The sequence below is a fragment of the Mercurialis annua genome, linkage group LG6 (genome assembly GCF_937616625.2).
Source record: "Mercurialis annua linkage group LG6, ddMerAnnu1.2, whole genome shotgun sequence".
Classification (NCBI taxonomy): Eukaryota; Viridiplantae; Streptophyta; class Magnoliopsida; order Malpighiales; family Euphorbiaceae; genus Mercurialis; species Mercurialis annua.
This window is the reverse complement of record NC_065575.1, coordinates 47,200,823-47,335,000: the sequence shown is the minus strand read 5'-3', so window position 1 is coordinate 47,335,000 and position 134,178 is coordinate 47,200,823. Positions and strand designations below refer to the sequence as shown.

General features: G+C 35.2%; 23 protein-coding genes and 3 long non-coding RNA genes across 39 annotated transcripts in view; 12 read left to right on the top strand and 14 right to left on the bottom strand.

Moving 5' to 3' along the window:
* Positions 1 to 10,782, bottom strand: part of LOC126686730 (UMP-CMP kinase 3-like) — a 38,309-nt gene extending 27,527 nt beyond the window's left edge. The window contains exons 1-10 of one of the 3 annotated variants that reach the window (XM_050380948.2): positions 10,644 to 10,774; positions 10,248 to 10,295; positions 9,932 to 9,980; positions 9,273 to 9,390; positions 8,472 to 8,628; positions 7,286 to 7,366; positions 7,088 to 7,195; positions 6,938 to 7,009; positions 5,978 to 6,018; positions 5,702 to 5,863 (exon numbers count right to left, since the gene is read on the bottom strand). In XM_050380948.2, the coding sequence (XP_050236905.1) occupies positions 6,004 to 6,018; positions 6,938 to 7,009; positions 7,088 to 7,195; positions 7,286 to 7,366; positions 8,472 to 8,628; positions 9,273 to 9,390; positions 9,932 to 9,980; positions 10,248 to 10,277 (630 nt within the window). In that variant the 5' untranslated portion in view covers positions 10,278 to 10,295; positions 10,644 to 10,774 and the 3' untranslated portion in view covers positions 5,702 to 5,863; positions 5,978 to 6,003. Of the gene's footprint in view, positions 1 to 5,701; positions 5,864 to 5,977; positions 6,019 to 6,937; positions 7,010 to 7,087; positions 7,196 to 7,285; positions 7,367 to 8,471; positions 8,629 to 9,272; positions 9,391 to 9,931; positions 9,981 to 10,247; positions 10,318 to 10,643 lie in introns of those variants that run through there. The other 2 variants (XM_056106255.1, XM_056106254.1) reach the window with 2 other exon arrangements.
* Positions 2,874 to 5,374, top strand: LOC130014453 (very-long-chain aldehyde decarbonylase CER1-like). Its single transcript, XM_050380940.2, has 7 exons — positions 2,874 to 3,005; positions 3,088 to 3,305; positions 3,377 to 3,609; positions 3,685 to 3,904; positions 3,973 to 4,456; positions 4,540 to 5,013; positions 5,102 to 5,374. The coding sequence occupies exons 1-7, from the start codon at positions 2,946 to 2,948 to the stop codon at positions 5,267 to 5,269; spliced, it is 1,857 nt and encodes a 618-aa protein (XP_050236897.1). The 5' UTR covers positions 2,874 to 2,945; the 3' UTR covers positions 5,270 to 5,374.
* A 311-nt stretch (positions 10,783 to 11,093) lies between the features above and the next one.
* On the bottom strand, positions 11,094 to 15,605 carry LOC126686728 (uncharacterized). Of its 2 annotated transcripts, none has more exons than XM_050380944.2 (14): positions 15,394 to 15,605; positions 15,178 to 15,323; positions 14,967 to 15,087; positions 14,829 to 14,893; positions 14,628 to 14,741; positions 14,231 to 14,305; positions 13,566 to 13,604; positions 13,425 to 13,496; positions 12,771 to 12,884; positions 12,291 to 12,362; positions 12,145 to 12,181; positions 11,922 to 12,034; positions 11,573 to 11,779; positions 11,094 to 11,492 (listed from the first exon to the last, which is right to left on the bottom strand). In XM_050380944.2, exons 1-14 carry the CDS (start codon positions 15,467 to 15,469, stop codon positions 11,421 to 11,423), a joined length of 1,323 nt encoding a protein of 440 aa, XP_050236901.1. In that variant the 5' UTR covers positions 15,470 to 15,605; the 3' UTR covers positions 11,094 to 11,420. The 2 variants fall into 2 exon arrangements, with proteins under 2 accessions (XP_050236901.1, XP_050236902.1); XM_050380945.2 differs by having other exon boundaries at positions 15,178 to 15,314; positions 15,394 to 15,603.
* A 764-nt stretch (positions 15,606 to 16,369) lies between these two features.
* Positions 16,370 to 20,254, bottom strand: LOC126686727 (phragmoplastin DRP1E). 2 transcript variants are annotated; one of them, XM_050380942.2, is made up of 15 exons: positions 19,801 to 20,248; positions 19,656 to 19,719; positions 19,477 to 19,584; positions 19,280 to 19,381; positions 19,130 to 19,180; positions 18,970 to 19,031; positions 18,732 to 18,822; positions 18,559 to 18,623; positions 18,248 to 18,442; positions 18,036 to 18,155; positions 17,889 to 17,959; positions 17,475 to 17,700; positions 17,289 to 17,339; positions 16,812 to 17,192; positions 16,370 to 16,625 (listed from the first exon to the last, which is right to left on the bottom strand). In XM_050380942.2, exons 1-15 carry the CDS (start codon positions 19,939 to 19,941, stop codon positions 16,497 to 16,499), a joined length of 1,857 nt encoding a protein of 618 aa, XP_050236899.1. In that variant the 5' UTR covers positions 19,942 to 20,248; the 3' UTR covers positions 16,370 to 16,496. The 2 variants fall into 2 exon arrangements, with proteins under 2 accessions (XP_050236899.1, XP_050236900.1); XM_050380943.2 differs by lacking the exons at positions 16,370 to 16,625; positions 16,812 to 17,192; positions 17,289 to 17,339 and adding an exon at positions 17,343 to 17,381 and having other exon boundaries at positions 19,801 to 20,254.
* Positions 20,255 to 22,756: 2,502 nt separating this feature from the next.
* Positions 22,757 to 33,762, bottom strand: LOC126686764 (NAD-dependent malic enzyme 62 kDa isoform, mitochondrial). The gene is made up of 19 exons (XM_050380993.2): positions 33,437 to 33,762; positions 33,188 to 33,284; positions 32,983 to 33,101; positions 32,266 to 32,433; positions 31,923 to 32,051; positions 31,150 to 31,210; positions 30,784 to 30,887; positions 30,597 to 30,680; positions 30,342 to 30,448; positions 25,498 to 25,609; positions 24,915 to 25,028; positions 24,729 to 24,794; positions 24,533 to 24,605; positions 24,349 to 24,435; positions 24,068 to 24,122; positions 23,921 to 23,992; positions 23,526 to 23,588; positions 23,317 to 23,431; positions 22,757 to 23,097 (listed from the first exon to the last, which is right to left on the bottom strand). The coding sequence occupies exons 1-19, from the start codon at positions 33,599 to 33,601 to the stop codon at positions 23,023 to 23,025; spliced, it is 1,866 nt and encodes a 621-aa protein (XP_050236950.1). The 5' UTR covers positions 33,602 to 33,762; the 3' UTR covers positions 22,757 to 23,022.
* A 12,206-nt stretch (positions 33,763 to 45,968) lies between these two features.
* Positions 45,969 to 47,494, top strand: LOC126687403 (acyl carrier protein 1, mitochondrial). Its single transcript, XM_050381956.2, has 2 exons — positions 45,969 to 46,239; positions 47,035 to 47,494. Exons 1-2 carry the CDS (start codon positions 46,039 to 46,041, stop codon positions 47,209 to 47,211), a joined length of 378 nt encoding a protein of 125 aa, XP_050237913.1. The 5' UTR covers positions 45,969 to 46,038; the 3' UTR covers positions 47,212 to 47,494.
* A 419-nt stretch (positions 47,495 to 47,913) lies between these two features.
* On the bottom strand, positions 47,914 to 48,893 carry LOC126687401 (putative invertase inhibitor). Its single transcript, XM_050381954.2, has one exon. The coding sequence runs from the start codon at positions 48,626 to 48,628 to the stop codon at positions 48,089 to 48,091; it is 540 nt and encodes a 179-aa protein (XP_050237911.1). The 5' UTR covers positions 48,629 to 48,893; the 3' UTR covers positions 47,914 to 48,088.
* Positions 48,894 to 48,998: 105 nt separating this feature from the next.
* On the top strand, positions 48,999 to 51,251 carry LOC126687398 (protein TRIGALACTOSYLDIACYLGLYCEROL 4, chloroplastic). Its single transcript, XM_050381951.2, has 5 exons — positions 48,999 to 49,325; positions 49,500 to 49,749; positions 49,827 to 50,205; positions 50,419 to 50,720; positions 50,952 to 51,251. The coding sequence occupies exons 1-5, from the start codon at positions 49,048 to 49,050 to the stop codon at positions 51,147 to 51,149; spliced, it is 1,407 nt and encodes a 468-aa protein (XP_050237908.1). The 5' UTR covers positions 48,999 to 49,047; the 3' UTR covers positions 51,150 to 51,251.
* Positions 51,252 to 51,574: 323 nt separating this feature from the next.
* Positions 51,575 to 53,391, bottom strand: LOC126687402 (10 kDa chaperonin 1, chloroplastic-like). Its single transcript, XM_050381955.1, has 7 exons — positions 53,230 to 53,391; positions 53,097 to 53,155; positions 52,941 to 52,991; positions 52,679 to 52,744; positions 52,555 to 52,602; positions 52,340 to 52,369; positions 51,575 to 51,903 (listed from the first exon to the last, which is right to left on the bottom strand). The coding sequence occupies exons 1-7, from the start codon at positions 53,312 to 53,314 to the stop codon at positions 51,835 to 51,837; spliced, it is 408 nt and encodes a 135-aa protein (XP_050237912.1). The 5' UTR covers positions 53,315 to 53,391; the 3' UTR covers positions 51,575 to 51,834.
* Positions 53,392 to 56,003: 2,612 nt separating this feature from the next.
* On the top strand, positions 56,004 to 57,448 carry LOC126687400 (uncharacterized). Its single transcript, XM_050381953.2, has 2 exons — positions 56,004 to 56,203; positions 56,688 to 57,448. The coding sequence occupies exons 1-2, from the start codon at positions 56,080 to 56,082 to the stop codon at positions 57,266 to 57,268; spliced, it is 705 nt and encodes a 234-aa protein (XP_050237910.1). The 5' UTR covers positions 56,004 to 56,079; the 3' UTR covers positions 57,269 to 57,448.
* Positions 57,449 to 58,003: 555 nt separating this feature from the next.
* Positions 58,004 to 59,430, bottom strand: LOC126687399 (E3 ubiquitin-protein ligase ATL4). The gene has a single exon (XM_050381952.2). The coding sequence runs from the start codon at positions 59,245 to 59,247 to the stop codon at positions 58,312 to 58,314; it is 936 nt and encodes a 311-aa protein (XP_050237909.1). The 5' UTR covers positions 59,248 to 59,430; the 3' UTR covers positions 58,004 to 58,311.
* A 2,983-nt stretch (positions 59,431 to 62,413) lies between these two features.
* Positions 62,414 to 63,593, bottom strand: LOC126685963 (uncharacterized). Of its 3 annotated transcripts, none has more exons than XR_007643760.2 (3): positions 63,286 to 63,593; positions 62,722 to 63,186; positions 62,414 to 62,427 (listed from the first exon to the last, which is right to left on the bottom strand). It is a non-coding gene; the product is annotated as an uncharacterized LOC126685963 (long non-coding RNA). The 3 variants fall into 3 exon arrangements; XR_007643761.2 differs by having other exon boundaries at positions 62,414 to 62,434; positions 63,018 to 63,186; positions 63,286 to 63,590; XR_007643762.2 differs by having other exon boundaries at positions 62,415 to 62,427; positions 63,018 to 63,186; positions 63,286 to 63,590.
* Positions 63,594 to 68,346: 4,753 nt separating this feature from the next.
* Positions 68,347 to 71,889, bottom strand: LOC126653661 (uncharacterized). Its single transcript, XR_007632293.1, has 2 exons — positions 71,791 to 71,889; positions 68,347 to 68,538 (listed from the first exon to the last, which is right to left on the bottom strand). It is a non-coding gene; the product is annotated as an uncharacterized LOC126653661 (long non-coding RNA).
* A 3,447-nt stretch (positions 71,890 to 75,336) lies between these two features.
* On the top strand, positions 75,337 to 80,940 carry LOC126687975 (uncharacterized). Its single transcript, XM_050382527.1, has 10 exons — positions 75,337 to 75,394; positions 75,929 to 76,037; positions 76,148 to 76,154; positions 76,702 to 76,719; positions 76,852 to 76,933; positions 79,170 to 79,392; positions 79,475 to 79,607; positions 79,685 to 79,981; positions 80,070 to 80,177; positions 80,507 to 80,940. The coding sequence occupies exons 1-10, from the start codon at positions 75,337 to 75,339 to the stop codon at positions 80,936 to 80,938; spliced, it is 1,467 nt and encodes a 488-aa protein (XP_050238484.1). The 3' UTR covers positions 80,939 to 80,940.
* Positions 80,941 to 81,074: 134 nt separating this feature from the next.
* On the bottom strand, positions 81,075 to 83,214 carry LOC126687974 (uncharacterized). The gene is made up of 2 exons (XM_050382526.1): positions 81,540 to 83,214; positions 81,075 to 81,103 (listed from the first exon to the last, which is right to left on the bottom strand). Exons 1-2 carry the CDS (start codon positions 83,212 to 83,214, stop codon positions 81,075 to 81,077), a joined length of 1,704 nt encoding a protein of 567 aa, XP_050238483.1.
* Positions 83,215 to 86,596: 3,382 nt separating this feature from the next.
* LOC126654139 (FCS-Like Zinc finger 3) lies at positions 86,597 to 87,453 on the top strand. Its single transcript, XM_050348206.2, has 2 exons — positions 86,597 to 86,754; positions 86,868 to 87,453. The coding sequence occupies exons 1-2, from the start codon at positions 86,663 to 86,665 to the stop codon at positions 87,061 to 87,063; spliced, it is 288 nt and encodes a 95-aa protein (XP_050204163.1). The 5' UTR covers positions 86,597 to 86,662; the 3' UTR covers positions 87,064 to 87,453.
* Positions 87,454 to 94,332: 6,879 nt separating this feature from the next.
* On the top strand, positions 94,333 to 98,073 carry LOC126686851 (pentatricopeptide repeat-containing protein At1g63400-like). Of its 3 annotated transcripts, none has more exons than XM_056106159.1 (3): positions 94,333 to 95,289; positions 95,680 to 97,318; positions 97,973 to 98,073. In XM_056106159.1, the coding sequence occupies exons 1-2, from the start codon at positions 94,449 to 94,451 to the stop codon at positions 97,086 to 97,088; spliced, it is 2,250 nt and encodes a 749-aa protein (XP_055962134.1). In that variant the 5' UTR covers positions 94,333 to 94,448; the 3' UTR covers positions 97,089 to 97,318; positions 97,973 to 98,073. The 3 variants fall into 3 exon arrangements, with proteins under 3 accessions (XP_055962134.1, XP_050237073.1, XP_050237075.1); XM_050381116.2 differs by having other exon boundaries at positions 94,333 to 97,190; positions 97,271 to 97,318; positions 97,973 to 98,061; XM_050381118.2 differs by having other exon boundaries at positions 94,333 to 97,318.
* On the top strand, positions 98,063 to 99,387 carry LOC126686852 (uncharacterized). The gene is made up of 4 exons (XR_007644003.2): positions 98,063 to 98,130; positions 98,303 to 98,387; positions 98,724 to 98,781; positions 98,857 to 99,387. It is a non-coding gene; the product is annotated as an uncharacterized LOC126686852 (long non-coding RNA).
* Positions 99,388 to 101,082: 1,695 nt separating this feature from the next.
* LOC126686671 (eukaryotic translation initiation factor 4G) lies at positions 101,083 to 108,912 on the top strand. 3 transcript variants are annotated; one of them, XM_050380820.2, is made up of 11 exons: positions 101,083 to 101,328; positions 101,417 to 101,611; positions 101,717 to 101,859; positions 101,988 to 102,140; positions 102,319 to 102,392; positions 102,480 to 102,536; positions 102,877 to 104,280; positions 104,377 to 104,580; positions 104,668 to 107,567; positions 108,132 to 108,326; positions 108,417 to 108,912. In XM_050380820.2, exons 2-11 carry the CDS (start codon positions 101,445 to 101,447, stop codon positions 108,745 to 108,747), a joined length of 5,628 nt encoding a protein of 1,875 aa, XP_050236777.1. In that variant the 5' UTR covers positions 101,083 to 101,328; positions 101,417 to 101,444; the 3' UTR covers positions 108,748 to 108,912. The 3 variants fall into 3 exon arrangements, with proteins under 3 accessions (XP_050236777.1, XP_050236775.1, XP_050236774.1); XM_050380818.2 differs by having other exon boundaries at positions 101,991 to 102,140; positions 104,377 to 107,567; XM_050380817.2 differs by having other exon boundaries at positions 104,377 to 107,567.
* A 296-nt stretch (positions 108,913 to 109,208) lies between these two features.
* Positions 109,209 to 111,572, bottom strand: LOC126686673 (metacaspase-1). The gene is made up of 5 exons (XM_050380823.2): positions 111,061 to 111,572; positions 110,647 to 110,977; positions 110,003 to 110,123; positions 109,625 to 109,864; positions 109,209 to 109,444 (listed from the first exon to the last, which is right to left on the bottom strand). The coding sequence occupies exons 1-5, from the start codon at positions 111,422 to 111,424 to the stop codon at positions 109,385 to 109,387; spliced, it is 1,116 nt and encodes a 371-aa protein (XP_050236780.1). The 5' UTR covers positions 111,425 to 111,572; the 3' UTR covers positions 109,209 to 109,384.
* Positions 111,573 to 111,700: 128 nt separating this feature from the next.
* LOC126686674 (60S ribosomal protein L37a) lies at positions 111,701 to 112,760 on the top strand. Its single transcript, XM_050380824.2, has 5 exons — positions 111,701 to 111,779; positions 111,860 to 111,899; positions 112,205 to 112,293; positions 112,383 to 112,465; positions 112,565 to 112,760. The coding sequence occupies exons 1-5, from the start codon at positions 111,777 to 111,779 to the stop codon at positions 112,626 to 112,628; spliced, it is 279 nt and encodes a 92-aa protein (XP_050236781.1). The 5' UTR covers positions 111,701 to 111,776; the 3' UTR covers positions 112,629 to 112,760.
* A 1,018-nt stretch (positions 112,761 to 113,778) lies between these two features.
* Positions 113,779 to 117,514, bottom strand: LOC126686672 (uncharacterized). The gene is made up of 3 exons (XM_050380822.2): positions 116,300 to 117,514; positions 114,766 to 115,027; positions 113,779 to 114,370 (listed from the first exon to the last, which is right to left on the bottom strand). The coding sequence occupies exons 1-3, from the start codon at positions 117,367 to 117,369 to the stop codon at positions 114,194 to 114,196; spliced, it is 1,509 nt and encodes a 502-aa protein (XP_050236779.1). The 5' UTR covers positions 117,370 to 117,514; the 3' UTR covers positions 113,779 to 114,193.
* Positions 117,515 to 119,234: 1,720 nt separating this feature from the next.
* LOC126686547 (putative casein kinase II subunit beta-4) lies at positions 119,235 to 122,347 on the bottom strand. Its single transcript, XM_050380653.2, has 5 exons — positions 121,774 to 122,347; positions 121,172 to 121,390; positions 120,480 to 120,589; positions 120,221 to 120,386; positions 119,235 to 119,857 (listed from the first exon to the last, which is right to left on the bottom strand). The coding sequence occupies exons 1-5, from the start codon at positions 121,994 to 121,996 to the stop codon at positions 119,727 to 119,729; spliced, it is 849 nt and encodes a 282-aa protein (XP_050236610.1). The 5' UTR covers positions 121,997 to 122,347; the 3' UTR covers positions 119,235 to 119,726.
* A 965-nt stretch (positions 122,348 to 123,312) lies between these two features.
* LOC126686549 (cytochrome c oxidase-assembly factor COX23, mitochondrial) lies at positions 123,313 to 124,209 on the bottom strand. The gene is made up of 3 exons (XM_050380659.2): positions 124,085 to 124,209; positions 123,740 to 123,816; positions 123,313 to 123,589 (listed from the first exon to the last, which is right to left on the bottom strand). Exons 1-3 carry the CDS (start codon positions 124,176 to 124,178, stop codon positions 123,542 to 123,544), a joined length of 219 nt encoding a protein of 72 aa, XP_050236616.1. The 5' UTR covers positions 124,179 to 124,209; the 3' UTR covers positions 123,313 to 123,541.
* Positions 124,210 to 124,244: 35 nt separating this feature from the next.
* Positions 124,245 to 127,073, top strand: LOC126686548 (rac-like GTP-binding protein RAC2). 4 transcript variants are annotated; one of them, XM_056106143.1, is made up of 8 exons: positions 124,245 to 124,410; positions 124,541 to 124,676; positions 124,759 to 124,846; positions 125,223 to 125,345; positions 125,436 to 125,502; positions 125,787 to 125,851; positions 125,963 to 126,028; positions 126,826 to 127,073. In XM_056106143.1, exons 2-8 carry the CDS (start codon positions 124,618 to 124,620, stop codon positions 126,922 to 126,924), a joined length of 567 nt encoding a protein of 188 aa, XP_055962118.1. In that variant the 5' UTR covers positions 124,245 to 124,410; positions 124,541 to 124,617; the 3' UTR covers positions 126,925 to 127,073. The 4 variants fall into 4 exon arrangements, with proteins under 4 accessions (XP_055962118.1, XP_050236611.1, XP_050236615.1 ...); XM_050380654.2 differs by having other exon boundaries at positions 124,249 to 124,410; positions 125,236 to 125,345; XM_050380658.2 differs by lacking the exon at positions 124,245 to 124,410 and having other exon boundaries at positions 124,418 to 124,676.
* A 3,115-nt stretch (positions 127,074 to 130,188) lies between these two features.
* LOC126685799 (uncharacterized protein At1g28695-like) lies at positions 130,189 to 132,618 on the top strand. Its single transcript, XM_050379759.2, has 3 exons — positions 130,189 to 130,473; positions 130,553 to 130,951; positions 131,997 to 132,618. The coding sequence occupies exons 1-3, from the start codon at positions 130,273 to 130,275 to the stop codon at positions 132,507 to 132,509; spliced, it is 1,113 nt and encodes a 370-aa protein (XP_050235716.1). The 5' UTR covers positions 130,189 to 130,272; the 3' UTR covers positions 132,510 to 132,618.
* Positions 132,619 to 134,178: the final 1,560 nt, after the last annotated feature.

Here is a 134,178-nt window from a genome sequence, read left to right as displayed (position 1 = left end):
GAATCAACAGTAAAAGATAAACAAATTACAGATCTGAAAATAAAAAAAAAAGAACAAAAAATTTCAGATCTAAAATTAAAAAGATAAAAGAAAGATGGTGCGGCGAGACAAAGGCGGAACGATGGAGGCGAAACGGCGGAGGCGCAACAGCGGAGGCGAAACGGCGGAAGTGAAGGAGTAGAAATCGTGAATTTTTTTTCACAACTCAAAAGAATTTACTGTTATATAAGCAAAAACGATTGAGATAATGATGAAATAGAAATAAAAATGAGAGAAGCAAGAGGAGTCGTGCAGTAATGGAGATAACGCACAACAAAATCGTGGAGAAGAGAAGCGAAAATGGCGGAGAAGAATGAAGAAACCGTCAATTGAGAAGGAAAATAAGAAAACAGTAAAAAAGAAAGAAATCCAAAAAAAAAGGTTAGGTTTCATAAAATTGATGGTGTGAAAAGTAAAGATATGCATTGGGCTGTATAAAAGTAAAGTCTAGCCCAAATCCTGTATTTTATATAAAAAGCCCTATTTTTTTTACTCTAAGTGACAACTGTCACTTTTTTCTATTTTCTCTCTTTTTTTTTCTTCTTCTTCTTTTCTTTTTCATTTTTAGTCTCTTCTTCGTGTTCGCTCTGCCATCAGTCCGCCGCCGCTCCGCCATCATTCTACTGTCGCTCTCCGTTTGTTTCATATTTGATTTTAGAGTTTTTTTTCTTAATTCGTGGTGATTAATACGATTTATGTTAACTTTCAGATCTAAATAAATTACTCTTTGATTTTTTCAATTTTAGATCTAAAAATCTGCATGAAAAATGATTTTATGATAAAAAAACGATTTTCTGCAAACAAAACAGCATCTGATTATCATAGGAGTATCACTGCATTATCATCATATTATTATAACACTGCAGAAAAGAGAATTTTTTTATAGAAAAACATCCTCTGATTATCATACGAGTATCACTGTATTATCATGTAGTTATTATAACATTGCAGGAAAAAAAAATTCTTCAGAAAATGATGTTTGATTATCATATCGTTATCATAATATTATCATATATCGTTATCATAACATTATCATATGATACCGAGATAATAATATTTATGGTACCAAGATGATAATGTTATGATAATATCTATGATTATGTCATGATAAAATAGTGTCTGATTATCATGTCAAAAAGGAATTTTTTTATAGAAATCCTCTTATTATCATATGAGTATCACCGTATTATCATGTAGTTATCATAACATTGCCGGGAAAAAAAAATTCTGCAGAAAATAATGTTTGATTACCATATCGTTATCATAATATTATCATATATCGTTATCATAACATAATCATATGATAGCGAGATGATAATATTTATGGTACCAAGATGATAATGTTATGATAATATCTACGATTATGTTATGATAAAACAATGTCTGATTATCATGTCAGTATCAGTACATTATCATGTCGCTATCATAACACTGCAGTAAGATAAATAGATAATGAAGTATGATAAGGCTATGATAATTGGATGATAATATACGCAAGAATATAATTACAGAAGGACTTATGATAACCAGATGATAACGGAGTAAAATCATAAATATTTTTAAACTCAGAGTAAAAACATAAATCTGAAAAAAAACGTGAGGTATTTTCTGTAAATTCTCTGTATTGAGGTAAAATGTGCAAATATTTTTATTTTTGGAGTAAATACCTAAATTTCCCCACATTTATTTAACTAAAATGTGATATCAAGGAATTCAATCTGCCTGCAATCACACTTTCTTTCACCATATTAATTCAAAACATTCCAAATTCATGGAACACGGGTCGACACGTTCTCTGAACTTGTCACACAAGAACATTTAATATAATTTTTATTTTTTTAGCAACTAATCATAAAATTCTTCATTTTTTGATCAGATTACCCCATAATTGTATTTTAAAAACACGTAAAATACAAATCGGACGTGAGGAATACAAAAAAAATTATAAAGTTCTCTAATTGTTGCGATAAAATTATTCTAAACCTATCTTTTGCAATAAAAATATAATTATGGAATAATCTGAACTAAAAATGAAGAGTTCAGAATTAGTTGTTCAAAAAAATAAAAACTGAATTAAATAAGGGTTAATTACACATAAAATCACCACCTTTACACGAAATTGCAAAAATAACACAACCTTTAAAACGTTGCAATTCAGGGCATCACCTTTCATTTCTTTTTAAAAACAACACGGGTTTGCTGACGTGGCATGACATGTGTCACTCCTATTGGATGTCCAAGTCAGCAAAATTTTATCTAAAAACGTGCCCATGTTGTTTTTAAAAATAAATGAAAGGTGATGCCTTAAATTGACACATTTTAAAGGTCGTGTTATTTTTGAGAATTCGTGTAAAGATGGTGATTTTATATGTAATTAACCCATTAAATAACCTGTGTTCTAAATTCATTATCTTAAGCAATTTAAGAAAAAGAAAAATGTATAAGCCTTTTTATTTTAGAAATATATAATTACCGATTTCTTTAGTATGTGGTTAATTAGAAATTAAATGGTTTAATTTCATTCATTCATATATATATATATATATATTGAAAACAGAAAAAGCACATGACTTCCTAATTGTAAAGCTATCACTAATATGAACAAACAAAGAAAACGTTGCAGTATGACCAATAAATGAAGGAATGAGACAGACAGGACTATTTAATTTTGGGTAGGCAAGAATCATTAAAATTATTAAACATAGACATAGTAGTACTACACCAATGTTGAAATATCTCTCAAATCCTTAATTTGCATGCCAGCATGCCCTATGGTTGGCAACATGTCTTTGTCTGGTTCTCTCCTTATTTAAATACTACGTACCCTTCACTTTCGATGACTCATCGCTCTCACAACTATATATGTAGGAGTTGCCTGGAGATAAAGAATCCTGCAATATATAGTTATGGCTTCTATGCCGGGAGTTCTCAGCCAGTGGCCATGGAAGCCTCTCGGAAGCTTCAAGGTACGTACGTACTATGCATGCATGCTAGGAACAAGCAGCTCATTTTCATTTTATTTAATGAACCAATGATATGTGGATGCAGCATGTGATACTGGCTCCATGGGTGATTCGCCACATGTACTTATTCGCCGTTAAAGGAGAAAAAATGAATGCCAGCTATTTAATTCTGCCATTTTTGCTGATGAGAATGGTGCACAACCAGCTGTGGGTCAGCCTTTCCCGTCACCGGACAGCCAAAGGGAATAACAGGATCGTCGACAAAGGCATCGAATTTGATCAGATAGATAGAGAAATAAACTGGTCCGTTAGCATTTGTTTGTTTGTTTGCACTTAAGTATTAGCTTATAATATCCATCTACTCATTCATGCAGGGATGATCAAATACTGTTAAATGGAGTGATATTTTACGTCGGGGGAATGGTGATTCCGCAAGCCAACCAGATGCCTTTTTGGAGAACGGACGGCGTAATCATAACAATTCTGCTGCATATGGGTCCCGTCGAGTTCATTTACTATTGGCTACACAGACTTCTTCATCATCACTACCTCTACTCTCGCTACCACTCTCATCACCATTCCTCCATTGTTACAGAGCCCATTACATGTTCGTTTCTTTCATCTGATGCTTCTCATCCTTCCATCATTAATCTACTCACTCTATCTATATATATATATGCAGCTGTGATCCATCCATTTGCAGAGCACGTTGCCTATCTCATACTATTCGCTATTCCAATGCTAACCACGGTGTTTACGGGAACCGCCTCCGTAGTGGCGTATCTCGGTTACATCACTTTCATCGACTTCATGAACAATATGGGGCACTGTAATTTTGAGTTCATTCCTAAATTCTTTTTTTCTATTTTTCCACCTCTCAAGTATCTCTTCTACACTGCTTCGTAAGTTTCATTCCTTCATTTTATAATTCATTACCATGCACTGTTGTCTTAATTTATTTATCATGCAGCTTCCATTCTCTTCACCACACCCAATTCAGAACAAACTACTCTCTGTTTATGCCCATGTACGACTACATATATGGAACCGTGGACAAATCTTCAGATTCCCTCTATCATAAGTCACTTGCAAGACAGGAGGAAGTGGCTCATGTGGTGCACCTTACCCACCTGACCACGCCCCACTCCATCTATCACCTCCGCCTGGGATTTGCACGACTCGCCTCCATCCCGGAATCTTCCACATGGTACCTCTGGTTATTGTGGCCTCTCACTCTCTCCACTGTCATCTTCAATTGGATTTATGGCCGCACTTTTGTTCTTCAAAGGAACCGCTTCGACAAACTAAGACTGCAAACATGGGTTATTCCAAAGTACAATCTACAGTACTCAATGAAATGGCAGAATGAAGCAATCAATAAAATGATCGAAGAATCCTTACTGGAAGCAGAGGAAAAAGGAGTGCAAGTGTTAAGTCTTGGACTTCTGAATCAGGCTAGTTTTGTTCATTACTTAACATGAGATTAACAGGATCATTAATTCATGAACTGAATGCATAAACATATATATGTATGCAGGGGAAGGAACTGAATAGGTACGGAGAGATATATATAGAGAAGCATCCGAGGCTGAAAGTAAAGCTGGTGGATGGAAGCAGTCTGGCGGCAGCAGTAGTGGTAGATTGTATTCCGAAAGGAACAACTCAGCTTCTTTTCCGGGGAAGCCTCAGTAAGGTTGCTTTTGCTGTTGCCTTTGCTCTCTGCAAGAAGGGCATCCAGGTGGTAACGACCCTCGAGGAGGATTATGAGGAGCTCAAGGCCTCCATTGGAACACGGCACTCCAATAATCTGCTTCTTTCCAAAAACTATCATTTGAAGACGTGGCTAGTAGACGATAAGTTGAGTGAAGAGGATCAAAACAAGGCAGGCAAAGGAACCTTATTCATCCCCTTGTCCCAATTTCCACCCAAGAAACTCCGAAATACTTGCTTTTATTATCCCACTCCGGCCATGATTGCTCCTTCTTCAATTGAAAATGTCGACTCTTGTGAGGTATCTAACTCGTTCTTGGACTTGCCTTTTTTTCTTCTTTGTTATACATATAATTGCATTTCATTCTTCTTTTTTACAAACTTAACAGAATTGGCTGCCAAGAAGGGTTATGAGCGCATGGAGAGCCGGTGGAATAGTGCATGGCCTGGAAGGATGGAATGTGAATGAGTGTGGAAACACCATTTTCGACGTCGACAAAATTTGGCAAGCCAGTCTCCGTCATGGCTTTAAACCTCTTTATTATAATAATTACTAATATTAATTCTTCATTAGTATGCAAACGTTTCTGCTGTCCACGCATAATGATATCAAAAACATAAAATAATTACTTTGGATTATAATATTTCTCTTCTTTTCTGCACTTGTACTTTATAATTCCAACTATTTGTTCTTAAATGCACAGCTATCCAAACACTAAGCAAAATTAAATAACACTATTAACTTTTGGTTGGATATACCACCAATCTGTTTGACATCAACAATTAAATAAGTACTGAAATAGATATCCATAATGTTCAATCAAACAAATAATGCTGAATAAACATCAAAAAGCAGCAGTAGTAAATTAACATTAACAATTTCCATTCAAATAAGGGTGCTTTATAGTAAATTAACATTAATCCGAATATTACTCGCCCCTACTACGAGGAATATTTGCAGACTAAAGATGAGATGATAACACTAGATGTAGCCAATTATTATTATTATTTTGTATTATCCTTTATTCAAAGAATACAGCAGTAACAAGAATAAAGAGGTATATTCCTCATCACACAGTAAACTATAAGTAAAAACTTTAAGTAAGAACCTGTGCCGACCTTACGACTCCAATCGACAGATAACACATCACCTGAAAAGGAATATAAGTATATAACTACCGTTACATCTATTCCACCAAACACGCTGTTTCAATTATCGAAGGAGAAAACCAACTTCAAATGAGCACATCTAACACAAACATTACCTTCATATTGATAGTCAATCCAATCCCTACACCATAGAAGCCTGCAAAAGTCATAAACGAATGAGGATCGGTGCACTTATAACATGATACCAAACTGTAGACTCTCAAAGTAACAATAAAAAGCTAAAAGAACCTATCTTGGCCTTTTGAAACCCCAAACTCATAGATGGCCTTGCATGCCATAAAACTTGCTCAATTATTTACAATTTAATAAAGGAAGTAACATGTTCTAGTAATATTGAGTAATATACCAAAACAGTGAGAGCCCATTGCTAATCACAATAGTGCAGATCCCAAAACATCTTAAATGGTCCTCACATCATGCATATTTGCAACAAGAAGATATTTTCACCAATTTTACCAGATTCATTTTTCCACCTCTTACATACTCGGAATAAAAACCACTCCTGTTACAAACTAAGATTGCATTCATGGCCCAGAAAATTCAGGTCAGCCAGAATTGATCCTGAATTGTACTCGGCAAAACTTTTCTGAACTCTAGCTTATAAAAAAAAGGTATAGATTCTCGCGTAGTGACATGCAGGCAGCCAAGAAACTCATATTAGTAATTCACCACCTCAACTAAGTTCATGACAGCGTATGTGGACAATGAATCTATTCAATAAATTACCATGCACCTCATTCTATAAGCTAATAAAACTGATTCAATTCAGACAGTGGCGGAGCCACGTTGTGGATAAGAGGGGCATTTGCCCCTCTTATTTTTTCAAAATTACAAATTTCTCAAGTAATTTTTTTAAAATTTAACGTGTTATTTAGATAATTAATACATATGGACCCCCTTAATTATATAAAAAAATTAGATTATATATATCATATGAAATTCTTTTCTATTTTGCCCCTCTTAGTTTCGATTTCTGGCTACGCCGCTGAATTCAGACCTCCCAACATAATGATGAATTCCTTTACCATAAATTAGCACATCTATGTTTCTTTTACCTTCTCATGCTTTGGGGCAAAAATGGCTTTAACATCCTTAAAAACTTCCTCAATTGGTTTTGCAGCATCAATCTACAGGTCAGAACAACAATATCAATGGCTGAAAAGTGAATATTATAATATAATAAATGAAATATAAAAAAAGATTACCTTCCGAACTTTTCCCTTGGATTCATAGTATTCCACCACAGGGATACTAGATTCTAGAAAAACTTTAAAACGCTTCCTAATTGTCTCAATGTTGTCATCTACTCTTCCCTTTTCACAATGAAAAAATGAAAAAAATAAATAAAATGACCTAAAAAAAACAAACTCATGCTCTGTACACATAGGTTCCATTCATCAAACCTGGTTCCTACTTAAAAGGCGACTCTCCATCTCTTCTTCGGAGCAATCAAAAAACAAAACAACTTCTGGCTCAATTTCAGTCTGCACAAAAACCTAAAGCAGTGAGCAAAAAGACGATAAATTTTAAGGATAATACATTATAAAAAGATACCAGAAGACAATGAAAACATTAGAACTCCCAAGATAATCTAAATCCAATATGGCCATTAGAAAATAGGTGTAATCCAATTATAATACAAAGATTAGCCATCTCCTCCTTTCGAAATCGAATATATATGGAGAACTTAGGGGTGTAACTGAGGTGAGTCAAATTGAAAGATTGTCAAACTCGAATCGACTCAACTAAAAGTTTTGAATCTCGAACTCGATCTAGCTATAATTACAGAGTTCAAACTCCACATGATCAAGATATATTATGACTTGACTTGATCAGATTTAAAAAAGTTAAATTAATTTTTTTTCATAATATTAAATTATTGAAATACTTGAGCTTGACTTTATTGTTCGATTCAAACTCGAAGATCTCGCAAGTGTGTTGGCTCGATTATATTCATAGGAAATCTACTAAGAACCTAAATAAACTTTCTTTAAAAAAACGCATCCTTTAGCATACCTAGATAACTTGCTTTTATACACAAAAGGTCACTGGATCAAGAAATATAATGACTCGACTCAATTATATTTAAAAAGTTAAATTAATTTTTTTCATATTATAAAATTATGAATATACTTGAGCTAGACTTTAGATTTTTGATTCAAACTTGAAGAACTCGCAACTGTCTTGGCTCGATTATATTCATAGGAAATCTACTAAGAACCTAAATAATCATTTAAAAAAAACGCATCCTTTAGCATACCTAGATAACTTGCTTTTTAGTTACAAAAGGTCAGTGGATCTAAAACTAATTTGGGAAAAAGTGGTTCACAGATTGAATAGCGGTGCTAAATATTTCCGAAGACAGCACAAAATTTCTTGGAATGGTGAAAGAGAATTGATAAACTTGATCGCTTTTAACTTGGGATTAAGTTGCTCCAAACAAATACATAATTAATATACAAACCTTTTCCAAACTCACTATCTTCACAAGATTTCAAGTAAAGACCTCCTTAAAATCACTATTTAAAATAGGATCTCTATCTCAGCATATAAGAATCATAATTCAAACAGAGTCGTTAGGAATCTTACAACAGATTCAAATGCCGCACGATTTTCTTCATTGCGAGGAAAACCATCAATCAGAAATTTGTCATTGCCACTTTCTAGCATTGCTTTTTCAAGAAGCTTGATTGTTACTCCAGATGGTACAATCTTACCATCCTTTATCATATTCTGAATCATAGTTCTGTAACCCACAATGAGAAAAAAGATTTATTATTGAGAATATGCAAAAAAGTTGCATTACAAAAACTCCAAATCAGTAATACAATATGGAATTCCATGCAAAAAAGTAGTAAAGTAGTTAGGTGGCTTATACAAAAATGAAGCACTTGATAGAATTAAGAGTAGTTTGCAAGAACTAATATAAGCATCTGGTTCTACTCTAAGATCAGATAAAAAAATTCCTCGGAAAAGAATTGAGTCAATTGACATATATGAATCAACTCCTAGCAAGAAAGGCACAAAAGTACATCATAATAAATAGACTAGCATTTATAACATCTTACGATATCATCGATTTTTTGAATAATTATACTCTTAGGGAACCAAACGATTTCTATACTCTGTAAGTGTAGAATTTCACTTGAGCAACTAGACCCTGTCAATGAATCATAATATATAGTTTTTATTGATTAAACACTAAGAATGGCCAAATTAGATGGATACTGAGAACATGAAGCCAATGAGATGGGTCAAACTCAGAGCACCAATTTAGAAGAGTTGAGGAAGAATTTTTTTATTTTTTTTGTGCTATTTAGAGAATAACCACCCAAATATTGTCAACATTGGTTGCTTCACAAAAGATAAATGCATGAATTTATGCCATACCCATTTTCAGAGCCAGATTTGATTTCTGCTCGAAGAAGATCCCCAGCACTGAGATGAGTATAGCCAAAATGCTCGACAATATTTGCACATTGGGTACCCTTTCCGCTGCCTGGGCCCCCTGTTGATTAATTGAAAAAATTGTATATAACAAAACCTTTTACAAGAAATGTACAAAATTGAAGGATTGATTTTACAAGAAATGTACAAAATTGAAGGATTGATGAAGAGGTAGCTAGCCATCAATATCATAGTGTTGCTACTCACAGAAACAAATCTTGCACAACCTTAAAATGATATGCTTAATTCCATCCTATCACTCATCCGATGAATCCTAATTAAAAACTATTTTTTGCATGTATAGAGGAAAAATGAAACCATACGTGAGAGCCTCATAACATAACAAAATAATGTAAATAGAGCTGTTATTGGACACCAAACATCTCGACATAATCCCTTTGATTGACAGATCCTCAAAATTTAGTATTTACTTGTTTGGCAGAGAGAAGAGTTAGAAATTGTGAAATGCAATAAATGAATGCAGATGAAACTCCAAACTATTGTACAAAGAAGGATATCCAGGTTTTACAATTACAAACAGGGAAAGTATGCGATGTAAATATTTGTTAGATAATATAATTGTGAACAATTGGGCAGCTTACCCAGAACAAAAACAACTGTAGGTTTATTTGGTGCAATCCTATTTTCCTCCTGCAACCATATATACAACAAACATCATTGTAGCAATTGAGAAGACGACTGAAACAGAGGCAAATAAACAGAGTTTAAAACTATTATCCCTACAGCTCTCCCTTGCTAAGTCCATATTTAAGATAGTAATTCTCATTTAGGAAGATATGTGAGAGAAAATGTGATTTTGAAAATTATAGTTGATGGATGATTTAGTTAGGTTAGAAAATAAAAGTTGAATGCGGTATGGAAATGAAAGAGAATGTGAATAGGGTTTAGTAAAGTTACCCTGGGTGCAACATCAACAGAAGTTTCCATGAGTACGGATCAAATATACTGTGAAAAGAGAGAGAAACATCTGTAAGAATGAAAAGATGAAAATGAAGCAGATCTCGGAAATGATCCATAATTCAGCATGCTAATCTAACAAAATGTAAGCATCAAATGCAAAAAGAAATAGAAGCAGATCCAAATATGAAAACACAAAAGCAAAGAGGACGATGGAGATGAGAAAGAGGGAATTGAGATCCAATCATCAATAAGCTAGATCGAAGCAATAGCACGGAGGATCTGGCTTTGGTATTAATATGCTAGTAGTGATCATAACAGGAAAAGAAAACATGAAAGGAAATCAAAAAATCCATGAAAATGCAGAGAGATGTAACATGAAGAAAGGTTTCGTACCGACGACGAATACTTGCGGGCTGTGGCGACGACAATGGGAGCGAGAAAAGGAGGGAAATAAATGAATGAGAGAAACTGACTGGAGCTTTAAACTTACCCTTCTTTCTCCTCCTTCTGTCCGTTAGGGTTATATTTGTCAACTCCCTATTTCTTTCTCATTTACTTTTACTTTGCGTATTTCTAACGGCTTCATTTACGATTCTCTCTTATTTGGTAATAAAGCAGATTCAATTGATTAGCCGGGGTAGGGCCAGGCAACCCACATTTCTCTAAAATTTCATAATCCAACACAAACTAAAATATTTGATTACTTCGGTCCGGAATTTCTCTAAAAAGAAAACAGTTTAAACTTCTCAAAAATGACACTATAAATTGCGGTTAATTCAGTCTGTTGGATAAGTTTAAAATAATTAAACTAAAGACGGAACTGAATTAACCAAGATTTAAAAATGATAATAATAACCAAACTTAATTAACTGAAAACCGAACCGAACAAAAAATTGGTTAGTTCAGTTCGGTTATGCATGAATACTCCACATGCCTACCTAAGCCTATGTAGAAACACTGAGACAGTCCCAGGTTAATCTCCTTCTCTTTTAATTATCCAGAATTTTAATTAAATGTACATAAAATCCTTTCACCTATTCTTTTGGAAAATCCTATTTGTAATGGATGGCCACAACCACAAGGCTTCTTGGTAAAGCATTAATTCCTGTGTACTGTTGAGCATCTCAATATTCCACTGGGTATGAATAAGTTCCATTCCTGCAACTATGCCTACGAATTGTCTTCTTTGCCTTTTATCTTCTCCATCTGGGCCACTAGTAGATTATGCACTCCAACTTTTAGCTGCACAAACCACGCATCTTATTACAACAATACACCTCAAAAAGCAATATCAATCTGAAGGTTGGGATGAAATTAGTTACCTCATTCACCCCTTCTCCACTTTTTACCGACACTCGGATTGCCCCACTGGGTCCTTTTTTATGATACTCTGCCATTTCAAAATCACCATAGTTGCTATCTTCTGCACTCAACATTGCACATTTCTCTTCCAATAGATCGCATTTCGAGACTACATCAACCCATAGATGACCTCTGAACCTCTCTCTAATTTCTTTGTATATCACAAACTGCAAACATGTAATCACCAATAAATCCATAATTACTTTGTCCCCAAAACAAACCAAGGCTGACCTGTAGATCTTCTATTATACAAAATGCATTCTAAGTTTAAGGTCTTATAGTCACTTCAAAATTGAATTTGTTTGATACCTGATCAGAAACTGAGGTTCCACATTCTCCGGTGAGATCGTGAACATAAAGTACTGCTGTTGGCAAATGTGTAAGGACGGCAAGCGTTAACTTTTCCAAATTGTTCCTGTCTTCTGAAAGTTGAAATTCAAAAATATTAAACTAAGAAGACAGCAAATGTTACAGACATAAAACATGAGCTACAAAATCAATAGTAAACCAATAAATATTGCGAAGGTATTACCATCGGATCTCTGCAGTAACCCTGGGGTGTCCGTCACCTGCAGCCAGTTTCAGAACATCCCAAGGAATTACAAAAACAAAACGAATTGCCAATAATTAACAACTTTAACAAAACAAACCAACAGAGTAAAGAATTGAGAGATTAACCTGAAACTTCTGGAAGTCAATAGCAATATGGCCCATTAAAATTCCTCTAGTTGTAAAAGGGTAGTTGCAAATCTGACTCCACCAATTGGAGGAAAAAAAGAGAAGATGAATTCTATTCACAGTTCATTCAAAGGAAGTATGCATAACAGTATCTTCAACTGCTTAGCAGATACTGTGAAAAAGAAAAGCATTTAGCACCAGTCAAACTATAGTTTAAATTCTTTCTTTTTAGAAATCAAATAAACTACAAATCGTCTTAGAGCTCTTCAAACTCATGTCCTTAACCATAAATATTTGAGACAAAAAGTAACAGGGATGATTAGATATAATAATGTTAACCAAAAGCATGGGAGTGAATCATTTCAAATTTTCATTTTGTACAAAGTTTCAGCTAAATTGGTAATCTATGTTCTTTCAAAATGATTAATCTTCAGCCCCGGATCTGCATGCAATAAAAAAATACTAGAGATTTGAGCAAACCTCAGGCTTCCCTGTTGAAAGTATACGAACCAGAGACGACTTTCCCACATTAGGAGCTCCAACAAGACAGAGAGTCGGTGTTTCCAAATCAATTACCGGCATAGCGCGCAAAGTCTGCCAATTATATTAGGAATCAAATTGGAAAATTGTGGAGTATAATTCTAACATAATAAGATAATAGATCATTGCCAGAACAGAACCCAAATTTTGAAACAACATAGCAGGATGTATAAAAGCTTAGGAGCAGCAAGTGCACTGACCAAAAAGTAATGCTTGTTATCAATCACAAATTTGCCAATAAAGCATATATCAATTGAAGGCTAAGAATCCCTGGATAAGGCAATGAACAAAGCTTTATTTCTTTTCCTTCTAGACTTATGCCTCATAAAGTTGGCAGCTCATGTTGAATATTTTTTACTTTCTGCTGGACATTCATAGTTTTACCAATGTGGAAAATGTTAGATCCATCTTTTACCTTCAAGGAGCCCCACCATTAGTATAAGGAGACAAATATCACAAAGTAAGTTCATTTCCTAATTGACAAGGCACATGCCTTCATGTGAATGCGTGATCACAAAATAATTATTGAAAACAAGAGACTAAAATGACGAAGAGCTGCAGCAAAAATGTAAGTTTATAGAAAAAGAGAAAAACCTTGGCAATGTTCAATAAATCATCGACCACCTTTCCTTCACTTTTAAAAATTTGTTCAAGCCTTTCCTGACCCTGCAGTTATTAACACACTTCGTTGTCACGGATAGTACTAGAATGGTACATCAAAAAATAATAGCTGACCTCATTCAACCGTTCCCCAGCCTCTCGTTTTGTCAATGACTGTCCAGAAATGAATTTCCCAGTTAGTTGAAATTGAAATCCTTCAATGCTTATACATAAAACTATAAAAGCAATGCAAAATGCAACATTGATTATCCTTCAATTCTAAAATATCGCATCTATAATCAGACTCTGAAATGCTATGATAAAAACCTTGATCGAGTAACAATATTCTCCCAAAGTGAAGTAAACAGCTAAGACGAGCAGTATATAGAAACTATAATAATTACATAAGAATTTTTTATTATTATATCCTAATATAGCTTGCACATGGAATTCTAAGATCAGTCTGCTGAAGCAGCACCATACAAATGGAACAACCTAAGACTCATTAAAAGGTAGATAACGGTTCCAGGTGTCAAAAAGGTCTGGACATTTCGAAGCATTCTTACATGCTTCTTTCCTATTTAGTAGGAATCAGAAAATCAAATACATTCATAATAAGTAAACGTACAGGAAGTTAACAAGATTAACAAACTCAAGTAAGTAAAAACTCAAAAGAAGGATCTTTCATTTTCAAGTTGCGTGCCGAACAAAAAGTAACACTTGAACGATAACTGCAACTACACAATTTAAGCAGTGAAACAACTAGAATCTAGAAGAGGATATTCAAGAACAAGAAGTACCTTAGCACACAAGGAAGCATGTTCCTTTCCAATGGAGACCACCTTCTTCCTCAGAGTATCTACTTTTCTCAAAACCTGTGAAACCTTAGACGAATCTTCAAATGGCAAAAAATTTGATTCCAAACTTATTAGAAACTATAAAAGTATAGTGTTCCTTTTTCTAACAGCAAATTTTTGAAACTAGAATAACTAGTTAAATAAAGCATCACTGCCACTTCATGTCCAATAGAAGTCCAGTTTGCTCAGAACGAGAATGAGAAGCGTCAAAAGCACTGTAACATTAGTTCTTTTGGGGTAAAAACCCTATTTGGGAAATTATGAAGTAGAAAATTTGTTTTTACACTAAACTTGATGGGTATAATAGTAATGAATTGAGCTTCAAGTTCCAAAAATTTACCTCTTCGTAATTTCCATCTCCAAGAGTCAACTCAATAAGAGAGCCTTCATAAGGATGTAAATATTTTCTTTTAGGGAAGTTATCCAAATAGTCTCTTAATGGAACTGCCAGTTCCTGAAAAAAGAAAGAGCTCTAGGCTTACATTGCAGCATTTTGAGACTTGAACAAGAGTGGGAAAGAAATGTAAGAATAGGAAGTTACCTTCATGAGTGCATCAAGTTGCTTAGCAGCTCTATTCCTCTCGCGCTTGGCAATATTAGCAATGCCTGTGAAATGATGAACAAGCTATTCAGTAGAGGAGAAGGGATTGGATGGCCCAAGAGAAGAAGAAAAAGGGACCTTTAGTGGGTGAGACCTTCCTGGCCTTGCGCAAAGAAGAATAAAGAATGTCAACAGATGGCATGACCATGGGCAGCTTTTGAAATGCACCAACATTTTCAAGTTTTTCTTGTAAGTTATCCTACAAACAATCCATTTTGACAATCATAACTTGCTCGTATTACAAGAAATTGACAAATAGCATAATAAAGCATGAAGGATTGAGAAGTACCGAGGAATGAGTAGGTGGTTGTGTAGTGTGGGAGGTGGGTAAATAGCTTGCATTTACAACTTCGTAGGTGACAGTCTGCGTACGTCTAGAGAAGCATAATAAGCTTGGAAATATTGCCTTCTTCCCATGAAAACCTCCTGCCCAAACTTCAATTCATGAAAATTCAATTGAAAATCCAAATTTTAATTTTTAACAAAACGCATAAAGAGAGAATACCGTGAGAAAAACGAGAGGTTCTAAATAGAAATTTGGAGGTGGAAGTAATCTGCATTAAACTTAATGCTCCACTCATCTCTTCTCCCTCAACACACTCTTGCTTCTTCTTCTTCTTCTTCTTTTAAGCTCAGAGCTCACAAATATTTTTAACTCATGATTGCCGCTGCAATTAACCCCTTTTTGTCTAAAAATTACCACACACATCTAAGCCCTTGCTCTTAACTTTATAAAGCCGACTGTTAGTAAATCTGTTAAATAAGGACCCGGATAATTAATTTTGAGAGTTACTAAACTTTTAAATTTTTTTCATTTCAATCATTAAAATTTATTTTATTTTAGTTATTAACTTTAATCTTTTCTATTTTAATTTTTCCGATAACAAATGTTTAGCCGGCAGCCGGAATTTATTTATTTTTACCTGAAAATTTTTCACGCATGCATAATTTGACCTAAAAATCTATTTTCAAACTAAAATTATGCATGTTTGATAAATTGTTAAAGTAAAACAACTGACACGTGTCAAATTCCGGCTGCCATTTTTACCGGAAAAAACAAAATAAAAAAATTAGTGACAGTGAAATGAAAAAAATGAAAAATTAGTAAAGCACGAGGACCCACTCAAACTATAAGCCAGTAAAGATGACACCTATCTAAATTACATAAATTGATTTTAGCCAAACTTAATTAATTATGTTTATCAATTAATCAACAAAAAATACGGAATCATCTTTACTTCTTTTTAATCTCTCTGAAATCTTGAATAGACGGTCCAAATTCAATTATTAGAGATGGAAGAGACAGTTAGTTTATGAACTTGATTAGGTTAGATTTGATTTCAACGAGTGGTCCATACTTGCAAAGGTTGGGATGATTGTGCTAAATGCAGAATATGAATTTACGAGTGCTTCGTATTTGTGGCATACTGAAGAAAAACAACCCAACCAAGCTCAACTATAATTCACATAGACAATGATAATGGTGGAGCACTCTACTACATTATATTATACAAGAAAGCCTACAAGCAAACCATCATAAATTACAAACATATCACAGAGGAATCGAACACTACAAGTACAACAAAACAATCTCATCCCTATCATAGCTTATCGAGCCCATGATACAGAATCAATCTCGTCCCTCGCCGACTTGTATAATTCAAGCCTTTTTGCACATTCTTGTCTTCTCTCCATCAATGTAGGGTCTTCATCCAACAGCTGTGAGAGCTGCTTACCCTGGAATATTAACAAAAAAACTATTCAGCATTACATGGAACGCAATCTTATGACGCTTAACCAGGCAACAAAATCAAATGTGCCCTGCTTAATCTGGATACAAGGCAAAGATATACATGATTTGGCCCCTAGGTATTGTAAAATATTTAGATGGTGATAGCAACAAAAGAAATCCGTGGAGATTACCTCTCTTTTCCCTATTTGAGCATAGAAGTAATTTAGCAGTGATTGTTTCGCCTCTCTAACTTGACAATAGACCACAGCTTTAGGAATGGTGTTCTTCAGTGTCTCAGAGACCATGCCAATGTAAGAAGACACATTTGACCCAATCCTCCTAAAGTGCCCCTCAGAATATCGGTCCACAGCTGCGGATGCTGGACCTGAACCTGGATTTCCTACTTTCTCCACTTCCTGAGGAAGCCTCCGAAAGAATTCCACAGTTAGATACGAAGCTTCCATGTCCACCAATCGAACAACAGTTTTCTTGCTATCATCACGGAACCTCTCTAAAGCCTCATTTGCTGCAGCAGCAATGTCAGCTTGTAGAGTAGGGAAACGCCTTAATTCCTGCATTTTAGTGAGAGCTTAACAATTTACTCCCCTTTGCAAAAGACTATCTCAGCTGTTGAGAATTAATTTATGAGAGAAATTTTCAATGTTTACCTGTGTTTCCCCAATGGATTTTCTCACAAGCTCTTTCAAGACAAAATGAACCTACCATAGTAAATCTAGTTAAACACAAGGGAACCTTCTTTTCTACATGTCAAACACGAATAATATGAAGAAAAATATTACAAATGAGACAAGATAACTAGAAATTTTTGAGATAAACTGAACCGAACCCCTTACAGCATCCACAGAAGCTTCAGCTGGGCCCCGAAAATAATTCAATGACCCCTCAATAAGACGCCTGTAGCCCTGTTCTGGGGCAATCAGATGTGGCTGATAACCATCTGCCTCGGAAACCACTCTCCTTACATTCTGAAGAGAAAGGTGTCGATCAAATGGAAGCTTCCTTAGAGCAGCAGGGAGCTGATTGTCAAAGACTCCATAAATGCGATCACCTCCAGGTCGCCTAAAATGGAGGTCAAGGTAACATCAGAAAATTAGATTATTCTACAACAGGATAGTCAGTTGAATCATTTCTGAACAAGCAACTTTCTTCAAATTGATAAGTAAGTTGCATAAATTGCAGTTACATGTCCTAGCAATGCACAGTCTGAACCTGAATTTAGAGCATGATAAACAATTGACAGCTCTTACCCTCCATCCAGGTGCTCTTTGAATATCTTGTCAAATGCACGGCAAAGTTCCAAGATAGTGTATAATTGAGCCTAAACCAGCATGTGTCAGTCTCATCGATGAAGTAGACGAGAAATGAAAAATAGGAAAGGAAAAAAAGGTACTCACCCCAGCATCAAGAGCAACAGGCCTACCCAGATGGTCCATCTCTGATTCAAGTTCCTCAATGCTTTTATTTATCAAAGACGTGATACTTGGTATTCGAGCCCTAATAACAGATTCTAAATGCTGAAACAAATAAAACCATTTTAATCATGCCCGTGTTTTTTTCCTCCCCTTTCCAAATTCTTTGGAAGAAAACAGTAAATCAAATCCCAAACCTTTGAGAGAAGTTTTGCAAGATACTCTGAACCCATTTTGTTGGCTAAGTGCCCATAGTCAGGACTTGTGGCAAAGTACTCGCGTTCCTTGCGCCTTGCAACAATCATATCAACATTTTTGTTGATATCCGCCTGTGAGCGGTTGACAATTCCAACCCACTGATGTTGCAGCCGATAAGATTTTCCTTCAAGTACCTTAAGCAAGAACAGAAATGAAGTATTGTTTATTTACAGAGTTATGGAGTAGGCAGCCACAGAGAGACCAAAATGCATCAAAAGCAACTCATGCACACAAAGAGAGAATTTTTTACATCTAACGCATTAGTTCCTTTGTCCATCAAATCAAGCTTCGTCAGCACTCCAAATGTCCGTTCACCTGAGGAATGTAAAAATGATTCAGATGGAACATTTGAGGCAAGGAAAATTGTTGTTCAGAATGTATACGCAATGAATTGTAAAATTGTAAAATTGTAAAAGGGCATACCTGAGGGATCCACTTCCCTAGAAAGTTTGATGGCATCGGACGTGGCTATATCTTGATTAGCTGGGGAGATGGCGAGTATGATACAATTTGGCTGCAAATATAACAAGGTCATCAATCAGAACATAAATAGCGTGCAACATAGAATGGAAATAGCTTGAGAAGATTGAAGGAATCCAACAAGTTGATACAGAACAATAGTAGCTTTTACACAAAATATGTGTTAAGAGGTTGCATATACCTTCTCGACATAAGAACGAACCATACTCTCAATTTCCTGAACAACGCTCTCTGGCTGTCCCTCTGAAGAACATAGATAAATGCAATCCATCAAAAAATGAACTATTGAAATAAAAGACATGTGAAAGTTCAATTTGAAAGGAGCAGTTAAGCAAAAGTACCAACAGCAACTTTTGTCAAGCCAGGTAAATCAATCAAGGTTAAGTTGACAACTGAAATAAGAAGGAAACCAAGGAGAGCAGTTAAAAGACTAAAGATGGACAATTATTTAGCCATACTACAAGTAATTATCGGAAACAGAATAGAGATACCATTTGGAGAGTAGATGCTGAGATGAATAGGAACAGGAGAGATCTGTTTGGTTTTGCCAGTGATTCTATCAGTTTCCTCCTGAATTTCGCTGCGAACCATGGCTGCACGAAGAGGGGGAAATAGTGTTAAGTTAAGTTGAGTTGCAGGAAAGACTAGAGAGTTAAAACTAATGAAAGAAGAGGAGGAGGAAGATTACAAAAATCAGTGAAACGTCGGTTAGGAAGGTGAAGAAACTCGGCATACTCTGGGGAACCATGGTCAGTCTTATGAAGCTGCAAGACCAAAGGTCTTCTAGTTACAATTCCTGCAAATGAGGCATACCACAAGTAATTATGAGTTTCATGCAAGTAGGTATTTGTGTGGTATATAAATTACCTGATCCTCTAGGGAGAAAGTCCCGCCCTACGATGCTCTCCAGCACAGATGATTTTCCTGAACTCTGGCATCCAAATTACGTCCATTTTAGGGATTTCTTAAACATTAAATAGCATAGTGAAATTGAAGCTAAAGAAAATGAAACCTGGCCACCGACGACGGCAACAGAGGGAAGAGCTTCCCAAAGAGAAGAGAAAGCATTATCAGAGCCACCGTAGTCTCCAAGGACAGTGCAAGCTCTCTGTATCCTGTTGACCAACCCTATCAAGCTCTCCATAGTCGTCATCTTCACTCAAACTCAAAACAGTTTGCAAACAAGCTTCCAAAACACGACAATATATTGACAAGTGGTAGAGCTGAAGTTTCAAATGGGAATTATAAGCTTAGCTGCCTGTGTTTTCCAGAAACGTCACGGGCGGTGGATTACAGATTTTGTCCAACTCAACGGAAAGAAAGTAAATGGATGGATGGCTTTTAAAGTGTGACGAAATATGTTTGGAATATTCCTCCTATTCTTGTTGAAATTTGAAATTTGAATCTTCAAAGGACCCGTCTTTTTTCTTTTTTAGTACAAAGCAAAACGACAATCATCGGAAGTAGCCTTCTGGAAGTATTATTTATATTATTATATTTAAAATATTTTTTTCTTTTTAGTCAGATGAAGGTAAATAAGAGAGCTTAGCCTAATTGGTTAAGGCGTCTCTAACTACTCGTTCGTAACAAACTGAGACCGTAAGAATCGTATTCAATCTTTGGCAAACAAAAAAAAAGTAAGTAAGAGATAGTAAGTAAAATTGAGTTCAAATTTTGGAGTGACCCCTACCATTAATGGCTTTTTTTGAAGATGATGACACCGTTGGAGCAACTGCTGATGAAGATAATGCTACGAGACTTCATTATTTGGAAACCTGCTAAAATAGCATATCCACTGCTTGGAACCAAATTAGACACAACCTATGAAGCACGGAAACTTCGACAAAGTTGTGTTTCCCGTTTCAGAAACGTTTCGGAAACCGGAAACTTTTGGACACCCGCACGAAACGTTTCGGGCCGTTTCCGTAAATTGTAAAAATTAATAATTTGTAAAAAAATTAAAATTATTGCCCACAAATAAAAAAATCTAACTAGTTACCCATAAATTTTACATTCGCATTGCCCACAATACATCAAATATACTTATTTGTGTTGAATTATATTATATTTTTTTATATATTTATAAAATTTTAAATATTTAGTATATTAAAATGAATTATTTTGTTAAAATATTTAGATAATATTTTTATAAATATATCCTTATATTTTTGTTATTTACACGTTTCCCCCACGTTTCGTGTCCTCCATTTTGAAAAACTTTCGTTTTCCCGTGTCCGTTTCGTATCGTTTCCGTTTCCCGTTTCCGTTTCCGTGCTACCTAGGACACAACCCTATAAAAGTGTCTTACTTATTCAGTTTTAATTATTTTTATTCCTTCGGATATTTGCTCATTCTTCTTTATTTTCTCATTCAACCAATACATGCATTTTCCATATTTATAATTATGCGAGTCCTATATTAAATAATAGGTCAAATCTTAAAAAAAATAGGCTTAATTTCTTAAAAAACCCCCACCTTGCATTTTATTTTCGTTTATACCCTGACCTTGTAAAAACACCATTTGTACCCAATTTTGAGTTTTTATGTTTCATCTCTACCCAAAAGCACTAAATTGTACTCTTTTCATTTGAAAAAAAAGTTTAAAACAATCCTTCATTTTTAACTTATATACTAATTAGATATTAATGTTATTAATAGTAAAAAAATACCATTTTCTTCAAAAAATTAAAAATAATAATAATTTTTTTTATTTTTTTAAAAAATATTTCCGAATTTTTTTAAATTTTTTTGAATTTTTTTTAAAAAATATTTCCGACAAAAAAATTAAAAATAATAATATATTTTTTTAATTTTTTATTATTTTATAAAATTAAAAAAATTAATTAATTATTTGGATGTATTTGATTATTTTTTAAGTTTAAGGATTTATTTGTATTTTTTAAAATAGATAAAAGTATGTTTTAAACTCTTTTCCAAATGAAAAGAGTACAATTTAATGCTTTTGGGTAGCAATGAAACATAAAAACTCAAAATTGGGTACAAATGGTGTTTTTACAAGGTCAGGGTATAAACGAAGAAAAAATACAAGGTGGGGTTTTTTTAAGAAATTAAGCCAAAAAAATACTAACTTTTGTAATTTTTTTCAATTATGATCAAACTTTTTAAAATTTGTAAATATAACCCGTTTTGACAAATTATGTTCCTTTTATAGTCATTTTTGAATGGGTTTGGTTTTTTTTATTGTGATTAAATCTTTTATTATAACACAACATGCAATGTTTGATATTTTATAGTGATTAAATCTTATATACATAGTTGTCATGTTGGCAATAAAATCAGTTTGATTCGAATTTGACTATAAAAGAAACATAATTTTCCAAAACAAGTTATATTTGCAAATTTTGAAATTTTTTGTGTTGATTGACAAAAATTGTAAAGATTTAATATTTTTGAGAGTTTGGCTTAAATAATAATAAAAAAAAACATGGAGATGTGCATTAGCACATATAATGCGTGAGATAATTACTCATATTTCATTGATTGATTGGCAAATAGAAAGTACCAAAATTTCTCTTTTGAGTTTTCTAGTATATCCACCTTCTTTTCCTCTGAGATGTTCACTAAATTCTAAATAAGCATATTAAAAGCTCCAAATTTTGAACGAAAGAAGCTAGCCTTTCAAACATTTGTGGGCAAGAGAAGCACCTTCCAAGGAATTTAAATCCAGCCGTAGTTAATGTCTACTTTTATCATTACCTTCCTAATTCCTATAACAAACAATTAAGTCATTAATTAATATTGTAATTATTTTTAATATTTTATATTTTAAAACGAGAGACAGAAATAAAAAGTTAACCATTAAAATATATATATGGAATTAATTGTAAATCTACTAATAATATATTACGGGATGGGGGAGGGAGTATTGAATTAATCCAAACCATACTGCTCCATTACAGTTTCATTTTTAACAATGAACTACATTAATCAAAATTTCATCATCCAAGAAACTAAACATATACACCTTCATTTCAATAAGTATCTATCCAAGAAGCAAAACTTATACAACTTTAATTCAATAATGTGGTGATACACATGTAAGATCAACGGGGACATACCCCATGACAAAGCCCACAGAAACTTAAAATTAAACAATTAATAGTTCTGCAGGGAAACTTAAAATACAACAATGTTATTAATCCACACTAAAGAGTTTTTGACAACATTTTCTCGACCAACCTTACTTCTGCAGGGAAGACTTTTTATTTTATGTTCAGGCCTTGTTGTACACTAGTGTTGGATAATCTGGACTCCACATGTTGTTCTGCACGTATTCTAAAATTTCCTCCTGCACAGCAAATTATTTGTCAAGTTTACTAGTTTCAACAGTCCATAGTTTGTTTGTGCCAACGAGAGACCAATCATCAGCAACGGCAAACCATTTTTTTAATCAGTCACTGATTTAAATATCTATAACTGGATTAGACTCCTAATGTCAGCATAGCCATCTTCGGTCCTAATGATTTTTCCAATACATTTAGAATACAAAATCATGTCGTAGACAAACCTCATTAAGTTTCACAAGATCTCGGACATCCATTTCACGGTATCCTTCTGCAAGATCCTCTTCAATGGCTTCCTTCACCACAGCTGCAGCTACCTTCTTTGTTATGTCTCGTATTCTGCAAATATAACATATATAGCGCCTTTAAGATTGCAAAGCTCTTAAAACAAGAGAGCAGAGTTATAAGGTTAAGCAATACACTGATTGTGTACCTAGATGTTGAAGGGAATATAATTCCCTGTAGAACCTCCTCTTCTGTCATATATGCAGCTAGGCTGTAACCAATTTGGGGCAAAGTCATATAAATTGATATAAACGACTAAAGCATGACTCTCATATAATCAGACGTTTTTTTCTTATCGGCATTAACAATATGCATTTGTTTCATTACTGCATAAATTAGTGGCCTAAGCTTTGTGTTAATGCCTGTTTTCAACATACATTTCCTAGTTACTTCCTATTCTGATTCTGGTACCTCATAGTCTAGCAGAATTTTCATCAATGACATATGTTAACTGATAATAGGTTTTCAGGATTGCCAATTGTTTTGGTGATTAATGGTTCTTTGAAAAATTAAGTAAAATGTCAATAAACAGAATGACAGTACCATTCAGCTGCAGCCTGTAGCATGCCATCAGAGACGATCCTAGATCCCGAGAGAAGAGTCCCAAGCCCAATGCTGCATGGAACCATGGATTAATACATGTAGTCAACACAACTTATTAGTTATGCATGCCTAAATGAAGAAGCTTACCCTGGAAACAAGTACATGTTGTTTCCTTGGTTACAGTGGCCAATTTGGCTGTTTCCTGCATCAATGACAAGTTAACAAATGTTTTAGATTATGCTCTTATGACACAAATTCTAAACAGTATCCATCTCGAGTTAAATTAACACTAAAGATTTCTATCAAGTGGCAGACTGGATCAGCATGTATCATTTCTATCAAGTGGCAGACTGGATCAGCAAGTATCATTGCTGCATAGATTCGTATAACAATAGGTCAATCTAAGACATATAAAGCATAATATATACCAAGATCAACATCTTTGAATGGACTTCCGCTAGCAAATATAATATTGTCTCCCACAATGGAAAATGCTGCTTCAGGAGTGCATTCAGCTGTCAGAAGGGGGTAAAAGAAAGAGAGAAAATGGTCACGAATTAACCCCTGTTCTTTCTTACCAAAAGAAAACTGAACTACAGAAAAATACTATACCATTATTTGTAGGATTTGACATGGCAAAAATTGCTGGTCTTGTTGAGGTTGAACCTTTGAGGGCCTCTAATACCTACCAACAGTAGCTTACTGTGTTTAACCATTAGACGTCCACAAGATCCAAAAGTTTCAGTCATATATTGATATGACTGTTGCATAAAACATTTCCTTTTAATTTTAAGCATCCATTTTATACCTCCTTTGAAAATAAACCCCCAACTGCAGATAATCCAAGAAGCACATCAGGTTTCACTTCACGCACCTGGCCAACATCAATTATCCAAAATCAGAACAGACAAATAAAAATGGATACTAGGAAATCATTTCGTGACAATCTTTTTAAAATATAGCAGAAATTTAATAGAATCTTAAATTCACATACCACTTCTACAAGACTTGCACCCTCCCCTAGTCCTTGACGATTAACTTCTTTGATCCGCCTTGCAAATGGCTGGACTTCTGGATCAAGATTTTCACGTTCCTCTGTTATCAGACCCTGGAAAAGCACAAAAACAATCCAATTTAATGAGTAATGTGGTGACAGACAATTGTGATACAATAAAATTCTAGCTAGGAAAAGGAATCTATGAAGTGTAAATTGTGACATTCTAGCAGAATGAAGAACGGATCAAACTTTAACATGAGACAAACTGAGACATTAAACAGCAGGACGAAGAGGTCCACAAAAGACCATCATTTATCAATTCAATGGACATATCTTGAAATCAAAGGTTCTACAATCGGTTCAATCAAGTGAATTGTATGCTTAAATAGTAATGTAGAGAGCACACAACTATTTCCAATTGTGCATGTCTGGTTTCTAAAGTTGATGGAATTTGTTGGCATCAGCTTGAATTCTTCTAATATATATACTTTTTTCCCAAATTTTCTTAACGGTAGGATGATACTGAGTATATTAGACGTCAACATGGAAACTTAATAAATTATGGACAGGACAATCTTACCTTAGCATCAACTACCCAGAATTGACTCCGTGCACTTTCAAAAGCAGATTCATTGTTTCCCAGCATCCTGGCCATTGTTTTCCTTGCATCATTGAGAACCCCTATTCCAGCACTGTGAATAAGCAAAAATTTCGAATAAAGAAGCCTCAAATATAGTATCAAAAAAAGAAGAGGAATAGTTTACCAACTTAAAAATGACATTATGTACTATATTTTAGGTAATCTGCCACTTTAACCAAAATGAGCACAAATTCCTTTTGTGTATGGCTGATAAGATAATCCAATTGTATTAGTGAGCATGATAGCTTCATATAATCATTTGAAGTCCTATAATGCAGAGCAAGTTAGGTGTTTGGCTAAGATGTCAACTCAGTTGGAGCATAAAAATCAAGTGTCGGAATAGATGTCTTAGTTGACTGCTCGGGGTAAATTCTGAAAATCAACTCTGATCTAGTCCGTCGGACTAACCAAAAAGTTGATAGAATGTCATGTTACCACTATAGAGCTCTAAAATAAATATGAAAGCAGATAATGTAAAACAATCTCAACTTAATCAGACAGAAACTTGAGCATCAGTGATATGGTCCTGCAAATAGGATCTCGTCACAGGTCTACTACTTGGAAAATCTCGTCGATTTCCCTTATTTTTCCTGTTCTTCGATAAACCTATTTTTGAGATGTTAATGGTGATTTGTTCAAGAGATCACCAACTCTCCTTTTCTTTATTTTTGACTGAATTATAGATTACTTTATTGAATATAAGCATCTCCTTTAAATAGAGAAGAATTAAAACTACAAAAGAAAAAGAATTCCTACTTAAGAAGAATTCCTAATAAGCATAAATAATACTTCCTAAATAATAGAAAATGAAATACTTCCTAATTAAAAGTTCTAGGTTTTAGCTAACAAAATAGGAACTTTGTTTTTGCTTATTCACAGTGCTGGAATAGGGGTTCTCAATGATGCAAGGAAAACGATGGCCAGTATGCTAGGAAACAATGAATCTGCTTTTGAAAGTGCCCCGGAGTCAATTCTGGGTAGTTGATGCTAAGGTAAGATTGTCCCGCAAATAGGATCAAACCAAGTTGCTATGGTCCCGCAAATAGGATCTCATCACAGGTCTATTACTTGGAAAATCTCGTCGATTTCCCTTGTTTTTCCTGTTCTTCGATAAACCTATTTTTTGAGATGATAATGGTGATTTGTTCAAGAGATCACCAACTCTCCTTTTCTTTAATTTTTGATTGAATTATTGATTGCTATATTGAATATAATCTTCCCCTTTAAATAGAGAAGAATTTAAACTATAAAAGGAAAAGAATCCCTACTTAAGATGGATTCCTAATAAGCATAAATAATACTTCCTAAATAATAGAAAACAAAACATTCCTAATTAAGAGTCTAGATATTAGCTAACAAAATGGAAACTTTATTATTACAGCTGTAATAAAACAGCTGATCGTAACATTACTCCCTTCGTCGACTAAGAGCTTGTCCTCAAGCTCGAACCAATTTAGCATTCAGATTGGAAGGTTCCCTCTTCCTCGGGATCGTATAACAAAAGACAAAAAAGTCTCTTGCATTTATGTCCTGGAGAGTAGAGTGCGTCACAGTTAAAACATTGACCTCTTGCCCTTCGTTCTGACATCTCAGCTTTGCTCAATAGCTTAATTGGTGGTGTAACCATCTTACTTCCTATGTTGGAAGCTGATTCAAAATTGTTGTCGTACAACTGAATTCCTGTTAACAGACGCAACAGGTTCATTATTATAGGGTTTGGTAGTGGGCCCACTCATATTTGCTCGTGAGGTTAAAGTTCCTTGTGAAACTCTTTGCTTACGCTCCAACGCTCGAGCCAAATTCATGGCAATTCCAAGATTCCCTGGTTGCTGGAACTCAATATCAATTCTGAGTTCTTCTTTCAATCCGGCTGTAAAAAGATTCACTTGTTGACGTGGTGTAAGATCTGAAGTCCTTGCCAATAAGGATTGAAATTGGCGTTGATAGTCTTCCACTGATTCGGTCTGGTTCAAATTTGCTAATTCACCAAGAGGGTTATTACTCAATAGTGGCCCAAATCGAATGTGACAACATTCCCTAAATCTCCCCCAGTTCAGTTCAGCCTCCTCTTCTTCTACTTGATCGAACCACAATTATGCCTCGCCTAAAAGATGGAAAGCAGCCAGGCCTACCTTATCTCCTTCAGCAGTCCTTTGGTTGATGAAGAATTTCTCACATCTTTTTAGCCATCCTAATGGATCATTTGTGCCATCATAAGTAGGAAATTCCATCTTGGAGTACCTGGGCACCATATATCCTCCAGATTGCGAATCAGATTTGTCTCCACGTCCGGAACTTCTGCTGCAGCCACCGATTTCACTCTCTTGCACTTCAGCCTTATCTTTTCCAGATCCATTGCCTTTTCCCCTAAAGGAGATTGATAATTCTGCCACCTGCTCTTCTAATGCACGTTGCCGTGCAGCCATCTGTTCCATAAAAGCATCCAGTTTGGTTGCTAATATTTCTAAGTCACACATGACGACTGGCTCTGATACCAAGTTGTTATGGTCCCGCAAATAGGATCAAACCAAGTTGTTATGGTCCCACAAATAGGATCTCGTCACAGGTCTATTACTTGGAAAATCTCGTCGATTTCCCTTGTTTTTCCTGTTCTTCGATAACCTATTTTTGGAGATGATAATGGTGATTTGTTAAATTTTTGACTGAATTATTGATTGCTATATTGAATATAATCTTCCCCTTTAAATAGAGAAGAATTTAAACTACAAAAGGAAAAGAATCTCTACTTAAGATGGATTCCTAATAAGCATAAATAATACTTCCTAAATAATAGAAAACAAAACATTCCTAATTAAGAGTCTAGATATTAGCTAACAAAATGGAAACTTTATTATTACAGCTGTAATAAAACAGCTGATCATAACAGTATGGCTGATAAGATAATCCAATTGTATTAATGAGCATGATAGCTTCATATAATAATCATTTGAAGTCCTATAATGCAGAGCAAGTTAGGTGTTTGGCTAAGATGTCAACTCAGTTGGAGCATAAAAATCAAGTGTCGGAATAGATGTCTTATTTGACTGCTCGGGGTAAATTCTGAAAATCAACTCTGATCTAGTCCGTCAGACTAACCAAAAAGTTGATAGAATGTCATGTTACCACTATAGAGCTCTAAAATAAATATGAAAGCAGATAATGTAAAACAATCTCAACTTAATCAGACAGAAACTTGAGCATCAGTGATATGGTCCCGCAAATAGGATCTCGTCACAGGTCTACTACTCGGAAAATCTCGTCGATTTCCCTTGTTTTTCCTGTTCTTCGATAAACCTATTTTTGAGATGTTAATGGTGATTTGTTCAAGAGATCACCAACTCTCCTTTTCTTTATTTTTGACTGAATTATTGATTACTTTATTGAATATAAGCATCTCCTTTAAATAGAGAAGAATTAAAACTACAAAAGGAAAAGAATTCCTAATAAGCATAAATAATACTTCCTAAATAATAGAAAATGAAATACTTCCTAATTAAAAGTCTAGGTTTTAGCTAACAAAATAGGAACTTTGTTATTACAACTGTAATAAAACAGCTGGTCATAACATTACTCCCTTCTTCGACTAAGAGCTTGTCCTCAAGCTCGACCCGATCTAGTATTCGGATCAGGAGGTTCCCTCTTCCTCCGGGTCATATAATAAGAGGGCAAAAAGTCTCCTGGTGAGTAAAGTGCATCATAATTAAAACACCGTCCTCTTGCTCTTCGGTTCGACGTCTCAGCTCTCGTCAAAAGCTTGATTGGTGGTGCAACAGTTTCACTTCTTATGTTTGAAGCTGAATCAAAATTCTTGCATTGTGTAATCTGTTCTTGGCGAGTTGCTGAAGATGGAGCTGCTACAAATGGTTTTGGGGCTGCCCATGCGAGCGGAGATCGCCCTATACTGAACAGCTGAATTGCCTTTTTCTCTCAAAAACTTGCGCTAAATTCATACCCACAACCTGAGTTGGGGGATTTTGCATCTCCTCATCAACCAAAGGGCCCTCTATTCCATTATATGAAGGAAATTCCACCTTGGAGTATCTTGGAGCAATTGCTATTTCAAATTGATTTGCCGGCTGTTCTTCTCCACTTATCTCTTGGATATTGCAACCTGATCCAACCTTACTATTATGCTCCTTTTCCTTGCCAAAAATTTGTAATTCCATCATGCGTTGTATTTCTTTGACGCTCTCGCGTATTTCACGAATATCCTGACCGAATTCCACCATTCTCCATTCAAAACCTTCAACTTTGGTTAACAATTGGTTCTGATCAGCCATGACGACCTGCTCTGATACCAAGTTGATATGGTCCCGCAAATAGGATCTCGTCAAAAGTCTACTACTCGGAAAATCTCGTCGATTTCCCTTGTTTTTCCTGTTCTTCGATAAACCTATTTTTGAGATGTTAATGGTGATTTGTTCAAGAGATCACCAACTCTCCTTTTCTTTATCTTTGACTGAATTATTGATTACTTTATTGAATATAAGCATCTCCTTTAAATAGAGAAGAATTAAAACTACAAAAGGAAAATAATTCCTACTTAAGAAGAATTCCTAATAAGCATAAATAATACTTCCTAAATAATAGAAAATGGAATACTTCCTAATTAAAAGTCTAGGTTTTAGCTAACAAAATAGGAACTTTGTTATTACAACTGTAATAAAACAGCTGGTCATAACAATCAGTTTGAGTGCATCTCTTTTTTTTGTATGTGTGTATGTTTGCTTAAGAACACAATGAATGCATAATCAGGAAGCCAAAAGGTTGGACTACCAACTAACCTTCCAGCACCAGCTACAACTATCTTTTGCTTTGGAAAGTCAATCATAGGCCTGCCTTGTGCCCTTACAGCTCCTAAGAGGCCAGCAATTGCAACCCCTGCTGTACCCTGTAAATTGAAGTGGATGGACAACCAATTGGAAAAATAACTAAATAATGAAATGTACAAACAATCAAAAATCTACATGCATATTCAACAAAATAGTTGATTGACAAGCTTAGATGCTATGATAGAAATAAAGAAAGTAAATTATTACCTGGACATCATCATTGAACATTCTGTAGGTATACCTATATCGCTGCAACAGCTTGAAGGCCCACTTGCTTTGAAAATCTTCAAACTGAATAAACAGTGGTTTAGAATCTCGAGAAAAAAATTGAGAAGAGAAAGAGAGTCCCCAGTTCGTTAGTTTGTTAAATTGGCATGCACAAAAATTAAATTACCTGCACAATGACATGAGGCCAACGAGTAAATACTGCCTCCATAAATTCATCAATGACTGCTATATATTCATCACCATCAAGACGGTGTTCTTGCAATCCCAAATCTATTAGAAAAAATAGTTTTGAAATCTTCTTGTCATGATGGGAACCACCAATTTATAAAGCATAATAAGTCTAACTATTAGTAAAGATGGAAAACTGATAGCAATGATAGAACACGAGTGTGGCAAAGAAATCTGACAATTTTATACATTAAATTCTCAAAAGCTCCAGGTTCTCTGATCTTAGATTTTTAATACAAGCTCAGTTTTCAGTTCATAATTTGTACAGAAAGAGGGACTCGTGATTCGGCATAAGAATACTTACACAGGGGGTCCTTCAGCAGCTTCTCATTGTTGGTTCCAACATCAATCATCACTGGAAGCACCTAGAACGAGGCATGGCAAAATTTTATAAATAGACATATAATTTTTCATCTTAACTAAAATAATAATATCGCCAGAACAGCATAATATGAAAATAAGTGAAATGAATCTCTAATATGGTCTAGTTCTTACTTTAATTTGATTCCAATAATAATATTGATATTACGAGTTCTTGGTTAAGCATTTTTCTGTTATCTTGTGAAACAAATATGAAATTTGTCTCTCTCATCTTACAGTGATTGGCATCTACAGTGTATCTTGCCTGTATTCCAATGGTTGTAAGGCAACACCAGGATAAATCATCACTTAGGTAATTTTGCAAACTCCAAGATCTTTCTCCAAATTTTAACAAGTTCGACACTATTAACAGTTTTCACTCCAATATTGACACTTAGAACACAAAAATAGAGATAGTATGGACATAGAAAGCCATACTTCTATACTGCAAAAATTACAAAATTATCATTGGATTGGAGGAAAGTGAAACATCAATGATCATTGTATTTCAAGCTCAAACGCGTTGCCTTTCCCTAAATGGAGATAATGGGCTGGAACAATATGAATGATCAAAAATGCTTTAAACAAATTCATGCATAGTAGAAGTTTGAATGAAATAATACAAAATTTTAAGCTTGTAAGATTGAAGACAATAATACAAAAGGGAAATATTCTTACTCAGTAAAAGAAAATTTCGTAAATAGAGAAAATATGTACCCTTTGGGGATTTATTCCAGCAGCAGCAACATAAAGATCCAGCTTTCCAATTGCAATTCCAATTCCCTGGACTCCAAGATCTCCAAGACCCAGTATCCTGCTTCCATCCGTAACAACAATCATATCAACCTGTAGCAACAGAATAAACTAATTCAGTAGTTTTAACAATAAAATGCATTTCCAAGACCCTTGTAAACATATGAAGCTGCAATACTAACAACCTTTGCAGACCAACTAAACAGTTAGGGAAAGTAATCTGTTTTATTTTTCTCTTTTCGGTCTTCAATTTGGAATAATTCCACAAAGAGGTTCTACATTTAACTGCACCACTGAATGGTAGTACCTGCTCAGCTGGCCAATTATAAACCATGGACATCATTTCTCCGCGATCAGCAGCACTAAAATACATTCCCCTTGGCCTTCTAAACAAGCCACTGTAGTTTTGGCAAACAAGACCTACAGTTGGAGTGTATACTATGGGTGCATATTCTTCAATATTGGCTATCAGGACCTGTTGGATTGAGAAACAAAGTTAACAGTTCGGAAAATGAAATAGAAGTCAACACGAATTTTTGTGCCATAATCATTTTTGTCCTCCTAACAGTATGACATGCAATTAGTAACTCAACATAAAACTTACGATACGAGATTCCAGAAAAATGGGAATATAAAAATGCAGTTGAGGAAACATGTAGGAGAATTGATTCCCTTAAACACCCTAATCCAATCAGAGATAAAAACTGAAAAGGAGAGATTTCATCAGATGGGAAAGAAATAGCAGGGCATATTATTGAAAATTAATCATTAGTATCAAAATAAGGCCTGTGAAGAAAAACAATGGTAAAATAGCAGAGATAATGTATACTAGGGACCTTATATGTACAAATAGGCCAGAACTTGTACTGATATACAATGAAAAACAAAAGGGAAGTGTGCATAAAATGTTGTGAAGATATTGGATAGTGATGGCAATATGTAGGTGAAAAATATTTGAATCTCATTTAAAACAGCTCCAAAATGAAGATAAGCATAAGAAAGAAACGGGCAAAGGGAAAGCCACCTTATAGTACATGGTCTCATTCCGATCATGCAAGCGATTAAGGATGCGCCACTTGGCCAAGGCATTTGGATCAGAAGGTCCATCTCTAGCTTGAACTTCAAGCCTCTTCAAGTCAGCCACTGCAAATGCATATGTATTTCCGAATGTCGTATGATTAAGAAAATTAAAAACTAGGGCTTAATGAATAGGGGAATAATCCACTTACTGAAGCGTTCAATTTGCTGGTCAGATGACATAACATTTGGAGGGAGAAGACCGCGAAGATCAAGACGATCACGTTCAGTCATAGAAAACGCTGTTCCCTATTCATATTCATATTAATATTCATTTGTCATAATAATAACTAATCCAAAAGAATTCAGCAAATAATAAATGAGGTAACGAGTATTTTGAAAATGCAAACAAATAACTGTATTGAAAAAGAAAGGGAAAGAGTTGTTTTATGTAAATATACCTTGTTGAACCAGGGATCGTGAAGAATATCAAGGCTACGCTTGTGGACAATGGTGGGGCGGTGGCCCTCGGTAGTAGTGAAAGATCTAGTGGTGGTCAGCATCCTCTGTTTGAGGCGCTTTATCAGAGACGAAGAGGCTCTGATCTGATTAGAGAGGTTTGGCATGATTGATTTCACCTCCAAAATACTCCTAATCTGATCTGGATGATTATAATTAGATCAACCCTCAAACCCTAGTCACTCCCTCCAGTAGTAGTAGTAGTAGTAGAAGACGAAGACTCACTCACCCACTGAAGCTGACCGGGATTTTTTTAACAGCTAATTTTATTGCTAAAACTAAAATTCTAAAAAAAAGGCTAAAAACGGCAAGCTGGCCGTTTTTTTTTAACTGTAAGCTGACTGTTTTATTTTTAACTGGCAAAAAGCTCATTTTAGCCTCTAAAGTCGAACTAAAAAAATAAATAAGCCCCTGATATTGAAGTTGGCTCAATTATCACCCTGAGATTGTCCAAAGTGTTTCACATCGCACCACCGGTGTCTTCTTCTATCTAAATGATGACGTGGCATTCAGTGAAAAAATTTGAAAACATCCTTAATGTTTAAAATATTTTCCAATTTTATATTTATAATTCTTTTACCATTTTCACCTTTTTTTCATTTAAATATATATAATTGAATAATATTTAAAATTAAAATATTTATTGAAACAATCAAAACTCAATTAAACACTTCGAAATCTAATTAAACGCTAATTCAACCAAACAAATCAAAATTCAATTTAAACCTAATTAAATCTCATTCACTCACTCGCCGCCAAACACCCATCGGATACCACCTCTGTAACCTTCGATAAAAAAATTCAAACAAAAATTAAATAAAAATTAATCGGAAAAAACGGTATTTTTTTACCATCCCCATTTACCGATCGACGGAATTTATTTTTGACAGTCTTCTCTGCCCCATTGTTCTTCCCATGGAAAGAACAGAAAGAATTTTGTTCTTCCCAACCTGGGAAGAACAGCACATGTTCTTCCCAGGCTGTTCTTCCCAACTTGAAAAGAACAAAGGTTGTTCTCCCATGGGAGAACAGCCTGTTGTTCTTCTATGGGACAACAGCAGAAGAAGACCGTTGGAAAAAAATTTCCAGGAAAAGATAATGATAAAAAATACTGGTTGTTTTGGAATAGATTCAGAAAAATAATTGGTGGTGCTTTATAAAATTTTTATTTTTATTTTAGTTGATTTGATTAGATTAGATTTAATTAGGTTTAAATTAAATTTTGATTGGGTTGATTGAATTTCAATTTGTTTAATTCGATTTTGATGTGTTTAATTAGGTTCGAAGTGTTTAATTGAGTATTGATTGTTTTAATAAATATTTTATTTTTTCAAATATTATTTAATTTTATATATTAAAATGAAGAAAAAGGTAAAAAAAATTAAAAAAATTATAAATATAAAATTGGTAAGTATTTTAAACATTAAGAATGTTTTTGAACTTTTTCTGTAAGGGTCTAGACGGAAAAAAACTAACAAAGTTAGTGTTTGGTGCGATGTGAACCACTTTGGACAACTTCAGAGTGATAATTGAGCCAACTTCGACCTCAAGAGCTTATTTATTCTTTTGTTTGACCTTAGGGGATAAAGTGAGCCTTTTGCCTTTTTAAACTACTAGTTTTACATTACGTACTAAGTACGTGACTCGTAATGTGACTCGCCAATTTATATATTTATTAAATTTAATATAGCTATACTAATGTATTTTATAAATAATCAATACTGAATTAGTTGCAATTTTTATAATAAATATATATAATATTTCAATTTATTAATTTTTAAAATTAAAACGTCAATAATATTTACTTATAGATTATTATATTAATAATTAATTATAATTATACTAATGTATTTCATGTATAATATTAAACAGGGTTAGTGTCACCATATATAGCACAACCTTTCATATTTTTTTCCATTTTAAGCACAAACAATAATTTGTCTCATTCTTTAACACGATCTTTTAAAACTTTTCATTATATATCCAGATATGTATTTTATGCTTCATTTTTTGTAAAAATTATAACATCATTTTTTGCCGTGTGAATGACTAAAATGACATCGTTTTAGACATTTATGCAATATATTCTGACGATTTCCTTTCCGGATTTCAAGTAGATTTGGGTATTCTGATGGGCGGTCCTGAAGCTCACATTGCCCACATTATTCCTGGCGGTGTTGATGTAATCCCCGTTGAGGCTCTTATCGTTCCTGCCGAGACAGCATTGCCTGCGGGCGACGGGGCTATTGTTATAGATGATGATGACTTGGTTGATCCGGCAGGTGACGAGGCGGTCCCATCTCTACCCCCCCCCCCCCCCCCCCTCTAGCATCATTTACCGTCTCGGGGGGAGTCGGGGATGTGAATTCAGGTGGGCTGATTGTTTTTGATCCGGAAGAGATTTCCTTGGGTCGAAATATGGATTCTCCGTCTAGAAAGAGACGCCGAGTTAGCGATGATTCTCCATCAAGAGAGAGTCTTCCTGGAAGCTCTTCTTCTGCCCCAAATTTGGTGCAATGGGTTGAAGGTCATGATCCCGCTAGTTTGCTGAACCCTAGAGTGTTGGCGGAATACATCCAAACTTTGGCGATTCCTGATGATATCACATGGTTCTGTTCTAGGCCGGGGCAGGAGCTCTCCGATCTAGCTTGTTTTCATGGTTTCTCTGTGAGTGTTTTCTTTATTGAATATAATGTTTGTTGAGTTTGTTATTTTCTTACTGATCTATTTTTGGTGTTGTAGGCTCTTCAATCTGTTTTGGTGTTGAATGACTGTTGTCAGTGTGTTGAGGAGGAGGTCGAGCGTCTATCTTCTCTTTTGGCGACTTCCGAGTCTGAGAGGGCAAAGTTGAAGGCATCTTTGGAGGAGCATGATTCCCTTTTGGCGCAGCTTAAGGCGCAAGATGCGATTAACGATCGTCAAGTCATAGTGATCGAGAAGAAAACTAATGACTTGACTCAAGAGATTGAGGAGCTTATTCGGATCAATACTCTTGTTGGTGAGGAGAGGAATAAACTAAGATCAGAGGTTGAAGGACTCCACATCCGTTTACTTGATACGAAGGTTTTTTATTCTGTTTTGATTAGCAAGTATCGCCTTGCGATTGGGAGGAAACTTCTGGAGCAGAACCCCAATATTGATCTTTCTGGAGTTAATGGGTTGGATCCCCAGGCCATCGCTCGTGATCTTCTTGACAGGATATCTAAGGACCGTGTCAAGTAGTTTTTCTTTTAATTGTATTTCATAATTTGTGAATTTTGTTCTTTTGTAATTCGTGATCTATGAATATATTTTCTTCGTGCTTCTGCATAAGTGTGCTCTTGCTTTATATCAGTTTTTGATTTATGTACTTGTCTTGCCTCGAGGGTTATTCTAAACCCTTTCTCGGTGTTTTTGCTTTTATGGAGTTGATCTAAACTCTTTATTTTTTGTTTTTATTTCGAGTTAATCTAAACTCCTTTTTGGCGATTTGCCTTTTCTGAGTTAATCTAAACTCATTTTTCTTGGCTATCCGCCTTTTGTGGCGATTCGCCTTGTTTGGCAATTTTGCCTTTCCTGAGTTAATCTAAACTCATTTTTCTTGGCTATCAGCCTTTTATGGTGATTCGCCTTATTTGGCAACTTTGCCTTTTCTGAGTTAATTTTAACTCATTTTTCTTGGCTATCAGCCTTTTGTGGTGATTCGCCTTGTTTGACGATTTTGCCTTTTCTGAGTTAATCTTTAACTCATTTTTTCATCTTTGATTTAATCATCTGTGGCTGTTCTTGATTTTTATTTCTTTATTGATTCGTTTGGCTAATCATATAGTAGGGAAATTGAACTTTTATTGATAAAAAGACTGCATACAAAACATTAAAGATAGTTTTGACGCCATCGGGTAAGACATAAAATCGTTACTAGCGATGGGTCATTTTCCTTTCCTATTCTTCCTTCTTCTCGGTCTTGTTCTCTTGAAGATCCACTACGGACTCGTCATAGCATTTTTTGGCGATTCCCTGGTCTTCTCTTAGCGTCACTACTCCTTTCTCGGTTGGTATTTTCATTGCCAATGCTCTTATGCTAGTCACCGCCGCCGAATCATGGAGGAAGGGTCTTCCTAAGATAGCGTTGTATGTTAATTCCATGTCTACTATGTTGAATAGTGACATGACTTTCTTGTTGATTCCTCTTTCTGGGCCGATTATTACTTCCAAGGTGACTGCTCCTAGTGGATTGATGGAGGGGCCACCGAGTCCTGATAGCGGAATTGGGACTCGGCGTAGCCTTGATGCAGTTCCTCCAAGCATTTTGTACGCTGCGTTCGTCATAAGGTTTACTGCGCTTCCTTCGTCGATTAGGATTCGCTCCATGTTCCAATTTTCAATGATAGTAGTTACTACCAAGGCATCGTTGTGGGGTGCTTTGACATGTTCATAGTCTTCCACATCAAAGATTACTGGCGGCATGTGAGTTTCTCTGATGTTCACCACTTCTTTCCTTTGCTTTCTCCTGATCGTGGAGCTGCTGTGTCCTCCTCCATTGATCATGTGTATGGTTCCTAGCACTTTGGATGGGCGTTCATCTTCTTTCTCCTTTGGTTTGTCCTCTCTGCTTCTCTTTTCTCCTTTGTCGTTGCTCTTCTCTTTTTGGGCCACGAATTTCCTTAGCTCGCCTGTGTCGATCATTCTTTCGATCTCGACCTTTAAATCTCTGCAGCTATCTGTTTCATGTCCGTAATCTTCGTGAAATTTGCAGTATTTCCTGGTGTCTCTTATCTCTGCTTTCATCTTTGGTGGCCATACCACGTTTTTTACGTTTTCTTTGATCCACATGAGGACATTAGTTCGGCTGGTGTTTAGTGGTGTGAAGTTATTCTCGTCGTCTCTGGGGTCATATCTTGGTTCATATCTTGTCTGGGGGGCGAATCGTCTATTTTCTTCCGGCCTTCCTCTCCTATCATCAGGTTTCGACTTTGTCTTTTCTCTGGATTTCTCTTTTGATTCTTTTCCTTTTGCTTCCTTTCCACGAATCGCCCTTCGCCCTTCGTCTAGCTCGAAGTATTTCTGGGCTATGCCCATCAAGTTCGAGAAAGTCGTGGGTTTATTGACTGGCAGCTTGTCCACCAGTTTTCCGAATCGCGTTCCTTCTCGCAATGCTTCTGTCGCCATGTCGACGTTCAGGTTGTCAATCTTCATAGCTTGCTTGTTGAATCGTTCAATGTAGCTTCGTAAGGTTTTGCCTTTTTCTTGGATGCAGGATCTCAGGATGCTAGTAGTAGTTTTTGCTGGTATGTTTGTGAGGTATCTATTGAGGAATTCTGTTGAGAGCGAAGCGAAGCTCTTGATTGAGCCTGACTTTAATTTGTTATACCATCTCTGGGCTGTGCCTGTGAGCGTGGTGGGGAAGACCCTGCATAGAATGGCGTCTGAAATGCTGAGTAGCCCCATGGTTGCTGTGAATCTAGATGTGTGATCTCGGGGATCCCCTTCCCCATTGAAAGTTGGCAGGACCGGCAGTTTCATGCTATATGGGATCGTCTCTTCCATGATCTCATGCGAGAGGGGGGATCCTTTCAACCTGAGATCGTCTATGTCCAGCTCTTCAGATTTCAGTTTTTTGAGTGCTTTGGCGATCTTTTCTTCCAAGTCTTCTTCCACTACGTATGTGGCCTTGCTTTTTTGGGGCGCTTCTGATGATTCGCCCTCTCATTCTTGGTGTTTTTTCTTTGTTTGTTCTTTCCCTGCATCTCTGTCCTGTCGCTTGCTCTTTGGTGGGGCGTCTTCTTTTTCCTTCTCTCTTTGTTCGTCTCTCTTTGAATTCAAACCACTTCGGGCGTCCTCCTGGTTATGCTCATTTTTGGGCGTCTCTGGTGATTCCTCGTTGGACTTGTTTCTATTTTGATCGTTCGGGCTTTCCTCGTCGCTTGTTCTATTCTCTCGTTGGTTTCTTACTTCGTTTCTTTCTTCGTTCCCTCCGGTTCGGGGTTCCTTGCTTTTGTTGTTTTCCGCTCTCGTCTCTCGGCGGCTTGGGTTTGCTTCTTCTTCTGGGAGCTGTTGGGCTGAAATTTTCCCTCAGGATTTTCATGGTTTCTTCGTGCCTATCATTCGTTCTTTTGGCTTCGCTAGCCAATCTGTCCAGATTTGCTTGGACCGATTCTAGTACCTTTTTCAGCATTTCGTTGTACGAATCTTGTGCTGCTACGCTCGGCGTTTGTTGTTCTTCAGTGTTCAGGTTGAAAGCAATTGAGTTGCTTCCCCTCATCAGATTAGTTTGGTATTGAGGTGTTGAAAAAGAGGGCCCTCCGGTATTGCTTTTCTCCCCGGAGTTGAGAAGCCCGTCTTCCGTCACGTTGATTATCTCCGGCGTGTTTTTTGGGTCCATTGGTTGTTTGTCTTCCAGGTTCACTCTTTCAGAAGTCATTTTCTTCAATGAAATTTGTTTTTGAGTTCAGAAAAGCTCCTTCGATTTGAAGTTTAGTTAAGCTTTTCCCACAGACGGCGCCAATTGATGGAGTCTGCCTTCTGAGCCGGTGAGTAAGACCTGTAAAACAGGGTAGAAGCTAACCGGACGGTGGTTGTCCGATTAACTCTCTGATGCTAAAGTCAGTTTAGAGTTTTGAGCAGCGTTTTGTGTATCTGAATGTAATTGTGATTCTAGGCATATCTCGTGCTCCTTTTATAGTAGTCGAATATACCTTGTAGAGTCATAATAGGTAAGTGAATCCTACTTTGTAGGGATTCGATAATATAGTAGGGATTATCCTGATTTGTCGAGATCTACCTTAATCTGATAAGAGTCCTATTTAGGAACGTCTTCCTAAATAGTATTATCTTCCTAAGGTAGAGCTTATCCTTCCATATTCGGTGTTTGTGTCCGAATAGGAGAATACTTCCATTCTTGGTAGTCTACCCGAATCCCGGACTTAACGCGCTTTAGGCGGATCGTATGGGATTCGGTCTTTGTTGGTATATCACCGAATCTCAGGGGATTCGGTATCTCCTTCATGCCTCCAGACTTTTGTGGGGAGTCCGGTATCACCCGAGAGCGGATCTCCTGTGACTCGGCTCCATTCTATTTACTGTAGGATTCGGTATCCATCACTGCATAATGAAAGGTTGTGCTATTAGGTGAGACAGTTTGTACTTTGTGCTTAAATAAAAAAAATACGAAAGGTTATGTTAAATGGTGACATTAACCCTATTAAATAGAGTTTGAGTTTTTGTTAGATTAGAAATATTTTTTAATGCAATTTCCATTTTATTTAAAGTTATGGCAGTTATGCTTCAATCAAATTAAGATTTTCAAATTAAATTTCTCTCAAACTCCCTTAATTTAGATGTATTCTTTATTTGAATTTAATAGTAAAAATACACTATTAGATTTAAAAAAATTTAAAACATGAATTTGTTCGTAATCATAATAAAGAATGTAATTATAATTCTAAATAAGACTAACTTACATAGAAAGAGTTTAAAACTAAATAAAACAGATTTCTTATTATTTATAAGCAGTATATATATATATATATATATATATATATATTTGATTAGTGTGATCATTCGAAGTGTTTGCTTGTCATTCAATCTCATATTTCACACTTGTTTGGATTAGGAGAATTTCGTATTAGCAATTCATACGTATGGAAGTCTAACTACTTTTTATATTCAAGTTAAATTCTAATTGAAATATATCCTTAATATTTAAATAATTATTTTAATTTATAAGTAGAGAATGTTCGTATTAGCAGTACATACAGAAGTCTAATTACATTATGTATTCAAGTTAAACTCTAATCGGAATATACCTTTAGTAATTAAATAATTATTTTAAATCTTAATTAAGTTAGAGTTTTAATTGGATTAAGAAATAAATATATCTTGTTATAATTAAAGATAGAGTTTTAATTGCACTAGGAAATAGTTTTTAGTTGGATTAGAATAATATATTTTTAATAATAAATTAAATAAATAATTAGTCAATGACCATAAAACCGTTATTTAGTAATATATTAGGAAGGATTTTTCAGTAAATTTGCATGTCCCCCCCTCCATCCGTGCTTTTATATATAGTATAGATAGGTTGACCGGTTCACATATAATTTCTAAAAAAACTTATTAGGTAGACTTACTTTACCACATCATCCATAGACTAAGCCCGTCATATTATAACACGTCATTAAAATAGTGGTATTATCGTAATGTCACCATTAAAAGGTGTAAAAAAGTAACAACCAAAATTACGATAATGCCATTATTTTGATGACATGTTATAATTTAATAGGTTAGTTTATAGATGACGTGATAGACTGAGTATAATTTTGTAATACCCTGAAATATTTTAAGATAATTAAGTCGTGTCACGTGTCGTGATTTCCGATAAATTTCAATTAAAAAGAATTTAGTTTAATTATATCGGAAATTTAGAATAACTTTTATTAAGAGAATTAGCGGGATTTAAGGATATAACTTCAAAAATTAATATAAAATAAATTATAAATCCCATGACGGAAATTATTTCGCCAAAATCCGCGAAGTATGTTATAGTATTTATGGTAGAAGTTTCGAGTCAATCGGAGACCGTTTAAAATTTGGACGCGGATAGGTTTTGGACTAAATTGTAACTTTTGAAAAATTTCAAGGACTAAAGTGCAAATTAGTCGTTATATATATAAGTTTTCCTCCATCAGATGAAGGATCCAGAGCCTTCAGTTTCATTTCTTTTCCTTTCTTAATGTTCTCACTGTTTTGATCGTACGATCTATGTTTCTCGTCCGTTTTCGAAGTTTATTAACTCGAATCGATCGTATTTCGAAGGACAATCACGGTAAGCAAGTCGTTTCTCCATTTGTTTGAGTTTATTTGATGGAAAAACGATTTGAAACGATAGGTTACGGCAAAACCGTATCGGGATTGATTTAGCACGTCGGAATGGCCGTTTTCAGCGGTCGGAGTCGTGCCCACGACAGGGCACGACGTGCACCTCCCAAAATTTGAGGGGCACGTCGTGCAAGGGGGGTGCACGACGTGCACCACCCTCCTTTTTGAGGGGAATGATTCTAAAAACCTAATTTGACGATTCCCTATCCCGATATCGACTCCCGGACTCCGAAAATGCAAGATTCGGACGTTAAACGAGTAAAATATGACTAGTTGTTTGGAATGAGATAGAATGTGGTTATCAATTGGTTTTATTAAGAAAACCTATATTCTATATTGAGAATTGAATCGAGAAGTATTAAGGAACGAAAGAAGTATGATTCGTTTATCGGAAAAGATTACGTTTAAAGCACGACGGTTTATGCTTTGTGTCTTGTCGTGTCTCGAGTCTAGAGTTAATCTTAAAATAGGATTCTGATTTGAATTGTCCACTTTAAATCGTTTAAATTCGGCGAGGCAAGAAGCAGCTGGACCATGAGCTCGAGAAGCTTAACGTTTTTGAGCACTGACGTATTTTGGATAAGCGTTTTCTGTGAGTTTGTTTGTTTACTTTTCAAGTATTTAAAAAAATATATCGTTCTTATATCGCAAATGCTTATATCATTTATTTACATCGCATTTGCTTATATCGTGAATGTTTATATGAAATTGCATTCATACTTGAATTTGAAACCAGTATAGATCCGATGAAACGTGCCTTCCTATTGGGCGGTAATAGGACTGTGTGATCACCAGTTTTGATTTGAGAAGTTATAATAAGGGCCCATATTATCAAATATCGTATCGTATCGAAGTTGGAATAAATATCAAATTGGATACGAGGTTTAACTCGGTTGAACTATCTCGGGACCTGTATCCAGTGGGTTTAACTCGGTTGAACTATCTCGGGACCCACAACTTGGGATAAAGAGACGGTAGAGGTTGAACTCGGTTGAATTATCTCGGGACCCTACCTATTGGATCGATCGATTTGATTATTATCGTATATCGACGGATATTTGGAGAATAGGGTTTCATCTGGATCAGTTACTCGGTTGCATTTGATCGGATCGTTTACATTGTCGATTTTATGTTTTATTTAAATGCTTATTAGTAACTATGCAAACTCACTCAGTATATTCCCATATACTGACCCCTCACAACTAGGGGTGAGCATGGTTCGGTTCGGTTTGGTTTAGTAAACTCCAAAACCAAACCATATTTTAAGGGAAAATATAAAAACCAAACCTCACCAAATATTTATGTAAAATTTCGGTTCGGTTAACCAAACTTTAGCATCGGTTTCGGTTCGGTTTGGTTCGATTTGGTTAATATAGATTTAGATAAAAATTATATATAATTATACGTAATAATTAAAATTATGCATAATAATTTTTACTTATATGTGTGTATTAGTTTATATGTTTTATTTTTATATATGTATCTATATACACATATTATATTTTTATATAAATATTTCAATAAATAAGTTTTATATTTATTTAAACATATATAAATATTAATAAAAATAATATTATTGTAAACTTCGGTTTTTTGGTCGGTTCGGTTAACCACTAGTCAAAACCAAACCAAAACCAAAAACCATACTTTTTTATAATTTGAAACCAAACCAATCTATTTTAACCATTTTAACCAAACCAAAATTAATTTCGGGTTGGTTTGGATCGGATTAATGGTTTGGTTCGGTTTTTGCTCACCCCTACTCACAGCATTCCCTTTCAGGTGAAAGACGTTTTTGAAGCAACGGACTTCTATCCTGCTTCCAGAAGTCTGTATTTTTGAAAGTATGTAAAGAAACAATACTTTACTTCTAGAGCTGCAGTAGATAGGAGTTTGTGCCTTTGTTACATCAAAGGTTGTCTGTAATTATTACTCTGATGTTTTCAAAGTTATGTTTGTATATATGATGCTTGCTGCGTTTTATCGTTTAGCTTGCCAGTAGATGATAAGTTTACATGGCATGTTCTTTGCATGACATGTGTATGTCATGCATGATATTCAATGTTTGCGAAAAATTGATGTACGTTCTTAGGCTTTCTACGGGTTTCGGAGCTAACACTCCCATTCCCTAGCGCCGGTCTCGGCCCTGAGATTGGGTCGTGACAAATTTCTCAGATTTCTTATTTATACATTTGCATTTTCTTTCTTTAATTTTACATGGCAAATTGACCTCTGCGATAAATAATTACAAAGACTTAGTCTACCACGTCATCCGTGTACTGACTCAATCACATTACAACACGTTATTAAGATAAGGGTTAATTGCAAATTCATACACGAACTTTACCCTAATTTGCAATTACAACATAAACTTTGAAACCTGACAATGTTAGTAACCAACTTTACACTTTTGGCAAATCGATACACCAAACATGAAAAATACTAACGTGAACATTGTAATATATCGCCATGTGTCGTTGCGTGATTGGTCGGTGTACCAATTTTCCAAAAAATGAAAGTTGGTTACTGACATTGCCAAGTTTCAAAGTTTATGTTATAATTGCAAATTAAGATAAAGTTCATATATGCATTTGCAATTAACCCTTAAGATAATAACATTATTGTAATTTTGTTTGTTATTTTTATACTTTTTAATAGTGATAGTATATAATGTCATCATTCTAATGACGTGTTATAATGTGATTGACGTATTATAAAATGAGCTTGTGATTGTTCGTTTAACTGTTAAATGAACAAGCTCGTGGACTAGTATGTCTAATACCTTCACGAGCACGTTCCTTTAGCAGTTAAATGAACGAACACGAGTTGAACACAGAGTCAAATATAAACACTATAAATTTAAAATGAACGTAACATAAAACACTTATCTCTAAAATTTTAACCCTAAACCTTAAATTCTCGTTCTAAGTTTCAACAGATATTAACTGAACATGGACACCTCAAAACTCGTTTCAACTCCTCCATTTATAAGCCTATTCATCATCATTATTCGTGGGTTCTGCATTTTCATTGAAGGAGAATTAGTTTTATTTGGAGGGAATGACAAGAATTTATAATTATGCCTTTTTAAACTACTACTAGTCCCTCTCAAAAATCTTCAGTAGTTTAAATAGGGAAATTTGATTTGTTTTTTATTCTGAATTTTTGCTTTTTCTTATTAGGTGAACTCGTTTTTCTTTTCCTTCAAATGTGGGAACTAATCCACTAATTCTTCGATCTTAAAGGATTGAATCAATCAATTGCAAAAATAAATTTCTTTTTGATTGAGTTTCTGTTAAATATAGATATTAAATCTTTAACGGAATGAAAAGTGAGGTATCAAATCGTTTGAAAATGAGGTAGCAAATCGTGTACATAATTGAAACCGAGGTACCAAATCATTGATATAATAGAAACTGAAGTATCAAATCGTTTGAAAGTAAATTTTAAATTATTAACGGAACTAACAGACAAAATTAAAATTGAGGTATCAAATCGTTTAATTTTCAAACAAGGAATATCAAACTGTAAATTATGACAAACGTGAGGGCCCTTTTGTTCTTTCTTTTTTCTGAAAGACAAATACGGTGGCGTATATTGGCTGCTAGCGTGAGCACTTGCGTGGTACGTTTCTAGGTGAATCAAATCGAAAGGCAGCATCATTTTAGCAGGAAAAGAGAGAGAAATAATGGCACTGAGAGCGGCCGTACTTCGCCATCTCCGGATCCCCGTTCAAAGGCTAGCCGTAGCGGCACCTAATCCGCAGGCATGGAGTTTGCGTGGATCAATGAGGTTAATGTCATCCCATGACGATCATCTCACCAAGGAACAGGTCGTCCATAGAGTCCTTGATGTTATCAAGAGCTTCCCTAAAGTCGATCCAGCCTCGGTACCTCCTTTTCTTTTATTTATAATTATCCCTATTATTCATTCTCTAATTTCTATTAGGTATAACTTTACCTTTTTGTTATTGTCACTGTGACTGCAACCTTATCTAACTGCTCTATTTGTTTTCTTCCACCCCCAATCAGAAAGAAAATGATCGATCTACTTTTTATTTTCATATTGGATTACCCATGCTTTATGCTCAAGTGCGGAATCAGGAAACAATAAACTTATGAGATATTGCAGGAGATTTACTGAGTGGCAATTTCCAAAAGTAATGAGGTTTCGCAAACTTATTTAGCTACAATCAGCTTACTGTGAAGTGAGTTACATTAATTGGTTTCCATTTAGTTGTTTCCAAATTGACATCTTAGCTAATATCCAATGCAGCCATATTTGGGTTTCTCTACAGGGGAGGGAAGAAGGCTCTAAGTACCCTGCTATCCATATGCTAGATGCAAGTACTTCTCTCGATCATTTGAGATTGTATCTCGCAGACAACACATGCCCCTTGGAATTTCTGATTTTAGAATTAGCACCCATGTCTCTATAACATGAAGCCGTCATATGCCTTTCGCTGAATTGCTCCTCTCTTTGCCGTTTTTGATTCATTTTCACATTCTGTAGTTACCTTCACAGTTCACACCTTATGGAGTTGCCATTGACCTTCTCATATTAGATTTGGGCCTTGCTGTTATGCTTGCTGATGCATTTTCTAACTGTAACATCCAAATATTTTATTTCTCATTTTATGAAAATGGCTCACTGATTTTATCATTTATCCAATAATTATATGCAGGTGACTCCTGATGTACATTTCCAGAAGGATCTGGGCTTGGATAGCTTGGACAATGTGGAAATTATAATGGCTATTGAAGAAGAGTTCAAGCTCGAAATTCCAGACAAGGAAGCTGTGAAGATTGATTCATCTGACCTAGCTATTGAGTATGTTTATAATCATCCAATGGCTTCTTGATTTGGATATGGGGTTTCTTTCCATGAATTTTGTTGGAAGCCATGGTCTTCTACTTTGTTCTTGTGACTTATTGGACGTCTGTAATGGTATGGAAATAATTTAAATCTATTTGATGAAAGAGTGTCATTGGCGGAACTAGCATGACTTGTTACCGCTTTTACTTTGAATGTTTTTTATGAACTCCTCTGGTTCAAGTCATTAGGATGCCCAAGTTTGCCTTTAGATGGTCAATTGCAGGGTTAGTCCATGCCATATGCAATAAATGAAATTGTAATTTTGTGCAGCTGCCATAGTATGAGACCGGGTTTTTTTTTTTAAATCAACTATGTTTTTGACTCTATTAGATTTTTCTTCTATCTTAATTTCTCCAAATTGGAAGATGCAGTGTCCTTTACTCGTCTCAAACCATATTTAGCGCGTTTTAATGTGATTGTGGTATTGAATTCAGAGTAGACATGTGATTTGTTAAACCTTTCTCCAAAACGATATGTACTTAGTGAACGGTGTGATGACAGTTGCTTTCACCATTTGGTAGAATAATACTTTTGCTGCAGCATGGGGTTCTCAATTAATGCTTCTCTTATTTTTTGAGATGAATAACGTTTGCCGCTTGTCGGAGCTTGTGATTATTTCTGTTTTTGATTTTTCTAATGAGGCGAATAAAAGTCTTATGATTTTCACTAGTAGGACAAGCTAATGACATCATTGTAAATGAGATGAATTAGAAATCCATCTTTATTTGTTGTTTTGCTTCAACATACCATTAACATTGTGACCTGCATGACAACAAATGTGGTAATAATATATATCATGAACAGAGCTAAGTTCATGGAAACTTGTCTGAACTGGATAAATGACAGCAAGGGGATCCCTACAATTACGACGCAGAACAGTGAAGCAAATTGATGATAGAAAGTGATATAGCAGCCAACTGAAAGGTATGGTTATTCCTTGCTTTCAATGGGGAAACTACACCTTTGTCGGTGAATCCATCTGTACAGGTAGTGGAGGCGTCGATAACAGAGCTGAGTTGAATGTTAGCATCTGCAAATCGGCTAGACTTGTAGTCCTTGATGGCTTGTTTAAGGGAGGGGATGGCATCCGAGTAAAGAGCAAGGCAGTCGTCCAAGCAAGCCTTCAAGTCAGGGTTCAGTTTTTTCTTATTGAGCAGACCTTTAATGTAGCGCCTAGTTGAAGTGACATTGTGGCGGGTTAACTTGATGGAGATAGTGCCAAGGTCGCGAAGATCAGCACATTGGCAATGAGGAGACGCTTGAAGAGAAGTTAGACAGAAGTTGTAGCTGATGTTTGGATCGGTTCTGGCGCATTTCTTGCAAGTTTGTTGAATGAGATCATTAGTTGCAGCTATGGATTGGAAGGTGAGGATGAGGAGTAGAGGGAAATAACAAGGCTTCATTTGGTAATACGAGAAGCACTGATATATGGTGTAGGTGATGGGAAGAAGATTATCTACATTAGTGGATTGAAAGTTAAAATAGAAAAACAAGTAAAATGGGTAGCTTGATGAGGATGATTAACCGAGATTAAAAGAATGGCATCTACTCTTACCTTAAAAGTAATAACAACAAGACTATCATCTTCATCTATCCCGACTTAACCTCCATCTTTCAACTCGTGGTTAATCAATCTAAAAGTTAATTATTTGGTCTACGAAATTCATTAATATTTTTGAATTTTAAGAATTAACATTTGGGCCGAGTGTGCATATGAAGCAAAAAAGCAAAGGCCCAAAAGAAAGCATCGTGAGATTCAAAATGACATACAAAACAAAACCCCTCAACCTGCACAGCACAGCAGAGGCAGGATAAGAAAGAAATGGCGAACCTGAGGACGGCCATAGATTCAGGCTTCTGGGATCAGCCAATTTCGTCTCCGCAGACCCTAGAAGGATGCGCCCGCTCCATTCCGGGAGACCCTTTCCCAGTGGACGCCACTCGTGCAAGCCGTGCTCTGAGGATTCAGCAGCTCTCCTTCTTGGGAAATGGCTTTCCTCTTCGTCTCATTCCTTCTTATCATTCAACTTCTCCCCACACCAAGGACCCTCCTTCTTTCTCTCTTCAATCTGTTTTGTTCAAACTTGCCTCCTCTGACTGGTAAATTTCGAACTTCTTTATTTTTGCGTCAAAAAGAATAGCTAGCTCATGCTCATACAAAATTGAGAATTAGAGGAAGTAGGGCTCTTCAGTTAGTAGCTAACTTACTGCAATTAGTGTAGCTTTACTCGGTTCATTTTATTTTGATGCTCATGGTGCTGTGTAATTGGACAGTTGGCTTGGACTGGTTGGGCAGTTCCGACCGCAGAAATTGATCTCATCCATCAAATCAGAGTTCAGTAACGCAGAGGAAATTGAATTATCTGTTTTCAGAGATGCCGCAAAACATATTCTTGACAAGTCACTCTATTCAATTGGCATATCCTCACAATTCTCTCCAACTCCCTCTACCTCCCTGTTGCTGTCCACTGAACGGCAAGGTCACAAGGCCACTCCTCGCTACAAGACCATGCTCTTTCACCAGGCAGGTTTCCTTTTCTTTTTCAACTTGTTTGCGTGTGTGCGAGTGTGATTGCTCATGCCCTTCGTCAAACTCTGCAGCTTCCATCTCATGACATCACTTTAGAGGCTGCTTGGCCTGAGCTTTTTCTTGATCATAAAGCTCGATATTGGGATGTTCCTGAGTCTATATCCTTGGATATGGCTTCCCTTATCTCTGATTCTGGCTTTCGCTACCGCTTTGGTCTACACAAAAACAATGGTCGTCCCAAGGCTGTTAACGCCACCAATGATGAGTCGCCTCTTGCCTTGATGCCTGGAATATGTGCCAAGGCTGCTTTTTCTTATGAGAAGAGCAAGGACTTTTGGAGGAAGAAGCTGACTAAGGACAATGGTGCCAAAGAAGGCAAAGGTTCCATTTCAAGCAGTCCATATGATGTGCGTCTTGGTCAACCTCATGCAGCCATATCTGGAATTATTGGTAATGTTGCTGCACTGCAGACTAGTTGCTCTTGTTACTCATTGGCTATAAATACCTATCTTTTCACCCCAAATTTTGTTGCAACATCATTACATTGTCAAACAAAAGAGTTTAGGTGTGAAACAAAATTAGATACTTCTGTGATTGTTTTATGTATATGGTCTCTCTGATGTTTATTTGTTCCTAGTTATTTATCACTTGTCAATATATTAGGTGGATCATGTGCGGCATGGTTTGGGAGCAGAGGGAGCGCATCATCTGCGGATGAGGACAGCTCAACTAGTACAAGAAAGAGAAGTCCATTGGGTGCTGATTTATTTGGTTCCGTCTGCTACACTTTGCAACATGGGAACTTTACAAAATTATATGGCGACCTAAGCAGAGTTGATGCTCGCCTAGATATCTGCTCAGCCTTTGCTCTTACCAAAAAGGCGCTTGACATTTTTATGTCTCCAGGGAGCAATGTTGATGATCCGCTGTCGTCTCCCAGGCTGAATTTGATTCTTCAACAGCAGGTACGTTTAGCCTTTTCTTATATCCTCAGATAAGGAGACTGCTGAACATGTTAAAAAAAACATTTGAACCAAGGAACATGTTTTTGGCTGTGAAATTTTATACATGATGTATGATATTTCTGACAAATTAAAATTATATAGTAGACTGTGAAAAGCGCCAGAGATGTAAAAAAATTGAGAGGAAGAGATGTAAATTTTCAAGAGCCGCATTTGTGACGCTATATTTTGCAGGTTGCTGGCCCAATTGTCTTTCGAGTAGATTCAAGGTTTTCGCTTAGTACTTCATCTGATCAAGCAGGTCCGCATGTGGAAGATGTTATATACAGTTTAAATTACTCATTGAGGCTTTTACGCTCTGGGAAGGTGGTTGCTTGGTATTCTCCGAAAAGAAAAGAAGGGATGGTTGAGCTGCGGTTGTTCGAGTTCTGACTCACTTTATGTCATAAGCTTATTTTGTCTTAAACAGACCTAGATTTTTTGGTCTAGGTGATTCCTTTGTAGAATGCAGAGTTAGTCAGTATTCCTCTTTTATCTTTCTGTTTCTAAAGAATATTTTTATAGCCTTAGATGTTAGGTTCTTTTTCCAAGTGCCCTTTGCGCTTTCAAACTTAAAATAATCTGGCATCAAACAATTGCACGAATCTATATATCAAAGAACAGACAGGCAACATAATTTTGAGGTAAATTTGACATCGATGGCTGTCGCTCGATGCTGGTTCCCTAGAGCAAAAAGTTGCCGCTGTAATTTATGGCCATCACAAAATTGGTTTTCAGTTTTCAGGAGACAGTGCAAGCTCTCTCAGAAAAAAGTTATTATACTAAGACCCATTTTGGCTCATCGATTTAGAGTAGACTAAACAAAGTGCAAGTTCCTCAAGATATCTCATAAAACATAAATCCAAGGCTACAACTATTAACTAATAATACAAATTATTGTTTTAGCACATAAAAATTAAGATACATGATACAAGGAATGCAATATAACTAGTTCCTGATAGAGCTTACTCTCCATAATAAAATACCCAATGGGAAAGATCCCTTATATATCAATGGTGCCCGAAACAACTACTGATAGAAAATTGAGCTTTTGGAAAGCTTGCCAAAATACTGAAATTTACTCAACCACAGCGAGCAAATCACCAGCTTTGCAAAAGACGTGCCTGGTATCTGTTCCTAAATCAACCTGCATCATTCCAAACAATCAGATCAATGGAAACACAAACAAATAGCAGCCATATCAAATTAACAAAACAATTGTTATGATCACGAGACATGTCAAACAACTTTAACAGGCAAACAAGCATATCAAACCCAAATGTAATAAAATTATCATAGGTTGGAAAATAATGTTGGAGGTGCTATGATCACCCCATTCAATTCCCATCCAAAGATGGGAATATAGCCGGACATCAGATTCCTTGAAACAAGGTCTGTGCTTAAATCACCAACTATGACAGAATATGTTGCTTGATTAAGCAAAAGAATAATTTAATGTCTTTGAGAGTGTTACTTCTCACGGCAGTAAAACATCAAAGGATGGCATATTATGTTTATTAAGTTCACTCCATACAAGTCACTTATTCAGTTCACACAAGTGTCATAGTTGTAGTTAATCTTACCTCATAAGCATTTACATCTGAGAAAAGAACCTGCAAAACAGGCAAATACAAAGACCAGTGTAAACATCTAAAGTTGCATCATATGAGGTTCAAAATCATGTGTGGGATCATATACAATCCTGGAAAACAAACTTTTACAGCAGTGTGAATTAAACTTGACTGCATCACAGCGAGTCAAGCCCAATTCGCTTAAATAGAATGAGCCAGACAATTACCTTCTTTCCAGCCTCAACTTCCCCCACCTCGGAACCAACAGTTAGTACCTAAATTAAGAGATAGAAGTGTTATGCCGATGAAGTCAACATCCATTCATAAAGACAAGAATGAAACTCCATTCACCTCTCCCATTAGATATCGCTCAAACTTCACAGCTGATTTGGGCAACAAAACTCCGCCAGAAGATTTCTGTGGCAGAAAGTTAATAAATGACAATTCAAATTTTACAAGCAAGCAATTTTTTGCCAAAATCCAACTAATTAACCATCCTTCAACAGCTGAGATGTTTTTGCAGAAAAAGGCATATATCTAAAAAAAATGTTGCATTATTTATTTTCTTAGCCATAATAAGTACTTGAAAGAAGAATGAGGTGTATAAACATACATCGGGTAGGTCTTCAAGACGGATGAGGACTCTATCCGCTTGAGGAACAACCTGCAACTCTCACAACAGAAATTAGTAAATTCATGAAACTGGAACTAACAAGTGTACAAATGACTAAAAGAACACCAAATTTGCAGTAATGTCATAACTGAGTACCTTGGAGGGCTCCCATGTTTTGGAAATGGCATTGATTTTCAAAGAATTTCTCTTCAATCCTGAACACGCAAACATAAAATTGAAGTCGGAAAAGAAGAAGAAGAAGAAGAAATGAATCAATTTAAAAAGAAACCTGCAAGTCTCTGCTGAGAGAGTGAAGGGGTAGCTGATTTGTTGAGGAACAAAGGTGTTGAGATGGTAACAAAAGCAGACGCCATAGATAAGATTATGCACTTTCCTCTTACTGCGCCTTACCAATACACACGACACTCAATAAACCCTTCCCAATTATATATGCTCTGCGTTTCCCCTTTTATTTTTTACTATTTACAATTTATCCTAATTGACCAAAAAAAAAGAGTTAATATGATTTAAGGTTGTTACAAATTTCAAATTGCTTTTACTTTTTAATCTTTTTATTAATTTTTATCACATTATAAATTTTTATTAATAAAATAATATTTTTAATCAAAATACTCTTCTAAATTACATGATATGAAAATTTAAGTTACACTTTTATAGGATAAATTAAGTTTTAATACATAAATCAATTGAAAAACGATACGATCTTATTTGTAGATATGTATATACCCAAATTTGAATATATGAAAAGGAAAAAAAATAAATGAGCATTCCATAAGTGATACATAATTAGATAAATAAACTATTTTCATTAAATTTAAAATTACATACTAAATATATTTATGCCAATGTAATCTTTAAACTCAATAGTGCAACATGAGAAAAAAGAGCGTTGTTGAGGTTATTGCTTATTTATACATTAATTCACTTCATCAGATTGCCACTTCTGTTTCATAATATATACATATGATAGTGGTAAAATTAGAAGCCTGCAAATCTATTTTGCGTGAATCAGTTGTATAAAATAGAATAACAACACATCCCCGCCCTTGTAATCATGCCAATTAACACAAAAATGTTTAGGCTCCTCATAATCTGAAGAACCCTCATAGCTTGGCCAGACAAAATGCTCTTCTCCGCAGCTTTTCAAGTCCTCAAGCACCCTGCAAAATTGAATCTTTAATTCACACAACAGGGAAGGACTGTAGGGAGACAAAGACCGGCAGGATGCAATAAAAGAGTGTGATGCCAAAGTTGACGGGAAAATCGATTTGGAAACACCATCAGATTTATGAAAATAAACTTTTAGATATGAAATTATGCTGCTGCAGATCAATCAGGAACGCGAATCTTAAGGTATCACAGGAAACATCTTTGCCACAATAAATTAGACGTCTTGGCTCTTAAAGTTAGAACCCTTTGTCTCATACGTCACTAGGCCACAAAATTCTACTCCCTCCGTCCCAATGGAGTTGTCCACTTTGAGAAATTTTTTTGTCGCAAAACTCTTGTCTACTTTCAAAAAGTAATTAACTTTTACACCCAATTTTTCTATATTACCCCTATAAAAGATCCACTAATGAGTAAGTAAATTAAAAGTAAATAGTAAGTGGACCCTATATTAAATAGGGGTATGACAAGAAAAGTAAGAAAAAGTTTACAAAACCTATAAACAATAATTGCTTTTCTTAAACTGTGTGATAAAGGCAAAGTGGACAACTCTATTGGGACGGAGGGAGTAATATGTTAACGGCCAAAATTAATTAAAATGTCAATAGCATAGAATGTAATAGAGGACAATCTTACATCGGACTTGGATTTTAAAACCATCTCTTGTGAAACCCTATTATTCCGTCTCATTTCTACTTTTCGCATAATCCTGAACATCAATAGAAAGAACTAATTAGCATGTATATGAACAAAAAATCAATTAGTAGAAACTTGTGCCCAGTGATTCAGATAAAATTCTATTTCTTCCAGCTAGAGGAAGACCATGCCATACTAAGTTTGTTTCCATTAAGCTAAATCTGCATCTATACATTGTTAATTGTCAAATTCTATAGGCAACTGTAGATTCAAGAGTTGCCATTGAATAACCATACTTAAAAGCAAAGCAAGTGACATTTTAACAACTAATAAAAGATGGTGACAATTGACTGTTTATAAGTGTTCAGTTTCTATTCAAATCACCATGTATTTAAAAGAAATAGGAAAACAAGAAAATTCTAGATTAAGGGTCTAAAATACAAAGATGCGGCAGGCAAATGATGCAATAAGAAATTGGAATATCAATAAGACCATGCTAATGGTAGTTGCTGGATAATAAGTATGACAACCCCAAAGAGGAAGTAAAGTAAAGAGAGTAAGAAAACCTTTCAATAGCTATGCTCTCCAATTCATCGTAGCGATCAATAACCCTGCAAGAGGAAAACAATGTCGTTTGGTTACTAACAATTGAAAAGCTACAAAGATAACATATAAAAAAATATGAATTTATGTAGCAGAAAGAAGAAAAACAAATAGAAACCAGTGAGACGCGAATTTAGTGCCGAATGCTAGACCTGCTGCTATGCCCACAGCTCCCGTCGCAACTCCGCCTACAAAGAATCCAATAACATCAATTATTATGTTGGAAAGGAGATTAAGAGTGAAGTAATTACCGGCATAGGCCACCTTCTCAGATGTCCGATCCATTGACTGAATATGCTCCCTGTCATTTGCAAATTAATTCATAAGATTTAATACTTGTATGCTGAGTGAGAAAGGATGAAAATACTCACCATAACTGTTTGAAACCCTCCATAACCATAACCTCTCAGAGAGAAGAAAACAAAACCCTAAAAAAATATTTGAAATCAAATTACCCCATTCAGATGAAATCGGAGTTCCGCGCCATGTGTGGAAATACGCTAAGCCCAGCCCAAAAGCCCAATGGGACATCAATCATCATGTCCATTTTGGGTTGGGTTGGGTTGGGTCCCACCATTTGCCTTAATCTGTGCTGTCAGTGCGAGTGTGCTTTTGCTTTTAGTAAGGAGAAGAAGAAACAAAAAGTATTGTAATAATTTGAATTTGCCTTCGATTCAGACTCACAGAAACGAAGTTTAGTTTGGAAGTGGGAATGCTTCGCTTCAACTTAATTTATTATGTTATGATACTCAACAACAAGCTTTTCTGCTTTCCTTGGATAACGATTCTCATCTCTCTTCTTCTGCTACCCTCCTCTGCTTCTTCCAAGCACCATGGTAATCCTAATCTGCTCTTTTCTTCTTTGTATATCAAAATGTTTTTATATTTATTATCTTTTTTACACATTTCGTTACTCTCTCCATTTCTAGATTTCAATTCTACGCATTTTAACTTCACTATTACCAGTAGCTAGGTAGCACATTTCAGAACCACATATGGCCATACTTCATTTTAAAAAAAATTAAGTATAATCCTTTGGTTCATTAAGCATAGATTAATAATGTCCCATTTAACAAGCACTCGGAGTCCTTGTCAACTGATAATAGGCACAGCTACCCTCAAAAATATTATGCTAGTTCAATTAGGTTTCACTCAGCATTCAGCACATTCAGGTGTATGCAAATCAGATGACAAATAGTGAGAGAATTGTTAAGCATCTAGTTTAAGTTGTGTTTATTAGATAGATGAAGTCAAATATACATCTTCCTCACAAAGATATGATGTCTTCTTAAAGTAAGTTGCTAATGTTTTTACAAACAGGAAATCCTGCAAATGATCTTGTAGAGATCATTAACAAGAATAGAACTGCCCATAAACTTCCACAGCTTAATGACAGCCCGGGTCTTGGCTGCATGGCGCTGCAATATGTTGAATTATGCAAACCTAACTGCACCGGAAAAAGCGGTGTCAAGTGCAATCCACCTGAGGATGACTTCACTGAGGTTTTTGGACCTAATTGTGGTGTAGAGCTACCGACTTTTGGCACCATAACAGGGCACATTGTGGGTTGCGAATCCAAGTATGTTGATCCTTCAGAAGCGTTTTCTCAACTTGTAATTAAAGATGGAAAGGCATTGTCCCTTGTGAGAAATAAATCACATACGGAGGTGGGAGTAGGTTTGATTGGGTTTCACAAGGGACCTTTCTTGTGGTGTGTTTTATTTAGCGATGGTCAGACAAATTCGACATTTGTTCTGGAGGATCATGGAAAAGGGATCAAGCAGAAAAAGGGGTGCTATAGTGGAAACAATTCGACATGCAGCAGGGGACAGAAGATGAGCGTATCGCTGAGCAATGCTTTAAGCTTTTGTTTTATAGGTATCTATTTGTTCCTACATTAAAACTAGTTTGTGACAATGTGAATTACTTCACTGAAACTAGTTTGAAATTCAATTTTGTTTTGTAAGTTTAGAAACGCTGAGCCAGTTATAATTATACTGTGGTATATCTTGTGTGACTCGGTGGTTAAGACTGCTACAATTTTCTCCTGGTGTGAATGAGGACAAATTGGCTTTCTAACACACTAGACAATAGGATTATATCAATTTGGGATCCTTGGAATTTGTTTTAATTGAGGAAAGTGGCGTGTAATGTTTGGGTACGACATTTGAACTTCATTATTTAAGTGTTGATTAATCTTGTTGAGAGGCTAACAAAAAAACAACAGCATTCCCCTGTATTTTAGGCAATCCATCTTAAGGCATCCATATTAGATGTACAAACAGAAGATTAGGTAAAGTATACTATCAAGTTAAAAAGTAACCCAGCTTTTGAAAACACTTGTAAGAAACAGTATTATTTTAAGATTTTCTATGTAGAAATACTATTCCGTATATCTGAGACGAAATATGTTAATCAAATGAAGTGTCCATAAGGACCATAAATTAGCTACAATTCATTTTATTTTGCAGCCAATAATTAATTACAGGTATTAAAAGGAAGAGCAACATAACATCTCAAAACAGACATATATATATGTCTTCATCTAAAATCATTAAGTGTCAAGAAAACTGAAAAAACAAATTGTGTAACGTGATATCGTTTTCCGAGCTGAATTAGGTCTTGAATTCAAACAATCAAACAAAAACAGTCGTCCATCTTTTTCTTATTAGGGTAATAATATCCAGACTTTAAATGTCCTAATAAAGGCCAAAAACAAAACAAAATGTCAATTCTTTCTCCTACTTTATCTCTATGTACACTCCTTATAACAAAGATGAAGAGGAGAATTTAAGCAAGGTATCCCACTCTTCCACCTTTTTTTTTGCTTTGTCCACTCTTCATGCTCATGATCTCAGTGTCGTTTTAACGTGGATATAGCAACCAAAATTTAAAAGAAGTGGGAGAATTAGAATTCCCCTATCTAAATGGATATATTTACGATTCATACCCCTGAAAACCAACGGAACATCTCACTGATCTCCTCCCCCATCCGATGACCTTCCACGTCATAATCGACGGTCTCGCTTCGGCGACTACTTCCGGTAAAGAATCTTCCTGAACTTCGAAACGATAATGCACGCGACGACAGAGAAGTCGACAGCCTGTCAACGTAGTCCTTAAGCCAACTCCTTCCGCCGGCGGATACGTCCGAGGCTAGGTTCGACTCTAAATATTGCTGAGCAGCTACTGTTTCCTTATCCGAAAAGCTGCTTCTGTGCGTTTGGCTCACCGTAATCTCTGAATCTTCCTCAACAAGGTACTCAAATGAGCCAATAGAGTAGGAGCTACGAGACTCCACAACCGAATCAGGTGCTGTTTGCCGGCGGCTGATGGAGCCTATTTCGAGTCGAAAACTTTCTGAACCTGCACCTGCACCGTCGGTTGAGAGCGCCTTTAAGACGTTTGACTCTGACGCATGAATAGAAGAGCGGCAGAGAGGACACGTCTGATTAGAGCGAAGCCACGTGTCGATGCAATCAACATGAAAGGCGTGGCAGCACAGAGGGAGGAGGCGCAGCTGATCGTGCGGTTCAAACTTAGACAGGCAAACGGCGCAGTCGACGGCAGAATTGGCAGAAGCACGTTTGATGGAACTGAAAGAGAAAAGAGGAAGAGAATCGACAATGGAGAGTTCAGGAGAAACGCGATTGCTGGAGGAATGACGATTGGAAGAAGAGGAAGCAGTGGTGGGATGAGAGAGATGGCGGAGACAGCGGCGGTTGAGATGACGGAGGAGAAAGCAGATAGAGACGGAAACGAGGAAAGTAACGGAGAGGATGAGAAGGATAAGAAGAAGGGTAGGCTTGAGAGTTTGGAAAGGGGAAGGATGAGCGGCGGTGTTCAACGGAAGAAGAGGAGACGGCGGGGCGGTGGACATTTTGTGTTGGTTTGGAAGAAGAGAAGAAAAATGGCGCCTTTTAGAAGCGTATGTGAGTTTGCGTGTGGAGTAATTAAGGTTTGATGTTTGGGAAGGAAGTGGAGTGGAGAGGAGTCACGTGAGAGTGTAGTGTAGGTGGATAGAATTAATAAGATTCATAATTCTTATTTATACCATTCACCTGCCATGTCTTCATTCTTAAATGTCTCTACCACTACCACTACCACTACCACTACCACTACTTCCCCTGGATCTAATCTAATAAAATGCAAAATTATTCGTCAACAATCACTCCAGTTTCAGCATCATACTACCATTGCAGCACCACAAACATGCCATTATCTTTTTTCAAATACAAGAAAACTCATTATTTTAGATGCCTCTCTTCACCACGTTCTACATAACCTACTATTATTTAAAGCTCATTCTCACACAAAAAATATACTACTTACATTACTCTCTTCATTTTCCATTTGATTTATCATTTATTTGCATATCAAATCCAAACGTTTTACTGCTCTAATTTTAGTTTTTAAAACATTGCATCGCAAATTCACATCTTTCAATTTTTGACATTGTGTAATACATTTTTCTTTTGTGAAGCTGTTTTATATAAAACGACGCCGTTTTTGTACACATTTTATAGTGTTATATTTTGTGAAAAATGACTAGGCTATAAAATGTAGAAGCGCGAAAAATTGGTATGTGCAACAAAACAATGTAAAGAATGTGCTTAAAAAGTGAAACGTTAGAAAGTCTTCTCACACCAAATTAACATTATTGGATTCATTTTTCCTTTTTCTATAAGTATTCATTTAAAAAATTAAGCATATTTATGTCTATGTTGAATTAGACAAGTATACAAGTTTCATACAAACAAGATTAGTTGTCCATAGATCCGGAGGTTTAATGAATTAAAATTCAATAAAAAGAGAAAAAGAAGTCAAATGATGGGAAATTAGCTGAGCTAAATAAATCGCTCTTATCTTATTAGCTTTGAAAAATTGAGCATCGGATATGCACAACTTAGGCATTAAAGCCGCAACTAATGTTTCAATGCTATTAACTTGTGTAGTACGGCCACAAATTAAGTTGCACCAACTAATATCACCTGGATCTCTACCCTCTACTCCAACACACCATTAAATTCTGGATACTATAACCTTTAATCCTCTACATGTCCAACTGCTCCCCGGTTTTCTTATTGACTGCTTCACCTTTTTGGAGCTCTAGATGAGTATTAATTATTTTATGAAGGGCTAATTTATCCAACAATGTGGCATCCTAGTTGGAAAAAAAAATTAAATCAATTTTAGAATATTGGATAATCTTTTAGAAAATTTGTTAAATTGGGAAAAATTTACAGCATTTTAAAGGTTTAGATGGATTTCAGAAAAAATGATTATTATTTTTTGGCTTTTTAATACCTTTAGACCTTTCAATAATTATCTTCCAAATTGTATTTACAGTTGTTCTGAAATGAAATGGAAACTTGTCCTTTGGAATGTGAAGTTATAGTACTATTTGAGATGAGAAAAAGAAAATGAACATGTTGGGTGCAAAAATGTTTAAACAGGCACAAGGTGTGGAAATTGATTTAAGTGGAACCATGCATATGATATGCTGAAAATTTTCATCTTCATGTAGATCAAAACGACATGATAGTAAATAGATTTCAGGCAATAGTTGAGTTGAGTTGGGCAATATTCTTGGGAACTCTTTCGGCTGCCTGGGGCTCTATTCCACCTTATCGGGTTTCTACTTTCTACTGAACAAGAAACATGACTGGTGCAAGCTGATCGAAAGATTAATAGACACGAATTAGAAAGAAAAAAAACAAAGAGTAGATATTCTTCTTGACTTTAATGCTTTTCTAGGGAGAATAAATTGCAGAATACTGAGCAGTTTGACATCAGCTTAGTAGAGTGAATATGCCATTGGGTGTGTGTTTTTTGGAAAGAATTTATTTTACCCACTACAACAGCAGAAATCCAATTCCACACAAAAATCACATAATCACATTCCCTTGTTAAATTTGATTCATATACTCAATAATGAGCTTTTATACTGACTTGAATGTAAGGCAGTCCCATCTTTGATTCTTCGCTCTTGAGTTTCAGTAGAAGACTCCATATATTCTCAGTTGAGGCTATTATAGTCTTTGTTCATCAAGTTCAGAGCCCTGTCAAGGGCCTTATTAAATTGAACATTAGGACATAATTAAAAAGCCTATGGTAATCTCGTCCTCAGCTGCCGAATCTAATGGAGGTTTCAATCCGAGGGATCAACCGCCATTTTTGGGTAAAATGAGAAAGAAAGAAAGAGGGAGGTGTTACCGCAGAGAAAAACAAGGCTTCCAAAATGGACCGAGTCCTAAGCCGATCCCTTGAGACTAGCCGGACAATGGAGACAGATGTGGATACGCATCTTTGAATTCATTAGCTCACCGCTCTTCCTCACGGCATCTTACCCTTCTCTCTCAAACTGCTCCCCCCACAAACCCTAAAGCTCCACCCGACGCACATCTCATGGGAGGTGATTCTTTGACCAATTTTTGGTCAAAAATCACCTCCCCACCTTCTAAATTTCTCTATCTTTCAATAAATAAATGGTATCCCCATATATCTATGTCTTTATCTTTTTATTCTCTTCTCCCTTATGGTTTCATCTACCCTATATGGGTTTCTATTCACCCTAAATGGGTCATTCTTCTTCAAATGGGAAGCTTTACAAGGTATTTGCTCTTGATTTCAACATGAAATCTTAACACTTATAATCCGAATTTTGCATCCTTCAATCGCTTGGTGGTTCTTCGTTTAGAAGCCGATCAGAACAAGCGCCGACAAAATTTGAATTTTCTTGTGCTTCCTTTTGCAAGATTAGTTTGTAAATTTAATTTTTACAGCTTGAATATTACTCCCGACGATATGTGTAAATCTAAGGATTTCTTGTTGTAATTTTTAGATTTATAAATTTGTACCTATTTATCTAGATTTATTTTTAGATCTAGATTTTTGGTATTTTATTTTGGCTGACACATTATGTAGTCAAATAGCCTCTATATTGTAATTTTCTAGTCCCATTTACGTGGCTAGATTTGAGACTCTCGTAGTCGTTTTCTAATCTATAGATGAAACCATCTTCTGACAAAAAAAAAAAATTCATTAGCTCGCATAAGATCTGCCTCCTAACCACAGAACATCAGAGTTCTATCAATCAAGAGCTTCATACAGAAAGAATTTGGAGTAAATGAAATCAATAGTTAGTCACGTTTTAAAATGTGTACACACATCAAAATATTAGTAGTACTTACTAATGGTTGTAGTATTATTAACATACTAAATAAATAATAATGGATGAGGCAGTAAACACAACAAATGAGAGAATTAATTGCTGTTTCTCCTACTTCCGTAAGCAACTACTTCAGTTTCTGATTTAACAGGTAAAATGTTCATGGTGCTTTTACTACACCACCTAGTACCTACACTATCTACAAGGAAAATCATGATGTTTTATCCTCTTACTCTTAGTATTCAAAATCAGTCATATGCAATTAGAACCGGATAGTTGAAAATATCTGAAATGCATTTGGATGAGGTTCAGAAAAAATTAACATAAGCACATATAGCTTATCCAAACATAAACAAAAACATAAACTTAATCGAAATTGTGTCAACATTCATCTTGGCATTTTGAACAATCAAACCTCTCCATTAACAATATAAGGAACTAAAATCGAATCTAGAGCGACATAAGAACTAAGTTCATACCCAAACTTATTAAGATGACAATGAAACAGCCACAATCATATCAGTTGAGCTTTCTCTGGCAGTATAGTAAACTGAAGCTTACATGGCTGTGAAAGCCTTCTTTGAACCACCAGAGGAACCCGCTGGAACGACCTTTAACACATTGAACCGCACTGTCTTTGACAATGGCCTGAAATAATCAGATTATAGTATGAGCACGACCATTGGATGCAAAAACAGCCATCATCCAAAATTCAGAAGGAACTTTATACAAAATTATAATGCACACCTGTATTGGCCAACGATAACATGGTCTCCCTCTTTAACACGGCAGCAAAGGTGCTATGTGTTCCGGGATATTAGAGTGACGTTTCTCGTGACTGTATGAAGTGCGTCGTAATTAGTGGTAAGTAGAATATGAGAAAAGAATCGGCAGACACCATATGACAAGTAAAAATAAACAGCAGAAAATAGTGTTGAGAAAATGAATAAGATGTTGCCTCTGGTATTTCTTGATAAAGTGATGGTGGTTCCTATAAACAATAACAGTCCTGTTCATTATACCATTATCAAGCATCTTATGTGAATTTTCTTTTTCTTCTTCTTTTTCTTTTAATATTGTGTTCATCTCACAAGCCTTTCTCAGTATAAGGAGACAGAGAGCCAAGGGTTCCGCCATAGTTGGGCTATACCCATAAATTGAGCTCAATCCAAATTATTATATTATGGGCCGGGCTATCCTCCCAGCACGTGTTTTATGCTATTAGCTCAAATATCACTTACCTCCTCAACTCTGCGTTTCAATAAACCCATTTATTTTATTTTTATTATTGCTATGAAACTGATTTGGACAGGACTTTCACAATCAGTAATGCAGACTGTCCTGTGTTAACCAATGGGATCCACAAATAATTTGGTACGCATTGCGCCACTTCAGCAACGTCAGTGCAAACTCATCAAAGCCTTTCTCTCTATTAAAGCCATGTCATAAGTTCCGTTTTGTTTTAACGGCATAGAGTAACAGAATATTTAGAAATGAATAAAGGGTCAATTCACCCCCTCAACTTAGCACGAAATATCAAAAGAGTCATTTTGGAGGGTTGTGGGTCAAACAGACTCTCAACTTGCGTTTTCGTATCCAAAAACTCGCAACTTGCGTTTTTGTATCAAAAATAACCCTTCTGACACAAAAACAAATGAGTAGATTAATTAATAATTAATTTTAAACCTAATTAATTCTAATTAAATATTAATTACATATAATTTAAATTCTATTTAACACTAATTAAACATAAATTTAACTCATTGGAAACCTCTACCGCCTTATCTGTGCAGCCGTTCATTCCTAAAAGGGATGATCCGATCTGGGTTCATCCTTTTTAAGGATGAACTAAACTGTTCATTTCATCCTTTTTAAAAGGGATGAACGTTCATCCCTTTTGAAAGGGATTAATAAAATCAGTTCATCGATTTTAAGTGATGAACATATTGTTCTTCCTTTTTAGGGATGAACAGAGCTGTTCATCCCAAAAAGGAAAGAATGGTGATGGAGGTGAGGTTTTTTTTTAGGTTGGTCTGGCTGAAGGTGTAGGTGGAAGTAGTTGGCCAGAGAAAGAGAGAAAAAGAAAAAAAAAGTAAAATTAGATCCTTAAATTTTTATTTAAAACTAAAATAATTATTAAATTATAATGATATAATTGAAATTTAAAAATTATTAAGAGATAGTTTAAAAAATAAATAAAATACTAAGGGTTTTTCAATTTTTTTTCAATTTTATACGGAGAGTGTAGGTGAAAACGGTTGGTGGGGGTGGAAGCAGTTGGCCAGAGAAAAGGAAAAGAAGAAAAAAAAGTAAAATTAGATCCATACATTTTTATTAAAAATTAAAATAATTATTAAATTATAATGATATAATTAAAATTTTAAAATTATTAAGAATTAATTTAAAAAATAAATAAAATATTAAGAGTTTTTTTTAAAAAATCAATTTTATATGGAGAGTGTAGCACACTTGCTTAGCTGAGAGTGGGGGAGGGACTTTTTGACCGAAAAACGCAAATTGCGGGTCTGTTTAATTCAAAAATATTCAAAATGACTTTTTTAATATTTCGTCCCAAGTTGAGTTGGTGAATTGATCCTTTGTTCATTTAGAAAGTTTTAAAAGTTTAAGGTCTTTTTTGTACAAACGCTTGCTCTAGACTAATAATTTGGAGTCGTTTTAATAGTTTATTTCTCCCACTATTTTTTTTTTTTTCCAAAGATAGGTATATAGATTCTGAAAAGGCATACAAGGCAGGAAAACAAACTAAAGCTGTATCATAGACAGTTTACAAACTTTTGCTAAATCATGAGCTAAAAAGTTGAAAACTCTAGAAATATAAGAAAAAGAACAAGTCTGGAAATACTTCTGGAGATGTAAAATATCACTATTAATTAGATGTGTTATAATAAAAGAAATTAGATGTCTCACTGTCCATGCCCACTGATTTAAACCTACAATAATTGCATTATTAAGGTGTTGACTGTTGAGTTTTATTAAATTTATGTGTGTATATTTTTTTTTTCTCTATAATATCTTTTATTCAATTGAAAACTACTCCCCCATATTCAATAATTAGAAAAAAAAATGTCATGGATTCAAAATCTCATTATGGTCTATTTTTTAAAATTCTCTGAAATAAGCTTGCTATCCCCTTCTTAATAGACGTTGGCCCCGACACTGGCTCTGGATAAATAAAAATAGCAGCAATCAAGATCCCGAGCTCAAGGCCAAAAAAAATTATAATTAATTAATTTTAATTGGTTATAATGGAACTGCCAATATTACTCTATAATTATGAATATTTATAAAAATATTTTTGTCAGATATCTAAACAATAACATTCAAAGTATGCTCAAAATAGAAAATAAAATGGTATAGGTCTCTCTAAAATTATTAATAAAAAAATAGTTATACGGTAAATTTAAAATTGTAAGAATTATACCTTTTTGTCTCATTTTAGATGTCCTATTTTTTTTTTACACAAAGATTTAAAAGAAAATTATCAAATGTTAATTTTTTTATTGAAGATAGTAAAAATTATAGAAATGATTGATTCCTCAATAAATTGAATGAAATATTTTAAATAAACTAATGAGAGCTGTAAATATAATTATTGAATACGATTTTTTTTCAAATCACCCACCATTTAGGGATGGTATTAGGGTGGGGTGGGAATATCCATGTCCCTACTTATATAGGAAATATTCATCCTCATCCTCGTTTAATTGATGGAAATGAATTTATCCTCGTACCCATGGGTTTTTCCATATCCATAGGGATCCTCATCCCCGTCTACCTTTTAAATATGACGTTTTTTGTTTATTTTAAAAAAGACTAAGCATGTTTTAGTAATAATTAATGTCATTTAATATTACTCTAATTACTTGAAAACAAATAGCATAATTTTAATTAAAAAAATTATTTTAATCTTACATTTTAATATATCAACATGTACTTTTTTTTATTTTCTAAATTTAAAAAAGCAAAAATTAAATACTAAACTAACCTGCATATTTATATTTTTTTAGTACTTTGATCACTATATAAATATATACGATATTGTGCTTTTACAATAATTTGTACTAATAAATATTAAACTGAATAAAAATATGAATTATCTATACAAAACTAACAATTTTATATATAAGTGCATCGGGTCCTTATAGGGACAGAAACAGGCAGTGGCAGAATAGAAATTTTATATAGTGGGGTCCATATAAATATATTAAAAATTAAAAATTAAAATTTAATATTTTAATTATATAATATTAAAATAATAAAATAAATTTATTATAATAATTATCGACAAATTTATACTATATTTTTAAAAAAAATATTCAAAGAGTAAAATAAATTTATAATAACTATTTCATAACTTTTTGTTTTAAAAGGCCACGTCAGTAAAAAAAATGGTTGATTTTTGCTGGGAGACCTCCTTTTATAACATTTTACTAAATTTAATATTCAATTTGTAATAATTTTTATTAGTATTCACTTCAAAACCTTCACATAGTTTATTGTCCTCCCAAATTAAATACTCATATATTTTACAAGTAGTTTTAGGATTGTATCATTTTATTTATATATTGAAAATAAATATGTTATCAATCACACATATTTTTTTGTACCACAATAACATTGCATTTATGAGCAGTTATTACTTTGTGGTTTATGCTCGCATTATGACAATACCGTGGTTGTTTGACGTTGATATATTAGATTATTTCGATGAGCATGTTTTATTTAATTTGCATTAAAATATAAATAAATACATATTATTCTATTCGGTGTATAATATTTGTCGCATTTAAAATATTATTTCAGTCCATATATACTTGCCATTTTAAAATTTTAAGAAATTATTTATTACTATTCTTTTAAATTTTTCTATCAATAAATAACTGAATAAATAAATAAAACTAATCAAATATAAAAATAATAGTAACTAATATGGACAATTTATAAAAGTGTATACAAAATAAGACCTATATATTATTATTTTTGTAATAAAAAATAGAAGTACTCTATGCTAGATGTTAGCAGAGATTAACTAATATTAGTATTTATTTTTTAAATCAGGTAAAACAACTGTATGCAGAAAATTATGGTCGAACTTCTGACCTTCAAATGTATAGAGAGGAACTTAGCTATTAGGCTAAGCTCTCAAGTATTACTACTTTCTTCATGTGTTTGAAATGGTCAAATGACAAATATTATGAAGTAAATGAAGTATTCAAGTGCCATTTAGCTTAATAATTTTACTTGTGTTGTGTATATTAAAGTTTTTTTTTAAAGAAACGCAAGGTTCCATATTAATATTATTTAAAATTATACTATTATATTTCTGTCACGACCCGAATCCTGGATCGAGACCGGCGCTAGAGAATGGGAGTGATTGCTCCGAAACCCGTAGCAAGCCTTAAAATAAAATCCATTTTTTCCATTAAAAACAATTTAACTTTTCTTACAAAAGTTTTCTCATATAAATTTGTTTCGAAATTCACTATAAATTTTTCGCGGAATAAAAACATACATTTTAAATTCCGAAACATAAACATTAGGTCAACTATTTCATGGGACCTCTTTTCCAATTTCACGACATGTCAATTTTTATAACCCTTTTTCAAAACGTTTTTAGGGTAAGACATGCAAATCACATTTATGCCATGTCGGGCCCACATATATATTTTGCCTCGATACCAACAGTTTCATTTACTGTTTTTCCACAGTTATCTCGGTATCTCAAATACCCGAGAGGCATCGCAAAATAACCATAATAAGCATGCATACATATACATAAACATAAGCGATGAAAATAAAACAGAGTTATAACGTGGCAGTTCATCGCAAATTAAAAAGCATGCTAAAGAGTTCTGTCTATCTAGATATTACTACTGCAGCGCTAAGATAGGAAAATATTTACAAAATACCACATCGTCCAAAATAGAGACTTCATGAAACAAGAATACGAAGCCTCATCAAAAATGACAGTCTACATACCTGAAAAAATGGTACAACAACGGGGTCAGATTAACTGGTGAGTTGACATCTTACAAACACACATTAAATATTTAACACATTATAAAATAGATATATTTAAATATTTACTACCGGTTCAATCACAGAAACGTAAAACTTTTGAAATGAAATGCTGTTTCTAATCCATATTCCTCTAAGTCTCCTTTCAGACTTAGATTAATAAACTAGTCGGCTGAACCCGTAGATTCACTCGACTCTAGTTTATTTTCCACTATCCTTTACAGTTCTAAACCTTTCTTTAGACCGTTCCCAACTTTTCTCATGGACTCAACGACCGATAACATTAAGTGTTCCATGACGCCGTTAGTCCTTAAATCAATCGGCCGAACTCTATCGTTCTGTCGCCGTTAACTTGTTCGGGGTTCTAGACCGTCGTCTTAGAAGCTCTCCCGCAATGTCTGGACCGTCGTCTCAGACTTCTAGACCGTCGTCTAGATTTCCACATCCACTTAACGTAAAAATAAATATGCATGCAATAACTAGTGATCACATAGTCCTATTATAGCCCAAATAGGATGGCACGTTTCATAGACTCATTCCATAATAATTTTATTTACTCAAAATAAATATACGATATATTTAAAATGTTTTATGATATTAATTTTCCCACATTAAAGTAATAATAATAATTTTATTACTTTAATGTATGCATGTAATAATGCAAACTCACAGACTGTCGTTCCACAATTATTTACGCACGCTAATCCACATTTAGCTCCTCGGCGATTATTCATTCAACGCCCCGTGAATGCATCACATTCCGAGATTGACCTTTCGTCAATTCTATAAACGTTTGATAATCAAAACGTTTCCCACTAATTCTCACGATCGACATCGTGGCCCGTACACACACTACGTATCGGGTTCAATCTTAGGAATCCAATTCAATTTCATAATTTGGTCCATTCTAAATTCTTAGGTAAATTTTACCATTTTACCCTTTCGGAAAAATTCCCATATTTAAAAAAAAAATCGGTCCTTATTAATTTCCATATTCCAAAATACCCTTATTTCAAATCCTCTTTTATAAAAATACACTATACATATATTCATCCTTTAATTAAAATTTTCCAATTTTAATTAAATAAAACATTAATTAGTTTATATCTAACTAATTAATACTAACCCATTTAAAAATATAATCTTTTGGGTCCAAGCCCAAATTAAAATTTTAGAATCTTAAAAACTTTTAATTAAACAAATCCAAGGTTCCACTTACCTTTCAAGTCCACCAAAAATCCAATTAGGACATACTAGTCCTTATACTTTCAAATCTTACATTTTAGTTCTTTTACCCAATTTTTTTAATTTATTACTTACCTTTTAGTTTTTAACTTTGGGTCCAAATTATTTAGTCAAGTCTAAATAAAAGTCCAAAGTTCTAAGTCCGGGATCTAATTACGGTTTTGGCCCCACTTGGCCCCGGTCCATATTGGTTCGGTTTCAACCCGACCAAATCTTGGCTCGGTTAAACAGAGACACCGTGCTCCGTTTACCGGCCGGTAGTGGTTCGCCGACCACCACCCCACTCTCTATACCACCTATACCAAAATTTAGCCAATCAACTTCAAATTGAATGAAATTTAACTCTACTAAAATATTTAATCTCACTTGATTAAATATTACAACACTAACCACATCATAAACAATTAAACAATCAAACACCAAATAGCCATCTATTCGGCCACCACACCAAATCACCATATATCACAATTTTTAACAATTAAACATTTTCATGGCATGCTTATTAACTCAACAATTAATCAAGAATTTAAAAGTACAATTTCTTTTAAATTATAGACTAATTCGGCTTATAGCCAAAATTTAGCATTACAACATTTAAATCCACATAACCATTTAAACATAATCTCAATCTCATTTAATCACCAATTATCATGTCATCTAAACAATAAAAATTATTTATTTGCATTTTCTATTTATTCGGCCAACTCAAAACATATCATTCAAACATATTTTCAAATATTTGCATCATAGGCATATACATACACCATTCATGCAATTTGCTACCAACACAACTTATTCTAGCATTTTTCATACCAACAATATGTAAATCACAATACATCATTAAATTTCTCAATAATTTTTCTACTATATTCGGCCATAATCAAATCAAATCAACACATGCTACAAATTTCTATCATCAATTTCATTTTAACATAGCATGCAAGACAATTAAACATGTATAAATTACATACAAAAATTACCTAAAACATACCACAATAATCATAAAAAATTACATACATATTTCAGCATTTTCAACAAAATACCCACTAAATAATTTTCATAATTTATACATGCCATAAAAACATGTTCGGCCAAGTAAAAATTCCACTAACATATTTTACCAAAATTTCTATCATGCATCACATTTAAATTTGTCATTTAAACAATCTAGATAATCATGCAAAAATTATAATAAGCATAACAAAATAAAATGAACAAGAAATCATAATACAATTCGGCAATTTCAATTAAATTACCCAAAATCTCTATTTTAAAATCTTAAACACATTTCACATATATTCACCCATTTAACAAATTTTAAACCCAAAATAATTTATCTCATAAATATTTCTTTAATTTCTTTGTTTTCGGTTTCAAAGAAAAATATTAAAATTCTTACACCTTGAACTTTTAAACCACCAAATTTTTCTTAAGTAATTTAAATCATTTTAAACATGAAATTTTAAAACCCTACTTCATGAATAATCATGAAAATATTCGGCTCATAACACCACAAACTTAACCCTTTAAATTTTTCTTTTTAAAACCCTTAATTTTCCTCAAGAATCAAGTTTTAACACCAAAAATATAAATTTCCAGTTTTTTTTTAAGCTTAGTTCATAAACTTGTTCAAGTTAGAACAAAATTTAACACATAACTACTTTAAAAATTTTGAATCTTTCAAAACCAATTCTTACCCATGTTTTATTTCACTCCTTAAAACTACAATCCATGATTGCATGTAGGTTTTAAACTCTTGAATTAAAATTTTGTTAAAACCGAAATATTTCAAAAAAATGAACAACACCCAAATATTTGATCCTCTTAAAAACCCACATTTTGAAAGAAAGATCACATTTTAAAATTTTGAGTAAACCTTCCATTCAAGCATAAAACCAAAGAAGAAGAAGAAGAATAACCCACAAAAAAAATCACATAGAAACCATTTAAAGAGGCCTTTAATCTTACCTTTCTTTAAAATCTTGAGTTAAAATTAATGGAGTTTTGCTATTTTCCTAGGGTTTGGGTTCGGCAAAGACAAAGAAAAAGAGAGTGACTTTTGTTTTTTCTCTACAATTCTTTTTACTCCTAAGAAAATGGAGAAAAGAAGATTTCCAATTATAGCATTTTTGATTGAAAAATTGTGGGGTCTAATTTGCCTTTTTTTTAACTTCAATTATTAGCTCCACTCTTAGTCATAGCTCACTACATGCATGATGACAAGTGTCCTACATGTGTCATTTCTTACCCAATTGCTTTTTATCCAAGTTAAGCTAATCTAGCTTATCTAATTATTTTTACGGTTTTCGAAGTTCCGTAAAATCATTCTCGAAAAACGTTCCCGCACTAAATTAATCTCTTATAAGATCAAATCTTGAGCAAATATATTTATAATTTATTTTTTTAACGTTTTAATTATTTAGATCGATTTTTATCACTTAATGGCCGAAAATTACAAAAATGCCACCCATGCACAATAATTCAATTTTCGTAGCCATGCACACGTAAACATTTAAATAATTAATCTAACATTGCAAATAAATCAATCACATGCATATAAACACCGAAAATAAATTTCTAAGCCGGTACTCTACCGCCGCTAATTTCCGACTCACCGCATTTTCAAAAATTCCATATTTTGAAAATTAGGGGTATTACAATTTCCTATATTTAAATCTATATGCAATATTCTAAAAGTTTTTTGGTCCTAAATTATAGGCAACAATTTATTATTTGAATGCCTAAATAGGGGATATATTCTCATTAATTATAATAATATTACATAAAAATGAGCAAATTTTACTAAGACCCAAAGGCAACACTAAATTAAATAAGAGCTATTGTGATATATTTTTATAAAATTACTCTTTTTGTATAAATTTATTAAATATTTTAATATACTAGTTTCGCATTACATGCTATGCACGTGGCTCGTAACGTAACTCCTCAATGAACATATTAGTAAATTTATTATATTATATCAACTTTTTATTTATAATTAATATTAAATTAATTAAGAATTTTTATAAAAGTAAATATTATATTCGGTTATTAAATTTTCTTTTTTTGGTTTTATAATAACCATAATTAAATAATTAACTTAATTTTATATATCTTTAAAAATAATAAGATAAAAATTTAAATAATAATATATTTACCAAATACAGTATTTTAATTTTGTAGTTCAATCAAATTAAAAGATAGGTATTCCTACTAATTTGGAGACAATTAAGCTATTTTTTATATATTAAAAATTAAATTGGAGATAATTTAGCTACCTATTCTAATTAGGACATTAATTATAATAGTGATTAATTAAATAATTGATTAGTTAATGACTATAAAATATTTATTTAGTAGTAAACTGAAAAAGGATTATTCAGTAAATTTGTTTGTCCCCTCCATCCGTACTTTTATATATAGTATAGATAGATAGATATATTTGTTTTAAAGTTTCTATTAATTTAGGACGGAGTGAGTATTTAATTTTAATTGATAAAAGAACTACTAGTATTATTTAAATTATATAAAATACTTTTTTTTATTGTATCACTAATATTTTTGTATTTCACCTATTGCATTAAATAGAGAGTAATATGAAGCATCTACACAAACGAGAGCACATGGTCCTCCTCCAACGTGTGGGGAGACACAAACAAACAGGCTCGCCCAATAATTGAGGCCCATCATTACTTTTTTTTTATGTGGTGGCGCCAACTGAGCCGTCGATTTCAGTGACCTCGACAATTGTGACCAATACTGTTGCTTTTCCGTAATCAAATGCCACGTACAATGAGCTCTGTTATTAGGGCCGATGAGCTGGTTGCCCGATCACGTCGCACGTGTCCAGTGTCACACGGACTATTGCTGTGGGACCGCTAGACAAGGACCTTGGAAATAGAGCCAGCTTATTGTTGCGTCAGCGTGGGCCCCGTTTTTTCCATGGCAGGTTAATTAATTGTGGGGTCTACGTCTACTCAGCTCCAAGTCCGTTTCTTAAATTATTTATTGTTTGTTTCAATGTTTTTAAAACCGGACCGGAAATCGAACCGGCTTCATCGGGGGTTCGTGGTTCAACCGGTTCAACCGGGTTCAACCGGATTTTTTTAATTTTAATGATAATAATTAATTTTTAAAATATATGTAATTACACATTAAAATTTAAAGAGTATAAATTTATACATTGATTCTAATATTTATCATTTTTTCATAGACATGTAAAATAAACCTTTAAAAACATAAGTACATTAATGACAATGGACAATCAAAGTTAAATATAACTAATTTGATCTTATACATAGTCTCAGCAATATCTTCATACAGGTTAGTTCAAAATGAAAGAACTATACCTAAATAACAATATAATTTAATATAGTTCCAAGACACAAAATACTGGAACTTTCAAAAATAAAATGGAGTCATTTAGCTAGAAATTTACAGCTCCATGCCTACCAACTGATCTATGTTTTCTAAACAAAGAAAACACAAAATTAAGAGCTCGTTAGACTATAAACTTAATGCTCATAATTAAAGAGCATTTCCGAGCAAAAGCAAAATAAAATTCCAATATGATTCTTAATGAAGAGGAGACGGAGGAGTCAACCAATCTTCATCATCAAAATTATATGCATCGTTTGCTTCTTGAGACACCATCATATTCACATCTTCCTCCTCATCATCTAGTAAGTAATACAAAACAAATTCAGCAATGTGTAATGATTTGAATTAAAACAAACTAAATTTGTAAATTAAATCAAATATACCATTAGAAGATTGGGAATTTGACTCTTGATCATTATTTGGAAATTCTTCTTGAAGCATATTTTCCAAATCGTTATAGTCGAGTTCGCCTTCTCCCTCCTTCTCAACGATCCAAAATTCAGTCTTATCGATTGATTCATAATCAATTGGGTCATAAGATTTTTTATGTTTTCCAAACCTGTAAACAATAAGCATACTAAATATTTTTCTACTCATATAAGATTCACTTTCATACAAAACTAACAAATTCATGGTAACACACCTGTCTTGCAAACGCAGATTATAATGAACATAAACAAGATCATTAAGTCGTTGATGCTCTAATCTATTTCTTTTCTTTGTATGAATACGTTCAAATACACTCCAATTACGTTCACATCCAGAAGAAGCAGCTGTTTGACTAAGAATTCTGATTGCAAGTCTTTGTAAATTTGGTACGTCATAGCCAAATAATCTCCACCATTCATCTTTGATTTAATTATAAAAATCATTTATGTGGTCAGATTTCATATTTAATATAAATTCAATTCAAGAAATTAAATCTGAGATAAAAGTGAAATAAATCATACCAGGCCTTATATCTTTTGAAGAAAGTGCCATCGGTCTTGAAAAGCTCAGCTCGCGCTCTCACTACTAAAATACCGTGTATTACCGACGGAATTTAGCGACGGATTTAATATCCGTCGCTAAATTCTTTTTACCGACGGATTTGGCGACGGATTCAACAATCCGTCGCCAAATCCCTAAATTGAAATGGCGGGAGCCTCCCCGCCATTTTTGACGACCAACTTAGCGACGGATTTAACAATCCGTCGCTAAGTTGAATCAGTTTAGCGACAGATTGTAGAATCCGTCGCAAAAATGAATCAACATAGCGACGGATTTTACAATCCGTCGCTAAACGTCAATTAAGTGAAACGGGGCGTTTCACTTAGCAACGTGGCGACGGATTGTGCATATTAGCGACGGATCGTGATCCGTCGCTAAAATGCAATTATATTTTTGTCCAGTTCGTCTTCCCCCCATTTCTGTTTTTCCTTAATTTTTCAGAAACCCCCGCCGTTTTTCCTTCCCTTCCATTTTTCCCCTTCCCCTTCCCCTTCCCCTTCCCCTTCTCTTCCATTTTTCCCCTTCTCTTTTCTTTTCCTTTCCCCTTCCCTTCCCCTTCCCCTTCCCTTCCATTTCCGGCCGCCGCCGTCCGTTTGGCTCTGCCGCCGCCGTCCGTTTGGCTCTGCCACCGCTGTCAGTCAGCCACCACCGGAGATAGGTGAGTTTTGTTTCATTCAATTTAATTTTGTAGTTATAATTTTAATTAACCTAATTTATTTATTGTGTTTCATTTTAGAAAAATCAAAACAGCCCCCATTTGCTCCCTCCGCTCACTGCCGACCGCCCAACTCCGACCGCCGTCGCTGTCCGCCTCTGCCTCTGCCGCCGCTGTCCAGTCCTACTAGGTAAGTGTTATGTTTAATAAATTATTATAATATGTTAGTTTAATTTATTAAAATTATGTTAACTTAATTTATTAGGTTATTTTATAATTAAATTAGGTTAATTTTTTTAGTTGGCTGGTTTAGTAAGTTTGTTATTTTATTAAGTTGGTTTATTATAATATGTTAGTTTAATTTATTAAAGTTAGGTTAATTTTATTTATTAGGTTATTTAATAATTAAATTAGGTTAATTTAATTTAGTAGGTTCTTTAATAAATAAATTAGGTTAATTTATTAGGTTTGTTGGTTAATTAAGTTTGTTAGTTTCTTAAGTTGGTTAATGATAATTAATAATTAGACTAAATTAGTATTATTAGGTTAAATAAGTATTATTAGGTTAGATTAGTATATTTAATTAGTGTAGTTAATTACAATTAAAATAATGTTAGATTAGTCCCAATTTGCAAATTATTTAATGATAATATTAAATTAGATAACAAGAATTAAATTTTTACTATTATTTGTTGAAATCAAAATAAAATTATCATAATGTTATTTAGAATTAGTCGATTATGACACGATGTTAGGTTAATTTTTAAATTAATTAATGTTTAAGTTAGTTATTGCTGACAAAATTATCATGAATTGGTGTGTTGTGTAATATAAAATGTATTGTTTCTTTACAGGCTTTCCCTGAAAAATGGGTGATGCTCATTTTTAGGGGAAATGCTGCCGGATTTTTGTTTGAAAAATATTTAATAACTATGAATTTAATTATTTAAAGTATATATACATTTTGTAGTATTATGAAAAATGATTCGCATGTATGATTGTAGGTCTGTGTCCCGTTGGCGGTTGTTGATAGCCATTGTTGTCAGGTCTCTTTTACCCTTCAGTTGCGGTTCTGCTCTACAACAAGTAAGTATTGATATTTATTTATTTTTATTTTTTTAATTAAAGTACACTGGATAAACTTAAATAAAGAATAAAAAAAGATTTTATTCACACCGAATAAAATCTCACCTAGCCGTAGAAAACTCGTCCCGTGTCCTCAAGAGATTGAACGACACGGGATTGTACGTGTGTACAGTTCGTAAAACTGGTGTCTACGTAATTCGATCACGGAAAAAAATATATGTATAGATGCGGTAGAAAAATATTTGGTAGTATTTCCGTCGTATGTTCTCCGGTGGCTATCTAGTATATGCTGCGTAACGCTATTTCCTAACGGAATATGTATTTGGCGTTATTCAGCATATATTTGATAATGCACTTGGAGAACTGCGCCGGAAGGCTGCCAAATATTTTTCTCCGTATTTATGCATATATCGTGATCGTATTAAGTAGACCCAGTTTTGCGAATGGGATAGGGCCCTACCTTTTTAAGCGGTCAATTACATTGACTTTGCTGTAATCGAGTAATAAACCCACCTAAATGTACGTGCTACAGAAATGAATTCAGATCGCAGTTGGATGTATAGTGGGAGACTGGTCAAGGGATTGTTGACTGAAGGGTACATCAGTAAAGTTAGGGAGTTTTTGAACTTTGCTGTGCAACACCCCGAGTGTATGAGCGGGGCTCAGATAAAATGCCCTTGCCCTAAACCCAAATGCCGGAACACTGCTTTTCGAACTGTTGACGAAGTGGAGTTTCATCTCTACACAGACGGGTTTGTGAGTAATTACCACGTCTGGACTCACCATGGTGAGGAAAATAGGAGGGTCGAGGTGCCTATTAATGTCCTGCAAGCGGACAACATGTGGGAGCATAGAAATGAAGACGAGGGTTGCAGTTCATTCCAGAGAATGGTTACTGATGCTGGTGGTCCCGAAGTTTGGACAGAAGAGCCTCCGAACGCAGAAGCTCAGAAGTTTTATGATATGATGCGTGCGGCCGAAGAACCCATATGGCCTGGGAATGACAGACACTCCGCTCTGTCTGCAGCCGTAAAATTTTTAGAATTCAAGTGCCGATTTCAAGCGTCTGACGGTTTGATGAATGAAATGAGCGAGTTCGTACATCAGCTGTTGCCTAAAGACAACAAGTTAGCAAAAAATTCGTATAACATTAAAAAGCTAGTCAGAGGGCTTGGGCTTCCAGTTGAGGTGATTGACTGCTGTAAAAATATGTGTATGATATACTGGGGTGGCGATGCGGGTTTGACTGTGTGTAAAGTATGCGGGCATGACAGGTGGAAACCAGCTACTGCGGGTAATTCAAAAAGAAGAAAGACGAATGTGCCTTATAAAAAAATGCATTACTTTCCTATAACTCCGAGGCTGCAGAGGTTGTACGCTTCTAGGGCAACAGCTAAACATATGAGGTGGCACGCCGAGCACGAGATGGAGAATGGTGTGATGAATCATCCGTCTGACTCGCCAGCTTGGAAACACTTTTCAGAGTTACACCAAGATTTTGCAGCCGAAGTTAGAAATATCAGATTGGGGTTGTGTACAGATGGGTTTCAACCATTTGGTGCCTTTGGGCAACAATACTCGTCATGGCCGGTAATTGTGACTCCGTATAACTTACCTCCTGGCATGGCCATGAAAGACGAGTTCATGTTTCTAACGGTTCTTGTTCCCGGACCCAATAGTCCAAAAGGCAGTTTGGATATTTTCCTGCAACCGCTAATAGCAGAACTGAACCATTTGTGGGAATTTGGGACTCGGACATACGACATTCATAGGCGGCAAAATTTTCAATTAAAAGCCGCTCTTATGTGGACGATCAATGATTTTCCGGCTTATTCAATGCTGTCTGGATGGAGCACATCGGGTAAACGGGCATGTCCTCACTGTATGGAAGAAACTGATGCAATTACTCTTCCGAAGAGTGGTAAACAATCGTGGTTTGATTGCCACAGAACAACCTCTAAACGTTATAACAGATGAGGGTTCAAGAATTTTGGTTGATTCGGTCGGGGAAGTTGAAACAGATGCGTTTTTCGCTCCTCCAGAGGTGGAGGACGAAGAACAAGTGCCGGCAATATCAGACGAAGAAGATATACTTGAAGACGATGACGATGACGATTAGTGGGTAAATTTTGTATTAGGTAGTTATATCTCAGATGTTCATTCAAAAACTGATTTTGTTTTATGATTTATATGTATATGTATATATTTTATGTGTTTAATATTGATTTATTTGCAGATATGCGAGGGAGGAGTGCTAGTGGGACGGGCCGGACTCGGCCCCCCACACTAGCGGTTGTTGAGGAGGAGGATGACCTAGCAGCTCCTCCAGAGGTGGCTGAGGCGCAGGAGGGTGTGGAGCCAGCTCCGGCACCTCGTAGACCTCGAGCTCGGCGCCAGCCTGTTGAGGGGGAAGTCTTGGATGCCGCTGGCAGAGTCCGAGTCATCCCTAACGCACAGAGGTAAATAAAAAATTTGTATTTCTTAGTAATAAATGTGTTATATATAATATTTTTCTAAGTCATAGTGATTTTCGAGAAACAGGAACAGGTTGCTCGATACCAGCACGGTATCCAGAGAGTTGCGGGAAATCTTCCAGAGTCGGTGGTGGGCAGTAGGCACCGCTTGGAGGTTTTTGCCTGAGGAAGCTGTTTCTTTTTACTTCGAGGAGTTTAAGGTAATTGAATAACAAATTTATATTTTGTATCTATATTTATTTGTTTAATTAATTTGTTAAAATTAACACTTCTGCAGAAAAAATTCTTCTGGGGGGACGAATTCGAGGAACGAGTCATCCGCAGTACTTTCGAGAAGCATGCTGCGAACCGTTATTCTGACAGGCTGTCGACCTACAAGACTTCTCGTGAGAGAGACGTGTCTATTACAGACGACGTATGGGAGGCCTGGGAGAGAGTTTGGGACTCTGATGAGGCAAAGAAGAAATCGGCCCAGGCGCGGGCCAATCGGATGAGCGAGCCGGCCGGACCTGGTACTGGACCGGTTCGACATACCGGAGGCTCGATGTCTGCTTTGAAGCATAAGGCTGTTTTGGTATATTTTTTTTATTTTAATTACTATTGCATTTTGTGTTATATTTTTTTGTTAATTGAACTTACAAATTACTAAATTTGTGTGGCAGGCTAGGGAGCTGGGGCGTGAGCCGACACATGCTGAGGTGCACAAGCGGATGCACACTCTGAAGGCTGACCCGACACGATTCGTGGACGAGCGCGCGAGGATTGCAGCTGTAAGTATCTCTTGAAACTTTATTGTTTGAAACTAGCAATTAAATAGTTTCAGTAGTTAAATAGTTTCAATATAATAGGTTAATTGTTTGAATCGCGTAATCTATTTAGTTTGAATTAATTAACTTTTTTGTTTTTTTAGAATTAAGTGGTTTGGTTGTTGATATGTGAATTGTACAATTTTAAGTATGCAGGATTTCCCTGAAAAATGGGTGATGTTCATTTTATAAACGAAATGCTGCCGGATTTTTATTAAAAATAACGTGAAAGTTTTAGTTGTTCATTATATCAGAATTCATATTTAACTAATTGTTTTACGTTGTTTTTGTAGGAGCGGTTTGAGCAGGAGATGTTGGCTGCCACACAGACAGCCGAGGGGAGTACTGCATCTACCCCAGTGGACCCAGACCAGGTTTATCTCGCTGTTGAGGGGGTGAAGAAGCGACGTGTCTACGGATTAGGCTCAGTTGGTTCTGAGTTCGTCGCCTCTCAGCGGGGTACTTCTAGTAGACGACCCGGAAGCTCCTCTCAGACCGTGTCGCCAGCCGCCGATGAGAGATTTCGTACAGATCTCATCGCTCAGTTCGCGGATACGATCCGTGATCAGGTCCAGATTGCGGTTGCAGCGGCGATGCAGCAGTTGCAACAGCGGGCCCAGGGAGATGTGCTACCCACTCCTCCACCACCGCCACCTCCACCGTCACCTCCACCTCCACCCGCTACTGATGACGGTGTCACAGATGACGGCACCACAGACTTGTAGTACTTTAGTATAGCGATATTTTTGTATACAGTTCTGATGTATCGTACGTTATATATATATATATATATATTTTAGTATTTTCAGTGTTTTTTAATCTTTTTTACAATTTGTGCGTTATTAAACACAGGGTTTATATTTAATTAAAAGCCGAAAAGCAAAAATATTCTGCCCGAAATAATTTCCATTTCCCGACGGATTTTGCATTGTAGCGACGGATTTTATCCGTCGCTAAAATGCAACACCGTTTTTAAAAAGGTGATTTTGGCGACGGAAATATCCGTCGCCATTTATCCGTCGCCATATGGCGACGGATAAACGGCGACGGATATTTCCGTCGCTGTTTGGCGACGGGCTTATCCGTCGCCAAACGCGTCCCCTGTCGTCGCCAACCGCGTCGCCCAAGACGTGTTTGGCGACGGATATTTGCCATTTGGCGACGGATGTATCCGTCGCCAAATGGCGACGGATGTTATTGGGACGTCGCTAAACCGATTAGCGACGCCACAATTGCCGACGGATTGAATCCGTCGGCAAATCCGTCGCTAAACGGTTTAGCGACGGAAAACGGCGTTTTAGCGACGGAAAAATCCGTCGCTAAAACGCTGCATTTTAGTAGTGTCTCTAAAATATCTCAGTTCATCGGCCATCTTCGTTTTGCTACAAGCATTTTGCTTATCAATCACATTCAAGAGTCCTCGCATGATTTCTGGTTTCTTGCAGAAATTTTCTTGATCATATTGAAAAGCCGGATTCAAATAATAGGCTGCAGCATGAAGATCAAGACGCAACATTCGATCCCATCTCTGCTTTATGATGCTAGTATATGGCTTATATAAAGTCTTTCTATTCTTGAATAACTTTTTAATAGCCAATCTTGCTCGATACATACCCTCATAAACATAGCCTAATGTTGGTTTTTCATCAGTATCACAAATACGTAACAAACGTATTATCGGCCCCATAATGCGCACAATCATCAAACAATTATTCCAAAAATTCCCATCTTGAACAATTTGTTTAACTTCTTTACCTTTCTGCATTTTCAAAAATTTCTTGAACTCAGTATCAATAACCAAGGCATGTAAGTGATCCTTACGCTCATATAAGCTTTGCAAAGCAATAAAAGTTGTGGCAAATCGAGTAGCTCCTGGGCGAATAATTTCTCTCCAACCGGGTCTTTTTCTTAACCAATTCAAGGTACATTTGTGGTTATAAACAAACACAGTCACCTTCGAAGCAAGAGTAGCCAAACTTTGAACATTAGGAATTTCTCCGACATCTTTAAGGATTAAATTAACACAATGAGCTGCACATGGTGACCATGTAATTTGAGAATACCTTTCGGTAAGTTTAGCACCGGCAGCCTTATAATTAGCACCATTATCAGTCACCATATGAATTACATTTTCATGACCCACAATTTCTACAATTTCTGCAAATAAATTGCATAAAGTTTCTGCATTTGTGTAAATATCTGAAGCATCAACAGATTTAAGAAAAGTTATTCCTTTAGGACAATACACTAAGAAGTTAATTAATGGTCTTTGCCTAACATCTTTCCATCCATCTCCCATTATAGTACAACCGGTTTCAATCCATGTGCGTCTAAATGAGTCAATGATTAATGAAACATGTTGTTTAGCATCATGCAATAAATTAACACGCAATGAATGATAAGAAGGACCGGTATATCCATGACCCATACCTGCTATTTTGCTTATTGCAGTAGTGAAAAAAGCAGAATTTACTGCATTCATGGGAATGCAAGCATCATAAAACCATAGTGCAATAGCCATATCAACGTCATGCCATCTTTCCTTGCTTTGCATACATGCTTTGATACTAGGTTGATCCTTGTCATTTAACCCCATTTTGAAATAAGACCCTAACTGAGTATTCGCTTTTCTTTTTCCAGTTGATGGACTCTCTTGAGTAGAGTTATCATTTGACTCAAAAATCCCTTTCTTTTCATTAACCTTTTTAACATTTTCTTCTAATAACCCTTTCATCTCACAACGAACATCGGCTGTTACTTTTTTGCATGCATCAATATTTCCCTTTGCTCCTGCAAGATGTTGTTTCATTCTATTAATACCGCCACCACAAATTTGCTTTTGGCAAAACCCGCATATCAGTATTTTTTTTCCATTCAAACCCGCTCCTTCACTAATATATTTCCATGCTAGATCTCTTTTCTGTCGTATCGAACGTTCAGAAGAAACGTGTACTGAAGAAATACCTTCAGATGAAGGTGTATGTGAATTCATATTATCCATAACTGAAAAAAAAAACATAATATTATTTATCCTGGTACATTGTAAACTGAAGAATAAATAAAAAATCAATCAATTAAACACTTAAGATACCATCTGTGAAGGTATAGTCTAGTCTCACAATATGAAAGCAATATGAATATTATGCAAACATGCCATATTTCAATCAATGCTACATATACAATTTCTCACCTAAAACAAACTGTAATAAGTGATAACTCACTTAAAATGATGAACATCAAATATTAGCAGACCTAGATTGAGGTTGTTAAAGATCAATTTAGACAAAATTTAAATTCAAAAAAGAAGATTTAAATTTAGTCAAAATTCATTCTGAAATTCAGATTCAAAGAAGAATATCAATTTAATCAAAATTCAGATTTAAGGAAAAAAATTAATTTAATCAAAATTCAAATTCATTTGAGTTGCAATCACATCTCAAATTTAAACCAAAATTCAATCTGAAATTTAAAATTAAAGTACTCAATCTTTTATTCAAAAACTAGATTTTTAAATATACATAACATTAAAAAAAACCAGCATGATACTACATATTTTTCATCAGGAGTTTACTCATATACTATTTCTCGCCTAATCCTATTGGAAATGATAACTATTAAAGCCATCAATTTACCACTTAGAATAGAATCACATATCAGCTCAGAGCAACCAAACTTTTCAATTGAATTAATAAACTAAAAGACAAATGAAGTGAGACAATTAATAAAATTGAAAACTTACAGATTTATGGAAGTATGATGCTTTCGTCACTTAGTTTGGCATATGAACCCTAATTTGATTATCAATTGGAGTCGACTCAAGACACAAAACCAGAGATGGGGATGAAATTGTGAAAGAAATATTAAAGGTCACGGTAATTTTTCTAGAAAATAGGTCATTTGTTCAAAAACCGGATCCATCCGTTTTAAGTGTAAAAACGGATTCTCCCGGGTCAACCCGAGTTTTTACCGTTTTTTTAATTTTGGGTTTTTAATATCTAACCGGACCGGACAAGTGGCCGGTTCCCGGTTAACCCGGTTAGACCGGCCGGTCCGGTCCGGTTTTAAAAACATTGGTTTGTTTATGGGTGTTGTAGGGCCTACTCATTATCAAGTCCACCACTATGGAGAGAATGACCCAAGTGGTCCAATTAGTCTCTTTTTTGTTTTCTGTTTTGCCCCTCACAATTTACACAAATCTGTTGCTTACCCTTATATTTCTTATATTTTAGTTTTAACACACAATAAGTATTTGTATTATACATATTTATCCTTATTTATAAAATAAGGTCCCTTTTTAAAACTGGATTGCTAAACACCGCCCGGTTTTACTTACCACCGCACAGGCAAAAGACATTTCTGTCCTTTTAGCAAAATTTTGAAAAAAAAGTTCTCTCAACTCATTCGAATACATTCGAACAAATACGTAAAAAATCGATTAAAATGACGAACAACGAGTACAATTCATCGGATAACGAGTATCGACGTTCGGAAACAACCCCCGATAAATATTTTTTTTTAAAAAAACTCGAAATAAATAATTTTTTTAAATTTTTTTAAGGAGGGACGTTTACATTTCACGTCCCCTCCAGAGGAGTGGACGCCGGAAAGCGGCGTCCCCTCCTCTGGAGAGGACGTGGATTGCCCACGTCCCCTCCTGAAGAGGGGACGTCGTTCGTCCCCTCCTCAGGAGAGGACGTGGGAAATCCACGTCCCCTCCTCTGGAGAGGACGTGGATTTTCCACGTCCCCTCCTCTGGAGAGGACGTGGATTTTCCACGTCCTCTCCTGAAGAGGGGACGAACGACGTCCCCTCTTCAGGAGAGGACGTGGGAATCCACGTCCTCTCCAGAGGAGGGGACGCCGCTTTCCGGCGTCCTCTCCTCTGGAGGGGACGCCGGAAAAACAGAAAAAAAAATTAAAAATTATTTTTTATCTCGAAAAAGCCGGAACATATTGTTTCCGACTGTCGGTACTCGTTTTCCGACGAATTATACTCGTTATCCGTCATTTTACTCGACTTTTTACGTAGTTGTTCGAGTGTGTTCGAATGAGTTGAGAGAACTTTTTTTTTTGAAATTTTGCTAAAGGGGTAAAAATGTCTTTCGCCTGTGCGGTGCTAAGTAAAAAGGGGCGGCGAATAGCAAAACCCTTTTAAAATGGCATTGTTGCTGCTGCTAGATAGAGGAGTGCAATAGAACTTCCATAACACTCCATATTGGTGGACTATTATTATTTATGTATTTAAATTTATTTTGGATCATTTGAAGACAAAGAGGGAATAAAATATATTGGAATTTCACCCTACCATTTTTTTTATATATATATATACAAATTTTAAAAGCATCTCAAGAAATAATTAGATTTGTTTGCTATAATATAGTTTGAGAAGTTAAAATATCACTTAACTTGGAGTATTATTTAAATGTGAACTATCAATAATAATTTAGCTAACTAAATTACTTGTAGAAAAAGATAGAATTAAATTAATGATCATTATTGATTCTCTAATGTTAATATTGTTGACTCCACCTCAGTTGCATGTATAGTCAATATGTCATAAAATTTTCATGTTTAAAAATAGAATTATATTAATTTAGCATATGAGATAGATATGTAAGTTGTTGAGTTGAGAATACATTCCAAAGTGAACAAAAACAAAAACTCAGATTATATGCTCGAATTTGAATGACTTATTTTATTTTCTAAATTAAAATCTTTTTAAACTACATAATACTAGTAAATAACAAATCTATTGGACGTGATATGAAAAAGAAAAAGAGATGGAGGATTCCAACACTAAAAAGCGAAAAAAGCAAGTTTTGGTGATTTGCGAGAGATGCATGCATCCATCATAAATTGAATTTTGGCGTAGTGGCCGCTCATTTTTTTATAATTTATTTTGGTGTCTCATTTTTTTATATGATTTTGAATCATAGATTGTGTAATCATAAACCGATGGATATCTAATATATGTATTTTTATATTTAGCACTAAAGATATAATATTGTTTACACACATTTAATTTCTAAATTAGCGAGTGTTACCTTTTAGGCATATAATATTATTAATAATATATGTTTTGGGGAGTTATTATCAATAATATAATTTTTAAATCGATTTTATAAATTGAATAAATTGTCAACAAATTTATCTAAAATTTATCAAATTAGATAAATTTTTAGCTTTTACAAAATTTAATTAAATTTTAAAAAATATAGAGTATTTGACATTTTACCACTACTATCATTTATTTACAACCTATTTTGCAAAATTGTAAAATGCAGACAAATGAAGGTGCGGGATCTGGCAGACCACCATAGTGAGAGTGGTACATTCAGCACCTGATACCCTCTCTCCTTCTCCAACTTTCTCAAACACTTTTATATATAGACCGTCTCACGAACCCAAACAGACCCTCCTCCTCTACTCTTCTAACCTCGATTCATCGGCATGGCTTATTCCGGTCAGGAGCCTCACTTCCTCGAAGCCTGTTTTCTTTGCCGGAAACCTCTTGGCTACAACTCCGACATCTTTATGTACAGGTTAGAATTTCATTTTACTGTAATTTTTTTCATTTCAATTTGTTTGATGAGTACTTAAGAAGCGTTCATGATTAATAAGTTTTCTAATGAAGAGTTGTTTTGTGGATCTGCAGAGGGAACACGCCTTTCTGTAGCAAAGAGTGCAGACAAGAACAAATAGAGATGGATGAGTCATCATCCAGAAAGAAAAAGAGCTGGAAAATCTCGTCGTCTTCTTCTAGTAGTAGTAGATCTATCAGGACTTCTGACTCCGGAGACAAATCTCCGACCACATCAACTGTACAGTCCGGCACAGTCGCTGTTGCTTGATTGAACCGCCGATTAGTACTATACAAAAGAATAACTTAAGCTAATTTTGAGAGGATTTAAATGAAGAAAATATTTGCAGAGCCTTGATCTGTACAAATGGGTTCAAGCGACTGAAAGCAACGGCCATCTAAGATTTTGCTTTTCATTTTTGTTACGGGTTGGTAACGGTGGTTGAATGTTTATAGAAAAATTGAAGCGAATGGCTCTGTATTATTTTCTACTATTTCTTTACCCCCAATATTATTGAGAGCATCCAAAGGAAGTATTGCAAAGAATATGTTTTGTGATGCGAATTTAGTGTACAAAGTAAGTTGTGAGACTCATGAAATTTGAGATCTATTTCTCTATTATGAAGATAACATGGCAACAAACACAACAATTTCTTGCCCACTACTCTTGTGAGCTTTGTTCTTCCACTCATGAATTAACACTCATTGAATAGCAGAAATTGTCCATTTTGTCTCACAATATGCTCATATAAAGTTATGGGGATTTGATTTACAATAATGTTAGATTCTTATTTGAGAATAAGTGGGTATACTAATCTTCCAAAATCACAGCATTACAAATGAAAAATGTGTACATTACAAATAAGTCAGAAATATTGACTTGAGTGACAATTTCAACTTGCACATCATGGGTAGTTAGGGCATCTCCAACCCAAAACTCATTTTAAATTTTCAATTTACCCACTTTTGAGTTTGCTACAGTGTTTTTACTCCAACCCATTACCCCATTTTTCACACTAAAAGAATATTCTCTATATATTTTCTTTTATATTTAATACTACTATATTTAATCATTTACCATTTCACATCTATATTTATATTTTAAACACATACATCCTCATCTATTCATTTATTTAATAATGCTTAAATGATAATTTTAGCCAATATTTTCATGATATTAGTGGATCGAGGGGCAATTTACCAGATTATTAATTAAATAATTTTAATGTTTAATGTTGTTTATTAACTATTATTTTAATTTTTGTTCTAGGATTACTTTAATTATAATATTTATCTACCCGCTTCAATGTTTAATGTAATGTAATGTTTATGTTTAATGTAACGTAATTTTTATGTTTAAATAAAAAATATGTTGTTTAAATTTTATGTATTTAATTTAAATAATTTAATTTATTTATTTTATTTTTACCAATAAAAATAATTTGGATTACATTATGAAAAATTTAATTGGTATTTAATGAAAAGTTGGACCAAAATGAATATTTACAAAGTTAGCTATATAAATTGTAATTAAAAAGTAAATATCCAATTAACCAAAAAATGAGTTTGTGTGAATAGTGCATACCAAGAAGTGGGTTGCTACTATTCACAAACAAAGAAATGGGGTGGGAAGTAGGTATGGGTTGGAGTTGAAAAACAAGACCCAAACCCAAAAATGGGTATGGGTTGGAGATGGTCTTAGTTAGCACAAATTTTAACTAGAGAGAAGGTATAAAAATGACCCTGATGTTTTGTCCGTGTCTCACCTGTACCACTAATGTATTTTTCATCTCAAAAATAACCTTAACGTTTCCAAAAAAGAACATTTAAACCCTTCCGTCACCATGAGTTTATAACATCGTTAACTTAATTTGATGTGGCATTCTAACAAATAAAATATTTAATTTTTAATACATATAAATGCCAAATGGCTAATGGTAAATAATTAAAGATAATTTAAATCCACTTCACCTTCTTCTTCATCTTCTTCTTTTACAATTAATTCTTGTTTCCAGCCAGTTTTCCCATTGCTACTTTTCTACAATTCCTCCTTTTTTATTTCACCATCACTTTTGTTGATTTTGTATTCACTTGGTTTTCCTCGCCTCCGCTTATTGCGCTACCGCCGTTTGCGATAACTTCAGCCTTTTTGTTTATAGGCTAAATACATAAGTGTGTCGCTTTGCACTTTTTGCACATAAGGTCCCTGAAATATAACGCTATTTCATTAACTCCCTTCACTCTAAGTATTCGTCAACTCGATATCCTTCTATTAACGCGTGTACTTCACGTGTTTTTTGTGAGAATAATAAATGTAACCTCGAGTGCCACATTATTATTATTTTGCCAGGTGGGTCTTTATAAAATGTGAAATGTCATTATTCTTTTGATAATTTATTCAAATTCTTCCTTTTTCCAATTTTCATATCCTTTCTCTTCTTCATCCTCATCTTCATCTTCCTAACATGAAAGATACTGAAGAGCCCAAACAATCAAAATCCCTATCAAAAACCTCTCATTGTCCCTCTCCCCTCCCTCTCTCTCTCTCACTAAAACCTCTCTTTATTTTCAGTGAATGCTTTTCACCACCTCATAAAAAATGGCTCACGCTTGTGTCAACAACATCACCATGTTGCTGGAGAAATTTTCTCTGGCCACCTTTCCATTTCACGGCTGGTTAAGTTCTCGTATCTCCTTCTACTGTGAAGGAGACACTTCTTCAAAGAAACCATCAGCCTCTTCTAATGCCACCACTGTAGCCAGTGATCTGTAAGACAATTTAGATCTTGTCGATTTTGAGTTCCTTCTTGATAATTTCCTTAACATGCTTCTTGTTGACGAGTTGTTTTCCGACGTAAAACTGATGCCGTTACAAGTAGCGACGAGTATTAAACCTATTTCCAGAGTTAACACTCGTGAAACGGCGTCGGAGAATGTCAATAAATCTTGCCGTAGATTAGAAGGCCGCAAAAATTGAAAAAAGCACTAAAAAATGAATTTGTGCATTACGTTATCTTGTTTATATGGAAGAGGATCGCATCACAGATGCAAATATCATACTAGCATGCTTCATATTTGCTAATGCAAGAAAACATAAGCAATTCCAAGATGTCGATGGTCAAAGATCTCTCAACACTACAAGAAAACAGGGCTTTAGCGACGGAAAATTCCGTCGCTAAAGCCCTCATTTCCGTCGCAAAACAGCTTTTGCGACGGATTTGCGACGGATTGTATCCGTCGCAACATTTTTGGTCGCAAACAAAATTTGCGACCAAAAACGTGTCCGTGGCTAATTTTGCGACGGAAACGTCCGTCGCAAAAGCCACAACGTCCGTCGCAATTGTGTCACCAATTCATTTCGTTTGGAGACAAATTGGCGACGGAACTTGTGCATTTGCGACGGAAAAGTCCGTCGCAAATGCCTCAGCCTTGGAGACGAAGGCTGAGGGTCTGCGACGGATATATCCGTCGCAAATCAGCGACGGACAAAATCCGTCGCCAATTCATCAGCTTTTGTCTCCAAACGCTGATGAATTGGCGATGGACAAGTCCGTCGCAAATGCCACAATCTGTCGCAAAATTTATTTTTTTTTGGCATTTTTTTGCCGTTTTACGCTATTTTTTGCCGTTGTCCCCTGTCGTTTTAAATACAGTAATAACAATTCATTTATAAATTACAATCAATTGAAACTGATAAATAAATATATATATATATAAATATCAAAGTATAAATGTAAAGGTCAAAAAATAAAAATAAAAACCGTATATATGTGTGTAATAAAATAAGCTAACACGACACTACAAAGCTGGAGTGTCGTCATCGTCTGGTGGGGTAGGTGGGCGCTGTGGCCGATACTCTGCCGGAAGGTTAGGAATCATCCTGGCAATCTCCTCGCGTATCATTTGGGCCATGTTCGCAGCCTGCTGTTCCCGAGCCAGTCGCAGACCCTCCTGAATGCCGGCCTGCACACGGCGCTCGACCTCCTCGTCTGCCTGCTGCGACGTCCGAGAAGAGCTGCCTCGCTGCACCCTGCTGCTGCTTGGCCCGGCGTACCTGCTGCTCGCAGAACCCAACCCGTACACGCGTTTCTTCTTGTTGAATTTCCGTTTATTCACATTTAATGAATTACGAACAAAGAACTTCAAGGAAAAAAATATAAAGCAGAAGAAGCTCCAAACAGAGCCAATTGAAGGAAAATTATCCATACATGCAGCCTGTATTGCGTTGGCATTTAAATGAGTTGAGTTATATTGATATCAATCTAGAAGATGAAAAGACTTCTCAACAACTACAAATAATCGATACGAGATATGTCCAAATACAAATCATGGTATTCCTTCACATCAGGAAGCATAAAAAAACCACAACTAAGATTCTTTAACAAAACTATCAATCTCTCAACACACTAAATTGCCTAAGTAAAGCACTATTTTTACATAAGTTGAACGTCAAGAAGTCTTTACATATATATTTTTTCTAAAGAACTTCAAATTCATTGAAGTAGCAAACTAACTCTGAAAATGTAAGACTATGATGAGAATAAAACAGTCAATCCACTCAACAAGTTAGTCAACCAAATAAACTGGATATCACTAGAACCAATGGTTACACTGGAAATATCAGGTACTGATCCTTATTTATTTGTCATCAAATGGCTTCAATACCCAGCCAAGTGAACAGCGTCACCGACGAGGCTAACCCAAATCTAGACGATCTCGCCACAGTTGGAACAAAATAATGAAAAAAGCTGCTAATTTGGTTGACAAACTGAGAGAAAAATGCAGAGAGGTTAATAGTGTGACTTTTAAAAGTAATGAGAATTTAGAGGAGATTTTTGGATTAGGTGATATCGTGAGTCGTTCTTTAGTTAAAGGTGATAAGCTGAAGCCGGGGACGTATCTCGATTTGGTGGGATCATTCAAGGAGACGATGAGGGAATGCGACGATGAAGCGATAAAGAGAGAAAAAGTATTCGTCGATAATGAGGCGAAATTCGTTGTCGGAGCTCCTAACATATTGAGAAAGAAGATGTCAGGTACTTGGCGGAAATGATCCAAGGGGATGCAGCCGGAAGGAGGAATTTTGAAAATATCACCGTTTAAAGCTTCAAATGAAGTCTTGTCAAGTCATATGATGTGTATGTGGTTTCTGATATGTAGCTTAGAGAGGAGGACGTGTAAATAGATGGATGAAGTCTCTAACTGCGTCATCACTCGCTTGGACTGAGAGACCACATGCTACTGATATAAGGAGTGTAGGGCTTTAAATATGGGGCAATAAAGTGCAGGGTCCTTGTGTGCAAAAGGTGCAAAGTGCAGGGACACACTTATGTATTAAGCCTTGTTTATATTGTTTTGTTATACAATGCCTACAACAACAAAGAGTAATATCCGGCGAGAATATGATAAACGTGACAATGGCGGAGATGGAGACAATGATGTTGGGATGGTGAAATTGAAGCAGACATAGCGATGAAGAAGGAATATCAAGGGAGAAGATGAGAAGAAAATAAAAAATCAGTATAAATGAAATATTTAGACCCATATACCATATATTTGCAATGTAAAATTAGAGGTAGTATTTTTGTAAACCAAATCAATATTTTGGTTATTTTTATAAAAAGCCCTAAAACCGTATCATGAATATGATACGGTTCTATAATATTATATTATCTAATTTCTTCTACTATAGAATAAAGCGTAATCAAAGGTGTGACAAAGAGTCACTATACCTTCTATCACACCCAATGTGAGTGTTTCAAAATATGTCTATATTTTTTTGTCATTTACAAATGACTTTACAACTCAAATGGTGTAAACATTATGTAACATTCTGTTTAGATTGTGAGTTCATTTCCTTTCACATGCGTTCCACCTCATTCAATTATTAAAAAAATGACTTTATGATTTAAGGAATTACTTATCTTTTCTTTTAATTAGTTTTCTTGAGATATAAATTAAAGGAAATGCATGATTAGGTAATCGGAGCAGAACATTAAGAAAGCAGAGACCGATTGAGGCCTGAGACTAAACATACTAATGTAACCTCACCTTTCACGCACATTTTGTGACAAAATCATTATATCTTGAAAATTTGAAATACTTCAAAAATTCTTGCCGTCTTCAGGTGCCGCTGTCGATAAGAGATAAATATATATGGAGGGCAAATCAAAGTTAGAAGGCGTCACCAATCAGAATCCGGTGCGACAAGGCCAATTCTATTAGCCACTGAAGATGAATCTCGTTGCGAGGATGGATGTGACATCAATGTTGCTTCTACCAATCCCCGTCTCGCGAATCAACCATAAAACAATAACGGTTACGACATCTCATAATTCCAAAAAATACGTTTAAAGCGAGGCTTAATTACTTAAAAACCACTCAACTTGAACTTTTTTTTCGTTTATACCCTGACCTAGGAAAAAGTTCATTTATACCCTGACGTATGTGTTTATATTTCATCTCTACCCCGAGGCACTAAATTAACCTCTTTTCATTTAAAAAAAATTAAAATAGTCCTTCATTTAGAGAAAAATTCATTTCTAATTAATCTCTAATTAGTTTAGGTTAAAAATGAAGAACTATTTTAAATTTTGTTCTTAATGAAAAGAGATTAATTTAGTGTCTCGGGGTAGAGGTGAAACATAAATACATACTTCAGGGTATAAATGAATTTTTTCCTAAATCAGGGTATAAACGAAAAAAAAGTCCAAAGTGGGTGGTTTCTAAATAATTAAGCCTTAAAGCAATATCCCAGTAAATATTTATGCATTAAATTTTTTCTGAAACATGCATAAACATTGACCCATTATCTCTCTAAAATATTTTTTTTAATTTTGGTAAGAAGTTGATTTGATTTGAGCGGACCAAGAGAGTGTTTGACATTGTATTTTAGTCACTATTTTGGAGTTCTGGAAATTGCTGAAAATATATATATTTTTAAAATTAATTTAAATTAAACAAATAAAAAATAGACTTGAAAACTGGCAAGCAATGAAGTACGTAAATTTCGACAAAGTTGCGTGTCCCGTTTCGGAAACGTTTCAAAAACCAGAAACTCTCGGAAACTCATAAGGAAACGTTTCGGGCCGTTTCCATAAATAAAAAAAATTATATAATTATAAAAAAACCTAAAAAATTCTCAACAAATAATTTTTATGAATCAATTACTCACAATTTTTATTATTTACTTTATCTATAAAATAGTTTGTTTTTTTATTTTTGTTGGATTTAATTATGTTTGATTTATTTTATTAATTGACATAAATATATAAATAAAATTTAATATATATATAGCATTTTATAATTTCTAATATTATAAATATATCCTTATATTTTTATTATTTACACGTTTCCTTCACGTTTTGTGTCCTTTATTTTAAAATTTTATCTTTTTTCCGTATCCGTTTCGTATCGTTTCTGTTTCCGTGCTACATAGCTGGCAAGTATTGGTTTTTGACCCAAACGAGGCCTTGAGAAAGGGAGCCCAAAACGAGAGAAACTGAACTAACATCCATACTTAGCCCAATAACTATGAAAACTGGACAGAAGCTTTACTATCAACGCTGCAGAGAGCTTCCCGCTTACCAAGCGCCGCTAGTCTGATACGAAAGAAAGGCAGCACCGTCTACGGCCAACTCGTCGGCCACTCTCCGGATGTCTGCTAAAGTGCGCAGGCTGGGCAATTCTCTGAAGGTCCAATCTTCCTTACCTTTCTTCAGACACTCTCATATTTGCTATTCTAAGACCCTAAACCCTTATTTCCTACTACAACACCACTCCCATTCTTCCAATTCTCATACAACTTTTGATTATTTCTATCAGTTTTCCCCTTTTTACCCCTCTACTCCCAATCCTAACCATCATTTGAGCTCTTTAAATTCCAATGAGCGACGTCTATTAGTTGTTGGATTAGGTACACTTATAAAGCTCGGACAAACTTACCTTTTAAAGGGGTTTTCCCATAATTTTTGTCCTTCATTCTTGGTTAACATCATGCGGCTGTTGGATAACCGTCAAACCGCATTTGCATTTTTCAAATTCGTTTTTCATATTCACTCTGACGCCTCAGTTCACTCTTACTGCTCTGCCGCCCATCTCTTGGCTGCTGAAGATCTCCAGTTACTCGCACAAGATGTTATTTCTTGGGTTATTCAGAGACTTGGGGCTAGCTGGAGTACACAGTTGGTGGAGATTATGTGGGCTAATCACCACAGATATGAGTCTGACTTCTCTGTTCTTAATACTCTCATGCGAGGCTTTATGAATGCTGGAATGCCTCAGGAGGCATTGGAGATTGTGGTTAGGATGAGGGACGTCGGTGTCAGGCCAAGTTCATCAGCTATTTCAATTCTTTTCAGGCTGCTTCTCAGAGTGGGTGATTATGGTAGCGTTTGGAAGTTACTAAGGGGCATGATTCGTGAAGGTCCTCTCCCCTGTAATCATAATTTCAACATCATGATTCTTTGTTTTTGTCAGAAAGGCTATCTTCAAGTTGGTGAGAGTTTGTTATTTGTTATGCAAAAGTTTAGGTGTCAACCTGATGTTTATGCGTATAACATTTTAATAAATGCATATCGAACAAGGGGCAGGACTTCCGATGCTCTTGGGTTGTTGCATTTGATGATTAAAAATGGATGTAAACCTAGCTCAATTACATTCAGCACTATTATAACTGCGTTTTGCAATGAGGGAAATGTGATGGAAGCACGTAAACTTTTTGATGGAATCCAAGAGGTGGGTCTTTCTCCCAATGTTTCTATGTATAACACTTTGATGAACGGATATTTTAAGGCAAGGAATGCTTGCCAGGCAAATATGTTATACGAAGAAATGAGAAACAAGGGTATATCTCCTGATGGTGCAACTTTTAATATTTTGGTCGCAGGGAATCAAAAGTATGGTAGAGAAGAGGATAGCAAGAGGTTGTTCAGGCACTTATCAGGTTTGAATCCAGATTGTTCATTATATGATATATCTGTTGCAGGGCTGTGTTGGGCAGGTAAGTTGGATGAGGCCATGGAATGTTTAGAGGATTTGCTTGAAAAAGGAATACCTCTAAGTGTAATTGCGTTTAATTCCGTAATTTCAGCTTATAGCATGGCAGGGTTTGAAGAGAATGCCCATAAAGCATATAAAGTCATGGCTATGTTTGATGTCCTTCCATCATCTTCCACATGCAGTTCTCTGCTTTTGGGTTTATCTAAGAAGGGAAGACTGCAAGAAGCAAGGAACCTCTTGTATAAGATGCTAGAGAAAGATTTCCCCATCAACAAAGTTGCTTATACAGTGCTTTTAGATGGATATTTCAAGGTAGGGGATACAGCTGGGGCTCACAGTCTGTGGCATGAGATGGAAGCAAGGGGGATGTATCCTGATGCCGTCGCCTTCTCAGCATTTATTGATGGCCTTTCCAAAGCTGGCTTGGTGGAGGAGGGATATGAAGTATTTTTGGAAATGTTAAGGAAAGGTTTTGTGCCTAACAACTTTATATATAACTCATTGATCCAAGGATTTTGCAATTGTGGCAAGCTCGATGAAGCATTAAAGCTGGAGAACAAGATGAGGCAAAATGGTCTGCTTCCTGATACTTTTACTATGAACATCATCATTAATGGATTCTGTAAAGAGGGCAGAATGAGGTCTGCACACGATACTTTTGTAGACATGCGTCGTATTGGGTTGACCCCAGATGTCATTACCTATAACACATTGATTGGTGGCTATTGTAAAGTGTCAGACATGGTTAGTGCAGATGACTTCGTGAACAGAATGTGTGCGACTGGGTGGGACCCTGATATTACCACCTACAATATACGTATTCATGGATCCTGCATTAGTCGAAAAATGAGTCAAGCTGTGATGATGCTGGATGAGCTTATGGCAGTTGGCATTGTTCCAGACACTGTAACATACAATATTTTGATGAATGCTGTATGTACTGACATATTAGACCGTGCTATGATTTTAACGGCAAAATTGCTAAAGATGGCTTTTGTTCCAAACGTCGTTACTACCAATGTTCTGCTGTCTCACTTTTGCAAGCAAGGGATGCCTGAGAAGACCTTAATTTGGAGTCAGAAGTTAAGTGATATTTCCTTTAATTTTGATGAGATTTCTAATAAAATTATGGATAAAGCCTACCTTAAGATACATAACAATGCTAAACAATTAAGTGCAGCATCTGAAAAGTGCCTTTTCATGGATTTTCTTATGTACAATATATACGACTATTTTAGAAGGACCCTGGATAACAAACGTAAGGATCCAGTTGAACAGACTGAAAAATGGTTATAGAATATTTGGGGAAACTTGAGCGATATCTAATGGGAGAGATAAAACTTGGTGTTTGTGTTGCCCAAATCAGCCGTGAAATTTGAGCGATATCTGATGGCAGAGGTGATTAAAGTTTCAATCTTGTCTGCATGAAGGGATGTTGACTTCAAAGGCATAACACCTCTACTTTTTCCTTAATTTAGGTACTGACTGTTGGTTCTGAGGTTGGGGAAGTTGAGGCTGGAAAGAAGGTAATTGTCTGGCTCATTCTAATTAAGGGAATTAGGTTTGAATCGCTGTGATGCTGTTAATTCACACTGCTGTAAATTTTTTATTTTCCAGTACCGTATGATCCCACGTGTGATTTTGAACCTCATAGGATGCAACTTTGGCTATTTACACTGGTCCGTCTTGCCTGTTTTGCAGTTTCTTTTCTCAGATATAAATGCTTTTGGGCCAAGTTGAACTACAACTATGACACTTGTGTGAACTGAATAAGTGACTTGTATATTCTTTGGAGTGAACTTGATAAACATAATATGCCATCCTTTGATGTTTAACTGCCGTGAGAAGTGATTTTTTCAAAGACTTTAAATTATTCTTCTGCTTAATCAAGCAAGATACTCTGTCATAGTTGATGATTTAAGCACAAACATTGTTCCAAGGACTCTGATGTCCGACTAAATGCTGATCTTTGAGTGGGAATTCACTAGGGTTATCTTAGCACCTCCGACATTATTTCCTAAGTAACCTATGATAATTTTGTTACATTTGGGTTTGAAATGCTTGTTTGTCTGTTAAAGTTCTTTGACATATCTCGTTTTTATCACTATTGTTTTGCTAATTTATATGGTTGCTACTATTTGTTTGTGTTTCCATTGATCAGATTGTTTGGAATTATGCAGGTTGCTTTAGGAACAGATGCCAGGCACTGCTTTTGCAAAGCTGGTGATTTGATGGCTGTGGTTGAGTAAATTTCAGCATTTTGGCAGGAATTGTTCAGGGCACAATTGATACACTTCCATCAAATTAGTTATGTTGCATTGCGTACTTGATATGGAGAGTAAGTTCTATTATCTTTTATAATACTCCATCTTTTAAATTTACATAGTTGCCTTTCATGGTAGATAGTATATTTTTTGGACATTCAGTCTTATACTATCGTGTGCTTACTTCTTTGTTTTACATGTTTGCATCTAAATTCTTATTTATGCTTTAAGGTCTTTTATTGGCAGGAAAGCCTTTTTGAAGCAGTTCCCTCAGGTGCCACGCAGACCTACAGGATCTCTATTGAGTCTCATTTGGCCCAGTGTGAGGCAAGTGAGTAAAGTTGGCGTGTTTCATATATTTTTTTTTTGCTCTTCCTTTGATACATATTGCACTATATGTGAATTTTAGAAGTAAAAGTTTTTGTAGATAAACCTTTACTGTGTGGTCAAATGCCTTGGTGTTTGTGTTAATTGGCATATTGTGCCTGCCATTCTGGCTGATCATAGTTATTTTACGAGAAAAGGGGATTTGAATCAAATAATGCCAAACCGTTTATTTATGATGATTTTCCAATTTTTAAAAGTTCAATTTTCTTGTTTCATTTATTTAGTTATTTATTTATTTTGGCATTGTGGCTTATTTTGAAATCAGTTTTTCCGCTTTCAGAAGACCGGCAGAAACATACAGGAGGAAGTTGATACGTCTATGTATGATTCTACTGCAGGTATATTGGCGCTACTTTGTTTAGATTTATTATTCTAATGTGGTGCACTTCTCTCAAGTTCATTGTCAAATTCAGATTTTCGGTATCGCGGGGATGCGTGCGATGGAGAAACAAACACTTATTATCTGCATGGAGGTCTTGACAGTACCAAGTCAGCAAAACATGACCAGAAGAAAAGGAAAGACCTTATATACTCTGCTGATTTTCCTTGTGGAAACAACGCAGCTGAGTCCCAACTGCGTGCATTGATGGGAAGTTGAGGCTCGAAGTGTACCCCATTGCGTATTTGATACGGAGGGTAAGCTCTATCAGGAAATTAGTTTTGTTTTATAAATCGATGTGCTAATGGGTTTTGGTGTAAAAACTTAGTGCCGAGAGACCTTGCGCCTTTTCATGAAAATAAATTTTGTGATGGCCATAAATTAGGGTAGAAACATGAAATCTTTGTTTTGTAGTGGCTGCTATCCAGTCTAAATGTTGCAATCAACTCACAGCTGCAACATTTGTTCTAGTGAACCAGCATTCATGGGTGTCAAATTTACTCTATTCTCTGAATTGATTTTACATCTTTCCGTGTTTTTCACAGTTAAAAGTAGTTTTCTGATATCTGCTACTGCTACCTTATGGGCAACTAATTATGCTTTTAGCACATGTTAACTATTCTTTATATCTTTGATTCAGCAATCAGCTCATTTAAGATTTGGTTTTAGAATTTCCGGACAAGTCTAAAATGTGAGAAATTCTTGGGTGAAACAAGTCTACCATGTAGGATTATGAAACTTTCTATTTAATGTGTGACGCAAGACGTAATTATTTACAACCACCAATTAACAAAAGACACATTAGTTAATGATTTTAATATGTTTTATTTAAAAATGAAGTTTTGAATATTGACATGGTGAATTTTAAGCAGTTCAAAGTTACATGAGAGAGCCAATATATTGCTCTTTTAATTTGTCACAGGAGAATGCATTTGGATAAAAGGGAAATTGAAGATGAAGTATTCATATAATAATAGGCCGATAATGGAAAAAACTGAACAATATGGCCCATCTTCTGGTATTGGATAAGACAAGTTTTAGATAGATTGTCCAATCTTTCCTGAACTCCAATATACAAGACAAGGCCTCAAAGTCTTCAGCTTACACGTTAACATACAGTGTGCCATGTCCATGCCACAAATGCATATAGTGTCGTCAGCCATTCAAAATTGGCAAAATGAATATATTCATCCCTACACTTTTCATATTTTTAGTAATTGTTCCTACTCTTATATTTATAAGCATTGAATCCTTATAATTTTAATTGAATAGATGTTGGATATGTTCATTACAAAAGGTGTTAAAGGTGCTAGCAGTGTCAATTAAATTAGAAAAAATAACTATTTTAGAAACTTATGTTAATTAAAAAAAAGGTATATAAACTAAGTATTTTGAGCTATAATGGTATATGAATACGACTTTCCTTATTTATTATCTTATAAAAAAAGATATCCCATGGATTAAGTAAATGATTCTATCATAATGTATCTAAAGTTACCATGAAAAGTAATCACATAATCGGATTTATTAAATGAATGTGACATACTTAAAAAAAATCTAAAATATTACAATCCACCATAATAGAAAGAAAATCAATATCAAATATTTTTAGTATTCCATCTATTTTTCAATCTAATCATTTATTGTTATCTGTTTGACAGAATCATAATTTATATTTGCATGGTAAAAGAATACAAGATAAATTTTTAAGTCTAACTAAAATTTATAGTATATGTTAACTATTTAGATATAATATTTTATCAGGAAGAAATTTTTTGTCATGTTGACTATTTAAATTTGTTTTGTCTCAATATATATTATTTATATTTACCATATGCTTTAAATGACCTTCCACAAAAATATATTTGATTTCATGTCATACATCAACTTTTCATAAAAATAATTAAAAAAAAAACATAATTATTTTCAAATAATTAAAAAAAAAACATAATTATTTTTTAAAAAACATAATTATTAAAATCAGAGAGAGGGTAGTTTTCTCCATTATTTTAAGCAATCAAAATATTAATATATAAACCGCAGATTATGTGGTTGAAGGTCCGAGCCCATGAAATCCAAATGGTCTTAACTCTTCAGCTGCAAAAACTACAGCGGTAACAAAAGAATACCAAATAGGGAGGGAAAACGGTGGTTGTGGCGGCGCGTGGAGTTCAAGTATAAAAAAAGGAAAGTAGAGAGACCCATTCGATTTCGATCTCCTAAAAAACCTACGATACCTTTTGACCACACTCTGCCTCTCTTCACTATTTGTTAATTAAGTTTTGGATTAAAATAATTATAATTTAATTATCTCAACTCAAGCAAAGCAATCATCTTTGTTTTTTTACTCACCAATTTGTTTCTCCCCCCTCCTCTCTCTCGTTTGTTTTTAATTACTAGTATTAAAAATAATAATCACAATCACATCGGTGGCGAGTATGGTGGTAATTACCCTCCATTAAAACCCTAATTTCCATCTCTCTTCTCACACTCCCCACTTTCACAGGTATCATCTCACCACCTCTTTTTCTAATTTTATTTACTTACCATTACATTCTTATTGCTCAATTTTATTCGATCTCTTTCCTCTTCAGATTAAACGTTTCACCTCCAATCTTATATATGTCCTTCAATCAATCAAGGTCCGATAAGAACGACTTTCAGTTTCGCAAATCAGGACGATCCGCCGCTTCTAATCCGCAGCGGTCCTCCTCTGGTTCTTACGCTAAGGGCGGCGCCGCCGGCCCTCCCGCCCCTTCTCCCTCTTCCTCTCTCTCCTCCAACCGCAGGTATTTTGATTTTTTTTTAATTTAACAATAATCTCTGCTGCGTTTTGTTTCCAATTTATTAGGGTTTTTCTTATGGATTATTTGTTTCATTATTTTGTATGGTAGTTTTAAAAAGTCGAATAATCATCATGGGCAAGGAGGGCAATCTAGGGTAAACGTGCCTGCTTTCACTACTTCTGATTCTGCCAACGCTACTCCCCAGCGTAATTTACAGAATGGTGGTGCTCATGTGCAGCCCCCCTTACATGGTATGCTTTCATCTACACCACACCTTTTTAAAGGAATCTACTAACTCTACACTTTTATTTGCGCTGTGGGCATTTAGAAATATAAAAGTTACAGTCTTTTATTTTAATGGCGTTTTGTTATTATGTAGCAGGGGTATCTGATGCACCTGTTTCATTTGGCACTGCCAAGCCAGTTGAAACACCCACCACTCATAGGAGCTCCCGACCTGTCCCTAAAGCTCCAACATCTCAACCACCCACCTTGACTTCTGAGACTGCCTCTGCTTTGCCGCCTCCTAACCGTAAGTTTTCATTAAGTTTGCCATGTATGCATCAGAATTTAGTCTTTCCAATTTTATTATCTGATGTATGTCTGTCATTTTCAGCCGTCACTTATGTTTTCTACTGCCAGTGTCAGTCTCAGTGTTCTTTTCTAATATAAGCTGAATCTTTTATAATGTTTCTTTTTCACCGACACAGCATCTGGAGACGCATCCAAAGGATTCTCTTTTCAGTTTGGCTCTTTAGGTCCTGCCGCCCTCAATGGGATGCAGGTATGTTTCTCTTATTTTATCTTTTAACTGCGACATTTGCTAGTTCTCTTTCTTTTTCCTTTAATAACCAAAGGATCCGTCTTCTAGATTCCTGCTCGAACAAGCTCTGCACCTCCAAATTTGGATGAGCAGAAACATGATCAGGTAGGTAATTTGTTTTCCTTATTTTTTATTCTGAATCTTGCGATTTAGTAACAATAAAAGATGTGTAGGGTTTAGGAGATTATTAGATTGTTCAGGAAAGTAGATGACTTACTTTATTAACCCTTCCATTTTGTTCTGATACTAGTGACATAGGCTAGCCATGTTTCTGCGTTTAATGAAATCTTTTCAAATAGATACAATTTGATACTTGATACTACTACTTAATGAAGCTAGGAACCACTGATTTCACAGCTGATGATAATTGTCTCTCTTTTTTATTAACATAATGTAATCAAATGAAAGCATGCGTTAATTATTATGTTTTCTTTTTATCTTGCAGGCACGCCATGATGCCTTCAGATCTGGCCCTCCACTACCAACATCTACTCTTAAGCAACAATTACCAAGGAAGGATGTAAATACAGTTGATCATTCTAATGCTGGGGAGGCTCATCCAGTGCCCAAAGCCAAAAAAGATGTCCAAGTCTCAACTGCACCACCTGGGAGTCACCCACAGAAATCTTCAGCCATTCCTTTACCTATGACTTCTATGCAAATGCCATTTCACCAGCCGCCAGTGTCTGTCCAATTCGGTGGTCCAAACCCACAGATTCAATCTCAAGGTGTTCCACCGACTCCAATACAAGTACCGATGCCCATGGCTGCACTACCAATGGGCAATGCTCCCCAAGTTCAACAACCAATGTTTGTTCAAGGTCTTCAGCACCCGCATCCAATGCAATCTCAGGGAATCTTACATCAAGGCCAGGGCTTAAGTTTTACACCTCAAATGGGTCCTCAGCTGCCTTCTCAATTAGGCAATTTAGGAATTGGGATCACCTCACAGTATTCTCAACCACAGGGAGGGAAATATGGTGGTCCTCGTAAAACAACTGTCAAGATTACTGATCCAAAGACACATGAAGAGCTGAGGCTTGATAAGCGGACAGATACATATTCTGATGGTACATCAGGACTGAGGTCTCATCCCAATCTACCTCAATCACAACCACTTCCATCATTCCCACCTACTCATCCAATGAGTTATTTTCCCAACTCTTACAATCCAAATATGTATTATCAACCTTCGAGCTCTGTACCACTGACAAGTGGTCAGATACCACCCAATTCTCAGCAGCCTAGATATAGCTACACTCTCAGCCAAGGTCCTCAAAACGTACCATTTGTGAATCCTTCTGCTGTTAATTCTTTGCCGAACAACAAGTCTGGGACTTCAGTGCATATTGCGGCAGATCTTTCAACCTTAGAACATGCTCGTGATGTGCATAATGCGCATAATGTTATCTCATCAGCTTCTACAGGAACAGTACAGGTGAAAGTGAAGCCATCAGTTAGCTCGGTTGGCGAGAAGGTTGTGGACTCTCCATCATTCAGTAATTCATCTTCCCTTGATAAGGGTACATCCAATAAACCTTCAAGGCCTTCTGTGGAATCTAGCTCATCTCAAGCTCGGAAAGATGTGGAGAATGTCCCAGAAAGTTCTTTACAGCATTTAAAATCTGTTGATGATTCTTCAGCCTCAAAGTCATCGCAAATTGCAGCCAGACAGTATGCGGCAGTTGCTGTTGATAGTGGGGTGCTCAATTCATCGACACCTGCTCAGTCTGAGGAATCAGTGAGCAACACTGATAGCAAAAGAAAGGAAACTCTGGGTAGGTCAAATTCCATTAAGGATCATCAGAAGAAACAAGGAAAAAGAGGATATGTTCAGTCCCAGAATCAGGTATGCTGCTGTTTGCATTTGAGGACCTTTTCTCTTTTCTTATCATCCAATTTTGTTGTTTAGAATTTTTTTCTGGTATGGGTTTGTCTTTTACAGATTGGTGGGCTATCTGCTGCAGCGTCAACTGTTCCTTCTCATTCATTTGAACTGAATGCATCTTCTAATAGTGGAATTTCTGACTCCATAGAGACTAAAACGATCACATCGTCATTATCTTTAAGTAAAGAGGATTTGGCAGAGTCATTCCAGGTATCTGTCCCACTGATCAGTGCTTCAACTTCGGATATATCTGAACCCAAGGTTGGTGATTCTGGAGAATGTCTGCGAGGTATTTCTGAGGCTGCAAATGTTGCTGATCATGCTAAGGTAGATGGTTCTTCCGTGCAGGAACATCTTAAATATGAAACTCAGAGGCCTGAAGGGCAAGCAGAAAAAGAACTGCTTGAAATTTCCAAACAAGATGCTAATATATCAGAGATCTCTCCAGGGCCTATTACGTCAAAGTCTGTAGACCTTGATCAAACTCAGAAAGATGTTGCTTTGACGGATACAGTACTGGGCAATGAGGTTTTAACTCTAGAGACCACACCTGAAGGACTGAATGATCATGTGGCTTGCTACATAGAAAATAACAAGAATTTAGATAATACAGATGTCACTGTATCCAGAAATCTGGATTCTGGGGAAGTTGGGAAATCTCAGAGTGATGTGACCACGACATTGGATGTATCTTCAAGCAAAATTTATAATGTTAATGATAAAGAAATTTCTGTTATAAAATCCAGTGCATCAGATCAAGAGGGAGATTCTGCTCTGATTGCTGGTCTTTCTGAGGCAACTTCAAAAGGTGAAGTTCTGGAAAATAGTGGGAATGGGTTGGGCACCCTTGGAGTATCTAGTTCTAGGGAGAAAGCTGTTGAGCTTACTAGGTCAAAGAGTTCTGCTGGCAAACTGAAGAAGAAAAGAAAAGAAATTCTCCAGAAAGCAGATGCTGCTGGGACCATTTCTGATCTTTACATGGCGTACAAGGGTCCTGAAGAAAAAAAGGAAAATATTGTTTCTTCTGAAACAACAGAAAGCACTTCCGCTAACTCTAATTTGAAGCTGGAATTTTCAGGTGCACTGCAAGCGGACTCCGTGGCAAGTGAGAAAGGCATCCAGAATAAAGCTGAGCCGGATGACTGGGAAGATGCTGCTGATATTTCTACACCAAAGCTGGAAACTTCTGATATTGGGGAACGAGGTCTTGGTGGAGCAGCACAACATGGCACAGATGGGAGTGCAATTACAGCAAAAAAGTATTCGAGAGATTTTCTTTTGAAATTTTCCGAGCAGTGTACTGAACTTCCAGAAAGGTTTGAAGTTACAGCTGATATTGCAGATATCATGATGAGTGTCGGTGTGTCTCATTTTGCTGAGCGAGATTCATATCCTAGTCCGGGCAGAGGTGGGGAGAGGTCGAATAATGGGCCTCGGATGGACCGGCGTGGGAGCGGTATGGCTGAAGATGAGCAATGGAATAAACAACCTGGCCCCTTTGGCATTGGGAGGGATTTGCGGTTGGATGTTGGTTTTGGAGGCAATACAGGTTTCCGGCCTGGCCAAGGAGGCAATTTTGGTGTTCTAAGAAATCCAAGAGTACAAAGTCCGGTTCAGTATACGGGCGGTATTCTAACTGGGCCTATGCAATCAATGGGTCCTCAGGGAGGTACGCAAAGAAGTAGCATAGATGCTGGCAGATGGCAGCGTGCTACTAATTTCCAGCAAAAGGGATTGATTCCTTCTCCTCATACTCCATTACAGATGATGCACAAGGCAGAAAGGAAGTATGAAGTGGGTAAAGTAACAGATGAAGAACAGGCCAAACAAAGACAGTTGAAAGCCATCTTGAACAAATTAACTCCTCAGAATTTTGAGAAACTTTTTGAGCAGGTAAAAGTGGTTAACATTGACAATGCTGTCACGCTAACTGGTGTTATCTCACAGATCTTTGATAAAGCTTTAATGGAGCCTACTTTCTGTGAAATGTATGCCAACTTTTGCCATCATCTTGCTGGAGAGTTGCCTGATTTTACTGAAGATAATGAAAAAATTACTTTCAAAAGGTTACTTCTGAACAAGTGCCAGGAAGAATTTGAGAGGGGGGAGAGGGAGCAAGAAGAAGCTAATAAAGCTGACGAGGAAGGCGAGACTAAACTGTCGGAAGAAGAAAGAGAAGTGAAGAGAACGAATGCTCGAAAAAGAATGCTCGGTAACATAAGACTAATAGGAGAGTTGTACAAGAAGAAAATGTTGACAGAGAGAATTATGCATGAATGCATCAAAAAGCTCCTGGGTCAGTATCAAAATCCTGATGAGGAAGATGTCGAGGCATTGTGCAAATTAATGAGCACAATTGGAGAGGAGATTGATCATCCCAAAGCCAAGGAGCATATGGATGCATATTTTGACAGGATGGCTAAGTTTTCAAACAACATGAAACTTTCTTCTAGGGTTAGATTCATGTTGAAGGATGCCATTGACTTGAGACGGAACAAATGGCAGCAGAGGAGGAAGGTGGAAGGGCCTAAGAAGATCGATGAAGTGCACAGAGATGCTGCTCAAGAACGACATCATCAAGCTAGTAGGCTGTCTCGTAATCCTAGCATGAACCCCTCTCCAAGAAGAGCACCTATGGATTTTGGTCAAAGAGGTTCAGCTATGTTATCCTCACCGAATGCGCAGATTGGGGGTTTCCACGGGCTGCCTGCTCAGGGTCGTGGGTATGGTAACCAGGATGCTCGCTTTGAGGAAAGACAGTCGTATGAGACTCGGACTTTGTCAGTCCCCTTGCCTCGACCTCTTGGGGATGATTCTATTACTTTGGGTCCCCAAGGCGGACTTGCAAGGGGAATGTCCTTTAGAGGGCCACTTGCAATGGCAGGTGCTCCTGTTGCTGATATTTCCCCCAATCCAGGTGACTCCAGGAGAATGACAGCTGGTTTGAATGGTTTTAGTACGGTGTCTGAGCGTCCTGTTTACAGTCAAAGGGATGAATACTTCTCAAGATTTCCAGATAGATTTGCAGTTCCATCTGCCTTTGATCAATCAAGTGCTCATGAGCGCAATATGAACTATGTAAACAGGGATCCTCGGAATCAAGATCGCAGTTTCGATAGACCTCATGCGATATCTCCACCCGGACCAGCTCAGGCACCGGCCTTCGCCCAAAATATACCTTCAGAAAAGGTGTGGCCTGAAGAACGCTTGCGAGACATGTCCATGGCAGCAATTAAAGAATTTTACAGGTATATTTGCATGCAGTTACTGTCCCAGGCATTTCTACTTTTTCTTTTTGGTTTTCAGTCTAGTTCTAGTAGGTTAAGTGCATTATCTGCTTCCTTTGATATTCTAATGATAACTCTTTTTGCTGAGAACTGTTTGCGGATATGATTCACTAATCACCTAATCTTCGGATTAAGGTTCCGTACAACAAGTACAGAATTGCGTGTTATGTGTGGGGGTTGTGTGTTATTGGACGGATTATCTATCAAGCCGTAAAGTACAGTCATAGCATGTCTGTTTAGTATTCGTGGTATCATGGAATCTTGCGCTTGTAAATATTTGTCCTTTGTGCTCTTTCTGCTGATAAAAGATTTTCTCTTTATCTTGGAAGAGATGAGAGACTAATTCATGTATGCTTTCATTAATAGATGTATAGTATTATGATGATGTGCTGCAAAATGGGAGGTGAATTTAACATTTTCACTTTGATACCGGAAGCCGTAAATTACAAATGATAATTGCTTGGCATACATTTGCATCACATTTCTGCTTGTTAATGTCTAACCGAAAATTATCTGATATTTCAGTGCCAGAGATGAGAAAGAAGTAGCCTTGTGCATTAAGGAATTAAGTTCCTCGAGTTTCCATCCTTCAATGATCTCTCTCTGGGTTACTGATTCATTTGAGAGAAAGGACATGGAGAGAGATCTTTTGGCTAAACTTCTTGTTAACCTCACAAGGTCTCAGGATGGGTTATTGACTCCGCCTCAGCTTGTTAAAGGGTAGGCAAAGTTTTAGCTGTTTGCATGCCAGTGGTTTCCCATAGTATGATTGTGGCAATAATGGATGTTTGTTTTGCTCATTTTCACCAGGTTTGAGTCGGTTCTCACGACTTTGGAGGATGCCGTTAATGATGCCCCCAAAGCAGCAGAGTTTCTGGGGCGAATGTTAGCCAAAGCTGTAGTAGAAAATGTGGTGCCATTGAGAGAAATTGGGCAGATATTACATGAAGGTGGAGAGGAGGCAGGGCGACTTCTTGAAATAGGGCTTGCGGGGGACGTTCTTGGAAGCACATTAGAGATCATAAGAGCAGAGAAGGGGGAAAAAGTGTTGAATGAGATTCGTATTAGCTCGAATTTACATTTGGAGGATTTCCGGCCTCCAGCTCCTAACAAATCAAGGATACTAGAAAATTTTATTTAAATGATAGTGACCCTCATTGTATCTTTGCTAGAAAAAGAAATCCATTGTCCAGTGCCTTCAGATACTTATATATTTTGCAAAAATATTTTTCAATGTGGGTCCATGGCGGGAATTTATATGAGGTTGGCATCTTGGTGTCATAATTTTATTTTTATTTCCTCTCAATTGAGCAATGGAGTCATCATTGGAGACCAACAATTGCAGTGATAAATTAGAGTCGGTCTTGAAAACCGAAGTATTGAGTTGAATACCGGGGGTTCGAATCCTTCTTAATAATAATATAACTTTGTCCGTCATTTTTACTAGAGGCTATATGCCCTACAGGTTGAGTGGTCCGGTTTTTGCCCAGAAAATGATAAAATACTTTTTTATATGATATGCGTGGGTTACAATTGTCGCAGGTTGAGGCTGTCGGGAAGTACATGAATATTTAGCTAACAAGAATAGAGTGAAGACAAACGAAACAAACTTGGAAACACTTTTAGCATTATGAAAAGAAATAAGAATTTGAATGAATGCAGCAGCATCTGCTATCAACGGCTGCAATATGCTTTCACCATTCAGCGATCCTTTAAATATTCACCCATTTCTCTTTTGAACTCCATTACAATTGAAGTGTACTACTTGTCGAGCAATTTCATAAAGTAAAAGGTCTCGTGTATACATCAAACGGCTGGCAGGAGGTCAGTTGTGGCTCCTGTTAACAAACAAATGCAACATGAGATTAGTGACCCCAATATGGATACAATCCAATCCAATCGAGACCCCTCATGCATAAAATAAGGGGTCAGTTGCAAATGGGTTTTACTCTAATGAATGCAACATTTCATTTTACATTATATCAATCACTGTTCTAATAAGTAATGCAAGCATGTACCTGTTTTAATCCACCACCACCACCACCACCACCAAGACTACTACCACCTGTCATAAGCATGGTGAGAAGAGATGTTACAGTACCACCACCAAGGTCCATACCACCACCACCACCACCCGCACTCTTAATAGCAGCACGCATCGAATTGAGAATGCTTCCGTATGTAGTTCCATGACCCCGCTCAATGGCCTGAATGAAGCAAAATGTCATTGCACCTGTAGATGTTATCTTTGATAAAGCCTGTCCAACAAAGCACATAATCAATTAATTTCAGTTTGAGGGCTAAAAACATAACTAACTAGATGACTTCCATTAGTGTCCAATTAGTATTTTCTAAAAGGTAATAGCAGAGCTCAGCATTGATGTCTAAATGCTTACAGATGTGTCAGCAGAGGTTTGATGATCATCACAACCACTAAAGGAAACGACTTCTCCACCACTTGTTCCTTTCCACATGCCTGATCGTGGACGGTGATCCTCCCACACATATTGACCGCTACTGTTGCAACAAGGTATGATATAAATAAATTGAGAAACCCACAGTCAAAGAATATTTCAAACTAGACGCGAGACATATTGTTAAAAATGACAAGAAAGATCAGATAGTCAATGAACATTCTATTTATGCTAAACATTTAAAGCTCAACCTGAATATGCTAACTCATGTAAAACCATTAAATTTGATCTCAAGAAGTAAAGAATTAGTTGGAAATCAAATAGATAATATAAGCTGCAATACATCTACGGAATTGGTGGTACATTATAGACGCATAAACTAAGAGAACATACATCCACATGGTTATTAATCAAGAATTTTTATGATTGCTTCAAAAAACTAAGAGTTACCTAAACCGCAAAAACATAGTTTCATAAATCTATTTCATAAAATAGAGTCAATCACCACACAATTTAAAATCTCCACAAACGTTGCTTATCCCCCCATGAAATGCACATTCCTAATAAGCCGGTAAGCAAGGAATTCAACTCAAAATCTAAGAAGAAACATATATACAGCAAGTGACCTGTTCATTCTGCAAAGGAAGGGTAAATCCAAGACGGTGCCACTATGACAAGCGTCGATTATAGCGTGGAGCTTAACACCTTGCGGAAGCGGTCTGACAATTGTTGCATTGATTTCATCATCAACAATCATACCCTGTGTTTCAAAATCAAGGGGGCATAGAGTTTCATCATATCCATCAACTTCGTCGCCATTATAGTTTCTTTGGCGGGAACCATGGCCAGAGTAATGAAAAAGCAGGGAGTCTCCAGGTTGACAACCTAGTACAAGCCAGTGTAACGCCATCCTCATGTTGTGTAAAGTAGGAATTCTGTAGGGGTCCGTTTCCTCTTCTGCAATTTACACTTACCAGCAAGCATTAAAATAGAATTAAAATTACATATAAGAAGGCAAAAAAAAATTACTTTTTTTTTACCAGTGAGCATTAAGATAGAATCTTGAGGAAAGTGAAACTTGTTGATTAGAAGATGGCGCATACATTTGGCGTCGTTTAAGCAACCTTTGAGCTCATGTCTCGAGTACCTATACGATATGCCGCATATCACCGCCTTTTTTCTTCCATGGGCGTTTGGAGGAGGTCCTGCCGGAGCGTGATTGTAGGGAGAAGGAGATGACAGGGGAGGAGGAGGTGGAGGAGCGTAAGAAGAAGGCGGAGGAGGAGCAGCTCGAGGATCGGCGATGTGAGTAATAGCCTGGCAGATCGCACAGCGAATGGAGGGAGCGCCGGGAGGGAGCTGAAGCCTAGTCCGGCAATTGTAGCAGTCGACGAGCATATTCATGATTTAATAGCTATTTACTGCGATAGGAGAGATTTACGCTTAAGCTAATGAAGAAGATCAAGTCAGAGGTATACAGCAACAAGAAGAAGAATATCGGTCAGAGTTTTAATCAGACGATGAACGCAACAATATTCTTTTTTATGCCAAAGCAACAATATTCTTCAAAAATCAAATTACTGTTTATTAGTAGTGATGTGGGCTGTAGTAAAGCCCAACTAGTAGTAGTGGGCCTAGGGCTACCCTTCCTTAAAACTTTATATAAAATGGAACTAAGAACGCATCGTCCTCTTCTGTTCAACAGTAAGAATCACGCCTTAGGTTAGGGTTTGCTGCTGCTGCTGCTTTTTTCAGAATGGTATTTTTCTCGACATTGTTTTGGTTAAATTTCTGCTTAAATCTGTAAAATGAACTTGTTTTCTTTTTGTTATTCCACAGACGAAGAGGACCAAGAAGGCCGGTATTGTGGGCAAGTATGGTATGTCTTTGTCTTTTTCTTTTCTTCTAATTTATATTTGCTAGTTTGATTGTAACTGATAAATTGCAAGATAAACAATGGTGGGGACTGTTATTGTTATTAATTTAGGAAAAAAAATCTTTATAGAGTTGGTATTATCCTGATGAAGATGAATTGCCATAGCTTAATTTTGTTTATATGTGTTGCTTATTCTGTAAAAGCAATGGACCAAACTTTTTTGACTCTTAACTATAATTCTCTAGTTGGCTTAGATTTTGTATGCAAGAATTCTTAGAATGGGTATTTAAAAGTGTCTCACATTGCAGGCACCCGTTATGGTGCAAGTTTGCGAAAGCAAATTAAGAAGATGGAAGTGAGTCAGCATAGCAAGTTCTTCTGCGAGTTTTGCGGGAAGGTAACAGTTCATCTCTGTTTTGCTTCTGTATAATAACATCTTTGCCTTGAGGACATGTGTCTGATCTGCTGAAGTTTTCATTACCTCAGTACGCAGTGAAAAGAAAGGCTGTGGGTATCTGGGGATGCAAAGACTGCGGCAAAGTTAAAGCAGGAGGTGCTTACACCTTGAAGTAAGATTTTTTCTTTCACCTTAATTATATGAACTGTTTCTATCTAGCTACGCTTGTATGGTGGTGGTTCTTATGGCATTCTTTTTATGCATGCAACAGTACTGCTAGTGCTGTGACTGTCAGGAGTACCATTCGAAGACTTAGGGAGCAAACTGAGAGTTAGTTGCGTCGATGATATTATTTCTATGGATTTGGCTTATGTAATTTTTGATCTGAGAAATGTTTTGTTTTTATATGTCTGGATAATATATTTGAGGAGCTTCTGACATTAATTAAACAAATTTGATGTTTTTGATATTGAAGTAGTCATGGAAATTGAGAGTAACCTTTATATATGTCATGCTGGTTTCTATTGCTGAAATTTCAAATTTATTCAAATCTGTAGCAGGAGCAGGTCTGGCAAGTTTGTTTTTTTCTTCTCTGCCGCCATTGGTGGAGTGCTATATTTGATTGAATGACAGTAAAACATTTCAGTCACTTTTCTGTCATTAAGATAGTATTGCAAACACACACTGAGAATTAATATAGAGTTGATTGGTGTTAAAGATTTTTTATTGAACAAAGGGTCACCGCACCCCCTGAACTTGTGACACGGGGTCATCTAACCCAATTTATACTTTTTTGAGCAACTAACCTCAAAACTCTTCATTTTTGGGTCAAATAACCCATAATTTATATTTTTATTTTAAAAAACAGATTTAGGATAATTATATCGCAACAATTAGGGAAGTATCTAATTATTATTTTGCATCCCTCACTTCCGATTTGTATTTTACGCGTTTTAAAAATACAATTATGGGGTTATTTGACCTGAAAATGAAGAGTTTTGGGGTTATTTGCTCAAAAAAGTATAAATTGGGTTAGATGACCCCGTGACACAAGTTTAGGGGGCGCGTTGACCCTTTGTTCATTTTTTATTTACTTCATTGTTAAAATTAGCTAAATTTAAGCTGTTATAAATCCTGTTCATGGACCAGATTTTCCCTTTATTCATTTTCTTATAGAAAAGTAGCTAATCTGAAATTCCTAGCTCAAAAAAATTCAGTCTCTAATTGCAATATGTTATTACAAAGTACTAGGGACAGATTGTTGGGCATCTATAAGGACTGTAATCTTTTTGATGACTTACAACAGTTGCAGAAGCAACAATGAGCATTATTCCAAATCAAAGTTTATTTTCCAGCAAATGAATCTAAATCTTTTTGAACTTCACCAAACCATACAGCAGCCTACTGCAACAGATAAAGATGAAGCAATATAATCAGCCAAGCACACAACCTTCAAGTTTTGTTTCACTAAGAGCAGCTCCTCGATTCCTAAAAATAGCGGAATGCGATTACATCTCATTTAGGTACCCGTTTAGTCACATACAACACTGCTGAGCCAAGGTTTCACCTTAGGACCAGCATATATTACATTGCATCTAACTCATCTTTACAAAAATCTACAACTAAAACAGTAAAGGAACAATAAATTAATTATAGCCATTATTCTATATCCCATTCTCTTCCTTCTTCACCGGCGCCTAAGCAGCATAACATATACACGACATCCAAGCAAAGAAAACAAAACTGACCAACCTACTCCACACCATCTTCCTCCACACCAGCGTGGAATCCATGCTGGCATGTTTGGTTACAGCCTCGGTATTAAGCTATTGAAAAGTAAAATCGCACAAGCCAAAATCCTCTCACTGACATCCCATAATTTTCTAATGCAAGAGGAGTGTCACACGATTGGGATTGGAATGCTGTCGTTATTATTATGATGCATCTGTTTCTGCACAGCCTTCACTGCTGCTACTCTTGCTGCATTGGCTGCTCTATTTGCTGCTGATACACCCCTATTTACCCGTTCATCCACCTTTGCCACATCAAATGCTCTCTCTGCAGCTCGCCGTGCTTCCTGATTGCAAAATTACATATAGGATGTTTATTTCTCCTTTTCTTTCCACTTCTACTTTAAAAAACCATGATAACCATCCTAAAAGCCTAAAAAATTTAGTTAATATTTAGTTATCTTCAAAAGATGCTTATGCAATGATCAGTTTTTTAGGCAACATAAGAAATTTATATCTAATCAAGATCCCCTACAATCTATATTGCAAAATGCCAATTTGGAATATAATTTGTAAGACATGCAAGCTAAGAAGTCCTTGTCTTGCTACGCTGAATTCCATGGCCAAGGAGATTAAAACAAGGTTCATTCTAGTGTATAAGACTGAAGCAGCAAGAGGAAGAGGCATCATATAGGAAATAGAACTAAAGAATATGAGACTTAAAGATAGGAAATCCAACTACCTGCACAGCGTTCAGTACTTTGGAATGATAAACAGCAACAGGAGATACAGGATATGTGGTGTTCTGTGTACTTGGGACATCAAGAATTCCGTTTTGCCAGTGACCAGATTGGGTTTCGCCATTTCTAAATGTGTACATTCCAAGGCCCTGCCTTCTACCTTCATGCCAGGCTCCCTCATAGCGATGCTCATTTGCAAAACGATAGACACCAAAGCCATGCATCTTGTCAGCAAAATATTCTCCAGCATATGTGTCCCCATTTCTACATGAGGTTCAAATGAAATGTATCAGTGAAGATAAATGAAAGTTATATTGCAGGTGATATAAGGATGTTCATGCCCACAAGTGATCCCGCTATAAAGTAAAATCGAAAGTAGACATTGTACTTCAGAAGTGATATTTAACACGCATTTACATGAGCACACATGCACATGTCCTCAAACAAAACAAGCACACATGCTGAAATTTAAATCCTACTCACTTTAGTTGGCCTCATTGGAGTCTAGCCTACACTAATCTACAAATTCAGCATAAATTATCTAATAGGATTCAAATAAAAAACATATAAAAGTTGTTTCAGCTGCATAATCTTTCCCATATAAAAGACAAATAAACCTGAAAGTGATATAAATGGAAATTGTAACAAGTTCCTCTCAAACCCTCTCTAATTTATATCATGAAGCAACTTAAAGATAAAGCCAAATAAATTCCTAAACCTGCAGGCTGCAGCAGACTCCATATTTTAAAAGAGAAGAAGCAATAACATAATACACAAAATTTGGATTGCAGATAACGCTAACAAAAAGGTTGCTAAACATAATAGCAAATTTTAGAATCCTTGTAAGAGCCAAACTGGCAACGACTTGCAACTAGAAGAAGAATTGCAATAGCAAATAAACCTTTCCAATCCTCACTTTATTAATTGAACAGTTTTGAACCGTACATTCATATTCAGTTGTGAATAGGTTCCTTCTTGAACTTAGATTTATAGTATTTTTCAGACCAACTACAAAAGAGTACACATAACTAGACTTGCTATAAGTCTAAATCCACTTTAAATATTGTTTGCGATGGGGCAACTTCAAAGACTCATTTTCAAACCTAATTCTCAGCTGTATTTCGGCGACCATAATGAACATTCATGACATGCCTAAAATCAACCAACTTGCATCATTTAGCGATGAATGATTAGTTTCTGCACTATAGTTCATATAGGAGACTTTAAATTTTAAAAAGAAAACAACAGAATTTGCTTGATATGGCTCCATACTGGTGCAACTGGCTACCCTAATAAGTTATCTTTCTTTGAGAAAACATTTCTTCATATTTCATTATGTCACCATATCTGTACTACCATTCATCTACACAAATTCGTGCAAAGTAACAACGGAAACAAATGTAAAATAACAGCCCATACATCTAAAGTCTAACAATGCTAAAGTTTCCAGGAAAATGTTCTTCAGTTTAATAACTTAAACATCATTCGAAAAAAGAATTTATATATATGAAGAAAAAGAACAGATTGCAAAATTACCTGAAATGGTAGTGTCCAAGACCATGTTTGACACCCCACTTGAATTCTCCAACATAGCGACTGCCGTCTTCACAAGTATGAACTCCACAGCCGTGACTCTGCCCATTAGACCATTCTCCAGCATAAACATCTCCTGTATAGAATCTGTACACTCCGAAACCATGCCGGAGTCCTTGCCTGTATTGGCCTCTATATCTGCTGCCTCTAGCCCATGTTTCCACACCATAGCCATCATATTTACCATCAACCCAATCCCCTTCATATCTCCCACTCATATAATAATAATACACCCCACTCCCTGAACACCTCCCCTTGTGAAACTCACCTTCATACACGTCTCCGTTGCTATAAACCTGAACCCAGCACCCAGAATTCACTCTCTTTTCCGATTTGGTCCTCGACCCAATTGACCAAAACACCGGCAAAGGCGGCCGTGATATGCTAGACGACGTCGATTTGAGCTTAATTGGGAAAGAACGAGCCAAGAACAACCGAATTGAAGGGAGACGAGGGAGCGCAAGATTTAAAGAAAACAATAAAGCGGCGGAGAAAGCGAAAGCTGATAGAAAATCAAGAAGAAAAGAGTGGCTCGGATGCGACACCAAGAAATAGAAAAACGGCAGCGACAGTAACAAAACTAAACGGAGATGGACACGGAGCCGGCGGACGTGGTTAAAGCGGCGGAGGAACCGAAACGCGGCGGATTTAGCGGCGACGGAGATAGAGAAAAGGGTTTGATTATGTTGGGTAGTGGAAAAATGATAAATGGTGGGCGATTTTGACAGAGAGGAAGAACGGCGAGGGTGATGCTGATGGGTTAACAGCGGCCGCTTATAAGGGGTTGAGGAAGAAGAGGAAGGAGGAGTAATTGGGTCATTGTTATTATTATGATTAAGATTATGATTATGGAATTGAATCAGAAATTGAGGAGAAATTGGATTGGAATTATTATGATTAAAAATATTGTAGTGCTGATCGGAAGTGGAGGAGGGAATGAGAAGCGGATTGAAATCGGAAGAGATGCCGGTGCTTTCTTTTCCGATTTGAACTTCAGATTTCTTCTGATGCATTACATATGAACTAATTACAAGAGAAAACAATCAAACTTTTCTTCTTCTTTTATCTTCAGTTGTGTTAGGGAAGGAGGAGAAATTACATACTATATTCGGAGTTTATGGTTTTTTTAGGGATTTCCATTCATTTTATTTCATTTCAAACCTCTCTTCACTTCAAATTAGTTATGCTATAACACAATTTCTTTTTCACCCCTCTTCTTTTCTTTCTTGCCACTCAACTCCATCAACTATTCTGCTTTTCACAATTTTATTATTAGCTTTTTTTAATCACTTTTATTATTAGGTTAGGTATGTGTGTGTGTGTGTTGGGAATTATTGAATTGATTATATTTATTCTAAATATACACTAATAGAATTTTCATTACTTATATGATCAAGGGGTATGATAATTGGAGAATATAACCCTTAATATTTTCATATTATTATAAAATTCAAAATATAACATATGTATAATCAGAAACTTCCTAGGATAATTGTATTTTTATTAGATTTATAATTATTGCATACTTGGTTGACAAGCTAAAAAGGTTTAATATACATTTCAACCAATTCATATATTACTTGTTTTTCAACACCCTATTTTTGGAGGCCAAGATAAATTAATAATAATACGTAGTGACTCAAATAAATTTGGTGTTAAACTTTAAATTAGCAACAATGGGGGAATAATTTTTTTGTTTGATCTTAATTGCTAAGCTACATTAATTATAGAAAAAAGAATCACGAAATTTATGGTTGGCATCATAGTTTTGGATGGCATAAATAGAAAATGCACAACTTAGACTAATTCTATTTATACCCATATATACAAATACTGAAGGCAATTATTTGTTTGTTGAAAGAGTCTTTCAGAAATTGGCTTTATTTTTTTCCCAATTTATATTAATTATACCACTAAAAAAAGATAACATAAGTAGAACCTAATTTGTTTAATAAAAATTGAATTATTGATGGATGACTCATTTTTAATCTTTATGTTTTCTCAGGTAATATATGAAATCTGATCATTGTTAATTTGAATAGAATAATATATTTATATGGCATAGAAATTGTTTTTGAGAACTTAAAAAGTGTATTTGTGGAATTCGACCGACTATCTAAACCGTGAACCGAAGATCTTGCGGACTGCTTGAACCTTAAAAAGTGACCGATTTTCAAAAAGTTCATAGCAGATTATTTATTTTTCTTTTTAAACTACCCGTATATTATAATGTCATATATTATTTTCATTCAATCGGTAATTAACCGGCTGAACTGTAAACCGGTAGCCACAGTAATTAGACTACCGTTTTGATTTTTAAGATACTCATCTTGTCTATATCGCTTGCATTGAATACTTGCAAAGCTTTTAATTTTATTTTTTCAAACTAAGGAAATGGGAAAAGCTATTGTCTAAACTCGGTCCATCCATCATATAAATAATAGAATCCGTCAAAAATGGTGGTGATATGAAACTATTCTCCACAACCATTAAAACTGCAAAATTTGTACGAGTGTGTATACGATATGGTACTAGAAAGCTCGTGTATACGCTTAATTTGACAAAACGTAAATTGTACAATGAGAAATTTGTTTCCTGCTGCTGGGAAACTTCCATTAAGACTTGAGAAAACAATAGCCGTTTCATTGATATCACAGAAGACAATGATTGAGAAGGATTCAAATCTTCGCAACTTTTAAAGAATTATTTTAATTTAAGTCTAACTATAAAATTAAAATAAGAATAATATAACTATAATAAAGTGACTGCTCTTCACATATTTGCATTCTAACCTAATTGTTCGATACAAAGAAGCAGATTTCAAATTTGTTCTTGCCTCACTTCTAAATTTCCCTAGCAAACTAAATCTACAAGCAAATGAATCCAACAATAACACTTTTTCATTACAACAGTTCAATCTGAAACCCTAAGCCAATCAAGCCATTGCTTAGAGAATCTAACAAAACCAAATCAAGATTACGCCACGGGCATCAATAATTTCATCAAAAGAAAATACATAAAATTGTGGGGGAGATGATCAAAATCCTCCACAAAAGGATATTAAATCATATGGAGAAGGAAGAATAGGGTAGGAACTATAGTAAAAATACTGGAAACATTTATCAACCCAGAAAAACAAAATTAGGCTTACAAATGTTCTGTTAGTTTCACAAATAAAAATGTAACATGGGTCCACTACAAACCCATATCGCATATTAAACACTTTCACCACCAAATCAATTGCAATCTGGTCAGAACCGCCGCATCTTTACCTTGAATGTTAGAGTTGAAAATACTTAAATAACAAGGCAGAGCGCTGTTCATCCCAATGGGACACCTCAATTCATTTGTCTGTAGCTCCAACTACGCATCAAGGTTTGTGGATCTTGAAGCCGAAAACTCTGGGGACATAGCTCTGAGTTGCTTTCTGTGGTTTCAGATGCCCATAAGTCATTAGAAAAAGATGCGGGAATGTAGTACCAAAATATGCTCCGTCAATATCTAGGAGATGTTAAAGAAATTTTGTCATAAAATTTATTTAACGAGAACACGAAGGCAACATCTGAATACACAACCCAGCTTCAATGGACATATCAGACATCACAGCCATAAAATCATGAAGGATGCTAGAAAGATGAGCACATGCATAGCAGAAGTAACAGTCTCGCCAAAAAGGTACCCAAGCTCATCATAAGAACAATGGCTCAAAGTCAATTGGAAAAGAGTGAATTGTTGATACCAACAGAAAAATAATTTAATCTAATTGAAAAAGATGTACGAAAGCAGAAGAATGCAAAGAAGAGAACATAAACTTATGCAGCTTAAACCACAATGCAAAAGATATTTTCCATAAAAGAAGGATACTGCCTTGATACTTGGATCGTGGGTAATAAATATCTTCACATTTTGGACAGTAGATTTTAACAGTGCTGGAACGAGGTATATCCGATTGACCAACCGGAAGGCAGGGCTGTCCACAGCAGTAAACTCGTGGGCATCTTCCAAAGTCATAATTTTTGTACTTCTCTAACTGCACAAGTTTTCAACACAAAGTTAGAAAATAAAAAGTGATGATATTAAAGAAGCAGGAAAAGAATACAGATCATTTAAGCAATTATTATACCATTGCAGACATTCCCTTGCTTGTCAGTATGTAACGAACATGAATTAGACCATAAAGCATCTCTGCTGCAGATTCAACCAACTCATTTTGTTCTTCAGTGAACATATCGCCTGATAATTTCAAATTGATGAAAGAATCTAATGAGCGAGCTCTGATCCAAAGAAAATGGGTTCTACAATCTATCACATACTGTCCAATCATATAACTTTTATGAGTGGATAAAAGATCCAAAGATAGGCCTAATTTAATCTTAGAGCTTGACAGGTTTAAAGTTTTTATTCCAGCATGAAATGATACAGTCAGACAGCAATGAGGTTAAAAATACAAAGGCATGATATCTACATATAAAAATAGAGAAAGCAGCAAGTCATGCATAACTTTGACAAAGTAAAGCAAGTACAATTTACTGTAACCTGAATGATGCTTACTCACAGCATTGGTTACATAACATGTTACACATAAGCTGATATGAAAAGAACAATAAAAAAAATATGGAAACTTAAGGATACTAAAAAAATATCAAATTCACTAGATTGGAGCAATCACCAAGGTATATAGAGAAGATTATCTAAAATAACAGATGAGCAAATTTTTTTAAAGTGTTTCATTAATAGTATACAGAGAAGATTATCTAAAATAATAGATGAACAAAATGTAGAGATGAATAGGTTGTAGCGTGCAAAAATGCTTACCATGAGAGGATTCGACATCCAAAATCAGATCAAGTGCATAATCATAATAAGGAACTTGACTGCTTAAACCACAAAGATTAAAGTCATCCTGGATGTATTCATCATCAACTTCACAGAAAAATTCATTTCCTCGCAAATTGCAGAACCACGAAATCCAAGATGTATCGTCTCCATCAGAACCGCTAACATCGGATTCTTCGCTGTCTGTCTCAGATTCCTCTGCAGTGAATTAAAAATAGAGGCGCGGTCAGGACCCGAAAAAGATACTTACAACAATGGTAAGAAACACTAAATATTAGGAGTTAATCAAGTTCAAATTGCTAGCTTTTGTTAATATATCATGGAAACAAATAGTTAAGCAAAAAAGGTAAGGAATTGGACACAAAATCTAAAATGTATATTTGTAAAACCAGCAACATCAAGTTCATTCAGATAAAAATAAACACAGATCCAAAAAAATACATTTATGTGGTAGAGCACCAAGAAAAAAACAAAGACAAACTGCTAAAATGGCTGTTAGAAACAGAATAAAACTGAAAAAGAAATAGAAAAATTCAATGAAAAAACAATATCATAAAACAAATGAAAGAAAATAAGCTAACCGTCAGAACATTTGGCCTTGGGGAGGGAAGCAGAGCGATGATCAAACTGAGATTTAGCGGAAGAAGTAGACGGCACGGACAATCTTTCCTTGTCCTTAGTGTTCAAAGCACGTGAAGTTGAAGGAGAAGACTTCTCCAAGTGCTTGTCCAGGGCATCGTTTATGCGCTTTCGATCCAGCTCCGATCTCGACGAACCCCCACCTACTCCTCTATCTTTATACATATTTCCTCTTTTATTAATCTTTTTCCCTCTTTTATTTTTTTGAAGTTTCAGACTTCGAGAGCCAACAACATGGTGGATGACGACGGCAAAGTCATGGAAGAATACAAGGGAAAGTAAACCCTAGAAATGGGGAAATTAGGGTTTTTGGTTGAAATTGAAAGAATGAAGAGAGATCGAGGCGTGAGATGGAAGATGAAACATAGAAGGATCCAAGGAGGAAATAGATAGACGGAGAAAACTAGGGTTTTCTTCTGTAACAGATATCCACACGAGAGAGAGAGAGAGAGAGAGGGGTGTTCTATTCTATGGAAATCCTATGTTCCCCACTGTCTCTCCTCCTTTCCTCCTCCTCCTTTTCATTTCTTTTTTTAACAAAAATATCTTTACATGGGCTTCTTCATTATAATGAAGCCCAGCCCAAATAATGTCACATCTTGGCCAGGCCATCCTCAGCAACTATATGGCAAGTAGACGAATATTAAAATAATATACGACCATTTAAATTTAAGAAGATATGATCCAAAATTGTTTAAACAGTGAGTTTCGGATGAGGAACCAAAAAATCTTCGAGAAGAGAGAATTATAAGGTCACTCTTAAGATGAACAAGTTTCAGCTTCAATTTGAAACGTATCCGATAAAAAAATTAATCAATATTTTGTTCATAAATGGCCTGCCACAATTATGATTATTAGGAGAGAATGTCTGTTCATTCCAGCATTAACTAGTTGTACAAGTTCAAGAATACATCATTATTTTAAAGATTCTCTTGATCTTTTTAATGACATTTTAAACTAACAAATTTGGTGATCATAAAACAAATGAGTGTAGGAATTCATGTATTGGCAAGCCAATGACGGAGGTAAGGCAGGAGAGCATGGACTTTTAAAAAATCCCATCCACATATAATGATATTGCGATTTGGCCTCTTACTATTGTAATCCTAGCTCTACCATTGTTGGATTATGAACTCCTCCTCATCAATATATGTTCCTCATGCTCGTGCTCCTAACAGACTCAGCTCCCCCATCTTCATCTATCGGCACCTACTTTACCTACATTCTTTAACACTCGCTTACCTCATAATTCCCAACACAATCCAACTAAGAAACAACTTGCAAGATTGATGCCCTTAATATCCCAAACTTTAACAAATAGACGCATTACAACTTCCTGAAAGAATATTGCAATGCTTAACAAATTCAAGGAAGTTTTCATTTGTACAAAAGGTCGAGTAGTCGAAGACTAAATGATTCAACCAACAAGTAACAAACAGCAAAAAAAAAAGTTATTACAAGAAGGCATATATGCTAGTTAATTGAAGCAGAAAAGTTACTTTTCCATAAGTCGGAGCATATGCAGTGCAACACATAATAGGAAGAGAGAAATAATACACCTCCCATGCCTACTAAACTTCATTTCTGTAATTTGTAGAATCAATGGATTACACGTTCCAGAGGAAAAAAATAGTAATTGTACTCTACTCACTATCAAACCAGAATTTGAATCTTTACCAACAAAATGTGAGGAGATCTCCATAACTACGCTCATGAAAAGAGGGATCTGCTCTTGTTGCGTTCTAGCCGAGCTTCCCTCTGTCAAACAAAAACAGAATTATCATACACAATTAGGAAAATGCAAGCACACAAACAAAATGTATAACAATTTGAAGAAAGATAAACATTTTTGATGTTAACAATAAGCAGGTAAATGGAGGGTTTTGAGAGTTGAGAGAGAGTGATAACCTCTTTCTTTTTGCATTCCTTGTAAACGTCAAAATGCTCTTGACATTTACTCTTATCTGAGCTAAACTCTTCCAAACCTGCAAAATTGAGACTGGATTAAGAACAGAGTCACACAGATGTAGCCTGGGAAAGAAAACCCTTCATGCCGTGAATACAATTAATCAGCAAAATACAAAGAGGATTTCTAGAGCATCGGTAATATTGGAAAGCCGCAAACGTCAACCAATCACAGTTTTTAGACGGATTGAAGAGCAACAAAACCGTATGATTTCTATCTTTTGCATTAATTTTACATATTTATGGAGAATTTAACAAAAAAAAGAAAACAGAGAGGAAGAAGGTTACATTTAAGAGAGGCAGTGTATTGAGAGTAGCACGGAGAATCTGATATTCTAGCGGCACTTGGGTACGGCGGTGCTGCTCCTGCTTTCGATCCCATCCTATAATTCCCTTTTCTATCTCACTTTTGGCACTTGTAGCGTATTTATTTTGTTTCTGATCGTCTTGAGCTTTACTGTATCACACGACACTTCGTTTTAGTATTATTGAACAAAGAGTCATTCCAGTGCTTTAATTTATGCGATGAGTTCAAATAAAGCCTATTTGAAGTATAACACTCCAAAGTACATGAGTTGTGTGAACAGAAAAGCAAATGTTAGTTATGATTGAAGGTGGGTCTGCTGCTTGCCTTTCTATATCTCTCACTTGTCCTTTTTGGCTCCCTGACAGCTCAAATTAAAGCTGATTCCCAAAAACATATCACTTCCATCTTTGACATTCTTAGTATTTGTTCACTGCAAGGATCATCCCAGAATTGTGCTAAGCAAAAATGAGTGCTACAACGGCAACAAAGTTTCTCAAATGTGTGACAGTTGGAGATGGAGCTGTCGGAAAGACCTGTCTTCTCATCTCCTACACTACCAACACCTTCCCTACCGTACTCTTTTACGCCTTTGCTCTTCTTTTGTTCTGGTTTTGATTTACTTTACATGCATTCATTTGGTTAATTCTGTTGGCAGGATTATGTTCCTACTGTTTTTGATAACTTCAGTGCTAATGTTGTTGTTGATGGCACCACTCTCAATCTGGGTCTTTGGGACACTGCTGGTACTCTCTTTTTCTCCTTTCATTTTGCTTCATTATTTCATCAAACTGATCTCATCATCTTCTGTTTCATACTTTGAATTGGAAGCACAAAATTTACTTTTTGAACGCTTTACTTTTTAAACTATTACTTTTATGTTTAGCACAAAATATGCCTTTTTAAATCCTTCTATACATCTTCAAATGTTTGTTTCTTAAGCATTTGAGGCACTTGTAAGGATATTCACTGGCTTGAATTTCTTAAGAATTATAATGTGATGGAAACATTTTAACATGATTTATGTGCTCATGATGCCTTAGTTTCTGTTTCTCTTCTTCTTAAAGACTAGTTTTGATTGTAAGTAGTTATGATGACTGAATTCATGACTTAAGTTATTAGAAAAGTAATGCAGGTCAGGAGGATTACAACAGGCTAAGGCCTCTGAGTTATCGAGGAGCTGATGTTTTCATTCTTGCATTTTCACTCATAAGTAGGCCTAGCTATGAGAACATTTCTAAGAAAGTAAGCTTCTTTTTCTCCCTTGTTTACAATTTCATCTGTGCTGTTCAAACTTTCTGATTCTTCTTTCTTCGTCTTCGTGTTCCGCTGGAGAAGTGGGTTCCGGAGCTCAGACATTATGCCCCATCCATACCCATTATTCTTGTGGGAACTAAACTAGGTGATACATTCTTTCCCCTGTTCAATTAGTGCTCCTGCGAATCGATATTTCCAGCAAACTACTTTCATCTTCCTCGCAAACTACTTTCTTCTAATTCTCCACACTTGGTCCATTTATTCTAAGTAATGTTGATTACATCCTTTCATATGCATCTTGCATTAATAGTCTGCAACAATTTGATATCCGTGCATTTATTACTTACTCATGTGCACAAACATTGGCATGGTTTTGATGATTGTGTTTGGCTGTTTTGACTCTTGTGAGCATTTTCTTTTAAATGTCAGATCTGAGAGAAAATAGACAATTTCAAATGGATTATCCTGGGGCGTCCATTATTTCTACAGAACAGGTAACCTTTTAATCCTTTTAGCAGTCACTTAGCAGCTCTGTATGTATGAATCCGAAAGGGAGAAATTTCATACTCTAATACAATCTCACGAAGCAATGAATTCCTTAATAGGGCATAGAACTAAAGACGCAAATAGGAGCACTGGCATACATAGAATGCAGCTCTAAATCACAGCAGGTTCGTCTTCATCTTTCCACATTCTCGTAAAAGTATAAATTAGGAAAACGTCATATGCATTTCTCTAGCCATGTAATGCCTTTTCTAGAGAAATTTGCAGCTCCTTGTAACTTACATGCCTCCTCTTTAGTAAATTCCTTGTCTGAATAAGTATAAGAAACAGAGAACAACTTATAGTTATAGTGTACCAAACTTGGGCTTCACGTATAATACGCATATGCTATTATTTTTGTCAAATGTCATGCCTCCGTTGCTTTTTGAGTAATTGTAGAACCCTAGCTCTATAAACACACCATGAAACACATGAATTGAAATTTTATGTCTTCTAGACATTGTACTTAATTACACCATGTGCACGCAATATATATGAATGGTGGAATCTGTTTGTAGCCTCCATGCCACTTGGTTCAATATCTTCATATGGTAGTCCATCCAAGAATTTCAGCTAGCCAGTGAGCCATTGTATGCTTGCTAGCTCAATTGGGAAGGTAATGAAGGTCCTCGAGCTGAGCTAGAGGTATGGCTCAGATGTGTTGACACCTTCTCAGTTGTCCTACATTCATAAATTGGCTAAGATTCAAGCTTATAACTTATAAGTAGTGATTTGGGTTTAGCATTTTCACTCATTTATTCTCAACGTATCCAAGTAACTCTTCTGTTCTGTCTCTGTTTTCTATCAACTTGTAATATTTATATTTGACAGGATCTGAAATGGATACACCATACATATATGTTTATGTTTAGCATCAAAAGCCACTGTCTGCAGATTAAAATAATTATTGTAAATTTAATTGCAGAATGTGAAGGCTGTGTTTGATGCAGCCATCAAGGCAGTTCTCCAGCCTCCAAAGATGAAGAAGCAAAAGATAAAACAAAGGGTCTGCCATTTTCTTTAATTACTTCATTAAGTAAATGCTTTACCAATTTCATTCATCTGATATGCTGGTAAAGAGAGTCCACAAATGTGGTGTTTTATGTTGTAAACTTGAATGTGAAGAAGTGAGAAAACATATGGACATGAGCGATACTAAGTCCTATAGAGACATCTTATATCTTTCTATAATTATTAGTATTCAGAATATTATATTTATGTACATTAAGAAATCCATCCATCTAACAGTAAAACTTACAAATAAAATTATCCTGAAAAATGTGATATAATCTTTATAATTATGGTAATATTTTTAATAGAGATTATTGTTATATAATTGTATTAATAATTTCTTTAATGATTATTTGTAATTAAATTGGAACTTTTAAATCAAACTATTAATTATTAATTCCTTTATTAATTTTAGTTTTTTTATTAGTCTCATTTAAATTTAATTTATAATTAATAACTGGAATAGTTATAGTTCTAATACTTTTAGAGAATAGCTAATTGTTAATTTTCAATAAATAAATTAAATAGAGGTTTTTATTAATGAATATATTAAATCTATCCCTTTTATACTTCTATAAATAAACATAATCAACAGTAGATAATACACTTTTATGACCGCATAGGCATATGTATGAGTGGTGCTATTTAACCCAACACTTTTATCCCTTCTTATTGAACCACCTTGAGTGTCAATAAAAGAGTGGAGCAAGAGGTAAGTTAAAGAATACACTTTCAGATAGAAATTGAGCAAATTAAAACCTACCACGTAAAGAGGGATATTGAAGGTGGTACAAAATGGTTGGTTAAATAGCATTTTCCCATATGTATTCAGTGTATTTTTGGATGTATAATTTTCAGAGATATGTTGATCGATAATGATGGTAATGAGAGAAAATTCTCCTAATTTTAAATGATCTTTTAAACCGGCGGTTCAACCGGTTAGATCATAACCCATACTTGAAATTTATTTATTTTCATGAATAATATGTCCAACCGATGCCCTAGCGGTTCAACCACAAGTTTGAATTTGAAAACACTAGTTACCGGAAGTGTAAACCAATCGAGTCAAGTTGGGTATCAAGAAGATTGAGAATGAGTCGTTTATTTTGAGTTGAATTTCGTGTTTATATATCGAGTATTTTTCGAGGTTAACAAGTTTAATGGAGTCGCATATTTAATAAAGGCAAAGTAATTTTTTAGATCCGCAGCTTTGGTCATTTTTTATCAAATATATTCCTAAAATATAATTTGAACAGTTTGGTACTTCAATTTTACAAATTTAAATCGTTATACCCAAGTCCCAAATTATATTTATTTTGATAAATTTTTAATTCCATAAATAATTATTTAATACAATTGATTTTTAATTTTAGTTTAAGAGAGCTATGTGGGTTTAAAATGAGAATTATATAAATAGATTTAAATGTAGGATTGGATATTAATTTACCCTGACTCATAAAATTGACGGACATTTTACGGATATATTAACAACATGATCACAATTTTGGATATAAAAAAGCATCATGACTTTAATAAATTTAAATTAAAACTAAATTATTTAATAATTTAATAAAAATTTAAGATAAAAGATACAAAAAAGCTCTCGAGATTTTTTCAAAAGTACAGATCAACCCTTTTTGATTCTCCGGGTATGCCCTCTATTTTTTTATTGAACAAAAGACTCTTTTCCGTCCATATACTTCCGTTAATATGATAAATGGGTTATGCATTTATCATGTAAGCCCGAAAAAATCCAGCCCAAGTCCGTATTTATTGAGTGTAAGGGATGTATTTGGATAGAAAATATGAAACGCAAAGTGAGATTAAGCGGGGTTTGAGCTTAGATAAAAATTAGCAAAGCCCGGCCCATGAAAAAAGCTATTGCATTGGTATAATGATTTAAGATATAATTTAACTAGTGAAAAAGATGTTAAGTTGTTAATGATTAAATATAAAAAATGAGTTCAAAAAAAATATAAAAAAATATAAAAAAACATATATTAATCATCAATATAAAAATATGAATGAAGATTAATTTTAATCTTTGTGGCAAAAGAAAATCATTAAATGAATGATGCAAGTAAGAATTTTTTGAATTAGATAGTGAATTCATAGAAATATTTGAGTTATGCAAAAGTATTCTCCATATTCAATTCATAGTCTAAATTGTAAATGTTTTGGACAATTATACCATTTGAAAAGGCTTAATACATCATTTGACCCCTAAACTATACCATTTTATTCTCTGCGACTTCTAAACTAATTTCATGTTCTTTCGGACCTCCTAACTCTTTTTTTTGTTCTATTTAACCCCTCATTCGGAATGTGCACACCACGCGCAATGACGTGGATAAAATTGCTGACATGGCTTTGCTGACATGGGGTTAAATAGAATAAAAAAAATAGTTAAGAGGTCCAATTGAATACTAAAATAGTTTAGAGGTCATAGGAAATAAAAAGGTAAGGTTTAGGGGTCAAAAAATATATTAAGCCTAAATATTTGTTTTAATTTAAAATAAAAAGTGACGTACTTTACATATTATTTGAAAAAATCATTTAAAGCTTTAAAAATCATGATATTTAGCGTGTTTTCGAATTTTAACACTAATTTTAAAAATTCAGAATTGATTTGAAAAGTTTGAAATTGCAAAAAATTAAAAGCTGGTGTATTAAAATTTTTAAAATTGGAAATTCGTGAAACACATTAAAAATTATAATTATTTAAAAAAATTTAGTCTTTTTTTTAAATAATCACAGTATAGTAAATTTATATATTTTGTAATATCGTTAAAAACAGACAAACTTCATTTATCATTATTGAAATGTAAACAAATATTTACATGTATAAGAAGTTATATTATGTAATTATTTGACTAAATTTCAATATTTTTTTATTTTTTTAGAAGATTAAATGGATGGTAATTAAATAATTGTATTTTCGAGAAGGTTAAATGGGTAAAAATTAAAAGTTTGAAGGTGCAATAGAAAAATAAAATAAGTTCAGGGGTCAAATAGAACAAAATAGTGTAGTTCAGGGGTTTAATAGAACAATTTATGCATTTTAATTATCTTTCACGCGCTTCAAAGCGTTTGAAAACACGCGCTTTTGCCACGTTGGAGAAAAAAGGTCAGATCGGTAAAAAAGTTGTAGTTGACGGGTTAAATAGAACAAAAAATAAAGTTAAGAGGTCCAATAAAATATCAAATTAGTTTAAAAGTCTCAAAGAATAAAATTGTATAGTTTAGAGGTCAAATGATATATTAAGCCATTTGAAAATATGGCAATCTACAAAATATAGACTTGTCCAGATTCCATAAATACTGAAATGAAAGGAAACTGCATAACCCATTTTCTATTTCTATGAAAACTCTCTTTTCCCCGCCAACAAAACTTAAGAACCCCATGGATTCTTCTTCCATGAAAACGTTCCTTCCCAATCTTGCTTTCTTCTCCCTTGTCTTCGGCGCCGCCGTCGTCTATCTCTTTGTCTCGTCGTCACCCTCTTCATCCGCTAACCTTTTACTCGCTATTCAACAACACCGTATATCCAGCTCAGAATCTGTAAGTTTCTCTTAAATTTATTTCTTTTTTCAGCTGAAAGTGCACGTCACTAATTAAATTGATCATATCCACGTTACAGTACAACGTTATGAAGTTTCCTATAGACGAACTGGAATTGTCTTTGAGAAAAGCTTCAATGCACAACAAAAACAAAACCGTCATCATCGTGATTCTCAACAAAGCATATGCAGAACCAACCGTAAAATCCGAAACCACAATGCTCGATCTTTTTCTCGAGAGCTTTTGGGTAGGGGAGGACACCATTCCACTTCTGGATAATTTACTCCTAGTGGCCACCGATCAGACAGCGTACGATCGGTGCATGTTCAAGCGCTTAAACTGCTATAAAATGGAAACAGACGGCGTTGATTTCGGTGGAGAAAAGATTTTCATGTCTAAAGATTTTATTAAGATGATGTGGAGGAGGACTCTTCTACTCTTAGATGTCCTCAACCACGGCTACAGTTTCATTTTCACGGTACTCGTTTAATTGTGTTTTTGTTGAATTTTCCTTTGTTTCATGGATAATTTTTCTATGTTTAACAAGGAAAAGTGAGAAGTCAAGAGTAGCATTTAATTGTCGGCACGTAAATTAGAAATTAAACTAGGGAGGGGCTTATTTTGTTTGACTCTCGAGTCTAAAACACCACTAATTAACCTACACGTGTCATCCAATTTTACATTGTGATCGTTTCGTACGTTTTAGGTGGTAAAAGTATAAAATGTTGTTTTAGCAAATACATGCATAAAATGTTTTTAAGGATTGAAACGACACGATGAATCACGTACTTTTCATGAATCTATTGGTATGACAAAATGGCCCAAAAATGCTGCAAGTCTAGTACTTTTAAACCATGTGTATTCGAGAAGCACACTTAGGATTGAGGATTAAGAACCAATTTTGGCTCCTATGATTATCAATTAGATTATAGATATAAAAATTATATTTTCGTTTTTTTCTCGCATCTAGCTTACGCCAGGATTTGGTGTTCCACAACTATCAATAGAAGTCAGCTCATGAGTCATGAGCATTTTTCTTCACAAAATGAGTTTGGAAGATTTTTTGTAGTGTTTTGCCGACACTCGATCATCCAAATGATTGGTTGATCATATAAATATAAATATACATATAGTAGTAGTATTTTCAATTTTTATATTCTGACACGGTATCTAAGCTTATTGGTTTAGCAGGTTAGGTGTGTTAGCTAGTCAACTTAATTGCATGCTTAGTAGCTGAGGGAGGCTCTAATTACAATTGATTCTCTATTAATCAATTAATTAAATATTGCTTCCACCTAAAATTACAGTGACACACAGATCTTAGGATTACTTATATACATATATCATTTTTAAAACAACTACTATTATTGCAAAACAATATTTCTCTCCCCATCACGTAATATACATTTTCATGGGCTGGATGAATTAGTAGTGCTATACAAAACTTGATAAATTTATGCAAAATAATTTCTATTTTATCAACAAAAAAAGACCAATTGAATTTAATGTTTTGTTTGTTACAGGATGCAGATGTAATGTGGCTAAGGAATCCGTTTCCTAGATTAAGCAAGAATGAGAGTATAGATCTCGAAATTAGTACAGACTGGTTTAACGGGGATCCACTTTCGCAAAAGAATATGATTAACACAGGTTTTTACTACGTGAAATCAAACAACAAGACCATTGCATTATTTGAAGACTGGTACTCTAGAAAAGACAGCGATATTGGCAGAGGCAAAAAAGAACAAGATGTTCTATTAGACCTAATGCGGGAGGGTACATTTGAGCGGTTGGGCATTAATGCGAGGTTCTTGGACACTGTCTACTTCAGTGGGTTTTGCACTGATAGCAAAAATGTAAGCGCAGTAACCACTGTCCATGCCAATTGCTGTCGGAGTATAAGTGCCAAGGTGCGTGATCTAAGAGCTGTTCTGCGCGATTGGATGCGGCTCAGTTCTCAGGCTGCTGCTAACCATACTTTTCAATGGACAGGACATTTTGGATGCTGGAATTCCTGGAATACCTCTTCTGTTTGAGTTTATTTTACTACGAGAACATATAGTTATACGGATTCAAATATTTATGTTGTATACTTAATTTTATATATACTCTTCCCGTCCTAACAGAGCTGTTAATTTTTTTTTATTTGGAAACTTTTGCTCATTTTTAGCAAATATCAGTACTAAAAATTAACTTTTTTTATATTGTTCTTATTTAAAAGCACATTAATGTATTTTTTTCATAAAAAAACATTAATGTGCTAAGTATTTATTGTTATTTATTGAAATATGTAAGAAAATGAGAATTGACGACTATATTATAAGGGGTAATAAGAAATGTAGATTTTTTTTATAGACAATTATAATAATAATTGATTTTTTTGAATTGTGTGATAATGAAAAATTGAATAATTCTATTGAGATGGTGGGAACAGTGATGTAGTAAGAAATCGAAACCAGGGAAGGAAAATTAAATATAATTATTTTCATACAATATAGTACAAAAATTTAGAATTCATTGAAATTTAGAGGTTAATATGTAAATTTTTTAAATGACATGACAAACTTATAAAAATTGCTATAAATTTGTATTCTTTTTAAAATTTGCCCCCCTTAATCATCACGTGGCTACGCCACTGTGGGTGGAAGTATATACTCATGTTTAGTTGGTACGATGCTAAAATATCTTCGGTCGCCTAGCGAAGTTTTGAGTTCGAATCTCGCCTTCATCGGATAAGAAATAGATAGTTGGACGCTGACTCTCTCATTGTGGATCGTTTTGAATAATGTCTTGGATAATGTAGCCGATTATACTTGTAAAAAGTTATATATATATATATATATATATATATATATATATATATATATATATATATATATAGTTTTAATAATTGAACAAGTAAAAAAAATTTATAAATTATATTGACTAGACCTAAATGATTTAATCGAAATAGAATAATAAAATATTTAATTTTTTTTTTTTATAATTGAAGAGGGGCAGAGCTTCTGGAACGCATGACCTTATAACTTAAAATTATAAATGTCTTGATCTATTTCACTTTAACAAATAAGATGCATTATTTTAAAATATTATTTTAGCTTATTCGATAAATATATTTTAATTGTAGTTAATTATTATTATTTAAAAAAAACAAAATGTTTTTAATTTTTTATTTATGAACAAATCTTCTAATTTCATCATTTATAATTTAATTTTGATAAATATATTTGAATTAAAAAATGTCAAATTTGATCATAAATAATATATTGAGTTAGTTTACTGCCATTGAAATGTATTTTATTAAAATTGTGTCAAAATGGACGTTTTTAAATAGTCGGACCATAATAAAAATTAGAAAACTCGAATGGTTGGAAATAAAACCAAAGCTAATTCATCCTATTGTATAAATTTATGGGCAAAAATGATTCTTATATTGTGTATTAGAGCATCTCCAAAGAACTCTTTAAAATTGTCAAATTCTTTAATTTAGAGAGTTTGACAATAAATTTAAATTCCAATGGACTCTCTATTTTTTAAATTTAGAGAAGAGAGTGAAAATGGCTCTCCACATGTAGAGAGCCATTTTCACTCTCTACTTCAAATCTTAAAAGATCAAATTTTAAATTTCAAAAAATAAGTTAGTTAGGTTTACTTTAAAATATAATATTAATTATTTCTAATATAAAAATTGAATATATAAATAAT

What these genes read in the sequence shown, in the direction of transcription:
- LOC130014453 (XM_050380940.2), top strand. Translation starts at nt 2,946, where the DNA reads ATGGCTTCTATGCCGGGAGTTCTCAGCCAGTGGCCATGGAAGCCTCTC. An exon ending in GTCTTGGACTTCTGAATCAG is followed by an intron (nt 4,457 to 4,539) that starts GCTAGTTTTGTT and finishes ATATGTATGCAG; the next exon opens with GGGAAGGAACTGAATAGGTA. An exon ending in AAAATGTCGACTCTTGTGAG is followed by an intron (nt 5,014 to 5,101) that starts GTATCTAACTCG and finishes CAAACTTAACAG; the next exon opens with AATTGGCTGCCAAGAAGGGT.
- LOC126686728 (XM_050380944.2), bottom strand. Translation starts at nt 15,469, where the DNA reads ATGAGTGGAGCATTAAGTTTAATGCAGATTACTTCCACCTCCAAATTT. An exon ending in GAGATGGAAATTACGAAGAG is followed by an intron (nt 14,306 to 14,627) that starts GTAAATTTTTGG and finishes AAGGTTTCACAG; the next exon opens with GTTTTGAGAAAAGTAGATAC. An exon ending in CTGGGGAACGGTTGAATGAG is followed by an intron (nt 13,497 to 13,565) that starts GTCAGCTATTAT and finishes TAATAACTGCAG; the next exon opens with GGTCAGGAAAGGCTTGAACA.
- LOC126686727 (XM_050380942.2), bottom strand. Translation starts at nt 19,941, where the DNA reads ATGACGACTATGGAGAGCTTGATAGGGTTGGTCAACAGGATACAGAGA. An exon ending in AAGGAACTAATGCGTTAGAT is followed by an intron (nt 18,443 to 18,558) that starts GTAAAAAATTCT and finishes TTCTTGCTTAAG; the next exon opens with GTACTTGAAGGAAAATCTTA. An exon ending in AATCCATTGGGGAAACACAG is followed by an intron (nt 17,193 to 17,288) that starts GTAAACATTGAA and finishes ACTAAAATGCAG; the next exon opens with GAATTAAGGCGTTTCCCTAC.
- LOC126686764 (XM_050380993.2), bottom strand. Translation starts at nt 33,601, where the DNA reads ATGCCAAACCTCTCTAATCAGATCAGAGCCTCTTCGTCTCTGATAAAG. An exon ending in ACGATCCCTGGTTCAACAAG is followed by an intron (nt 33,285 to 33,436) that starts GTATATTTACAT and finishes GAATATGAATAG; the next exon opens with GGAACAGCGTTTTCTATGAC. An exon ending in GTTGTAGCTGGTGCTGGAAG is followed by an intron (nt 25,610 to 30,341) that starts GTTAGTTGGTAG and finishes GCTTATTCACAG; the next exon opens with TGCTGGAATAGGGGTTCTCA.
- LOC126687403 (XM_050381956.2), top strand. Translation starts at nt 46,039, where the DNA reads ATGGCACTGAGAGCGGCCGTACTTCGCCATCTCCGGATCCCCGTTCAA. An exon ending in CTAAAGTCGATCCAGCCTCG is followed by an intron (nt 46,240 to 47,034) that starts GTACCTCCTTTT and finishes AATTATATGCAG; the next exon opens with GTGACTCCTGATGTACATTT.
- LOC126687401 (XM_050381954.2), bottom strand. Translation starts at nt 48,628, where the DNA reads ATGAAGCCTTGTTATTTCCCTCTACTCCTCATCCTCACCTTCCAATCC.
- LOC126687398 (XM_050381951.2), top strand. Translation starts at nt 49,048, where the DNA reads ATGGCGAACCTGAGGACGGCCATAGATTCAGGCTTCTGGGATCAGCCA. An exon ending in AGCCATATCTGGAATTATTG is followed by an intron (nt 50,206 to 50,418) that starts GTAATGTTGCTG and finishes TCAATATATTAG; the next exon opens with GTGGATCATGTGCGGCATGG. An exon ending in ATTTGATTCTTCAACAGCAG is followed by an intron (nt 50,721 to 50,951) that starts GTACGTTTAGCC and finishes TATATTTTGCAG; the next exon opens with GTTGCTGGCCCAATTGTCTT.
- LOC126687402 (XM_050381955.1), bottom strand. Translation starts at nt 53,314, where the DNA reads ATGGCGTCTGCTTTTGTTACCATCTCAACACCTTTGTTCCTCAACAAA. An exon ending in AAACATGGGAGCCCTCCAAG is followed by an intron (nt 52,992 to 53,096) that starts GTACTCAGTTAT and finishes TGAGAGTTGCAG; the next exon opens with GTTGTTCCTCAAGCGGATAG. An exon ending in AGCGATATCTAATGGGAGAG is followed by an intron (nt 52,603 to 52,678) that starts GTGAATGGAGTT and finishes CTCTTAATTTAG; the next exon opens with GTACTAACTGTTGGTTCCGA.
- LOC126687400 (XM_050381953.2), top strand. Translation starts at nt 56,080, where the DNA reads ATGCTTCGCTTCAACTTAATTTATTATGTTATGATACTCAACAACAAG. An exon ending in TGCTTCTTCCAAGCACCATG is followed by an intron (nt 56,204 to 56,687) that starts GTAATCCTAATC and finishes TTTTACAAACAG; the next exon opens with GAAATCCTGCAAATGATCTT.
- LOC126687399 (XM_050381952.2), bottom strand. Translation starts at nt 59,247, where the DNA reads ATGTCCACCGCCCCGCCGTCTCCTCTTCTTCCGTTGAACACCGCCGCT.
- LOC126687975 (XM_050382527.1), top strand. Translation starts at nt 75,337, where the DNA reads ATGGCGGGAGCCTCCCCGCCATTTTTGACGACCAACTTAGCGACGGAT. An exon ending in AGCGACGGATTTAACAATCC is followed by an intron (nt 75,395 to 75,928) that starts GTCGCTAAGTTG and finishes GTTTCATTTTAG; the next exon opens with AAAAATCAAAACAGCCCCCA. An exon ending in GTCATCCCTAACGCACAGAG is followed by an intron (nt 79,393 to 79,474) that starts GTAAATAAAAAA and finishes TTCGAGAAACAG; the next exon opens with GAACAGGTTGCTCGATACCA.
- LOC126687974 (XM_050382526.1), bottom strand. Translation starts at nt 83,214, where the DNA reads ATGGATAATATGAATTCACATACACCTTCATCTGAAGGTATTTCTTCA. An exon ending in AGACACTACTAAAATGCAGC is followed by an intron (nt 81,104 to 81,539) that starts GTTTTAGCGACG and finishes TATTTCGGGCAG; the next exon opens with AATATTTTTGCTTTTCGGCT.
- LOC126654139 (XM_050348206.2), top strand. Translation starts at nt 86,663, where the DNA reads ATGGCTTATTCCGGTCAGGAGCCTCACTTCCTCGAAGCCTGTTTTCTT. An exon ending in TCCGACATCTTTATGTACAG is followed by an intron (nt 86,755 to 86,867) that starts GTTAGAATTTCA and finishes GTGGATCTGCAG; the next exon opens with AGGGAACACGCCTTTCTGTA.
- LOC126686851 (XM_050381118.2), top strand. Translation starts at nt 94,449, where the DNA reads ATGTCTGCTAAAGTGCGCAGGCTGGGCAATTCTCTGAAGGTCCAATCT.
- LOC126686671 (XM_050380817.2), top strand. Translation starts at nt 101,445, where the DNA reads ATGTCCTTCAATCAATCAAGGTCCGATAAGAACGACTTTCAGTTTCGC. An exon ending in TCTCTCTCCTCCAACCGCAG is followed by an intron (nt 101,612 to 101,716) that starts GTATTTTGATTT and finishes TTTGTATGGTAG; the next exon opens with TTTTAAAAAGTCGAATAATC. An exon ending in ATGTTCAGTCCCAGAATCAG is followed by an intron (nt 104,281 to 104,376) that starts GTATGCTGCTGT and finishes TGTCTTTTACAG; the next exon opens with ATTGGTGGGCTATCTGCTGC.
- LOC126686673 (XM_050380823.2), bottom strand. Translation starts at nt 111,424, where the DNA reads ATGAATATGCTCGTCGACTGCTACAATTGCCGGACTAGGCTTCAGCTC. An exon ending in AAACCTCTGCTGACACATCT is followed by an intron (nt 109,865 to 110,002) that starts GTAAGCATTTAG and finishes TTTGTTGGACAG; the next exon opens with GCTTTATCAAAGATAACATC. An exon ending in GTGGTGGTGGATTAAAACAG is followed by an intron (nt 109,445 to 109,624) that starts GTACATGCTTGC and finishes GTTTGTTAACAG; the next exon opens with GAGCCACAACTGACCTCCTG.
- LOC126686674 (XM_050380824.2), top strand. An exon ending in CGGTATTGTGGGCAAGTATG is followed by an intron (nt 111,900 to 112,204) that starts GTATGTCTTTGT and finishes CTCACATTGCAG; the next exon opens with GCACCCGTTATGGTGCAAGT. An exon ending in GGAGGTGCTTACACCTTGAA is followed by an intron (nt 112,466 to 112,564) that starts GTAAGATTTTTT and finishes TGCATGCAACAG; the next exon opens with TACTGCTAGTGCTGTGACTG.
- LOC126686672 (XM_050380822.2), bottom strand. Translation starts at nt 117,369, where the DNA reads ATGCATCAGAAGAAATCTGAAGTTCAAATCGGAAAAGAAAGCACCGGC. An exon ending in CTTGGACACTACCATTTCAG is followed by an intron (nt 115,028 to 116,299) that starts GTAATTTTGCAA and finishes AACCTCATGTAG; the next exon opens with AAATGGGGACACATATGCTG. An exon ending in AAGTACTGAACGCTGTGCAG is followed by an intron (nt 114,371 to 114,765) that starts GTAGTTGGATTT and finishes TTTTGCAATCAG; the next exon opens with GAAGCACGGCGAGCTGCAGA.
- LOC126686547 (XM_050380653.2), bottom strand. Translation starts at nt 121,996, where the DNA reads ATGTATAAAGATAGAGGAGTAGGTGGGGGTTCGTCGAGATCGGAGCTG. An exon ending in GCAAGGGAATGTCTGCAATG is followed by an intron (nt 120,387 to 120,479) that starts GTATAATAATTG and finishes AAACTTGTGCAG; the next exon opens with TTAGAGAAGTACAAAAATTA. An exon ending in ACGATCCAAGTATCAAGGCA is followed by an intron (nt 119,858 to 120,220) that starts GTATCCTTCTTT and finishes AACATCTCCTAG; the next exon opens with ATATTGACGGAGCATATTTT.
- LOC126686549 (XM_050380659.2), bottom strand. Translation starts at nt 124,178, where the DNA reads ATGGGATCGAAAGCAGGAGCAGCACCGCCGTACCCAAGTGCCGCTAGA. An exon ending in ATACACTGCCTCTCTTAAAT is followed by an intron (nt 123,817 to 124,084) that starts GTAACCTTCTTC and finishes TCAATTTTGCAG; the next exon opens with GTTTGGAAGAGTTTAGCTCA. An exon ending in AGGAATGCAAAAAGAAAGAG is followed by an intron (nt 123,590 to 123,739) that starts GTTATCACTCTC and finishes TTTGTTTGACAG; the next exon opens with AGGGAAGCTCGGCTAGAACG.
- LOC126686548 (XM_050380654.2), top strand. Translation starts at nt 124,569, where the DNA reads ATGAGTGCTACAACGGCAACAAAGTTTCTCAAATGTGTGACAGTTGGA. An exon ending in ATGAGAACATTTCTAAGAAA is followed by an intron (nt 125,346 to 125,435) that starts GTAAGCTTCTTT and finishes GTTCCGCTGGAG; the next exon opens with AAGTGGGTTCCGGAGCTCAG. An exon ending in CCATTATTTCTACAGAACAG is followed by an intron (nt 125,852 to 125,962) that starts GTAACCTTTTAA and finishes ATTCCTTAATAG; the next exon opens with GGCATAGAACTAAAGACGCA.
- LOC126685799 (XM_050379759.2), top strand. Translation starts at nt 130,273, where the DNA reads ATGAAAACTCTCTTTTCCCCGCCAACAAAACTTAAGAACCCCATGGAT. An exon ending in GTATATCCAGCTCAGAATCT is followed by an intron (nt 130,474 to 130,552) that starts GTAAGTTTCTCT and finishes TCCACGTTACAG; the next exon opens with TACAACGTTATGAAGTTTCC. An exon ending in GCTACAGTTTCATTTTCACG is followed by an intron (nt 130,952 to 131,996) that starts GTACTCGTTTAA and finishes TGTTTGTTACAG; the next exon opens with GATGCAGATGTAATGTGGCT.